Source organism: Phyllobates terribilis, unplaced genomic scaffold (genome assembly GCF_046119375.1).
Source record: "Phyllobates terribilis strain yellow unplaced genomic scaffold, ASM4611937v1 Scaffold_11__3_contigs__length_659146591, whole genome shotgun sequence".
NCBI classification, from domain to species: domain Eukaryota; kingdom Metazoa; phylum Chordata; class Amphibia; order Anura; family Dendrobatidae; genus Phyllobates; species Phyllobates terribilis.
Window position 1 is genome coordinate 565,598,420 of NW_027362771.1, and position 144,179 is coordinate 565,742,598.

Consider the following 144,179-nt stretch of genomic DNA (forward strand, 5'->3'; position numbering starts at 1 on the left):
GGAAACGGTATAAGACTCTTGCACCCTCTTCTTGGTCTGTTCTGCGGTGGCAGGACTGCTCTCACCGCTCCAGAAGTTGGTCATCGTCTCAATAGTTTAGAAGGATTTTACTTCATTACAGCACCTACTGCCTTTGCAAATCTAGCAATTGTGGCAGTTTTCAATATTTAGACAATTGGTGGAGAAGGTATATCTATCCTCCGTATATAAAGTTTATCCACCCCTGTTAAAACACCTTTCTTTCCCTGTCAAAAAAACAGACCAAGAAGAATTTCAGAACTTTTTTGTTTTTTCCACCATCCTCAGACTGGCTGTGTATGTGTCGCAGCTATCATGCTCAGGTCAGGAGAGCAGACTGGCAATCCGAGGATTGCGATCCTCGCGCGAGTAATACGGATATCTGACTGCGCCCACACTCGTGTTATGTAGTTAGTGAAAGCTGCCATCATTTACATGGATTCTGATTAACCCCAAATAAAGCTGGTCAGGAAAATCCTCTTAGAACAGACATCTTCTTGGTTGCATTTTACATCAAAAGCCATAAACAGCTGACAACACGGCAAAGGGATCTCACTGAACTTTCGATCAAGAGGTACAAATTTTCAAGGTGTTAAACTATGGAGCATTGTGAAGGCCTCAAGAAGTGGCTGACATTTGGCAAAATGGGGACATTACATAAAACTGGATGTGCCTCAAATATACAGAGAAAATTGGTCTGCCAAGAGGCCTACAGTAACATTAAAGGAGCTGCAGGAATTTCTGGCAAATGATGCATGTGACTCCAATCTCCCATTTTCTTATCTGGCCTGAGGGGTAAGGGGGCTAGACAAAAGCCTTTTCTTACAAGATGAAACATCCAAGCTCTGCTCCAACCAACCTCCAAATATGGGAAAACTTGTCATGGTCTGATGTGACCAAGGTTGAACTTTTATGCCCATAATTCCGTAAGTTTGGCCAAAGCCAACACTGCACACTAACAAAATAACACCATAACCACAGTGACGCATGGTGGAGGCAGCATCGTGCTTTGGGGCTATTTTTCAGCAGATGGAACTTGGGCATTATTCAAGGTGGAGGGAACTATGAACAGTTGCAAATTAATTTAAAAAATCTTTGGGCCTCTGCTTTAAAAAAAAAAACTGAATAAGGGAAATATCACCTTTTCAACACGACAACACCCTAAGCATCTTCCAAATCAACAAAAGGATGGCTTCACCAGAAGATTGATGTTTTGGAATGGCAGAGCCAGACCTGGGTCCAATAGAAAATCTGTGGGTGATGTGAAGGAAGAGGGTGCTGTACAAAGAAAATGCACTTGAAATCTGACAGACTTGGTGCTACTGCAAGGACGAGTGGGCAAAAATTGCCAGTTCTCATTGTGCTATGCTGATACACTGAATGGTGATGTACCCTTTAAACTTATGATGGCAGTGGATTGGTTTAAAGGGGTTGTCAACTACATTATATGATCTCCCTCCCCCTATGTATTCCCCTGGGGCCCATAAGTGTTTCTCTAAATACTTTGTGGTTCCTTTTCTGCCTGGGAGCGGCACTATCACTGGCTGCTCACGGGCATCATGTGACCCCCCTCCCCGGTTGCAGCCGGCTCTTACATCCACTGATGTCACGGCAAGACCAAGCTGCAGCCGAGGGGTCCTCTTCTGCGCTCCACCGGTGGTTGCTGGGCTGTGGGTGGAGTTACACTGTGTGTCACACTGCACGTCACATCCACTGTGCACTCCCTTTCCTCATTCACTGGGAAAACGTGCAGTGGATGCTGGGTGTGATGCACGGGGCAACCCCGCCCGGCGTCCACCGCGGGGAGCGCGTCACTGATGTCAAGTGAGTTATGACATCAGTGACGGGTCAAGTGCCTGAGTGGCCAGCGATAGCACTGCTCAGAGGCAGAAAAGGTACCGTGAGGTATTTACAAAAAACACTAGTGGACAACTCCTTTTTAAGGATGTGTATATTTTTTTTTCCCTTCTAATTGGAAGATGTCCAGCAGTGCCATCAGCTCAGTACTTGCAGCAACCAGTGGGATCCAGCTGCACCCATCTACTGTTTGGATAACTCTTCTACATGGAAGAATTGCAGCCAAAAAGCCAAACCTACAATATGGGAAATCAGGCCAGATGACCCATGTGCACATAAAATGGGAACTAGGGTGCTGGAGACTGGCAGCAGGTGCTGTGGACTGAGTAAAATTGTGAAATATTTGCCTTGAACAGAAGGCAGACTGTCGCTAGAGCGGTACAAGTATCTGCAGGAACAGTGAAGCATGGTGGAGGGGCACTAGCATGTTTGCGGCTGCATTTTTACAAATGGAGTTGGGGATTTGGTGTCCCCAATGCTGAGGCATACAATCAAGGAGGTGTCCGATTGTTGGTAATTGTCCTGCAGCAGTTGAAATCTGGAGCAAAAAATGCTGTAAAGAACAAGTAATCCTGGAAGTGATGTGGCCGCACAGAGCCCTGATCTCTCATCATCCAGTCTGTCTGGGATTACATGAAGAGACAGAAGGAGGGTTTGTACAAGTGACTGACCTGAGGATCTGGGGTCAGTTTTCCAAGATGTCTGGGAAAACTTCCTGCTGAGTGCCTTCAAAAAACTGTGTACAAGTACCTAAAAAGAACCGATGCTGTTTTGAAGGCAAAGGGTGGTCACCAAATATTGATGTGATTTGGGTTTCTCGTGTTCATTCCCTTTTCGTTGTTCTTTTTATTCTTGGTGTTACTGCTCAGGACTTGTTGGCTTCCCCAGGCCTCTGAACTGCTCCCATGTCGCTTATTCAACCTTTAATTTTACTTTCTGACATGCCCTTCAAGGTGTCTTATTGCTTTGTCTTTCTAAAATATCAAGTTTTTTTTTTTTAGAATTGGTCTGTGATATCCTCATTAGTGGGTAACTAGTGATGGGGGGCACTTTTCCCAGACTGATAGTATGACATTCACACACGAGTGACTTGATTTGCAAATCTGCCTCCCGGCCGCTCCCTGTCTTCATCAGTGCACTGCCTGCTTGCCCAGGGAGGCAGCGGTGATGCAGGACTCAGCCAGCCACTACACCAGCTCTGCAAATCTGGTGGCTGGATGTCCTATATCGCCACTGCCTCCTCTTTTGGGTAGAAGTGGACACCCGCTTGTCCCACCTCAATATGTAGGACCTGAAACTCTTATGTAACATATCTCTGCACTTGTGCATGTTCTCTTTACCATATTATTACTGTTTTCTTTGTCCTCTAGGCTGAAAGCTTTGGATAAGGACCAAGATGGCCTGTCGGAGAAGGTATGGGCATCACTCTTGGTTAGGAGGTCTAGCATGGTTGCAGCTTTAATTTGGTATTGAAGATAAATGTTTGCAGATCCTCTGCGCTGTGATCAGCCACCATGGTTTGAGGGGCATAATGGAAGATGTTTCACTATTGGTTTTAGAGCAAATGATGAATTGGGCCCCAGACCTGTTTTTACTAATCTCTGGACCCTTCCATAGGAATGTGTGGAGCAGAAGTTGAGTCTGGTGCTGGAGTACCTGGAAGCGGATGTGAAGGAAAAGCTGACCAACCTGGAAACCAAGCTGAACAGCGAAGAGCTCTCCGAGGTACAGCCCTGTATGTTATATGGCTCGTCCGCTACTGATTGTATTGCCGGTCTGTGTGGCCTTCATATGGCTTCCAGAGGTCTGTGCTATGCCCAGGATGTCTTGATACATGACCTCTGTGCCAGAATGAAACTGACAAAAGGCCTCTTGCCAATGTTTTTAAAGGGTTTCTTCTCCAGGACTTTACCCCAAGCCTAGCCTTATGGTAGACCATTGATATCATGTGGGAGTCTAAGTGCAAGTCTACAGAACTGTGCCTGCTAACCATTAATGGGTAGGAGCGAGACCCCACCACCTCCTCCTAGGGATCTGAGATCAATGGCTTGTTAGATATTGATGGACCCCCTCTAAGGCCTAAGTAACTTCCTATCTTGAGAACTATGGCTGCTACATTGCAGTCTGCAACATATTAACTTTTGGATTTGGCCATAAATATTTTTCAGGATGGGAAGAAACCCTCTAACTTGTGTAAGTGTTCTCGGTAATATGGATTTGTTACTGTCACCTTGTAGTAAGAGTGTGTGTGTGTATATAGGAATTTTTTTTTTTTTTTTTCCCCTCCAATGTATTCAAGGCAAAATTATATCTTGTAATGGAGTTTCATGAAAAATATTTCCCTGTTGTGGCTTTTGCAGGTGCTTTATTTCACTCGCTATACATTCAGCTTTGATGTGGTCATACCCTAACTCCTATGAGCCAAGTTATGTGCACACGATGCAGAAATGCTCAGAATTTTTTCCTGAGCGTTTCTGCATCTCTCTGGCAGGAAAAAACGCATGCGGATTGTACATGCGGTTTCCTATCAGGGATATGCGGATGTGGAGCGTTCTTCACTTGCATTTCCGCATGCGGGTTGACAAGCGCTTCCCAAGCGATTTTAGCATCACTTGGAAAGTGCTTGTCAACTTCACACTATATAAATCCATGCAACCGGCATGGATTTATATAGTGTGTGAATGATAAAAAATAAATATATACTTTACCCTCTGATGGCCCGCGGTGTCCGGCTTCGCTCGGTCCCGGCTGCCGGCAGTGAAGACTTTAGGACCTTCCGACGTCAGCGTCACGTGACCCGTCACATGACTGACGTCAGCGAAGGTCCTTCATTCAACCGCGAAGTGCCCGGGAAGCCAGCAGGACGCAGCGCGGGCCGTCAGAAGGTGAGAATATATATATATTTTTTATTTTATTTTATTTTTTTTTTAATGGTACCTGGGTCTGGATGAGTCTCCTCTCCTCCACACCCGGGTACCATCCGCACATTAGACCGCATGAAAAGCGCATCAACATATACAGTGATGCGGATTCCATGCGGTCTAATGCAAGTCAATGGTGGCGAAAGAGCAGCGTTTCCGCAAAATTAATTGACATGCTGCGGATTTTGGGCATGGGCACAGCACATGCGGATTTCCATTGGGGAACATTGCTGCCCTTCTACCATGCGTTTTTCATGCGTTTCCGCGGCGTTTACGCAACTGCAAAAACGCCACGGAAACGCATGAAAAACGCATCGTGTGAACTCAGCCTTAGACTCTCTCCCATCAGGATGAGCTCTGTCTGATGCTCAGTTTACTCATTCTGAAGCCAGCAATACAATGCAACACCAAGGCTATAGATGGCAACAAAATCAATTTGCCAAAAAAATCTAATTCATTTAACGGGAGCTGGTCAGATTGATACGGTGCCTTGTGAAAGTTTTTGGCCCCCCTTTAACTTTTCTACCTTTTGCCACATTTCTGGCTTCAAACAAAGATATAAAATTCTAATTTTTTTTTTTTTGGAAGAATCAACAAGTGGGACACAATCATGAAGTGGAATGAAATTTATTGGATATTAACTTTTTTTTAACAAATTAAACTGAAAAGTGGGGGGTGCAATATTATTCGGCCCCTTTACTTTCAGTGCAGAAGTTCAGTGAGGATCTCTGATCCAATGTTCTCCTAAATGACTGGTAATGATAAATAGAATCCACCTGTGTACAATCAAGTCTCCGTATAAATGCACCTGCTCTGTGATAGTCTCAGGGGTCTGTTTCCAGTGCAGAGAGCATCATGAAGACCAAGGAACACACCAGGCAGGTCCGAGATACTGTTGTGGCGAAGTTTAAAGCTGGATTTGGATACAAAAAGATTTCCCAAGTTTTAAACATCTCAAGGAGCATTGTGCAAGCGATCATATTGAAATGGAAGGAGTATCAGACCACTGCAAATCTACCAAGACCCGGCCGTCCCTCTAAACTTTCATCTTGAACAAGAAGACTGATCAGAGATGCAGCCAAAAGGCCCATGATCACTCTGGATGAACTGCAGAGATCTACAGCTGAGGTGGGAGAGTCTGTCCATAGGACAACAATCAGTTGTACACTGCACAAATCTGGCCTTTATGGAAGAGTGGCAAGAAGAAAGCCATTTCTCAAAGATATCCATAAAAAGTCTTGTTTGAAGTTTGCCACAAGCCACCTGGGAGACACACCAAACATGTGGAATAAGGTGCTCTGGTCAGATGAAATCAAAATCAAACTTTTTGGCCACAATGCAAAACGATATGTTTGGCGTAAAAGCAACACAGCTCATCACCCTCAAAACACCATCCCCACTGTCAAACATGGTGGTGGCAGCATCATGGTTTGGGACTGCTTTTCTTCAGCAGGGACAGGGAAGATGGTTAAAATTGATGGGAAGATGGACTGAGCCAAATACAGGACGATTCTGGAAGAAAACCTATTGGAATCTGCAAAAGGCCTGAGACTGGGACGGAGATATCTTCCAATAAGATAATGATCCCAAACATAAAGCAAAATCTACAATGGAATGGTTCAAAAATAAACGTATCCAGGTGTTAGAATGGCCAAGTCAAAGTCCAGACCTGAATCCAATCGAGAATCTGTGGAAAGAGCTGAAAACTGCTGTTCATAAACGCCCTCCATCCAACCTCAATGAGCTCGAGCTGTTTTGCAAGGAAGAATGGGCAAGAATTTCAGCCTCTCGATGTGCAAAACTGATAGCGACATACCCCAAGAGACTTGCAGCTGTAATCGCAGCAAAAGGTGGCGCTGCAAAGTATTAACTCAAGGGGGCCGAATAATATTGCACGCCCCACTTTTCAGTTAATTTTTTTAAATAGTTTAAAAATATCTAATAAATTTCTTTCCTTTTCACAATTGTGTCCCACTTGTTGTTTCTTCCAAAAAACCTAGAATCTTATCTTTGTTTGAAGCCAGAAATGTGGCAAAAGGTAGAAAAGTTCAAGGGGGCCAAATACTTTCACAATGCACTGTAGGTCTCTGTGGGAATAGTTTCTGTAAACCTTGGATGTTTTGCATGCAATGGAGTCCAGTGGGCAGACCTACTCGGTACTGGTTTCCCTGTAGCTCTGCCCACTGGACTCCTATGCACACAAATCAGGGATTTCAGTGAGTTGAAATGGAAGAGATTCAGGATAAGTTGTTAGAAGTTGTCATCCCACTTGGCTTGTCCACAACATGCTGACCACAGATCAGACTGGGTGTAATCTGAAAAGTTCCCTTTTAAAGGTAAGCCCATATAACATCTTCTCTCTATCCAGGAACGATACCTGAAAAAGGTGAAGGCTCTGCTCGGGAAGGAACTGAATATTGAAAATGGTGCGTTGAATGGCGAGACTAATGGCTGCTCTCCAAACGGCACGTGTGGCAGCGATGAGGAGGAGATGGAGGAAGTGACTACACCTGCGTCTAAAGGTTGCAGGGGGAGGAAGAGCAAGACCAACGGAGAGAACAAAAGTAATTATGGACTACTACAAATGAGGAGCTCGAGGGAGGGCTGAAGGTTTATGAACTTGTAGAAGATGGTCCTATGCTCAGTCACCTTTAATAAGCTCAACATGGCGTTGCAGGGAGGAATAAGTGTACTTTAGACCCTTCCAGCAGCAGTCGCTGGCATTTGATAAAGACCTGTCCGTATCTTTGCTGTACCATGACCGCTACGTTTATAATGTTACTTGTTTTTTTTCTTCATCTGCAGAATCTTCTGGTCGTGGACGACCTGCAAAAAATGGCAGCAAACAGCCCACCATCCTGTCTATGTTCAGCAAATGGTTAGTATATGGGAATAGATCTTGTGAGATATTGACTGGAGTTGTCTGTGCTGTAGGAATGGGAAGGACTGGGTTATTTTAGGGTTTCACTTCTTTGAAACCCATAGTCTATTTTGTAGAACAGTCTCTATCTTGGTTCTTCACCTGCTGTCCTCTGAGCGCAGCCACAAACATGGACTAGTTTTCTACAAGCTTTACCTATTTCATCTGATAACTGCTTGTAGATTCGCAATATATCTAGCATCTCGTTGCATTGATTTGTTTTTTTTTTTTCTTCCCACTTAGTCCCGGCAAGCGCAAGTCTAATGATGTTAACGGTGACGTGAAACCTGAAGTTGAAGTCTCCCCGGAAGAGGAAACCGAAGAGGTAAATTGGCTTAAGTTTTTTTTAAAACTATGCTCCTCTTTTTAAAGGGGGTTTGCCCAGAATTAGAAATATGGCTGACACCATACCCCACATGTCTAATGGTTTGTCCAGTATGGCAGCTCCACCCCACTGCAGTGACCAGGGCTGAGTTGTAATACCACACACAACCTTCTCAGCAGGGGCAGCTGTTTGTTATAATCTGATGACCACGTTTCAATGTCTAGATGACTCTATAGACACTGAGCTTCTAGGCTCTGTTCAGCCATTTCAGCTGTAGTAGGTGGATTCAGATCTTACGACGTTCTCATTTACGGTAGAATTGTTTTGTTCACTTTTTAGGAGCAAGTGGAGAAGAAGCTGAAAGTAGAACCCAAGGAGGAAGATGGGTAAGGATGACTAGCTCTGTAGCTTGGCATGTTGTAGGGTTAAACTTTGTTAGCTAGGTTACAGGGCTTTGGAGTTAGTGTCCATTTTGGTGGAATCAGTATAAAATGGACCGACTCTGACTCCTAAAATGTATAATAAATTGGGTACAGTAATTCAATGCAGTTTCATAAGAACTTGGGAAAGTTATGAAACGTCCTATTCCTGATCTAAGGGTCTAGACTTTAAGCTGAGATGAATCTGTGCTACAGTAAATTAATCACCTGAACATGAGCCGTGTATGCGGGAGTCGTGGAGTTGTAGTCGGTACCATGGAAATGTCTGAGGCTTGGCTTACTGACTCCACAGCCCTGTTAGGTCATCACAACCTTGGATATTTTTGCCACCTCTTTATACCTCTTCCTTTTTTTTTTTTTTTTTAGGCCTGTCAAACAAGAAACCCCAAAGCCCAAAACTGTACAGGCACCAAAGGTAAATCCTAGTCACATCTGAAAGCACCGGCTATAACTATTGGGATTTGCACCACTTCTCCTTTTTCTTTACAGACACCACCTCCAAAGTGCGTTGACTGCCGGCAGTATCTAGATGACCCTGATCTCAAGTACTTTCAGGGGGACCCGGATGATGCAGTAAGTGCAGTCATGATTTTTTTTGAGCTTGTGATTAGAAAGTGCTAAGGTTAAACTTTGTATATATATATATATATTATATATATTTTTTTTTTTTCAGCTGGAGGAACCTGAAATGTTAACAGACGAGCGCCTGTCCCTGTTTGATGCCAATGAAGATGGCTTTGAGAGCTATGAGGACCTGCCCCAGCACAAAGTTACCTGCTTCAGGTGTGTCCGGTTGTCTGCTAAGCGGCTTCTTGTTCCCTGCTTGGTTATGTATCTAAATCCTGTATATTTCTCTATTCTAGTATCTATGACAAGAAGGGTCATCTCTGTCCTTTCGATTCCGGCTTGATTGAAAAGAACGTTGAACTGTACTTCAGCGGCGTGGTGAAGCCGATCTATGACGACAGTCCGGCTCTGGATGGTGAGTGATTTGCTCCTGGTCACATTTTTGGGGCTGATTCGTAAAGACTAATGCTTTTATACGCTGGCGTTGGCGGCGGCGACTCATTCAGCTGAAGTGTGCCAGAGACAAAAGTACTAGTCATGGAGCGAAGTATGTTCTTGTATCATTTATGCCACCTTTTGGTATGAATGATGAACTCCACCAGCTTTTCAAAAACAGACAAACTTCTGGTACTTGTGTTCTTTGTAAACCTCTTCGTGGTCGATCTTCTAAGGGTGGGTCTGTAGGGGAACCTACCATTAGGCTAGCCATGTGCAAATTGGGTCTCCTTCAGAAGGGAACTGGCTCTGACACTTCTTAAAGGTGTCCTCCTCATGACTTGTAAGATACTTGGGTGGCACAAAAAGTTCCCTCTAAGGCACTCTCTGCAAGTGGGTAGTCTCCTCAACTTACTATAGTTTAAAGTGCTGTATAAAGGGGTCTCATTTTGACCTGCTTGGATAAATTATTGGATATTTGCTTTAATGTAACTTGTCTTACAGGTGGAGTGAGGGCGAAGAAGCTCGGCCCTATTAATGCTTGGTGGATCACTGGCTTTGACGGAGGAGAAAGGGCTCTGATCGGGTTTACAACTGGTGAGTATTTCGGTTTCTTCCTCCGTTAACTCGTATCTGTCTCCCTATTGGCGTTTTCTCATCTGTGTCTCGTTCTCTGTAGCGTTTGCCGATTATTTCCTGATGGACCCCAGCGAGGAGTACAGTCAGATCTTTGCCTTGATGCAAGAAAAGATCTACATGAGTAAAATTGTGGTGGAGTTTCTCCAGAACAATCCAGATGTTAGTTATGAAGATCTGCTGAACAAGATTGAGGTGAGATGAGACACTGGAGACCTACTCAAGGTGCTGGGCTGATAAATCAGCGGAGCTGTGAACTTCTCTCAATCCTCTCCTTTCAGACGACCGTCCCTCCATCGGGGCTGAACTTCAACCGCTTCACTGAAGACTCTCTTCTGAGACACGCACAGTTTGTGGTGGAGCAGGTGGAGAGCTACGACGACGCTGCTGACAGTGATGAGCAGCCAGTCATTATTACCCCCTGTATGAGGGACCTCATCAAACTCGCTGGTGTCACGTTGGGAAAGAGGTGGGTGACAAGTCCCAGAGGTGGGGAAACAACCCATCTCGCACAGCGATATGCCATCACTTTATCAAATGGGAGTAACCCTTCTATCTATTTCATGAACAGACATTTTTTTTTGTTTCAAGAGCAGTATGAGTTATGAAGGACCCAACTCATTTTGGGCAATTGCGGGGGATGTATTTCACACTTTAGTGTGTGGCAAGCTGTAATTTTTGATTAAAATTTGGGGTCATTAAACGGCGATCAAAATGTTGCATTGCCCTTTCTTTGAGGGGGAGGTGCAGCAACAGGAAAAAGAAAAAATGGCCATCTGAGTGTTTGAGTGGCACCTGGAGCGTTTGCTCCGCTAAAATGCCTCAATCAGAAATTGAAAATGGAATATAGATTTTATAATTGTGTAAAATTTTTATTTGATCTTCTGTACAGACGGGCTGTGAGGAGACAAGCAATACGACATCCCACAAAGATTGTGAAGGATAAGGGACCCACAAAGGCCACCACAACCAGACTGGTGTACCAGATCTTCGACACTTTCTTCTCCGATCAGATTGAGAACAATGATGACAAGGAGAACGCCAAGCGCAGGCGTTGTGGAGTATGTGAGGTATGAGCCGGCTCGGTATTGGTCTCCTAATGCAGATAAGACCTTGTAGTGCCTAACTCTGGTTTCTCTACCCAGGTATGCCAACAGCCAGACTGTGGAAAATGTAAAGCCTGCCAAGACATGGTGAAGTTTGGAGGCACTGGCCGCAATAAGCAGGCCTGTATGCAGAGGAGGTAACGGCCTAACATGTTATTGCCCTTTAAGCTGTGAGCCATTGGGATACTACCTGACCGTACACCGACCTGTTATTAGGTGTCCAAACTTGGCTGTAAAGGAGGCTGATGAAGATGAGGAGCTGGATGACAATATCCCCGAGATGCCTTCTCCGAAGAAGATTCTCCAGGGGCGTAAGAAGAAACAGGAGAAAAAGAACAGAATCTCATGGCGAGGAGAGCCGGTGAAGGTAAGACGCTCCTGAATATCGCATACCTCTTGTGTAAGGAATGTCTGATGGAAACATTAATCTGATACTGGTTTCAGGTTGAAGGGAAGAAGGAATATTATCTTAAAGTATCTATTGACGATGAGATCCTGGAAGTTGGTGACTGTGTTTCTGTGAGTCCTGATAATCCCACAGAGCCTCTGTATCTGGCAAGGTACGTACTGTATATTGTGTAGCGTGCATGCTGCTCTGACACCTGAGGACCATAAGTGCATGACTTTCCTTCCAAACCTATGTGAAAACTGATTCGTTAATTTAAAGTAGTTGGTCAGCTTTTTTTTTTTTTTTTTTTTTTTCCCACCCAATCAGGAGATCCATGTTGATGGCATTGAGTTATCTGATGCGTGCAGGTGTCTGGCCGATGGTAGCAATCACCACTTGGCTCTGTTCTTCAACAGTTCCCAATTTCTTTGCACTTTCCCTAGGATAACATCCATGTGGGAGGACGCCAATGGCCCAATGTTTCACGCTCACTGGTTCTGCCTGGGTACGGACACTGTCCTCGGAGCCACATCTGATCCTCTAGAGCTGTTCCTTGTGGATGAATGCGAAGACATGCAGTTGTCCTTCATTCACGGCAAGGTTGTGGTGGTCTACAAGGCTCCTGCAGAAGACTGGTTCATGGAGGTGAGCTATGAACTTGTCACTGCCTGTACAACTATTCCCAGCTTAATAGCTTCACTGACCATCTCGTATCTAAACCTAGGGTGGTGTGGACAAAGAGAATAGCGAGGAGGAAGATGATGGGAAGTCCTACTTCTACCAGCTGTGGTACGATCCAGAGTATGCTCGTTTCGAGACTCCACCAAAGGTGCAACCAGTGGAGGACAATAAGTACAAGTATGTGATCAAACTTCTGAACTAGAGCTGTTACTTAAGCAAATGTGTCGTGTTGCATAAATCTTGTGTTTCTTAGGTTCTGTACCAGTTGTGCCAGGCTGGCAGAAATTAGGCAGAGGGAGATACCCAAAGTTTTTGACATTGCTGACGATTTTGATGGGAAGGTCTGCTACAGCATGGCCACGAAGAACGGCGCTCAGTACAAGATCGGTGACGGAGTCTTGCTCCTTCCTGACGCTTTCAACTTCAGGTACGAGAGCCAACAAATGAGCACTTGTGATGCGTGGGTGCAACTCCTGCTCCTATCCCAGAAAAAGTCATGGCAACTAGTGTTGGTTATATGCCAAATTTCACAGGACAGTTGACATTCTCCCTCAGAAGTGGTGATGGATAGGACTTGTCCATGATGTCTCCGGCACAGTAATGCTCCTGCTTGGGATTAAGTGCAGCTTGCAATCCTTATCAGATGCTATCCAAATCGGAAGTCCGTCACATTGAACCATTTTATAACCATTGATATGTTTCCATCCCTTTAGCGTCAGGTTGGGCAGCCCTGTCAAGAGGTCTCATAAGAAGGATGATGTGGATGAGGAGCTGTACCCCGAGTATTATCGCAAGTCCTCGGACTACATCAAGGGAAGCAATTTGGATGCTCCCGAGCCATACAAACTCGGCCGCATCAAGGAAATCTACTGCAACAAAAGAAGCAACGGGAAACCGAACGAATCCGATATCAAACTGCGGGTGTACAAGTTCTACAGGTACCTGCTCAGGACTCGGCCACCCTCTCTGTAGCCTCGCTTGCTGTGCGACACAAGACAGGGTTTGAGAGCTGAGATCTGTTACTTTTCTATCCTACATAGATTAACCTTAATGTAGGAATTCCACTTAAATGTCTTTGTATTGCAGGCCTGAGAATACGCACAAGGGGGTGAAGGCGAGTTACCACGCAGACATCAACTTATTGTACTGGAGCGACGAGGAGGCGACTGTGGACTTCAAAGATGTTCAGGGGCGTTGTACCATCGAATACGGCGAAGATCTGTCCGAGCCTATTCAGGAATACTCAGCAGGTGGCGCAGACCGCTTCTATTTTCTGGAGGTAGGTGACTATGGTCAGGCTTCTGTAAAATTAGGGTTTGGGTTTTAAAATGGTGGCAATGAGGAATATGTAAAACATGAAAATTGGCTTCACGGGAAGGGTTTAACCCCTTACTGGCCTGGGGCGTATTTGTACACGTGTATATCCACGTTCTGAATCGCCCGACTGTAACAAGAAAAAATTCCAAACGCCAGAGCTACCTGTTTTTTGGTCGACATAACAGGCGATCAAAACATCGGATCTACCCCAAAATAGTATCAAAGACGTCAGCCCGGCGTGCAAAAAAAATAAGCCCTCACCCAGCCCCAGATCCCGCAAAAATTGTTTTGTTTTTTTTTTTTTGTTTTCCCTATAGCCACTGAATGCTAAAACTGACCTTCCATTATGATTCTCCAGGTAATTAGGAGTTTGTAGACACCAAACGTGTATAGGGTCTTCTTTTTTTTTTTTTTTTTTTTTATTTAAGTGGTGAAGGAAAATCCAAAGTTTGTTTAAAAGTCTCCATTTTCAGAGACCTGTAGCATCTCCACTTTTCTGGGGCCGGGTGAGGGCTTATTTTTTTTTTTTGCTCACCAAGCTGAAGTTTTTATCGATGCCATTTTGGGGTTGATATGTTTTGATCGTCCGTTATTGCAGGGTTCCCCAACTCCAGTCCTCAAGGCCCACCAACAGGTCATGTTTTCAGGATTTCCTTAGTATTGCACAGGTGATAATTCCATCATCACCTGTGCAATACTAAGGAAATCCTGAAAACATGACCTGTTGGTGGGCCTTGAGGACTGGAGTTGGGGAACCCTGCGTTATTGCATTTTATTGCAATGTTGCGGCAACCAAAAAAAATAAACTCCTAATTTTTTTTATTTATTTTTTTTCTCGTTACACCATTTCCCAATCGGATTATTTCTTTTCATATATTGAACATGGAGATACCAAATATGTGTTTTTGTTTTTTTTTTTTTTCCCTGTCTCAACTTTACACATGCTTCAATAGTCTCCATGGGAGACTGGAAGCTGCGATCATCAGATCACCTGTGTAGCAGAAATACTCACTTGCTACAAGCGCCCACCACTGAGTGGCACTCATAGCATCCTGGCAATGACAACCGCAGGGGTCTCATGCAAGCCCAGGTTCTCATGCGAGCCCATCAGTGACCCACGATAATTTGACAGACAGCGGCATTTAACATGTTAACAGTCATGGGTCGATCGCTATTCCACCTACAGCTTTTAGGGGCATGTGACATCAGATCAGCTGCCATGTTCCCAGAAAGGCACGGGCTCAGCAGCAGAGCCTGCGCCAAAGGGAGAGATTTGACATGTGCGCTGCATGTCGTGAAAGGGTTAAGCCCTATTGTTGTACTTTACTACCTTTTTGCGGAGGAGCTACATTAGTGCCCTGAACAGTTTAGGCACTGGAGCAAAATCCCTCCAGAGCAGCGTCTCCTGGCATGGTGAGAGCTGAAGCGTGTGTCGGGAGATCGCAGCTCTACTTAATGGTGCTTGTACAACCCTATACACCTACAATACAGGACTGGCCTAACAGCACTTTATTCCTTTTTCTTTCAGACGTATAATGCAAAAACTAAGAGCTTTGAAGATCCTCCTAACCATGCCCGTAGTTCTATGAACAAAGGCAAGGGGAAGGGCAAAGGGAAAGGTAAGACGGTCCAGGTAACATCTAATACTGTGATACAAGGTCTTCAAAATTTAACTACTTATATTTGCAGGAAAGGGAAAAATGGCGTCTGCCCAGTCTGAGGACGAGAGACGGACGGAGGATCAAGTACCCAAACTTCGCACTCTAGATGTCTTCTCTGGCTGCGGCGGTCTCTCTGAAGGCTTCCACCAAGCAGGTAAAGACCATAAATCCTCCACTGCTCAGCCTATACCGCTCTCCTCCTCAGATCTATATTTTACTGAACCTCTGATTTCCGTCTCAGGCATATCTGAGACCAAATGGGCCATAGAGATGTGGGACCCAGCCGCACAAGCCTTCAGGCTCAACAATCCAGGGACGACTGTGTTTACAGAAGACTGCAACGTTCTGCTGAAGCTGGTCATGGCTGGCGAGAAGACCAACTCTCTGGGCCAGCGGCTGCCTCAGAAGGGTGACGTGGAGATGTTGTGCGGAGGACCGCCCTGCCAAGGCTTCAGTGGGATGAACAGGTTCAACTCCAGAACTTACTCCAAGTTCAAGAACTCCTTGGTGGTCTCCTACCTCAGGTGAGAGAGGCTTGTATGGACCCTAGGGGTCTTCTGGACCTTGTGATATCCATTGCTTTAAAACTTTGTTGGTTGTGTTTCAGTTACTGTGACTATTACCGGCCTAAGTACTTCTTGCTGGAAAACGTAAGGAACTTTGTGTCATTCAAGAGCTCCATGGTGCTGAAGCTAACCCTGCGCTGTCTGGTCCGGATGGGATACCAGTGTACTTTTGGTGTGCTGCAGGTAAAGGCCACCTACCTATAGTGTAACGAGGGGTGGTAACATGAGAAAGTCCTGTCATCTGTGATTCTGGACTTGTCATTTCAGGCTGGCCAGTATGGCGTGGCGCAGACTCGTAGAAGAGCCATCGTCCTTGCTGCCGCCCCAGGAGAGAAGTTGCCCATGTTCCCTGAGCCTTTGCATGTGTTTGCACCCCGGGCCTGCCAGCTGAACGTCGTGGTGGATGAAAAGAAATACGTGAGCAACATTACGAGGTGATTACAGTATACCACCGCATGATGTTTCCATCTGGACATTTCCTCCATCTCCTCTTGGAAATTCACTTTCACCCTCTTTTGATTACCCAGGACAAACTCCAGCCTCTTCAGGACTATCACCGTGCGGGATACCATGTCCGACCTGCCGGAGATCCGTAACGGAGCTGCCGCCCTGGAGATCTCCTACAATGGCGAGCCTCAGTCATGGTTCCAAAGGCAGATTCGAGGCTCTCAGTATCAGCCGATTCTCAGGGATCACATCTGCAAGGTGAAGATCTTGTATAGAAAACTTCAATTTAAGCCAAACTTTCCAGTCCTTCTGAACTGATTTATCAAAGCTTTTATTCTGGTGTAAAAATCTTTCGATAAGTTGCACAATGAAGAAAATGTGATATTTTTGATATTCTCACACCATTTTAGCCCAGCTCCAACAAAGTAGACAAGGGTATGGTGACCGCAGCTTGTCAAAATCGTCATGAGCAGCGGCATTCGTTACGCCCCAAAACTTGTGGGTGCTCATTTCTTGCGCTACTTGCCCGATGTTCCTGATTTCATGAATCTGGTGCATCTGACTCTCGTGCACTGGCACTACCCTCTGCATATGGCCTCGATTATTAAATTTATCATGAGTGGCACATCTTATAGCTACATAAAAGGTATCCTTTGGAGATGAGCATCTATACAACCATACCAGTTATCTATCTGGAGGGGGTCATACCCTGCAGTTTTGTGGGACACTTGGTCACCATATCTGGTCTTTTCAGGATATGAGTGCCCTGGTAGCTGCCAGAATGAGGCATATACCTCTTGCACCCGGCTCGGACTGGCGAGACCTACCCAACATCGAGGTTCGTCTATCTGATGGCACAACCACCCGCAAGCTCCGGTACTCACACAGCGACAAGAAGAATGGACGCAACAGCTCCGGAGCTCTACGGGGCGTCTGTTCCTGTGCTGAAGGTAGTCATGTGGCTCCATTGTAAATGTGTTATTTTAAGGTGCTTTCACGTTAATTTATGGTAAACATTTTTATATATATTATATATATATATTTTTTTTTTTTTTTTTTTTTTTCCCATCAGGTAAACAGTGTGACCCTGCAGACCGCCAGTTCAACACCCTCATTCCCTGGTGTCTGCCCCACACGGGGAACAGGCACAATCACTGGGCAGGCTTGTATGGCAGGTTGGAGTGGGACGGCTTCTTCAGCACAACGGTCACTAACCCCGAGCCCATGGGTAAACAGGTACGTCAGCGTTATGTTCCCTCCGCGTACAGGAGCTGCAATTCTACATCAAGACTGCTGCCCCTTCACTAGATGTACAGGGGTCCCACAGATTGCACCCCCTCCACCGATGAAGTGATGGTGCATTAATTAGAATAATGACATCACACTTATCACAGGGTCTCGTAGCGGAACGCTATGGGAATACCCCAACGTTGTGGCCATTTGAGGGCAAACACTAGATTGGTCTCTTGCTTTCCTCAGGGTCGTGTCCTCCATCCAGAGCAGCATCGTGTGGTGAGCGTCCGAGAATGTGCCCGATCTCAGGGCTTCCCAGACACTTACAGACTGTTTGGCAACGTATTGGACAAACACAGACAGGTACAGGTGATGAGATGTATGAATATAGACGCAGAGGGTTATATCCTCCATCTTACGGTTGTGGGGGTGTCTTGTCTTCCACCAGGTGGGTAATGCTGTGCCACCGCCGCTGTCCAAAGCGATCGGCTTGGAGATAAAGGCTTGTGTTGTGGCAAACCTGAGAGAGCGAGAAACAGGTATGTATTGCCTACCCCTCCTCGGTATATGAAAGTTGGCCGAGGCCTCTACTTTATAGGCATCATCCCTCTAAAACAAGGGGGGAACTGCACCTGCCTTAAAGGGACTGTCCAGATTAGAAGCAACCTAATGGCACCCACTAGACCAGCCGTGCTTGATGGTGTGCGCTCATCGCCGGCTCCCGTCTGTGGCCACAGCTCGGGACTCTACTGCAGACCGGAGCCGACGATGATGCTGAACATGGCTCTGGCAATGTCTGTGCGGAGCCGCTGACAGCACTCAAGCAGACACTGCCGAAGCGCTCTCAATGTGACCGTGCTCAGTATGCAAGTTAAGGAGGTGGAACGGTGCACTGAAGCCCTCGCTTGTATCTAAGGTTTTGTTTTTAGCAAGTAAATCGTTAATCTATCCTACAGTTATTCTCTTGCCTCTCCTACTCCTCCTCCTCTCCTCTCCTTTCATTTTGCTGCTGCTCTTCATGGACCACCCAAATGGTGACTAGTTAGGAGGGCGATTGTGGCATTTAAAGGAGTTGTCCACTACTAGTACATCCCCTTCTTGTACCCCACACTTGGCCCCAATAAAATTAAAAAAAACTTGCTCTCCTCCCAACTCTTTAAGTGGTTACACAGCTCCTACTACTGCTAATGGTGTAACAGCCGCCACCTGCCCTGTGAGGCTGGCTTCGCTCCGGAGCTCCTTGATCTAAGAGCATGTTACTACATAGAGCGGAAAGGGGTTAAATAATAAAACTACACATAATTGGCTTTTTACAGTAAGTTGTAGAAGTTACTACTAAAGTTCCATTAGGCAGGCAGCCTGATCCTCCAGCGGCCCACTCATCCTGGGTCACTGCTTGGATGCCTCAGTCTCCATTGACTGCAGCATGTAAAGGGTTGACTGCAGCAATCTGAGTTGGATCTCATTATTGCTGGGGATGTGAATTGTCAGGAAGGGTTTAAGCAAGTTGGTGGCTACAGAATTGTTTTCTCGCAGATTTTATGGAGCAGTATGTATGATCTATACTTGTATTAACCCTTCACCCTCTTGTGTTATAGACGTTGTAAAGCAAGAGAAGATGGAGATGGATTAACCCCGTATCGGCCTCCTACCTCTCCCGCACTTGTGTCCATCCTGTATCTTTCTGTGTGTGCACCGCAGACATCCGCTCGCTCTGGCGCCTCTTGTTGCCTTATCTGGCTTTTTAACTGGAGTGTTTTTTTGATAAAATGTTTTTATTACAGACCATCAACTTTTATTTGCTGTGCTGCATTTTATTCCTCTTTGTATCTGTGGAAATCCTAATAAGTAGGTTTTTTATATGTTGTAATATTTCAAATAAAAAAAAACAAAAAACTTGTACTGAAATCTGTGGAGTGATTATGTTGAGTAGATGCTGGAGGCTCCGCACCGGAGGCAGAGATTCGGGATCCAACTGATCTGTCTCATAAGAGATCTCCCCAATCCCAAACTAGATTACTTGGCAGAGGGGAGAATAGCCGCACCATCGATGTGTGATAACTATCCTGTGTCTGATGCCTTTAAAGAGGCACCTCCTGGAAAACTTCATGAAGTGGCTCTCCAGTGTCTGCATTCTGACAGCTGCGTGAGACTTCCAGGGGAGGCCTGGGAGGTGCAGCGTGTGACCACGCGGGAGGGGGGAGGCCTGGGAGGTGCAGCGTGTGACCACGCGGGAGGGGGGAGGCCTGGGAGGTGCAGCGTGTGACCACGCGGGAGGGGGGAGGCCTGGGAGGTGCAGCGTGTGACCACGCGGGAGGGGGGAGGCCTGGGAGGTGCAGCGTGTGACCACGCGGGAGGGGGGAGGCCTGGGAGGTGCAGCGTGTGACCACGCGGGAGGGGGGAGGCCTGGGAGGTGCAGCGTGTGACCACGCGGGAGGGGGGAGGCCTGGGAGGTGCAGCGTGTGACCACGCGGGAGGGGGGAGGCCTGGGAGGTGCAGCGTGTGACCACGCGGGAGGGGGGAGGCCTGGGAGGTGCAGCGTGTGACCACGCGGGAGGGGGGAGGCCTCATCTCTTCCTCTATATCATATGAAGCAATGCAAGATTGCTTCCGATATCGCGTAACAGGAGGAAGCTGCCTCCTTGGCTGGCGGAGTACAGTATGTTGGGAGGCTCGGCCTTGTCTTCCACAGTCGGCTGTATGGCTTTGCTAATGTAGCTGTGGAGTCTTTATGGCTAAATCTACAGTCTTAATCGCTATTTACCATATTTCTCAGGTGCTTCATTGGGGGGAGAGTGATGGGAACCACAGGTGTCGTCTGCTGCTACTAAGTGCACACCGCCTCCTCCTGTGCAGGCGACATTCACCTCCTGACACACAGCTTACCCAGTTTTTAGCTTCTCAGGAAGGAGGCAAACACAGATTTGGGATCTCAAATCGGTTTCTAACTGTTTAGGTTTCCATTTTTCTACTTGTCAGGATGTTTATATACTTGGGCCAACAGTCATGGTCCTCGAGCGCCCCCAAAAGAGCATGGCAGCGCTAATGGATACAAGGAGGAGGCCGTATCTAAGGAGAGGAGCAGGAACAAAATGGCAGACTTTACACCTGGTTAAAAAAATGCAATGGTCATGCTAAGTGACAGGAAAGGGTTTTTTCTTCTCTCCATACATTACTTCGCAACTTGCCAATGGTGTCTGTATACAGTCATGGCCAAAAGTGTTGGCACCCTTGAAATTGTTCCAGAAAATGAAGGTTTTTCTCCCTGAAAATTTTGCAGTTACAAATGTTTTGTTATACACACGTTTATTTCCTTTGTGTGTATTGGAACAACACAAAACAGAGGGGGAGGCAAATTGGACAAAATTTTACACTAAACCCCATAAAAATTGCGGTTTCCAAAACTGGGTAAACAAATTTTGTCAAGCATGTAATGCTTGTTCACACTCGCCTTTGGCAAGTAACAGGTTTGGGCAATATGAAAATGACACCTGAAACAAGCGGAGAGGTTGACTCAGTCTTTGCATTGTGTGTCTGTGTGCAACACTAAGCATGGAGAACAGAAAGAGGAGAAAACTGTCTGAGGACTAAAGAATCAAGGGTGCCAACACTTTAGGCCACAACTGTACACACACACACACCTTTCCTTTGTGCTGAGGACATTAGAAGCAGACAAATGCCTGTTTTTACCTGAGGGTCTTTGCAGCCGTACATCACCAAGCACAATGCCGAGCGTCGGATGGAGTGGTGTAAAGTCACTGGACTCTGGAGGAGACGTGTTCTGTGTAGAGACGGATCGCACTAATCTATCTGCATCTGATGGACGAGTCTGGGTTTGGTGATTTCAGGAAAACGTTACCCCAACTGCATTGTGCGTGCTGTAATTATATAGTAAAGGAGGGATAATGGCTTGGACATTTTTTATTTTCACATTTTTGTCCCTGAGAGGGGTGATAAACTACAGGATACAAATATTTTACACAATTCTGGCTTTGTGGAAACTGAGAAGGCTTTTTTTTTTTCTGTTAACTATGACCAGTGCACAAGGTCCATACACAGATGGAGGGGAAGAATATACTAATACTATGGGCTGTTATCATGGGTCGGCATTGGGCCCTTAGTTCCAGTGAAGGGAAGTCTTAATTCTTCAGCACAAGACATTGTGGATAATTGTAGCTTCTGGCTTTGTGGGAACAGTTTGGGGAAGACCCTTATCTGTTCCCCATGACTCTGCACAAGGTCCATACAGATATGGAAGTGGAAGAACATGACCGGCCGCACAGAGCCCGGACCTCAGCCCCATCCAACACCTAAAGTGAAGATTGTGAGCCCGGCCTCCCCCCAACATCAGGGTCTGACCTCAGAAATGCTAAAATGTTCCTACAGCTGCCTCCAAAATCTTGTAGGACGTCTCCTTAGATGAACAGAATCCCCTTTTTGGGGGTGGCGTGTGCCCATATTACACCCCATATCCCTCCCGCACATATGGGTGCTGCTCGGATGTGGCCGGGCTGCGGATTCATTACCAGGCTCCTCTCTGCGGTGCTGGTTCTGGCACTGAGGTCTCGGGGCGGATTCATCACCCCTGACATTACGGCCACCAGTCTGGATCCACAGTCCGTGCGCTGATATCACGAAGGGCCGAGCGCCGGGGACCGGAGGACGTTTCTATAGTAAAGGGCCAAACTTTTAATGTTCCTTATATCTTAAGATGACACTATGGATGCGGTCGCCATGGAGACACTTGTCTATACATTTGTTACCAGGGCATCAGCCATGGCTGTACTCAGGATTATTGATCTGCCCTTCAGGTAGTCACACATGTAATTAAAGGGGCAGCAGCAGTTATTAGACTGAGTGAGGCCTGCTCTAAGCAGATTATTAGACTTGGTGTAATAAATCTCATTCTGCATATATCTGCCCCTAAATGGCAGTATAATGCCGATAGCAAGAACTACACGCCCCAGCGTCCACCGCATGACACGTGACTACTTCGACCTCCGCCTGTCATGTGACCTCTCCAGTCCTCCACGTACACAGAGACCTTCACCCAGAGCGGCACCGGAAGTGCACGTCTGCCCTGTACAGTGCGGCTCTGCTACCTCACTCGCTCTCTCTTCAACTTCCGGGGCCGCCATAAAGGCAGACAGAGCCATGCCGACCGGAGACTACGAGTGAGTACCGGGGAGAGGACGGGGGAAGCGGCCACAGCTGGGCAGAGACAGGGCGGCGTGACCTACGGGCGACTAACGGGAAGACATGAGGGGTCCGAGGCGGAAACATAAGGGAGGACATAAGCCTGCGACTGTGGTGGGCAGAGGAGAATTACCGCACATAGGAAGCAATCACCCCGACATGTGCAAATCAAGGAGGCCGCCTGTATTATCCTCCAGAGCTGCACTCACTATTCTGCTGATGCAGTCACTGTGTACATACATTACATTACTGATCCTGAGTTACATCCTGTATTATACTCCAGAGCTGCACTCACTATTCTGCTGGTGCAGTCACTGTGTACATACATTACATTACTGATCCTGAGTTACCTCCTGTATTATACTCCAGAGCTGCACTCACTATTCTGCTGGTGCAGTCACTGTGTACATACATTACATTACTGATCCTGAGTTACATCCTGTATTATACTCCAGAGCTGCACTCACTATTCTACTGGTGCAGTCACTGTGTACATACATTACATTACTGATCCTGAGTTACATCCTGTATTATACTCCAGAGCTGCACTCACTATTCTGCTGGTGCAGTCACTGTGTACATAAATTACATTACTGATCCTGAGTTACATCCTGTATTATCCTCCAGAGCTGCACTCACTATTCTGCTGGTGCAGTCACTGTGTACATACATTACATTACTGATCCTGAGTTACATCCTGTATTATACTCCAGAGCTGCACTCACTATTCTACTGGTGCAGTCACTGTGTACATACATTACATTACTGATCCTGAGTTACATCCTGTATTATACTCCAGAGCTGCACTCACTATTCTGCTGGTGCAGTCACTGTGTACATAAATTACATTACTGATCCTGAGTTACATCCTGTATTATCCTCCAGAGCTGCACTCACTATTCTGCTGGTGCAGTCACTGTGTACATACATTACATTACTGATCCTGAGTTACATCCTGTATTATACTCCAGAGCTGCACTCACTATTCTGCTGGTGCAGTCACTGTGTACATACATTACATTACTGATCCTGAGTTACATCCTGTATTATACTCCAGAGCTGCACTCACTATTCTGCTGGTGCAGTCACTGTGTACATAAATTACATTACTCATCCTGAGTTACATCCTGTATTATCCTCCAGAGCTGCACTCACTATTCTGCTGGTGCAGTCACTGTGTACATACATTACATTACTGATCCTGTACTGATCCTGAGTTACATCCTGTATTATACTGCAGAGCTGCACTCACTATTCTGCTGGTGCAATCACTATGTACATACATTACATTACTGATCCTGAGTTACATCCTGTATTATACTCCAGAGCTGCACTCACTATTCTGCTGGTGCAGTCACTGTGTACATAAATTACATTACTGATCCTGAGTTACATCCTGTATTATCCTCCAGAGCTGCACTCACTATTCTGCTGGTGCAGTCACTGTGTACATACATTACATTACTGATCCTGTACTGATCCTGAGTTACATCCTGTATTATACTCCAGAGCTGCACTCACTATTCTGCTGGTGCAGTCACTGTGTACATACATTACATTACTGATCCTGAGTTACATCCTGTATTATACTGCAGAGCTGCACTCACTATTCTGCTGGTGCAATCACTATGTACATACATTACATTACTGATCCTGAGTTACATCCTGTATTATCCTCCAGAGCTGCACTCACTATTCTGCTGCTGCAGTCACTGTGTACATAAATTACATTACTGATCCTGAGTTACATCCTGTATTATACTCCAGAGCTGCACTCACTATTCTGCTGGTGCAGTCACTATGTACATACATTACATTACTGATCCTGAGTTACATCCTGTATTATCCTCCAGAGCTGCACTCACTATTCTGCTGGTGCAGTCACTGTGTACATAAATTACATTACTGATCCTGAGTTACATCCTGTATTATACCCCAGAGCTGCACTCACTATTCTGCTGGTGCAGTCACTGTGTACACACATTACATTACTGATCCTGAGTTACATCCTGTATTATACTCCAGAGCTGCACTCACTATTCTGCTGGTGCAGTCACTGTGTACATACATTACATTACTGATCCTGAGTTACATCCTGTATTATCCTCCAGAGCTGCACTCACTATTCTGCTGGTGCAGTCACTGTGTACATACATTACATTACTGATCCTGAGTTACATCCTGTATTATACTCCAGAGCTGCACTCACTATTCTGCTGGTGCAGTCACTGTGTACATACATTACTTTACTGATCCTGAGTTACATCCTGTATTATCCTCCAGAGCTGCACTCACTATTCTGCTGGTGCAGTCACTGTGTACATACATTAAATTACTGATCCTGAGTTACATCCTGTATTATACTCCAGAGCTGCACTCACTATTCTGATGGTGCAGTCACTGTATACATACATTACATTACTTATCCTGTACTGATCCTGAGTTACATCCTGTATTATACTCCAGAGCTGCACTCACTATTCTGCTGGTGCAGTCACTGTGTACATACATTACATTACTGATCCTGTACTGATCCTGAGTTACATCCTGTATTATACTGCAGAGCTGCACTCACTATTCTGCTGGTGCAGTCACTGTGTACATACATTACATTACTGATCCTGAGTTACATCCTGTATTATACTCCAGAGCTGCACTCACTATTCTGCTGGTGCAGTCACTGTGTACATACATTACATTACTGATCCTGAGTTACATCCTGTATTATCCTCCAGAGCTGCACTCACTATTCTGCTGGTGCAGTCACTGTGTACATACATTACATTACTGATCCTGAGTTACATCCTGTATTATACTCCAGAGCTGCACTCACTATTCTGATGGTGCAGTCACTGTATACATACATTACATTACTTATCCTGTACTGATCCTGAGTTACATCCTGTATTATACTCCAGAGCTGCACTCACTATTCTGCTGGTGCAGTCACTGTGTACATACATTACATTACTGATCCTGAGTTACATCCTGTATTATACTCCAGAGCTGCACTCACTATTCTGATGGTGCAGTCACTGTATACATACATTACATTACTTATCCTGTACTGATCCTGAGTTACATCCTGTATTATACTCCAGAGCTGCACTCACTATTCTGCTGGTGCAGTCACTGTGTACATACATTACATTACTGATCCTGAGTTACATCCTGTATTATACCCAAGAGCTGCACTCACTATTCTGCTGGTGCAGTCACTGTGTACATACATTACATTACTGATCCTGTACTGATCCTGAGTTACATCCTGTATTATCCTCCAGAGCTGCACTCACTATTCTGCTGGTACAGTCACTGTGTATATACATTACATTACTGATCCTGAGTTACATCCTGTATTATCCTCCAGAGCTGCACTCACTATTCTGCTGGTGCAGTCACTGTATACATACATTACATTACTTATCCTGTACTGATCCTGAGTTACATCCTGTATTATACTGCAGAGCTGCACTCACTATTCTGCTGGTGCAGTCACTGTGTACATAAATTACATTACTGATCCTGAGTTACATCCTGTATTATACTCCAGAGCTGCACTCACTATTCTGCTGGTGCAGTCACTGTGTACATAAATTACATTACTGATCCTGAGTTACATCCTGTATTATCCTCCAGAGCTGCACTCACTATTCTGCTGGTGCAGTCACTGTGTACATACATTACATTACTGATCCTGTACTGATCCTGAGTTACATCCTGTATTATACTCCAGAGCTGCACTCACTATTCTGCTGGTGCAGTCACTGTGTACATACATTACATTACTGATCCTGAGTTACATCCTGTATTATACTGCAGAGCTGCACTCACTATTCTGCTGGTGCAATCACTGTGTACATACATTACATTACTGATCCTGAGTTACATCCTGTATTATCCTCCAGAGCTGCACTCACTATTCTGCTGGTGCAGTCACTGTGTACATAAATTACATTACTGATCCTGAGTTACATCCTGTATTATACCCCAGAGCTGCACTCACTATTCTGCTGGTGCAGTCACTGTGTACACACATTACATTACTGATCCTGAGTTACATCCTGTATTATACTCCAGAGCTGCACTCACTATTCTGCTGGTGCAGTCACTGTGTACATAAATTACATTACTGATCCTGAGTTACATCCTGTATTATACCCCAGAGCTGCACTCACTATTCTGCTGGTGCAGTCACTGTGTACACACATTACATTACTGATCCTGAGTTACATCCTGTATTATACTCCAGAGCTGCACTCACTATTCTGCTGGTGCAGTCACTGTGTACATACATTACTTTACTGATCCTGAGTTACATCCTGTATTATCCTCCAGAGCTGCACTCACTATTCTGCTGGTGCAGTCACTGTGTACATACATTAAATTACTGATCCTGAGTTACATCCTGTATTATACTCCAGAGCTGCACTCACTATTCTGATGGTGCAGTCACTGTATACATACATTACATTACTTATCCTGTACTGATCCTGAGTTACATCCTGTATTATACTCCAGAGCTGCACTCACTATTCTGCTGGTGCAGACAATGTGGACATACATTACATTACTGATCCTGTACTGATCCTGAGTTACATCCTGTATTATACTCCAGAGCTGCACTCACTATTCTGCTGGTGCAGTCACTGTGTACATAAATTACATTACTGATCCTGAGTTACATCCTGTATTATCCTCCAGAGCTGCACTCACTATTCTGCTGGTGCAGTCACTGTGTACATACATTACATTACTGATCCTGTACTGATCCTGAGTTACATCCTGTATTATACTCCAGAGCTGCACTCACTATTCTGCTGGTGCAGTCACTGTGTACATACATTACATTACTGATCCTGAGTTACATCCTGTATTATACTGCAGAGCTGCACTCACTATTCTGCTGGTGCAATCACTGTGTACATACATTACATTACTGATCCTGAGTTACATCCTGTATTATCCTCCAGAGCTGCACTCACTATTCTGCTGGTGCAGTCACTGTGTACATAAATTACATTACTGATCCTGAGTTACATCCTGTATTATACCCCAGAGCTGCACTCACTATTCTGCTGGTGCAGTCACTGTGTACACACATTACATTACTGATCCTGAGTTACATCCTGTATTATACTCCAGAGCTGCACTCACTATTCTGCTGGTGCAGTCACTGTGTACATAAATTACATTACTGATCCTGAGTTACATCCTGTATTATACCCCAGAGCTGCACTCACTATTCTGCTGGTGCAGTCACTGTGTACACACATTACATTACTGATCCTGAGTTACATCCTGTATTATACTCCAGAGCTGCACTCACTATTCTGCTGATGCAGTCACTGTGTACATACATTACTTTACTGATCCTGAGTTACATCCTGTATTATCCTCCAGAGCTGCACTCACTATTCTGCTGGTGCAGTCACTGTGTACATACATTAAATTACTGATCCTGAGTTACATCCTGTATTATACTCCAGAGCTGCACTCACTATTCTGATGGTGCAGTCACTGTATACATACATTACATTACTTATCCTGTACTGATCCTGAGTTACATCCTGTATTATACTCCAGAGCTGCACTCACTATTCTGCTGGTGCAGACAATGTGGACATACATTACATTACTGATCCTGTACTGATCCTGAGTTACATCCTGTATTATACTGCAGAGCTGCACTCACTATTCTGCTGGTGCAATCACTATGTACATACATTACATTACTGATCCTGAGTTACATCCTGTATTATCCTCCAGAGCTGCACTCACTATTCTGCTGGTGCAGTCACTGTGTACATAAATTAAATTACTGATCCTGAGTTACATCCTGTATTATCCTCCAGAGCTGCACTCACTATTCTGCTGGTGCAGTCACTGTGTACATACATTACATTACTGATCCTGTACTGATCCTGAGTTACATCCTGTATTATACTCCAGAGCTGCACTCACTATTCTGCTGGTGCAGTCACTGTGTACATACATTACATTACTGATCCTGAGTTACATCCTGTATTATACTGCAGAGCTGCACTCACTATTCTGCTGGTGCAATCACTATGTACATACATTACATTACTGATCCTGAGTTACATCCTGTATTATCCTCCATAGCTGCACTCACTATTCTGCTGCTGCAGTCACTGTGTACATAAATTACATTACTGATCCTGAGTTACATCCTGTATTATACTCCAGAGCTGCACTCACTATTCTGCTGGTGCAGTCACTATGTACATACATTACATTACTGATCCTGAGTTACATCCTGTATTATCCTCCAGAGCTGCACTCACTATTCTGCTGGTGCAGTCACTGTGTACATAAATTACATTACTGATCCTGAGTTACATCCTGTATTATCCTCCAGAGCTGCACTCAGTATTCTGCTGGTGCAGTCACTGTGTACATACATTACATTACTGATCCTGAGTTACATCCTGTATTATACTCCAGAGCTGCACTCACTATTCTGATGGTGCAGTCACTGTATACATACATTACATTACTTATCCTGTACTGATCCTGAGTAACATCCTGTATTATACTCCAGAGCTGCACTCACTATTCTGCTGGTGCAGTCACTGTGTACATACATTACATTACTGATCCTGAGTTACATCCTGTATTATACCCAAGAGCTGCACTCACTATTCTGCTGGTGCAGTCACTGTGTACATACATTACATTACTGATCCTGTACTGATCCTGAGTTACATCCTGTATTATCCTCCAGAGCTGCACTCACTATTCTGCTGGTACAGTCACTGTGTATATACATTACATTACTGATCCTGAGTTACATCCTGTATTATCCTCCAGAGCTGCACTCACTATTCTGCTGGTGCAGTCACTGTATACATACATTACATTACTTATCCTGTACTGATCCTGAGTTACATCCTGTATTATACTCCAGAGCTGCACTCACTATTCTGCTGGTGCAGTCACTGTGTACATACATTACATTACTGATCCTGTACTGATCCTGAGTTACATCCTGTATTATACTGCAGAGCTGCACTCACTATTCTGCTGGTGCAATCACTATGTACATACATTACATTACTGATCCTGAGTTACATCCTGTATTATCCTCCAGAGCTGCACTCACTATTCTGCTGGTGCAGTCACTGTGTACATAAATTACATTACTGATCCTGAGTTACATCCTGTATTATCCTCCAGAGCTGCACTCACTATTCTGCTGGTGCAGTCACTGTGTACATACATTACATTACTGATCCTGTACTGATCCTGAGTTACATCCTGTATTATACTCCAGAGCTGCACTCACTATTCTGCTGGTGCAGTCACTGTGTACATACATTACATTACTGATCCTGAGTTACATCCTGTATTATACTGCAGAGCTGCACTCACTATTCTGCTGGTGCAATCACTATGTACATACATTACATTACTGATCCTGAGTTACATCCTGTATTATCCTCCAGAGCTGCACTCACTATTCTGCTGCTGCAGTCACTGTGTACATAAATTACATTACTGATCCTGAGTTACATCCTGTATTATACTCCAGAGCTGCACTCACTATTCTGCTGGTGCAGTCACTATGTACATACATTACATTACTGATCCTGAGTTACATCCTGTATTATCCTCCAGAGCTGCACTCACTATTCTGCTGGTGCAGTCACTGTGTACATAAATTACATTACTGATCCTGAGTTACATCCTGTATTATACCCCAGAGCTGCACTCACTATTCTGCTGGTGCAGTCACTGTGTACACACATTACATTACTGATCCTGAGTTACATCCTGTATTATACTCCAGAGCTGCACTCACTATTCTGCTGGTGCAGTCACTGTGTACATACATTACATTACTGATCCTGAGTTACATCCTGTATTATCCTCCAGAGCTGCACTCACTATTCTGCTGGTGCAGTTACTGTGTACATACATTACATTACTGATCCTGAGTTACATCCTGTATTATACTCCAGAGCTGCACTCACTATTCTGATAGTGCAGTCACTGTATACATACATTACATTACTTATCCTGTACTGATCCTGAGTTACATCCTGTATTATACTCCAGAGCTGCACTCACTATTCTGCTGGTGCAGTCACTGTGTACATACATTACATTACTGATCCTGAGTTACATCCTGTATTATACCCAAGAGCTGCACTCACTATTCTGCTGGTGCAGTCACTGTGTACATACATTACATTACTGATCCTGTACTGATCCTGAGTTACATCCTGTATTATCCTCCAGAGCTGCACTCACTATTCTGCTGGTGCAGTCACTGTGTATATACATTACATTACTGATCCTGAGTTACATCCTGTATTATCCTCCAGAGCTGCACTCACTATTCTAGTGGTGCAGTCACTGTGTACCTACATTATATTACTGATCCTGAGTTACATCCTGTATTATACTCCAGAGCTGCGCTCACTATTCTGCTGGTGCAGTCACTGTGTACATACATTACATTACTGATCCTGAGTTACATCCTGTATTATACTCCAGAGCTGCGCTCACTATTCTGTTGGTGGAGTCACTGTGTACATACATTACATTACTGATCCTGTACTGATCCTGAGTTACATCCTGTATTATTCTCCAGAGCTGCACTCACTATTCTGCTGGTGCAGTCACTGTGTACATACATTACATTACTGATCCTGAGTTACATCCTGTATTATACTCCAGAGCTGCGCTCACTATTCTGCTGGTGCAGTCACTGTGTACATACATTACATTACTGATCCTGAGTTACATCATGTATTATCCTCCAGAGCTGCACTCACTATTCTGCTGGTGCAGTCACTGTGTACATACATTACATTACTGATCCTGAGTTACATCCTGTATTATACCCCAGAGCTGCACTCACTATTCTGCTGGTGCAGTCACTGTGTACACACATTACATTACTGATCCTGAGTTACATCCTGTATTATACTCCAGAGCTGCACTCACTATTCTGCTGGTGCAGTCACTGTGTACATACATTACATTACTGATCCTGTACTGATCCTGAGTTACATCCTGTATTATACTCCAGAGCTGCACTCACTATTCTGCTGGTGCAGTCACTATGTACATACATTACATTACTGATCCTGAGTTACATCCTGTATTATCCTCCAGAGCTGCACTCACTATTCTGCTGGTGCAGTCACTGTGTACATAAATTACATTACTGATCCTGAGTTACATCCTGTATTATACCCCAGAGCTGCACTCACTATTCTGCTGGTGCAGTCACTGTGTACACACATTACATTACTGATCCTGAATTACATCCTGTATTATACTCCAGAGCTGCATTCACTATTCTGCTGGTGCAGTCACTGTGTACATACATTACATTACTGATCCTGAGTTACATCCTGTATTATACCCAAGAGCTGCACTCACTATTCTGCTGGTGCAGTCACTGTGTACATACATTGCATTACTGATCCTGTACTGATCCTGAGTTACATCCTGTATTATCCTCCAGAGCTGCACTCACTATTCTGCTGGTGCAGTCACTGTGTATATACATTACATTACTGATCCTGAGTTACATCCTGTATTATCCTCCAGAGCTGCACTCACTATTCTAGTGGTGCAGTCACTGTGTACCTACATTATATTACTGATCCTGAGTTACATCCTGTATTATACTCCAGAGCTGCGCTCACTATTCTGCTGGTGCAGTCACTGTGTACATACATTACATTACTGATCCTGAGTTACATCCTGTATTATACTCCAGAGCTGCGCTCACTATTCTGCTGGTGGAGTCACTGTGTACATACATTACATTACTGATCCTGTACTGATCCTGAGTTACATCCTGTATTATTCTCCAGAGCTGCACTCACTATTCTGCTGGTGCAGTCACTGTGTACATACATTACATTACTGATCCTGAGTTACATCATGTATTATCCTCCAGAGCTGCACTCACTATTCTGCTGGTGCAGTCACTGTGTACATACATTACATTACTGATCCTGAGTTACATCCTGTATTATACCCCAGAGCTGCACTCACTATTCTGCTGGTGCAGTCACTGTGTACACACATTACATTACTGATCCTGAGTTACATCCTGTATTATACTCCAGAGCTGCACTCACTATTCTGCTGGTGCAGTCACTGTGTACATACATTACATTACTGATCCTGAGTTACATCCTGTATTATCCTCCAGAGCTGCACTCACTATTCTGTTGGTGCAGTCACTGTGTACACACATTACATTACTGATCCGGAGTTACATCCTGTATTATACTCCAGAGCTGCACTCACTATACTGCTGGTGCAGTCACTGTGTACATACATTACATTACTGATCCTGAGTTACATCCTGTATTATACTCCAGAGCTGCACTCGCTATTCTGCTGGTGCAGTCACTGTATACATACATTACTGATCCTGAGTTACATCCTGTATTATACTCCAGAGCTGCACTCACTATTCTGCTGGTGCAGTCACTGCCTACATACATTACATTACTTATCCTGTACTACTGATCCTGAGTTACATCCTGTATTATACTCCAGAGCTGCACTCACTATTCTGCTGGTGCAGTCACTGTGTACATACATTACATTACTGATCCTGAGTTACATCCTGTATTATACTCCAGAGCTGCACTCACTATTCTGCTGGTGCAGTCACTGTGTACATACATTACATTTCTGATCCTGAGTTACATCCTGTATTATACCCAAGAGCTGCACTCACTATTCTGCTGGTGCAGTCACTGTGTACATACATTACATTACTGATCCTGTACTGATCCTGAGTTACATCCTGTATTATACTCCAGAGCTGCACTCACTATTCTGCTGGTGCAGTCACTGTGTACATACATTACTGATCCTGAGTTATATCCTGTATTATCCTCCAGAGCTGCACTCACTATTCTGCTGGTGCAGTCACTGTGTACATACATTACTGATCCTGAGTTATATCCTGTATTATACTCCAGAGCTGCACTCACTATTCTGCTGGTGCAGTCACTGTGTACATACATTACAGATCCTGAGTTACATCCTGTATTATACTCCACAGCTGCACTCACTGTTCTGCTGGTGCAGTCACTGTGTACATACATTACATTACTGATCCTGAGTTACATCCTGTATTATACCCAAGAGCTGCACTCACTATTCTGCTGGTGCAGTCACTGTGTACATACATTACATTACTGATCCTGTACTGATCCTGAGTTACATCCTGTATTATACTCCAGAGCTGCACTCACTATTCTGCTGGTGCAGTCACTGTGTACATACATTACATTACTGATCCTGAGTTATATCCTGTATTATCCTCCAGAGCTGCACTTACTATTCTGCTGGTGCAGTCACTGTGTACATACATTACATTACTGATCCTGAGTTACATCCTGTATTATACTCCAGAGCTGCACTCACTATTCTGCTGGTGCAGTCACTGTGTATATACTTTACATTTCTGATCCTGAGTTACATCCTGTATTATCCTCCAGAGCTGCACTCACTATTCTGCTTGTGCAGTCACTATGTACATACATTACATTACGGATCCTGAGTTACATCCTGTATTATACTCCAGAGCAGCACTCACTATTCGGCTGGTGCAGACACTGTTTACATACATTACATTACTGATCCTGAGTTACATCCTGTATTATACCCCAGAGCAGCACTCACTATTCTGCTGGTGCAGTCACTATGTACATACATTACATTACTGATCCTGAGTTACATCCTGTATTATACTCCAGAGCTGCACTCACTATTCTGCTGGTGCAGTCACTGAGTACATACATTACATTACTGATCCTGAGTTACATCCTGTATTATACTCCAGAGCTGCACTCATTATTCTGCTGGTGGAGTCACTGTGTATATTCATTACATTACTGATCCTGAGTTACATCCTGTATTATACTCCAGAGCTGCACTCACTATTCTGCTGGTGGGGTCACTGTGTATATTCATTACATTACTGATCCTGAGTTACATCCTGTATTATACTCCAGAGCAGCACTCACTATTCTGCTGGTGCAGTCACTGTGTACATACATTACTGATCCTGTACTGATCCTGAGTTACACCCTGTATTATACTCCAGAGCTGCACTCATTTATCTGCTGGAAGAGTCACTGTGTACATACATTACATTACTGATCCTGAGTTATATCCTGTATTATACCCCAGAGCTGCACTCACTATTCTGCTGGTGTAGTCACTATGTACATATGTTGCATTACTGATCCTGAGTTATATACTGTATTATACTCCAGAGCTGCACTCACTATTCTGCTGGTGCAGTCACTGTGTACATACATTACATTACTTATCCTGTACTGATCCTGAGTTACATCCTGTATTATACTCCAGAGCTGCACTCACTATTCTGCTGGTGCAGTCACTGTATACATACATTACATTACTGATCCTGAGTTACATCCTGTATTATACTCCAGAGCTGCACTCACTATTCTGCTGGTGCAGTCACTGCCTACATACATTAGATTACTGATCCTGTACTGATCCTGAGTTACATCCTGTATTATACTCCAGAGCTGCACTCACTATTCTGCTGGTGCAGTCACTGTGTATATACATTACATTACTGATCCTGTACTGATCCTGAGTTACATCCTGTATTATACTCCAGAGCTGCACTCACTATTCTGCTGGTGCAGTCACTGTGTACATACACTACATTACTGATCCTGAGATACATCCTGTATTATCCTCCAGAGCTGCACTCACTATTCTGCTGGTGCAGTCACTGTGTACATACATTACATTACTGATCCTGAGTTACATCCTGTATTATACTCCAGAGCTGCACTCACTATTCTGCTGGTGCAGTCACTGTGTATATACATTACATTTCTGATCCTGAGTTACATCCTGTATTATCCTCCAGAGCTGCACTCACTATTCTGCTGGTGCAGTCACTATGTACATACATTACATTACTGATCCTGAGTTACATCCTGTATTATACTCCAGAGCAGCACTCACTATTCTGCTGGTGCAGACACTGTGTACATACATTACATTACTGATCCTGAGTTACCTCCTGTATTATACTCCAGAGCTGCACTCACTATTCTGCTGGTGCAGTCACTGTGTACATACATTACATTACTGATCCTGAGTCACATCCTGTATTATACTCCAGAGCTGCACTCATTATTCTGCTGGTGCAGTCACTGTGTACATACATTACATTACTGATCCTGTACTGATCCTGAGTTACATCCTGTATTATACTCCAGAGCTGCACTCACTATTCTGCTGGTGCAGTCACTGTGTACATACATTACATTACTGATCCTGAGTTACATCCTGTATTATACTCCAGAGCTGCACTCATTATTCTGCTGGTGCAGTCACTGTGTACATACATTACATTACTGATCCTGAGTTACATCCTGTATTATACTCCAGAGCTGCACTCACTATTCTGCTGGTGCAGTCACTGTGTACATACACTACATTACTGATCCTGAGATACATCCTGTATTATACTCCAGAGCTGCACTCACTATTCTGCTGGTGCAGTCACTGTGTACATACATTACATTACTGATCCTGAGTTACATCCTGTATTATACTCCAGAGCTGCACTCACTATTCTGCTGGTGCAGTCACTGTGTACATACATTACATTACTGATCCTGTACTGATCCTGAGTTACATCCTGTATTATACTCCAGAGCTGCACTCGCTATTCTGCTGGTCCAGCCGCTCCCTCTCTCCTCACACACATATTATACATATATACACAATAATAACTGCCTACACCATGACATCTGGTCCGATTGCCAAACAAATAATAACAATATAATAAACAATAACCGACAAATTATATACAAACTAATATATATATTCTTTTTCTTTTTTTTTTTTAATAAAATAAATACTAGTATACAAATATATACAAGACAAAACAAAACCCCCCACACTCGAGCCCACCAGTCCCTCCCCGGCACTGACCTGAGAGCTGGTCCTGCGCCTCATGCCTCAGTCTATGTCCAACATCCATAGGACAGATCAGGCAGTGCCAGTTTTTCACCCAAATAACCAGTGTCCCACAAGATGAAGCCACCTCCCCCCTTTTCCCACCACCCAACCTAACACCTACACCCAAATACATATCCTTATATACAATATATACAGAAACAAACAATACAATAACCACAACTGACAAAGCCCAAGTTCGGTGCCTGCAGCCCTACATCACTGTCTTCTGATCAAAAACAAAAATCTATGGTGTCAGCAGCAGCCCACCACCAGGAGAGGAGATGACCAGACTAGGGCACACTAAAAGAAAAGCCCCTCCAGAGGAGAGTGGCCCTCCGTGTACCCAGTCTCTCATACTCCAGAGAACGCACCTTCACCAGGTCACCGAGTATGATCCTAAACACATCGTCCACTGGGAGGATTTTCCGCTGCGTCGATACTAAGCACCGTGTCTTCCACGTGTGATACCTAACCACTGCGCTAGCTAGAAATAAGGTGCAGCGGTCCCGACCACCCTGGTCCCCGAATGCTCCATAGGCCCATTCCGCATAAGAGAGACCGGCCAGCCGGGGCCAGCCAATGGAGGCGCCCACCCTGTTGTACACCTCTGTATTAAAGGGACAACGAAGCAGGAAGTGGTCCATGCTTTCAAACATGGTACCACAATGCTCCCGAGGACAGTTCCTGTCCTCAGAGCTCCTACACTTCAGATTGTCCCTCACACGCAGTTTCCCATGGAAGCAGCGCCAAGCCAAGTCCCAAACCTTCGAGGGGTTCCTGATAGAATTCAAAAGATGCAGACCCACCCCAAGATCCCGACTTGGGCAATCCCTGAGCGCCAGAGGCCTCTGAAAATGGGTCAACAGAACCCTTTTGTCAAGGAGCTTCCTTGGCAGAGTCCTGACCTCCCACATTCCCAGACCCCACCGGCGAATTACCTTCAGAACCACGGTAGCGTAAGCCGGGAGATGTCCATGCGGTGTGCGGAGATCCTTCACTTGCCCTCCTTTCTCCCATTCCTGGAAGAAAGGCTGAAACCACCCCCCTACAGGAGAATACCCACGGAGAAGCCCTCTCTTTCCAGAGGTTTGCAATATTGATCTTAATGAAGGTATTCACAAGGAATACCACAGGGTTGACCATACCCAACCCTCCTAGTCTCCTCGTACGGTAAGTAACCTCCCTCTTGACCAGGTTCAGTCTATTCCCCCATAACAGTTGGAATAACAAACTGTAGACCCGAGTCCAGAGAGGCTCTGGCAAGATGCACACACTGCCCAGATAGATCAGCAAAGGGAGTTGGTAAGTTTTGATCAGGTTTACTCTTTCCCTTAGGGTCAAAGACCAACCCTTCCATTGGTTCACCTTCTGAGTGGCGATCTCTAGCCTGCTGTCCCAATTTTGTTTGGGGTAATCCCCCTGGCCAAATTCGATGCCAAGAACTTTTGCAGAGACTTTGGGTTCTGGAAGGGTGTCCGGGAGATCAAAACCAGGATCTCCTCCTCCCAACCAGAGACTCTCACACTTATCCCGGTTGATCTTAGACCCGGATGCCTCCGAGTAGCGATTTACCTCTGACATCAGCCATTCTGCCCCCCATCAGAGGAAACAAAAACGGTGACGTCATCGGCATACGCCACCACTCTCAGAGTGGCTTCCGGTGCTGCCCGGTCCATCCCGATCCCAGCCAACGGTCCACGCTCCACCCTCCTAAGAAGTGGGTCAATCGCAAACACGTACAGTAGCGGGCTCAAGGGACAACCCTGGCGAACACCACACCCAACCTCAAAAGAGCTGCCAATCCAACCGTTCACAAGCGGGAAACTCTCTGCCCCAGAGTACAAGGTCTTAAGCCAATCAACAAACCCCCCCGGCAGGCCATACCTCAGAAGGACAGACCAGAGGTACTCATGATTAACCTGATCAAACGCTTTTGCCTGGTCCAATGACAGCATGTACCCCTTCCAGTGACCAGCCCTACCCTGCTCCACCGCCTCTCGGACACAGAGTACAGCACTAATTGTACTGCGGCCCCCGAAAGGAGCTGGGGTGCAAATTTCACCAGCCAATTAAACAGCACCTTTGCCAAAACCTTCCTGTCTGCATTGAGAAGCGCTATGGGACGCCAATTCTCAATGCAAGATGGGTCCTTACCCTTTGACAAGATGATCAGGGCAGACCTCCTCATTGACTTTGGCAGAGTGCCCGAGGAAAGACACTCATTGAATACCTCAGTCAAGAGGGAAACCAAGGCGTCCTTAAAGGTCTTATAGAATTCAGATGTTAAGCCATCTGGACCGGGAGATTTCTTTCGGGCAAGCCCTTCAGTCGTCAACTTAACTTCCTCTTCCCTGATCATCTCTGTCAAAACACCAAGAGAGGGGTCTACCCCTGGTTCGGGGACGGCTTCAGCCAGAAAAGCCGACATCTCATCCCAATCCAGATCCCTCTTCCCCAAGAGGTGCGAGTAGAAGGATCTGACGACCTCCAGGATCCCTGATCTGGATCTTTTCAGGGACCCCGCAGTGTCAACCAGTCCTGTAACAACTTTACTATTATTGTACTTCCCGTAATCCCTCTCAAAAACCAAAGATGCGTGTCTATCATACTGACACTTCATTAGCAAAGATTTCATTCTGGAGATCTCCTCGCGGCTACCTCCAGTTGAGACAAGATGCTCGAGTTTCCTCCTGAGGCCCTGATACAGGCGGTACCGAGCCCAGGCTCCTGAGGCTCGAGAGCTGGCGGAAGAATCTCGCCACCCTTTTTTCAAACATCTCCCACCACTCTGACTTATTACTACAAAGATCCAGTAAGGGTACCTGGCTCTGGGCGGTGACTGGTGGAGGGCTCTGGGCGGTGACGGGTGGAGGTGTCTGGGCGGTGACGGGTGGAGGGCTCTGGGCGGTGACGGGTGGGCTCTGTGTCACTCGCTTGTGTCCTGTTGCAGCTCCAAGCCCAGCTGGGCCGACCAGGTGGAGGAAGAAGGAGAAGATGTGGAGCCTTTGAGTCCGGCGGTCGTTGAGAAGGATCATGACTGTGAGTCTAACTGAAATGACATAGGCCTCGGTGTTACTGTTGGCCCAGTGCATCATGGGAAGTAGTGTTACTGTTAGGCGGGGGCCACTCATGGCAGCGGGCGATCAAGAGGTTTGTCAGTGGCGGCTCTGGTCCCTGGTAGTCTACGGCAAGAAGCGGGTCATTCTTGGCTTCTTTGGTGATCTTGGGCAGAGAATAGGTTAATGTTAGAATTCATGGTTGACTAGGGTGAGAAAGGGTTAATGTCAGGGTCGCAGGTGGGCGGGGTTAATGTCAGATTCCTTGGCTGGCTAGGTGGACAAGGTTAATGTCCGGATCCCTTGTGGGCTTAGTGGATGGGTTAATGTTAGGATCCCTGGCGGGCTAGGGAACAAGGATAATGTCAGGATATCGGGGTTCCTCGGTGGTCCACCTTATATATTTTGCACATGTGCCAGTAGGGGGCGCTCCCATCACGTGTTTTTGGATGTGAGCTCAGTCAATCATCCCGTCACAATTGGACTATGGTAAGTGCTCAGTATTACACTTGGGGCAGCAGTTTGTGCTCCACAGCTGAACTCTTACAGCCAAGTGCCTACCGCCTGACCTAACAGCGCCCCCTCTGGTGCAGCTCTGCAGTGTAACCTGTGATCCTCCACAGATGTCCTGGACACCCCGCGAGAGGTCGTCAATGGAAACATAAAGACCATCACCGAGTACAAGCTGAATGCAGACGACAAGAAGGTTAAGGTGGGTGCCGGCCGCCATCTTCTGCACTCATCTGCCCTGGCACAGAGGGGGCGGGAGGGGATCAGCCGCGCACAGCAGAGATGGGTGTGTGTCCACTGCAGATGTGCTGAGGTGGTCAGAAGTAAGATGACCCCCTCCTGACCCTGGTTGTCTGTATACAGAGGGGAAGTCACTAATATAAAATACATCTACAGGCAAGCCTGGATTCATCCGCAGCAGCCACTAGAGGGCGCTGCGTCACCTCACTAGAACGTTCCCCGGGCTCCAGCTTCTGTCCCTATATGCAAACTGTGTGCAGTTTCATCATGTTGGAACGGTCAGGCCTCATGATCGCTTGATCTAAATGCCCTTCTCAAAGGATTGACTGCAGCGTCGAAGTGATCAAACAGCGATCAGAGAGGGCTCCTATCACTGCTGTTAGAGGCAGGTGCCGGCTGTGTAACTCATCCAGCACCCGCCATAGGTCTGCTTGGCAGGGACCTTGCACTGATGTCTCGGGTGTAGTGCTTCTTATTCCAGGTACTATGGAACTATCTATCGATATGAACACTTTGGGGGGGACGTAGAGGGGCGCAGGTCACACCCCACATCGCATACCATCCGAATCTTCATGTCTGCATTTTTTTTTTCTTTCCTTTCAGATTATCCGCACCTTCAAAATTGAAACCCGTAAAGCGTCCAAAGTGGTGGCACGCAGGAAGGTAAGTGCGGGGCGCTCTTCAAGATGATCACATGACCTCTAGAACCCTATATAAAGGGATATTCCAGGGTCTAACCTTATGGGATCCTGAGAATGAGGAATTGGCTGCAGTGATTGCTCTGAGCCATTGGACCCCATATAAGTTAACATTGAAGGGGACTTATTGTTAAATTTGTGCTGTACCCCATTATTGGTGGGACCTCCGTAGGTCATAAGGGCAAGAGGGAAAGATCACTTTTAATCGCCTTTCCTTTTTTTTCGTCTTCAGAATTGGAAGAAGTTTGGAAACTCAGAATTCGACCCACCGGGACCAAATGTGGCCACCACCACCGTCAGTGATGACGTCCTAATGACCTTCATCACCAATAAAGAGGTGAGTAGTGACCCTAATTCCACCTTATGGGGGCAGAGGGGGGCACACTAGGTTAGGTACCCCTATCTTGGAGGAGGAGTATCACCACAGAAGGATGTGGCTCGTAGAGGAGAATGAGGATCGTCCCTTCCTACATATGCTGATATCATACATCACCGGTATCTGGGTAGAAGTTAATTGAGGTGCTGTCTGAGCTCCGTTAAGAGGGTGACCCTTTATGTGGCCTTATAATGTCATATTTTGACAATTTTCCGAGCTTTGAATGATCTGCGGTCTGGTTCCTCTACTCGTGTGGTCTGGTTCCTCTACCCGTGTGGTTCGGTTCCTCTACTCGTGTGGTTCGGTTCCTCTACTCTTGTGGTCTGGTTCCTCTACCCGTGTGGTTCGGTTCCTCTACCCGTGTGGTCCGGTTCCTCTACGTGTGGTTTAGGCTAACGCTCTGTCTTTTGCCTTTACAGGATCTAAACAATCAGGAGGAGGAAGACCCAATGAACAAGCTGAAGGGGCAGAAAATCGTCTCTTGTAGGATTTGCAAAGGAGACCATTGGACCACAAGATGTCCCTACAAAGACACGCTGGGTCCCATGCAGAAGGAACTGGCCGAGCAGCTGGGTCTGTCCACCGCAGACAAGGAGAAAGCGCCGGGGGCTGGTACGTACCATGCGCATCTCCTGACCCCAGATGAGGACAACCATAAAGAGGAAATGTCGGATCACACGGTGCCCACTGGGATCTGGTGTCACTGGCACATGGACAGGGGATTGTCTACTGGGGGACATCACTAGGAATTGTATTCTTATGTTCTTGCCTTTTTCCATAGAACCAGAACCAGCGCAGGCTCCAGTGAGCAAGACAGGGAAGTACGTTCCACCCAGTCTGAGAGATGGAGCAACCCGGAGAGGAGAGTCCATGCAGCCCAACCGCAGAGGTACTATCGCCTGGATGTGGCCATCATACATGTCCTCCTGCCATCGGGAATCCTCATAATCCTGACTACATTAACTCACACAACCCTGGCTCCCTGCCCCTTGCTTTTTTTGACTACCACCCTGATTACCACCCTGTCTGCCATTGTGACTACTACTATCTTAACATTTCTTTGGGCTTTGTGCATACTTTGTACTGTGAACAAGACCTGAAAGAAACAAGAAGGCGGCCTTGGAGAACCGCTTTGTTATTAGGACCTTCAGTCTTAGAAAATTGGGAGAGTAGTAGAGTTACTTCTCCCCCTTATAAAAGTGTTGGAAGCTAGGGCAGGGCATGAAGATATGGGGGCCCAGTATTAATAAGGGTCCGGACCTGCTCTCTAACCCCCCGGATGTCCATGTTCTCTCTGTAGCAGATGACAACGCTACTATCCGTGTTACCAACTTATCTGAAGACACCCGGGAGACCGACCTTCAGGAGCTCTTCAGGCCTTTTGGATCCATCTCTCGTATCTACCTGGCTAAGGACAAAACCACCGGACAGTCAAAGGTAACCCATCCTAAATCCGATTTTGAGAGACCTCTAAGGGTTAACAATCCTCTCGATTGCTGGGACCTCCACCGATCCAAAAGAAGCTAGATCCACTCCATTAATAGTCTCTGGAGCTGGAGAGGAGGCTTGGATCTTGTGGTGCTAACTATTCAAAACCGATACTGTGCTATTCCTAGTGCAGGGTCTGAGAGGGTGAATTCATGTCATGCAGCGCCCCCAGCAGGCCCGTACTAGGAATAACACTGACTGTTTCCAGATATTCTACGTCATTGTGGGTATTTTTGTTTCCTACATAACCGGTGTCGTCTTCTCTTCACCGCCAGGGTTTTGCCTTCATCAGTTTTCACCGCAGAGAGGACGCAGCCCGCGCCATCGCTGGCGTCTCCGGCTTTGGTTACGACCATCTAATTCTCAACGTGGAATGGGCCAAGTAAGTCCGACCACAAGGTTTCCTTTTTCTGATACTTTCCTAAGGTTTATCTGAATTTTTGTTCCATCAAAAAAAAGTTGCAAATGTCTTCACAACATTTTGAGACTTTTTGCTATTTCCACGCATGTAAAAAGTGGCTGTAGCTATCTCTTCAAATAAAGTTTAAGCAGAAATTGCAACTTTGATAAAAGTCGCAAAATAAGGGGGTAAAAAGGGGGAAATCAGATATCAAACGCGGTGCCAATAACGGCAATGCGGCCACAAGCAGAACGGACCTCAGATGTTCCCCTCGTGATAAAATGTTGTCGGCCGGAATCTGCCTTCAATAAGACGAGGTTCTGATCTTACTCCAGGTTTATTTTAGTAAGGAATGAAAAAAAAATACAGTCTGGAACTCACTTATAACAAAGGGACTGTTGTTTCTTCCAACTTTTACACCCCCGGGGCCTCTACATATAATTATGTCTTCAGTGCTTTTGATGGGAAAATCCTGAGTAATCAGAGACAGACCAGTTCCTACGGATTTTCTTGATTTGATCGTTGGGTGTTGGAGATCTTGTGTGGCACTATATAGAAATTTGCCATATATCGTGTCAGCCTGGGTGTAGGAGGAGGCCTATAGACATGGCTGCCTTGTCTGGTATTGCACCATTGTTCACTTATATGGGACTGAGTTGTAGAGATGGTGCGAATCGATTAGCCGACCTGTCTCAATGTCATCCAGAATGATGGCGATCAACCAGGCAAGCTAATCAAAAGAGGAGCCGCGGGTGCCGTCAGGTAAGAGGCGGCCACAAAATACCGCCGGGACCTTGCCTGTGGGATACAAGCCCTCTTTATATAGTGACCACTGAAATGACTTTTTTTTTTAATAATAATTAACCTTCTGCATTTCTCTTCTTTACCCGCAGACCGTCAACCAACTGAGCGCAAACCGGCGCGTGCGGTTAGAAGACGGGACACTTTTCTTATCTGTCGCTTGATGGTAATAAATCAGTTGAACACCAAGAAGTCTCTGCTGTTTCTTAGATCCGCAGCTTCTTACACTTCTGCTTTCTAGCCGTCCTCACTCAGATACGGATAGTAAATGTACAGCTGTGACTGGCACAAGGCTGGGATCACGCTGCCGCCACCAGTCATTCAGTGGTAAAGGGGTTATCTCTACACATTGATCCCATGTCTGTCCAATATGGCATCACTCTGTGGCCCCCCCAGCTGTTGTCGTGCACTAGCGGCACTACAGAGGGAGCAAAACTTGGTACTAAAATCCAAACTGTATCACTGACGGGTAGTGACGGCTCCTACCATGCACTTTAGCGATGCAAAGCAATGGTGCTAATCGCTGATCCTTCCCCTGTCCTGTTCATACTTTAATATTCAGAGCGGCTTAATACATCAACCGTGTTGGCAAATGGCTGACTACTGACAAAGGAGAGGGAGGACCCCCGTGCCATAGAATATAGGGGCCACATCAATGTCAATGCTTATGACATGAAAAGATAGTTTAAACCTTAAAGACTAACCATTGTTTTATTCTTTTATTTCATAAATTGATAATAGACATGAAAGTAAATAACTGTGTAATATATGTTATCAGAGAAATCTGCTTTCTTCTCCTGGACTGATCTTTCACTCTCAAAATCCTCAGTTCATGGGGTAAATTCATTCTCCAGTAAATACAGACTTTCCCATTACTGAGATAGGAGATGACAGTTGGTGCTCATAAAGTTCTATGGAGAAGTGTAACTGTCAGGAGAATTTGCAGTAGAATGTCTGTATCTGCCTCTAGCTCCTCCCTCTCCTGGCTGTGTCTGCCTCTAGCTCCTCCCTCTCCTGGCAGTGTCTGCCTCTAGCTCCTCCCTCTCCTGGCGGTGTCTGCCTCTAGCTCCTCCCTCTCCATAGAATTTTAAAAGCACCAACTGTCTTCTCAGTAATGGTGAAATCTGTCTTCACAGAGTTTACCAATGAATTGATATTGAAAGATCAGTCCAGGAGGAGAAAGTAACTTAATTTATGATATAAAAATGAAAATGACGGCGACTCTTTAAAAGAGTATTCCTAAATAAACAAGTAATACACTGTGTCAAGGAAACGCACTGGAGAGATCACGTAGATCCCACCGCTGTCACCAATGTGTCAGGGACGCAACTCCGCTGCCTCCAATCTTCAGGACAATTACACAATTGACTGATGAGTGATGGATGAGACCACGACTGCTTCCACTACTAGGCCTGTTATTGGGGAATGCACAGTGAGTGTATGGTATATACACCTACAATTCCTATATACAGGGTGGTCCAAAAGTAGGTGGCCAGAAAATAATAACATTTATTTTGATTTATATATAAAATTATATTTACTAACACAAGCATAACATTGACAATTACATTTTATTCTGAACAATAATACAAAAGACCTTAAATTTTATGAACGCAGGTGCTCAAACTGTTTTCCATTACAATTTGCACAGCTTTGAAGTCGCCTCTTACGCTTCGACAAACTTTTTTGCACAAGTCTCTGGGTATTAATTTCTTGAAATGCATCTTATGTAATTTTTCAAATCACTGACACTTTTTGGTTTTCGACTATAAACTTTGTCCTTGAGTACTCCCCAAAAGAAAAAATCCATTGGGGTCAAGTCTGGTGAATTTATCACGAATGCGGTAAATGGTTTGTCTCTTTGGGGCTTGAGTACCAAATGTTTCATCCCAATTTGCTCTAACGGTTTCAGCATTTTGAGATTTCCAATACTCTGTTAAAATCCATTTTCTTTGATCAGTATTTAAATTATTTGCCAGTATGTGTTATCTGAATTATCTGAAAAGAAAACAGATTTGGGGGGAGATCTATCTGTGAAAACTAGATCTGTGAAACTGGCTCAGTTGCCCTTAGCAACCAATCAGATTCCACCTTTCATTTTCCAAAGAGTCTGTGAGGAATGAAAAGTGGAATCTGATTGGTTGCTAAGCCTGAGCCAGTTTCCCTTTACAGCATGTTTGATAAATCTCCCCCTTCATAACCTTATTACGCTTTCTGTCCACCTACTTTGGACCACTAATATATATATATATATATATATATATATATATATATATATATTATATACGGTCACTGCCAATTCCATAATAACAAAAGGGAACTACTCGCTTCCACCACCAATCGTTTATATAGGCCGATTGGACACCCGTTACAGGTAGCGTATGACTTCAGGGGTGCGATTTACAAAGCCAGACGAACAGAGCTAATAAATTTTATATATTTAATCCAGAAAAGTAGGTAAAAAAATATACAAAGATGATACAAAATGGGAACAAAACAATACGGTATTTACAATTAAATAGGATAAAAAGGAATAACGAAAGAAAATTACTAAACCTGATGTCACGGAAATGGCTCAGAGATTAGCACATGGAGGTACTCCTTAGGAAATCGGACAGAACCCACAGCAAGCTGTACCTTTCAGGACTGACAAATGACCAAACCCAAATACTGCTTTTTATTAGATCAAAGTTACACTCCACATACCTCCCCATGGTTAGATCATTTGAATTCTGAGTCCTTCAGAATTTTATGAATTCCCCAACTTACAGTATATCTTTGCCCCTGGAAGTCCCAGGCGGTAGATATCGTCATAATGTTTCTTATTGTGATTTTATCTTTGTATAGCGATGAAACATGGCCTGGATAGAATCATAGAATGTTAGTGGGAAGGGGACCTCCAGGGTCATCATGTCCAACCCTCTGCTCAATGCAGGATTCACTAAACCATCTCAGACAGATGTCTGTCCAGCCGCTGTTTGAAGACTTCCATTGCAGGAGAACTCCCCACCTCTCATGGCCGCCTGTTTCACTCATTGATCACCATCACTGCCAAAACGTTTTTTTAAATTTCTAATCTGTATCTTCTCCCTTTCAGTTTTATTCCATTGCTTCTCATGTTTCCATGTGTAGATGAGAATAAGGATGATCTCTCTACACTGTGACATCCCTTCAGATATTTGTAGACAGCTGTAGATAGCATCATCCACCAGACTTATTACATTGGAGGGGTTAGAATGGCCTTATAGTGATGTGAGTGAATGCATTATGATCATCCCTTCGCTACATCGCCGAAAATATATCTTCCATAAATATCGGATCGATACAGACCCCAATATTCATCTTGGTGTCTTCTTCCCAGCAAATCTCCATGCTGTAATTACCTGGTCACTGTAGGGAGCACATACTTTAATGGAGATTGATGTGTCGGCTCTCACTTCCCCAGTTATAATTAGTTTCTCTCTTTCCAGCTATAATTAATCTCATATATTCAATGTGATGAGGATAGGTTCCTTCTCTGGAGAGGTCTTTATGGATTTAAATTTTTTTCTCCATGGCACACTGGATAGGGAATTACTTGCCAATCGATAGGAGTCTGATTGCTGGGCCCTGATTTCAGGATCTTTGTGGGTCCCAGCAATTAGCAAATTATCCCCATATCCATTGGATAACTTGTTTTTTTTTTGGGAATAACCCTTTCGTTTGCATGTAGGACACTTAGAAGGTTCACGGCCAGAATTTTTTTAAGCCTTTGGAAAAAGAAGAAAAAAAAGCTCTTCAGAAAATCCCCGAGTGAAGCCACACGTACACCGAGTTGACAACAAGGATGTGCGGCCGTGTAGGGAGTTCTGTTTCTCCTCCAGGAGACCAGAAGTCAGGCAATGCACCCTGGGAAAAAGCCATGTAAATTGGTTGACTGGTAAGTGGAAGAAAGCCGCCTCTATTGCCACCTAGAGGAGAGGTGCTAACTAGCCTCGTCAATTGGAAAAAGTAAAAACCAAGGCAGTTTTGGGGAATTTGCCCCTCATCACAGACTGGGTGCAAAGCCTTTGACAGAAGTCTGGGGAGACCGCTCCTCTCAAGATGGTGTTATGTTAGCCGTGCCCTTTATCTGCGGTAATGAGGCATTGACTTGTGTGTGTGTGAAAAGCTCCATCCTCGCTGTACTTAGTCCTGATTAGTTGCTATGGACAAATCCTTCGCTAAGGTCAAAATCCACTGGTTGCTATGCAAACATTGTGAGGTTGTCAGGCAGGGCTTCCCTAGGAACCAGGCTTGAGTCAAACAGCAGCTCGTTCAGACGGGTACATGTGTCCGCATGCTCTGGAAATGTCAAGAGAAAAGGACTGAGCATGAGGCGGAGGGGTATTATGGGGTTAGACGTTATACACCGGGAGGTGGGGGGCGGTGAGGGGCCGGATGTTATACACTGGGCTGGCGAGGGGCCGGATGTTATACATTGGGAGGGCGATAGGGGCTGGATTTTATACACCGGGGGAGGGGGGGGGATAGGGGCCAGATGTTATACACCGGGCTGGCGAGGGACCGGATGTTATACACCGGGGGGGGAGATAGGGGCCAGATGTTAGACATCGGGGGAGATAGGTGCTGGATGTTATACACCGGACTGGCGAGGGGCCGTATGTTATACCAGGAATGAGGGGACAGAAGTCATACATGAGAGGTGTCATGAAAACGACACTTGGTCAGACCTTGCAGCCCTCTGGCGCCCCCTTATCCTGCTGGTCAAGCACGGTATTGACCGAGGATAAGCGCGGGCGTAGCTGCTCTAATTTATGTCGACTATTGTGGCCCGTGATGTGACAGGACGTATATATACCTCCGTCCAGCCACCCTCAAACCACAATATCACATAAATACTGGTATACTGCCACCACCGATCGCTTAACAGGTGGATCGGGTACCCGTTAGGTAACGTGAATTAGCGGGTGAGGAACGTGTTTGCTCGACATAGGACCAGAAGAACGAAGCTGGTAAATAATAATGATTTACTCCCGAAAGTTGGCAGTGTTTACAAAAGATATACAAGATATTATAAAAGAGACAATTTATGCATATATGTAAACCATTAAAATAAAAGGGATAAGTAATAGCAAAGCCTGCGCCACGAGGTGATGGTCTCAGATTCTGTGGGGGGAACGGCTCCCCGGAAATTAGATGGGATTCTTCCACGCAGCGAGGTGTGCATGCGTCTGACGTCCCTGGCAAGAATCTGCTGGTTTATGGCCGTTCTGGTTTTTAGTAAGGGGCCAAAACACCAGGAGACACCCATATCGCTTACCTCACAAAAGGGCCCGGTTTTGTGAACCCACCCAGCTGCATAAGACATAAAAATCCTCCATCTTTCATATCTTGGTGTGGGGGGGTCCCACATCCAAGATGGAGACATCATGTTTGCCGTCACTAATATTCATGCAGATGGATATCAAATATGATATCTCTATGACGCTCAGAAGCTAAGAAACCATTTCCCGGGTTTCCGGCGGTTTCCCAGCCATGCAAGATATACCATTGTAACCGGAAAAAAGGTGAGCATTCCAAAAATGTGGTCCCTGGGTTTGTGACAGTCATGTGCCTTATTAAATTCTACATTAACTGTACAAACTTTTAAACAATAGGATTTTGGAGGGAAAGACCAGTTTAGACTAGAAGGTTTGCTCTTCGCTGAGATTTTATGGCGGTAATAAAAATTCCTGATGTGGGGGAAAGCACTGAGTTCTATGTCTTACAAATGGACAGGGGGTGGAAATTTAGGACATCTCTCATTTTTAAAACTCGGACAAAAATACATTTTGCCGGACAGGGGGCAATGGGACTAGATGTTATACACCAGGAGTGATAGGGCCGAATATTTTATCTGCTGCAGATCTAGCAGTTCTCTGAATGCTGAGCCCTGTATAGCCCCACCCACACAACTGATTGGTAGCTTTGTGTACACTGTGCATAGGCAGAAAGCTGCCAATGGTGGGGCGTGGTTATACAGGGATCTTGAATATGGAAGACTACATGGCAGCAGGTTTATTAGTCCTCTAAGCATACCCAGTAAGAGACACATGGCAGGAGTCAGTCTCTGCCCCTACATCATGCTGCACTTAGGTCACGTGGCAAAAAGCTGGTGATTGATTCCCTTTGAAAAGGGAAGGTGCCATCACAAAATTACTTATTTCATCAGGTTTTTATGTTAAGAGCTAAAACACAGAAAAAAAAGGACATAAAAACTTCAACAAACCCAGCAGAAAAAGGGCAAACATATTGACCTACACAGGTCACAAAAATACTGCACTTACATCCTGCTGCAGATTTGTGACCTGTGTTGGTAAATAGGGCTACCTTTTTTCTGCTAGGTTTTTATGTTAAGTGTTTTTTTAAAAAATTATTGATAGTAATATGGAAATAGCAAAAAAATATTAATTAAAAAAAAAAATTAGTTTTCTCACTGGCCATTAGGCCTAATATTAGACTTGTACTTTCTGTACTTTTCAGAAGCCATATGAACATATGTAGTAGTCGACTGACTGACCCTAGTGTCTTGTTTAGGGGTATTTTCTGTTTGATCGGAGCAAAGGTCATAAAACAAAATGGAGAAGGTGAGCTGTGACATGACTTACTGTAATTGGTGGATCCTGTGCTATCTACTGTATATAGAGGTGTTACCAGTCATTGTAGAGGAGTGGGAGGTGAGCTGTGACATCACTTATTTTCTAATGATGGATCAGCTGTTATTGACTCCATATAGAGGTGATACCTGTCATTGCAATCCTATCTGTGAAGATACTGAGACTGCTGGAAAGTCTCTTGTACATTACAGGAAATATGATTCTACTATAGGCTGCAATGCCTGTGGATCGTGGACCTACTGCCCTACAGCTGGGCTTATTCTGGAGGGGCGTATCTAAGACCAAACAAAGTGGACAAGGCGGCAGGCAGGCGAGTATAAACTAAGTTTGCACAAACATTGCTCAGACACCTCCCAACAGGTGGAGGTGCCTTAAATAGTAAGTGTCTCCCAGCTATTAGCTGGGGACAGTTTGAGTGCACGCTGTCTCTAGTAGACAGGGAGCGCGCGCCCCCTAAGCGTGCTACTAGGAGATCTGTCAGGCGTGTGCAGACGCTGGGGAGCCGGGACAGAGGCAGGAACAGCGGACATGCGGCCGGGGCGGTGAGTAAGTCGGTGTCCTTGCCGGGAGGTGGAGGGAGCGGGGGCATGCAAGGACTCCGGCGCTACATAGGCCTAGTGGTCAGCGTGAAAATTGCAAGATTTCTGAACCAATAGTGATTTTGGAAATTGAATAAAGCATCAAAATAAAAATAAACATTTAAATAATAGCTCATTTTCTGATGACACATTCCCTTTAAGCCTGGACCTCTGGGTCACAATGGATTAGGAAAAAAGCACCTCTCCTGAAGAACTATCTGCTCTAGGTATAGAATATGTAAAGCCACCAAGTATGTGGGCAGCAAACTCACTAAGCCTCTGACTGGACACTGTACTATTTGTCGAAAGGATAAAAAAAAAAAAACACAAAAAAAAAAACCACACAACGTAAAGCGATGAGTAATACTAACTTACTAACTCACAAAGCTTTTGACTCACAGAGAGAAAAAAGATTTTTTTTATCTTACTCGGTTATATAGCACCATTAATTTCCTCAGCGCTTTACAGACATCACAGTTTAATAAGGGATAAAGTTTCCAATAAAATTAATTTTAACATCACTACAAAAGTTTTCGATGTCAACCACATAAAACAAGATGACAAATAACTCTAGATGAAGAGGTTGTCCAGGATTAGAAAAGCATGGCTGCTCTCTTTCAACAACAGGGCCACACCTATCCCTGGGTTGTGTCCAGTAGTGCCTTTCCCCTCCTAATAGAGCTTGGCTGCAATACCAAACACAACTTATAGATAGGGGTGGTGCAGTTTTTAGAAAAAAAAAGTAGTCATGTTTTAGTCTATTTTAATACAACCCCTTAAAGGAGTAATCCAGCACTGATCACTCATGCATCAGTAAATGAGCGAAGTTGATGTCACATCTACGGATATTTACTGGCAGGTGTCAGGCACTTGTCCTATTCATTCTCCCATGAGCGTGACTTCACCAGCCTATACGAAAGTGTTCAGAGTCAGATTACTCCTTCAGTGCAGTGTGAACTACTAAAGAAATTTTGTGGCAACCACAATTTCAGAATTACCTATACAAAAATACCATAGCTTTGAAAGCCCACTACTGACATTGGTTGCTCGACTTTGCCTTAGAACAAATGATCAAGGAGTTTCGGGAATTTTGTTTAACTGAATGTTCTCCTCAACTACAATCAAGTCCCTTGACTTTTTCTTCACCCTTCTTCCCCCCCACTCATGTTCCGTTCATCCACCAGTTCTCCAGTCTTCGCATCTGTAAGTCTTCGAGGCAGAGTTCTTGTCTCTTCCACCTTAGAAGATTTAAAGTTTCCAACACGGATTCATATTACAGTCGTATTTCCTCTGGTTTTTTCTCTACATGTTTCTGGCAGCATCCGAGCCTTGCCCTCACGTTGTCCATGACGGACGTGTACAACAATGGATGAATACAAGGGTTCAAGGCCACCAAACCTCGGGTTACCTGGAAACCCGAGTGGACGTAAGATGACCACGCACAGGATGTCGGCTTCAGTCTGTTCGCGAGGTTGAGGTTCCTCAGAATGTGATAAGGCAGAAACGAGATGGAGTAAAGGGCCACCACAATGCAGACCATAGTGATCACCTTCCTCTTATCTCTTGACTCGAGCCCGTGGCTTTTACATACGGACCTTGCGATGCCAATGTATGAAAAAAGGGTGATCAGAAATGGGAGGCCACAGCCAAATCCGGCCAAAAACAGGCTGTAGGGCAAGTAAGTGGGCAACATGCTATCAAGGGCCGTTCCTATGCACTCTGTCACATGTAGTTCATGTTTTGTGGTGGAGAACTTAAAGACCGGGGCTGAGATGGTGGCTACGATCAGCCATACAATCACACTGGCCACCTTGGCATGTTTACTTTCTACATTACCTCTGGCATAGAATGGGAACACTACACCCAGGCAGCGGTTGGCGCTGATACAAGTTATGAAGAAGATACTTCCATAGAGATTGCAATTGAAAAGAAAGCGCTCCACTTTACACAGGGCCAGGCCGAATACCCAATTTTTGCCCATAGAATAGTAAGCGATTAAAAGAGGCAACGACAATGCATAGGCCAGGTCACTGACTGCAAGGTTCAGAGAGAAGATGATGCCGGCGTGGCTTTTTTTGGATCCTCGTGGCACCAGTAACCAGATGGCAAATCCATTTCCGAGCAAAGCTAGAAAAAATTCCACCCCATAGACTGGAGCAAGGTAGTGAATCTGGACGTGGGAGAAGGAAGTGTTACATTTGGGGGTCTCCATATATCTATGATCTTCTGTATAACGAGGGGAAGGCCTGCACTGCAGAGAAAACAAAAGGGAGAACATGAATCATCAAAATAAAGAGTCTTAATGAGAACATAAAACAACAACATATGATACGGAATGGCATTAAAAGCAAAATATCCTACCAACAAAATACTGCCATACGGTGAAGAAAACAATGGTAGACTGTGGAGTGTGATTATCAGTATACAGACATAGGCGAATTCTCATGAGGGCAATCTGGGCTACCACCTGGGGCATGTGGCTCCAGGAGGGCCCATGGCCAAATTGCTATACTATAATATTTTGTGTGCTGCAAGGCAGTGCACATCTCCGAGCGGAAAGCTCTGCTTCTGGCAATACAGAATGGCAGTGCAGCTCCAGGGGAGCTCCCGTCACCTTTCCTGTGAAGTGCCAGTGCAATGATGTCATGCTATGTGGGCTCATACTGCATAAAATAGGCTATGTGGGGGGCTCATACTGTATCTAGAGGGCTATATAGGTCTCATACTGTATATAAGAAGCTATGTGGGGGCTCATACTGTAGTTAGGAACTATGTGGGTGTTCTTACTGTGTCTAGAAGGCCATATGGGTCTCATACTGTATATAGGGGGCTATGTGGGGCTCATACTGTACATAGCAGGCTATGTGGGTGCTCATACAGTATAAAGAGGGCTATGTGGGGGCTCATACTGTATATAGGGAGCTACAGTACAGACCAAAAGTTTGGACACACCTTCTCATTTAAAGATTTTTCTGTATTTTCATGACTATAAAAATTGTACATTCACACTGAAGGCATCAAAACTATGAATTAACACACGTGGCATTATATACTTAACAAAAAAGTGTGAAACAACTGAAAATATGTCTTATATTCTAGGTTCTTCAAAGTAGCCACCTTTTGCTTTGATGACTGCTTTGCACACTCTTGGCATTCTCTTGATGAGCTTCAAGAGGTAGTAACCGGAAATGGTTTTCACTTCACAGGTGTGCCCTGTCAGGTTTAATAAGTGGGATTTCTTGCCTTATAAATGGGGTTGGGACCATCAGTTGTGTTGTGCAGAAGTCAGGTGGATACACAGCTGATAGTCCTACTGAATAGACTGTTAGAATTTGTATTATGGCAAGAAAAAAGCAGCTAAGTAAAGAAAAACGAGTGGCCATCATTACTTTAAGAAATGAAGGTCAGTCAGTGCGAAAAATTGGGCAAACTTTGAAAGTGTTCCCAAGTGCAGTTGCAAAAACCATCAAGCGCTACAAAGAAACTGGCTCACATGAGGACCGCCCCAGGAAAAGAAGACCAAGAATCACCTCTGCTTCTGAGGATAAGTTTATCCGAGGCACCAGCCTCAGAAATCGCAGGTTAACAGCAGCTCAGATTAGAGACCAGGTCAATGCCACACAGAGTTCTACCAGCAGACACATCTCTTCAACAACTGTTAAGAGGAGACTTTGTGCAGCAGGCCTTCATGGTAAAATAGCTGCTAGGAAACCACTGCTAAGGACATGCAACAAGGAGAAGAGACTTGTTTGGGCTAAATAACACAAGGAATGGATATTAGACCAGTGGAAATCTATGCTTTGGTCTGATGAGTCCAAATTTGAGATCTTTGGTTCCAACCACCGTGTCTTTGTGCGATGCAGAAAAGGTGAACGGATGGACTCTACATGCCTGGTTCCCATCGTGAAGCATGGAGGAGAAGGTGTGATGGTGTGGGGGTGCTTTGCTGGTGACACTGTTGGGGATTTATTCAAAATTGAAGGCATACTGAACCAGCATGGCTACCACAGCATCTTGCAGCGGCATGCTATTCCATCCGGTTAGCGTTTAGTTGGACCATCATTTATTTTTCAACATGGCAATGACCCCAAACACACCTCCAGGTTGTGTAAGAGCTATTTGACCAAGAGGGAGAGTGATGGGGTGCTACGCCAGATGACCTGGCCTCCACAGTCACCAGACCTGAGCCCAATCGAGATGGTTTGGGGTGAGCTGGACCGCAGAGTGAAGGCAAAAGGGCCAACAAGTACTAAGCATCTCTGGGAACTCCTTCAAGATTGTTGGAAGACCATTTCTGGTGACTACCTCTTGAAGCTCATCAAGAGAATGCCAAGAGTGTGCAAAGCAGTCATCAAAGCAAAAGGTGGCTACTTGGAAGAACCTAGAATATAAGACATATTTTCAGTTATTTCACACTTTTTTGTTAAGTATATAATTCCACATGTGTTAATTCATAGTTTTGATGCCTTCAGTGTGAATGTACAATTTTCATAGTCATGAAAATACAGAAAAATCTTTAAATGAGAAGGTGTGTCCAAACTTTTGGTCTGTACTATATATGAGAGAGAGAGAGAGATCATTATACAGTGTAGTGTGATTATTCTCAGTATATACAGGGATGGACTGGAGTGCCTAGGCAGGGCAAACATCAGGGCATTACTGCTGTATGGGGTCCAGTGAACAGCAGTAAAGAGCGGGGGCCCGATTCTGGGGTCCCCTTCCTTGTGTGCTTCTGCTTACCGGGTCGCCGGCAGCCTGCATCTCCACCGTGCAGGGAGCCTTGGAGCTCTCACAGCCGTCAAAACTGAATGGCCATGCAGCTCCAAGGCAGTTCCTCTTCAGTGACTCGCTGGAGATGGCGCGTACGCGATGACGTCATCGTGTACTTGCTAGCGTCAAGTGCAAGGATGCGGCCAGTCCAGAAGTGGAGTTGCAGGGATCGTATAAGAGGTAAGTATGAAAACTTTATTTTTTTTAAGAGAATTAAATGGTCTTGGGGGACAGCACATGATGAACTTGGGGTGTGGAGAGCTACTGATGAACAGAGAGTGGGGGGTGGGGAGAGCAAATGATGAATTGGGAGTGGGGAGAGCAAATAATGATGACTGCAGGGTGGGGAGACGGGGGACAGCAAATGATGAATTGAAGGTGGAGGGGGAGAGGAAGTGATAATGAATTGAGGGTAGGGGACAACAAATGGTGATCAATTGTGGTTGGGGAGAGTAAATGATGATAAAGTAGAGGTGGGAGAGAGCACATGACAAAATGAATTGGGGCAGAGGGGGCCATGTAAATATAATGAATCAGGAGGGGGCGTTGAGGATGCAGGAGTGTGACTGGTAATGAATTGGGGGAAAAAGTACAGGTTCTAATTAATTTATATACACTGCTCAAAAAAATAAAGGGAACACTGAAATAACACATCCTAGATCTGAATGAGTGAAATATTCTCATTGAATACTTTGTTCTGTACAAAGTTGAATGTGCTGAGAACAAAATCACACAAAAATCATCAATGGAAATTAAATTTATTAACCAATGGAGGCCTTGATATGGAGTCACCCCCAAAATGAAAGTGGAAAAACACGCAACAGGCTGATCCAACTTTGATGTAATGTCCTTAAAACAAGTCAAAATGAGGCTCAGTATTGTGTGTGGCCTCCCTACACCGCCTGGGCATGCTCCTGATGAGGCTGAGTATTGTGTGTGGCCTCCACGTGCCTGTATGACCTCCCTACAACGCCTGGGCATGCTCCTGATGAGGTTGTGTGGCCTCCACGTGCCTGTATGACCTCCCTACAACGCCTGGGCATGCTCCTGATGAGGTTGTGGATGGTCTCCTGTGGGATCTCCTCCCAGACCTGGGCTAAAGCATCCGCCAACTCCTGGACAGTCTGTGGTGCAACGTGACGTTGGTGGATGGAGCGAGACATGATGTCCCAGATGTGCTCAATCGGATTCAGGTCTGAGGAACGGGCGGGCCAGTCCATAGCTTCAATGCCTTCATCTTGCAGGAACGGCTGACACACTCCAGCCACATGAGGTCTGGCATTGTCCTGCATTAGGAGGAACCCAGGGCCAACAGCACCAGCATATGGTCTCACAAGGGGTCTGAGGATCTCATCTTGGTACCTAATGACAGTCCGGCTACCTCTGGCGACCACATGGAGGGCTGTGCGGCCCTCCAAAGAAATGCTACCCCACACCATTACTGACCCACTGCCAAACCGGTCATGCTGAAGGATGTTGCAGGCAGCAGATCGCTCTCAACGGCGTCTCCAGACTCTGTCACGTCTGTCACATGTGCTCAGTGTGAACCTGCTGTCACCTGTGAAGAGCACAGGGCATCAGTGGTGACTTTGCCAATCCTGGTGTTCTGTGGCAAATGCCAAGCATCCTGCACGGTGTTGGGCTGTGAGCACAAACCCCCATCTGTGGACGTCGGGCCCTCATACCACCCTCATGGAGTCGGTTTCTAACCGTTTGTGCAGACACATGCACATTTGTGGCCTGCTGGAGGACATTTTGCAGGGCTCTGGCAGAGCTCCTCCTGTTCCTCCTTGCACAAAGGTAGAGATAGCGGTCCTGCGGCTGGGTTGTTGCCCTCCTACGGCCCCCTCCACGTCTGCTGCTGTACTGGCCTGTCTCCTGGTAGAGCCTCCAGCCTCTGGACACTACGCTGACAGACACAGCAAACCTTCTTGCCACAGCTCGCATTGATGTGCCATCTTGGATGAGCTGCACTACCTGATCAACTTCTGTGGGTTGTAGTGTCCATTTCATGCTACCACGAGTGTGAAAGCACAACCAACATTCAAAAGTGACCAAAACATCAGCCAGAAAGCATTGGTACTGAGATGTGGTCTGTGGTCCCCACCTGCAGAACCACTCTTTTATTGAGGGTGTCTTGATAATTGCCAATAATTTCCATCTATTGTCTATTCCATTTGCACAACAGCATGTGAAATTGATTGTCAATCAGTGTTGCTTCCTAAGTGGACAGTTTGATTTCACAGAAGTTTGATTTACTTGGAGTTATATTCTGTTGTTTAAATGTTCCCTTTATTTTTTGGAGCAGTGTATTTATTAGGTGGGCAAAGTGGCTATTTACAGTTAGTGGGGGGCGCAGTGGTGGATTACAATTTATATTTCGAATGGTGGGTTGCATAATAACTAATTATATATTAATGGTGGGTGCACATCTGTATTCAGCTGCAGAGTGTAGAAGTTGGGGAATGTGCTCTAGACAACTGTGTGTTATTTTATGCAGAGACGAGTCCTGACTGGAAGAGGCGATGGCGGTCTGTGCTGGATGAAGTACTTCAACTAGAGATGTCACTGGTGAGTTAGTGTGTTACCTGCACACTGACACTATACACTGTATAGTACGTACAGCGCTCCTGTGTATAATGGCACATATGGTAATATTAGTATTGTGGTTTTTTTTATTAATGATCAGTATTGTAGTATTCGGTCACTATGTGGTGGTAATATGTGGTCTGGTCACAGTATGGAGGTATTTGTTCCTTGTATGTGGTATTATTCAGTCACTGTGATGGTAATATGTGGTCTGCTCATGATGTGGCGGTATGTGTTCCTTGTATATGGTATTATTCGGTCACTATGTGGTGTTAATATCTGGTTCAGCCATGGTGTGATGGTATTTTTCCCTTGTATGTGGTATAATGGGTCATTTAAAAAAATGTATATGACACATTCTCTTAAAGAAAAATAAATAAAAACATACCTAAAAAAAGTATTGGATAATTTAAGAAATGTTTAATAGGTTAGAGTAGAGTAGGGCCCGGCCAGAAGTGTCTACCTTGTCGTGGTGGCAGCTTAAAAAATCTTTAGGCCAAAACAAAAGCTGCAGCCTATGTATGTGATCTGGTGTTCAATGGAAATTATTAATGTGGGATTGATGAGGAAGTGTTAACGCAGAAGTGGAATTTTTCAAGAGTGGGCGGTAGGACTGTGGAAGGTTCGAGGGGTGGAGGCGGAGCTGGGGTGGAGACTGGGCGGAGTCTCAAGGGGGCCCAAAAATTTTGCCAGCATGGGGCCCTGAAATTCCTAGGGTCAACCCTTTGCCTAGGGCCCACCCTACTTTTGTGGAGTAAATAACATTGAAAATGCTTTTTCAAGGGACAGCTCAGAGCCTTTTATTTGGTGTCCTACTACCTGTATAGTGACGCCAGTCCCGGTAATGTCGCTGAAGCCAGTGACCTCGTCTACAAGACGGTCTCAGCCTGGATTAGAATTTCCTCTGATCTTGGCAGTTACAGCAGGAGCGCAGCTGTTATGACCACCATCCCCCTCCTGCTGGTGATGCTGTGAACATAATGGCAGTATCTGCACCATCACCTTGATGTCATAGTATCTTAGAACTACTTTTGTGGCGCATGGAATGTAAAGATTTACTCATTACATTTTTTTTTTATTTATTTATTTTTTTTTTTTACAGGGAGAAACCGGAGGATGGGAAAAACAATAGTGAATCCATAATCATTTTTGATGCATGTGCAGGGACAGGTTGTGCAAGTAGACCATCAATGCGTCATACTAGCACCGCAGTATGTGGTGAGACTACAACTTCCAGCAAGTTTATTTCTTTTTATTTTACACGCTGAGGTTTTCCACAGTGAATTACCAGAAAGATCTGCACCAAAATCACACAATGAAAATTTGCAGTTGTGGATTTTCTATGGAAATTCTCCACAAAAAAATCGGCTACATTTTAACAGATGCTTAGGCCTCATTCAGACATCTCTAGTTTTCTGGTACATTAAAAAAAAAAACAGATTTTCATAAAAGGGATGGATCAGAATTTTATTAATGTCTGTTACTATATGCAAAAAAATATATATATACACATGGATATGTGAACTGCCCCATAGACGATAAAGGGTGCGTATGCTGCCTGTCAGGCCTCTTTCACAAGTCCTGATATTTCCGGTACTGGAAAAAACAGTACCGGAGATGTCCCTGTCTACCTGTGTGTTGCCCATGTGTCGCATCAGGAACACATGTATTGGCGCCTGGGAATCAGCGGTACAATTAGCGCTGTTCCCAGGCTCCAGGTGCTGAAGGCATCCGTAATCATTGTCCCCTGCTTGCGCTGCGATCAGCACCAGCAGGGGACAATGCTGACAGTTGTATTTAGCCCCCGCCATGTCCACAAAGTGTAAAAATAAGAATAAAATAAAAACCACTTATACTCACCTGTCCGTCAATTCTGCATCAGCATCTGCTGTGGCTTGAAGCGACTGCATACGCTAAGGAGCAGAGAATGACTCGCTGTAGCGAGCAGGACACCACTCGCTGAGCTCAGCACAGGTCAGTGGCCCATTCGCTGCAGCGAGTCATTCTCCCCTGGTCCTCAGCATATATGGTTGCTTCAAGCCACCGCAGACGCTGATGAAGATTTCTCGGTCAGATGGATTACAGCATGGGACAGTATATCGGACAGGTGAGTATAATGTGTTTTTTTATTTTATTCACAGCGGGGGCTGAATACAACTGTCAACATTGTCCTCAGCTGGCACTGATCGCAGCGCAAGCAGGGGACAATGATGACAGATGCCTGCAGCAACCAGCGCTTGGGAACAGCGCGAAATGTACCACTGATTCCCATGCGCCATTAGGTATCATCCATGTGTCATCAAGTGTGGGACATTTTGCAGCCTGTGTAGCGTGAAAAAAACAGGACAGCGTGTTTTGCCCATGGACACATGGTCCATAGAAACACGCTGACATGTGCGCAGCAGACCCATTCATTTGAATGGGTGTACGTGTGTAAGTGTCTCCGGTACATGTGGAAATGGACACCACAAATACTGGAGACACTGATGTACGAAAGAGGCATAACATAGATGTAAAAAACAGATGTGTGAATGAGACCTTTACCCCACAAGATTATCTACCAATAGTGCAGCTATCACGCCATACATGGCATTTACAGACAGGCTCCTGATCAGCACATATGATGTCTCTGTGATCTATAAGGTCGTCCACCTCCCCACACATTGCACACACTACATATACATTTACTGCTCCTATAAAATCAGTTTATAGAGGATAAAACTGCCCCACACTTACCACATATAGCCAAGGCCGCATCCCCCATACATAGTATATAGCCAAATTCCCCTCCTCCACGTATAGCATATATAGTCAAGTCCGCATCCCCCATACATAGTATATAGCTAAGTTCCCCTCCTCTATGAATAGCATATATAGCCAAGTACCCATCCCCCATACATAGTATATAGCCAAGTTCCCCTCCTCCACGTATAGCATATATAGCCAAGTCCCCATCCCCCATACATAGTATATAGCCAAGTTCCCCTCCTCCACGTATAGCATATATAGCCAAGTCCCCATCCCTATACATAGTATATAGCCAAGCTCCCCTCCTCCACGTATAGCATATACAGCCAAGTCCCCATCCCCCAGATATAGTATATAACCAAGTTCTCCTCCTTCACTTATAGCATACAGTATATAGACAAGTCCCCTTCCCCCACACATAGCATATATAGCCAAGAACCCCACATATAGCATGCACTATATAGACAAGTCCCACATATAGGCAAGTAATCCACCCCAGACATAGTATACAGTATATAGACAAGTCCCCTCACCCACATATAGCACACAGTATATAGCCAAGTCCCCCACATATAGTATACAGTATATAGCCAAGTCCCCCACATATAGCACACAGTATATAGCCAAGTCCCCCACATATAGCATACAGTATATAGCCAAGTCCCCCACATATAGCATACAGTATATAGCCAAGTCCCCCACATATAGCACACAGTATATAGCCAAGTCCCCCACATATAGCACACAGTATATAGCCAAGTCCCCCACATATAGCATACAGTATATAGCCAAGTCCCCCACATATAGCATACAGTATATAGCCAAGTCCCCCACATATAGCACACAGTATATAGCCAAGTCCCCCACATATAGCACACAGTATATAGCCAAGTCCCCCACATATAGCACACAGTATATAGCCAAGTCCCCCACATATAGTATACAGTATATAGCCAAGTCCCCCACATATAGTATACAGTATATAGCCAAGTCCCCCACATATAGCATACAGTATATAGCCAAGTCCCCCACATATAGCACACAGTATATAGCCAAGTCCCCCACATATAGCACACAGTATATAGCCAAGTCCCCCACATATAGTATACAGTATATAGCCAAGTCCCCCACATATAGCATACAGTATATAGCCAAGTCCCCCACACATAGCACACAGTATATAGCCAAGTCCCCCACATATAGCACACAGTATATAGCCAAGTCCCCCACATATAGCATACAGTATATAGCCAAGTCCCCCACATATAGCACACAGTATATAGCCAAGTCCCCCACATATAGCATACAGTATATAGCCAAGTCCCCCACACATAGCACACAGTATATAGCCAAGTCCCCCACATATAGCACACAGTATATAGCCAAGTCCCCCACATATAGCATACAGTATATAGCCAAGTCCCCCACATATAGCACACAGTATATAGCCAAGTCCCCCACATATAGTATACAGTATATAGCCAAGTCCCCCACATATAGTATACAGTATATAGCCAAGTCCCCACTCCTACCCGAATATCGATACATATATATCTACTATTCCATTACACGTATAATAACATTTAATAATGTAAACCGCTTCCACTCACAGTCTTCTGCACTCACAGTCTTCTGCACTCACAGTCTTCTGCACTCACAGTCTTCTGCACTCACAGGAGTCTTCTTGATGATTACTGCATTAGCAGCAGATGAGGGAGAAGATCCGGCAGCTGCTGCAGGCGGTGTAAAGAGGCAGCACCGCCTCACCAAGCTCCTACTCTAAGGTGCCAGAGGGGAGTGAGGGGGCAGACTGACACCTCTGCAAGAGAGGAGTCATAAAGCAAACTCATTAGCAATATACTGCTCAGCTAATCCCCCTCCTTCCCCTGCTGTGCTGGCACTAGGTGTTGAAGTCAGACAGACACCTGTGCAGTAGAGGTGTTACTGTCCATGCAGTGATTATCAGTATATAGATATACAGTCTTGCTCATCGTTATTGGCACCCATGAAGTTTAAGTACATAATGTGAGATATCTCCTGAAAAAAATCAAGTGAAAGTTTTTTGTATAGAGACTCGTGTTAAATACAAAAGAGCAAATGATAAACAATAATTTAAAGCCAAAAGCAATGGGAGGAAAAAATAGAAAAACCTAAAAGCTTGCGGTGCCACTGGTATTGGCTCCCTTTACATTAATTTAGTATGGAAACACATTTCGATTCGTCTTTGATTAATTGTTGGTGCCCATGAATTAGCCAATGAATGATGACTTCAGTGTTTTAAAAAGCCACATGGTAGGCCCTGTTCCTTTGTCACAATGGTGAAGACAAAGGAGCTGTCTGAGGACATCAGAATTGCTATTATTAGCAAACACAAGACTTCCAAAGGGTATAAGGCCATCTCCAAAGAACTTTGTATCCCAGTTTCAACAGTGTTATTAAGAAGTTTTTCAAGCATGGAACTGTCCAGAACCTCATTGGATGCGGGGGACAGCGGAAGATTGACAAGAGGTGTCTTCGAAGGTTGGTGCGAAGGGTGGAAAAAAACACCATGTCAAACATCCAAAGACCTGAACGACAACCTGGAATAGTCTGGGGTCATGGTTTCAACAAGTACCATACGCCGCACACTAAACCAAGCAGAGCTTTATGGGCAAAGGACAAGGAAGAAAGTATTGCTGAAGAAAAGACATGAAAAGGAACGACTGATCTCCGCCAAAGAGTACCTTGACAAACTAAAATCCTTCTGGGAAACTGTTCTGTGGACAGATGAAATTAAAATAGAGCGTTTTGGTAATGCAAAGCAACAGTTTCTTTACAGATGGTGCAATGAAGCTTATAAGGAAAATAACACCTTAACAAGAGTTAAGCATGGTGGAGGATCAATAATGCTGTGGGGTTGCTTTGCTGCATTTGGTACTGGAGGCCTTGACCATATCACAGGAATCATGAAATCAGAGAATTATCAAGAGATTTTAGAGCGAAATGTCCTACCCAGTGTAAGAAAACTTGTTTGAGTCGAAAATTATGGGTCCTCCAGCAATAAAATGAAATAAGGCACACATCTAAAAGTGCACAGGAATGGTTAAAAAAGAAAAAAAATGAACTGTTTTAAAATGGCCAGCAATGAGTCCTGACCTCAATCCCGTGGAAAATCTTTAGGGTGAGCTGAAATCTAGAATTGGGAAAAAGAACCCTGCAACATTCAAGAGCTTGAACAAACTGCAAAGGAAGAGTGGGAGAAAATTCCAGCTGAGAAGAGCAAGAAGCTTATAGATGGCTACAAGAAATGTTTTGAGGCTGTCAAAAATGCCAAAGGGTGTGCAACCAAGTATTAATTAGGGGCGCCTTTATTGCTGCACATGGTGTTTATTCTGTTTCTTCTTTGAAACTGCAACATGGAAGTTGAAAAACAATGTTTTATTGTTGTATAACTTTCCACCACTAATTAAAAAATCCTGAGGATATAACTTTGGTACATTTCCATTTATGTCTGAAAATATTGTACAGTCTATGAAAAAAAATGAAGGGATGCCAATAATGGTGAGCAGGACTGTATCATTATATTGTGCAGTGTGATTATTATCAGTATATAGACATGTGTATATAGGGCATATATAGTGCAGTGTGACTTCTATATACTGCTGATGATTAGTGCTGCGCTGTAGCTTCCTGTGCAGTGGGTACCTATGTTATATCACTCTGGATATTACACATCCGTTTGGAGCACAGGGATTTGTAGACACAGGATTTCCTATGGTCATCACACAGTTACCCACATTACTCTTTACGATCACATTTGAACTTTTTGTGAAGCTGTAATACCGCACTGTATGTGTTGTCATAGTCTCGGTTATACCTGACGATATTATTACACTAGTTAATACCCTATATTTTATCATTTGATGGTTAGCTCGCCAGATGGGATTACACAACCTGTGAGGTCCATGAGCTGCTTCTATCATAGCGGTGTGTAACCCGGGCAGTGGAGCCGCATCACTAGATTGTGTGCGCCTACATGTATAGTGTGTGGTGACAGCGAGCAGCAAATAGTGGCAGCCGGGGTATAACAAAGGACGGTGAACGCCTAAGCACCTGACACCCAAGTGCCACCGTAGAAAATACTAAAAAGCATTAAAACTACAAAAAAATCAAATTAAGAGAGGACATTCCAGGAACTACATGTCCTATGATTTTGATGACAATGACTGCATGTCGTAGCCTCTGATGTTAGGTGGATGGTGGCACAGTGGGATTGTGTCCCTGTGGAATGGCGTCCTAGCCCCGCGCTGACCCGTGGAATGGCGTCCTAGTCCCCACTGCCCCGTGGGATGGCGTCCTAGTCCCTACCGCTGTATAGGATTGTGTCCCTGTGGAATGGCTTCCTAGTCGCCGTCCTGCCCCGTGGGATGGCGGTCCAAGTCCCCGTCCTGCCCCGTGGTATGGCGGTCCAAGTCCCCGTCCTGCCCCGTGGTATGGTGGTCCTAGTCCCCGTCCTGCCCCGTGGTATGGCGGTCCTAGTCATAGAATCATAGAATGGTAGAGTTGGAGGGGACCTCCTGGGTCATCTGGTCCAACCCCCTGCTCAAAGCAAGATTCACTAAATCATCTTAGACAGATATCTGTCCAGCCTCTGTTTGAAGACGTCCATTGAAGGGGAACTCACCACCTCTCGTGGCCGCCTGTTCCACTCATTGATCACACTAATTGTCAAAAAGTTTTTTCTAATATCTCATCTGTGTCCAGTCCCCGTCCTGCCCCGTGGTATGGCGCCCTAGTCCCCGTCCTGCCCCGTGGTATGGCGCCCTAGTCCCCGTCCTGCCCCGTGGTATGACGCCCTAGTCCCGGTCCTGCCCCTGTGGTATGGCGCCCTAGTCCCCGTCCTGCCCCATGGTATGGCGCCCTAGTCCCCGTCCTGCCCCGTGGTATGGCGCCTTAGTCCCCGTCCTGCCCCGTGGTATGGCGCCCTAGTCCCCGTCCTGCCCCGTGGTATGGCGCCCTAGTCCCCGTCCTGCCCCGTGGTATGGCGCCCTAGTCCCCGTCCTGCCCCGTGGTATGGCGCCCTAGTCCCCGTCCTGCCCCGTGGTATGGCGCCCTAGTCCCCGTCCTGCCCCGTGGTATGGCGCCCTAGTCCCCGTCCTGCCCCGTGGTATGGCGCCCTAGTCCCCGTCCTGCCCCATGGTATGGCGCCCTAGTCCCCGTCCTGCCCCTTGGTATGGCGCCCTAGTCCCCGTCCCCGACCTGCCCCGTGGTATGGCGTCCTAGTCCCCGACCTGCCCCGTGGTATGCCGTCCTAGTCCCCGACCTGCCCCGTGGTATGCCGTCCTAGTCCCCTTCCTGCCCAGTGGTATGCCGTCCTAGTCCCCGACCTGCCCCGTGGTATGGCGTCCTAGTCCCCTTCCTGCCCCGTGGTATGGCGTCCTAGTCCCCTTCCTGCCTCGTGGTATGGCGTCCTAGTCCCCTTCCTGCCCCGTGGTATGCCGTCCTAGTCCCCGACCTGCCCCGTGGTATGGCGCCCTAGTCCCCTTCCTGCCCCGTGGTATGGCGTCCTAGTCCCCTTCCTGCCCCGTGGTATGGCGTCCTAGTCCCCTTCCTGCCCCGTGGTATGGCGTCCTAGTCCCCTTCCTGCCCCGTGGTATGGCGTCCTAGTCATCATCCTGCCCCGTGGTATGGAGTCCTAGTCCCCTTCCTGCCTCGTGGTATGGTGTCCTAGTCCCCTTCCTGCCCCGTGGTATGGCGTCCTAGTCCTCGTCCTGCCCCGTGGTATGGAGTCCTAGTCCCCGTCCTGCCCCGTGGTATGGCGTCCTAGTCACCGTCCTGCCCTGTGGTATGGCGTCCTAGTCCCCTTCCTGCTCCGTGGTAAGGCGTCCTAGTCCCCGTCCTGCCCCGTGGGATGTTGTTCTAGCTTCTGATGTCTAGTCACTTGGAGCCCGAGATGCATTGTGGATTTGTGCCCCAGTCCCTGGTGTCCAGAGGTTTGTTATTCTAGTCTATCCTATATATCTAATACTTTAGGCTGACCACATGAGGCGAAAGATATAGCGATAGATACAAGGGGGTATTAGCAGGGGGCACACGACCCTTACAGTAAGTCCACTTCCCCCTCTCCCCAGTACCATTCGCTATCTGTTCATGTAATATGCACGTACATACTGACATGTCACTTTCGGGTTGAATGTTTCTTTTCTTTGTATGCAAAATTCATCTTGAGTGTGCAAAAACCGGAAAGTAAAATGTTACACATTGTGCAGAAAATAACACCTACTGATCACTACCCCGCCACATCTAGGGACTAACTGACACCAGAAAAGAAAATCTGCACTTTACATAACACATTACACAACTGAAAAAAAACAACAGAATAAGCCCTTAATATGTACTGTACTGCGTGCGTGTTAGCCCTGCACTGTGACGTCGGCACGTGCGTGTTAACCCTGTACTGTGACGTCTGCATGTGCGTGTCACCCCTGTACTGTGACGTCGGCATGTTTTATCCCTGCACTATAACGTTGCCGTGTGTTATCCCCGTAACTGCGACATCGCTGGGAGTTTCATAGTTTTAAGTTTGAAGGTAGACTTAAGTCCATGTTGATCCAGAGGAAGGCAAAAACACCATGAGACAGACACCAATAGCTCCATATTAGGGGAAAAATTCCTTCTGTAATATTAAATTATCGTCCTCTGTGTTGATTACCCTGCAGACTTAATTATCATCGGCAAATATTGTAATTCTACTCTGTATGCCCCCCTACAAGTTCATTAATAAATGTTAAAAAGAAGAGAGCCCAATACTGACCCTTGAGGAACCCCACTGTTAATTGTGACCCAATCCGAGTGTGTTCCATTAATAACCACATTTTCTCTACTATCACTAAGCCAGTTGTTAACCCAGTTACACTTTTTCCCCAGTCTCATTTTTCTCATTTTACATACCTATCTTTTGTGTGGCACCGTATCAAACGCCTTTGAAAAGTCCATATAGACAATATCACGGCGTTTCCCTGCTCCAGTCTGTTACTTACCTCCTCATGTTATCCCTGTACTGTGTAGAGGTGGCCGTGTATGTAAAGTACGTTTGTCTCCCGACTACATACCAGCCATGTGAGGCTTTGGGAACTACAGTCAAGAACAAGTGCAGTCTCTCTCACCATCAACTGGTTGCCCTACTAGGGGGTTTAAAACTCCCATTCTTCACAGAGATGTGAAGCCAAAAAGTAAAATTATTAAAAGGGGTTTTCGGAGCTTAACATAAGTTTCTGCAGTCAGCATTGGTGTAAAGATCGCGGTCGCAAAGGGTGCGACCGAGACCGATCTAGTTCGTTTGTGGGACCCATCGCAGGACACACTTGCAGTTCAAAACTATTGCGGCGCAGAGAGGCAATGGCTCTTTGCTCCTCACTTACTCTACAGCCACCGGCCTATCAGTGACCCACAGCTGCACACCGGCATTACGCCACCTGCAAAGTGACGCCAACATGCTCTGCAGCCGCGGACCTCTGATAGACCTTTGACAGTAGAGTAAGTGTTGGGCAGAGAATCATCCAGGAGGAGGAAGAGGATAGAGCTGCTCCTTGGGGGACAGGGGAGAGATTTAGTTGTTTTCTTTAATAGTAGTGTGAGGAGCACTGTGGGAGCAGACCATGGAGGCAATATTAATTTATACGGATCACACTATCACTTTATTTGGGACACATAGGGTGTCTAATATATGGGGGCCGCATAGAAGAACATTATTAATTTATGAGGGCCAGAATTGAAGGACATTACTACTATATGAGGGTAACATAGTGGGACGTTATTAATTTATGGGGACCACAGAGGAATATCACTACTTTATTGGAGCCATGAAGAGAGATGTTACACCTGTAAGGGGGAATCATTATAGAAGGTCAGTACTCCAGTAGGAGTGACGGTGCGGCAGTGTCAGGATTGGGAAATCTGCAATCACGTAGAGTCACTGCAGAAATGTATGTGCAGCCCAGAAAACCCTTTTAACAATAACTTCAATTTTTATAGCTCCCGCATACTGGACAGCACGTTACCATTCAGAGGAAATCTATGCAAACAATATCGGGATTAACGAATAACAAGCAAATAATTCAAACAAGAAGTCTGAGGACCCTGCGCACCAGAGCTCACAGGTTACGAGGCTGGCACGGGGGTCCGCTGCCTCCGGTTCCTCCTGTTTGTTGTTTCCTACAGCGTGTAATTAGCAAAGATGAAAGATTTCCTCACAAACATCCCCGAAGGACGTCGTCCTGCACATCGGCTGCATTTACACTGGAAAATAATCTCGAATTAAGGTTCTTAACGATAACGTTTACTGGAAAAAAATCCCTTAAAATGTAACTTTTAATAATATCATTAAAAATGTATATTCAAACTCAAGACAATCTCATTATTAATACATCTTTTGAGTTTGAATATACATTTTTAATGATATTAAAAAGTTAAATTTTAAGGGATTCTTTTCAGTAAACAGTAGTAGATAACCCCTTCTTTCAGTTCGCTTATTAACGATAATACATTCATTATCCCAGTGCCGGGACGTCGCCGCGGCCTCTTATCCCAGCGCCAGGACGTCACCGCGGCCTCTATCCCAGCGCCAGGACGACGTCGCGGCCTCTATCCCAGCGCCAGGTTCCGCCGCGGCCTCTATCCCAGCGCCAGGACGCCGCCGCGGCCTCTATCCCAGCGCCAGGACACCGCCGCGGCCTCTATCCCAGCGCCAGGACGCCGCCGCGGCCTCTATCCCAGCGCCAGGACGACGTCGCGGCCTCTATCCCAGCGCCAGGACGACGTCGCGGCCTCTATCCCAGCGCCAGGACGCCGCCGCGGCCTCTATCCCAGCGCCAGGACGCCGCCGCGGCCTCTATCCCAGCGCCAGGATGCCACCGCGGCCTCTATCCCAGCGCCGTGATGAATAGTGATGACTAAGTGCAATAGCCCAGCACTACACTATGAACACATACTGTATGAAGCTTGGTAATTTTGGGCTGGGAGTCCCGCGGTCAGTCCACGGATTACAGTCCACATTCAGACTATGAACCAGAACTTAATGGCAGGACTTACAGAAAACTCCAGAAATCTCTCTGACACACCAGCACTACTTTGTGTTATTTATCCTTAACACTGAGAAAAACCAGAAGAACCTCATATGTGGGTGAGTGACTGTGGCCCCAGGATATCCTCCCAGGGGCCCGCTGATAAAGTGACACCAACAGGAACTGAGCCAGAGCAGACTGTGTGATTGCAGGGCTCCGGGATGTGAAGATTATTAATTATAGGAGTCTATTGTGTATAGGGAAGATCTCCGCTTGCTGGCAATGAGTAAGAATAATCATCTGGAAACACACTGGTTTATTTTCAGCGGCTTCAGGCCTAAAACCACGAACAGATGTGGGTTTGTTACACTTGTGCAGGCAATTCTCTGTTAGCAAAGTACTTTCGTAATACCCCTTTAAGCCAAGTTCGAATATCATGGACAGTGAAATACGTCCATCTGGACCCGGCCAGAAAGTGGCCATCAAGGGATGCTGAGAGTTGTAGTTTCCCAATATAGTTTCCGCATCAATCAAGTTACCCTTCATATTAGGGAATTGTTTTCTAAGCAATTGCCTAATATACACCTATTGTGATGATAGCCTCCTTGGGAACGTCCAGGTATCATTACTTATCATATAGACAGCTCACCTGGGTTTAGGCGGCGGCTCCTGCAGTTTTGTAGGTTCTCTTTAGTTGACACTTTTAGGTTTTCTTTAGTTTTCAAGTCACCACATTCCTCCTCCTCTGTGTTTGGGAGTGTGATTCCTCTCCACCCCCTCACAGTACAGGCTCTGTGCGCTCACCCGCCCTCCTCTTCTTCATCCTCCTCCTCCTCCTCCTTTGGGCACATAAGGTTCCTCCTGCCAGATACACAGGAATGAGCACAAATCCCACATTTATGAGTATTTTCATTTAGTAGAATTATATACCAAAAAGTGATGAAAACTGGAGAGAGAAAAAAAATAATAACAAATTACACAGAATATTAAAACATAACAACAAAAAAAACAAAAAAACAACAATATAAAACTAAAATAAAAATAGAGCAATAAACTCTAAAAAAGAAATAACAATAAAAACATAAAAAAAAAGTAAAACAAATGGAATACGAAACTAAATAAAAAATACTGTAGGAGCAAAAAAAAGGAAAAACCTAAAATAAACAAAATAGAATAATGAATTTAAAAAAAAAATATACAAGAAATGAAATTAATTAAAAACAAGTTAACACAAGAAAACATCAAATCCAAAAAATAGTATAATGGAATGTAAAAACAAACTAAAAAATGATTAAACATAACAAAACAAATGGAATAAGAAATAAATAGAGATATGAACAAAAATGAAAAACCTAAAATAAACCAAATAGAATAATCAAATACAAAAAAAATATCTAAGAAATGAAATTGATTAAAAACAAGTTAACGTAAGAAAACATGAAATAATTAAATAGTATAATAAAATGTCAAAACAAATAAAAAATAAATCGATAAAGAATTAAAAAATATCATCCTCATAAATGCTGTTTTTATGGTCCTTTCCTCCATGAATTTAGTGATGGAAATATCAGACTGGAGAGAGAGAAAAAGATATAAAAAAATAAATAAATAAATAAATGAAACAAGATAGAATATAAAAACATAACAACAAAAATAAAAATAAAAAATTATATAAACCTAAAATAAAAATAGAGCAATAAAGTCTAAAAAAAGGAAAACTATAAGAAATAACAATAATAAAACACATTAAAAAAATGTAAAACAAATGGAATAAGAAATAAATAAAAATAGGAACAAAAAATGAAAAAACTAAAATAAACCAATTAGAACAATGAAATAAAAAAAATGAGAAATTAAATTAATTAAAAACAAGAAAACATAAAATAAACAAACAGTATAATAAAATGTAAAAAAAACAAAACAAAAAATGATAAAGAAAAAAATAAAAAAATAAATCAAATTTAAAAAATACCATCGCGGCATCAATGCTGTTTTTACGGTCCTTTCTCCTTGAATTTACTTCTTTGTTTCTCCTAAAGTTGGAGGATTCAGGCAAACCCTCTCTACGACCAAAAATGACTGTAGATAAGGTCTATCTTTGTCTCTATGGGTGGACCGGTGTTGTATGAGCCTTACACAGAGACCTATGGCTCTTGTTCTCTAGCCGTGCTCAGTAAGGCTCCGTACGGCAGGCCCGGTGGTCCCGATTCATCATTGCTCTTTCCCCCTTTTCTGCAGTAATTTGCTCCTTATTAGTGGCTTTAGTATTTGCACCTTATTCTCTACACGTTTCGCTCCATTTTTTATGTTGTCTTTATTTTTTAAGTCTTTATTTTTTAAGTCTTTCACCAAATGTCGCATTTTTTTTGTCGCATTGACCACTCATATAGTGACAGTTAGTTAGTCAGCTGTTAGTGGTCGTAACCATGGATACCTAAGCTACTGCAATGCCCTGGATATGAGGTAAGTGACATAGCGAATCAGAAGAACTAGACTACATTTCTAATTGGAGATATTTGCTAATATTACTATTACTACACCTACTACATATTGGGATAGGATCTTGGAGATGGGAATACCCCTTTAATGTAAAAAAAACCTATTAAACTTATCTTACATAAGATGACGTTTCGTTCAAGACTTCCAGTACGATCTGGGGATTCTCAAATGAGACGTCATCAGGGGGTGGTCTCTGGCTGAGCTGCTGTCCCCACCCTGAAACGGATCGTCATCAGGGACCACCTTTTCAGGGGCTGGGCTATTCTCTGCTATACTGAGCATACACCTATGAGGCTGTTATCTCAGGTTACGGACCTGCGGCCGGTCTCTACATAGCGGTCCGTGTATAGGCAGGAAATACGCTGGTCTGAAAGCGGACTTAATCTGGATTTACACAGACATATATGTACCCAAAGGAAGCACCGATATCATCAACTGGTGCTTGTTTAAGCCCTTATTACAAACTATACAGGACCAAACGATCATTGATACGATTGCTCGATCTCCATACAATTTGCAGACTGTCGACAGCACATCCTCTGTTTACACGGAAGGAGATGTGCTGCCGAGAAAGCTTATTTATAATGCATAAATGGTCCGATAAGCCAACTAATGAGTGTTTCGCTCACTTTAGTCCTCGTTGGCTGATTGCTGCCATCTTTACATGGCCCAATGATCAGGAACTAGCGCTCTTATGAAAGTAGGTCAACAGTCAAAGTTTTGGTAAGAAGTTGGCGAACAAATAGGATCAAACCACTGCTGGACCACCATAGACGTCTGATCAAAGACTAAAATCAACAATGTGTGATTCCCAAGGCCAGTCCTATAGTTCTCAACTTCCCCCCCAGATAAGTGGTGCCAGCGAAGCCTCAAAATCTTAGTCAAGATAAATGTACATGTTAACGGGGAGATCGGGAGTGAAGACATCAGCTTGTAAATATCCTATTTCCATGCCCCGGAGGAGCCAGCATTTCTATTTGGATTCAATACTGGAAAATGTGTGATCCTTCAGAAACTGATCACTTGTTAGGTTCTTAAAAGAGGACTCCATTATTCCTGTGCTTTTCCTGAACTCCTGTTTTATTAGAAGGGTACCCTAAAAATAAGCTCATGATAGGATATCCAGATCCTGTGATCTCTAGTGTTCGGCCGGATCAAGTGTGCATCTTCCTTGCAGTGCCACCACTGGGAAAGAATGTATTACGCAGTGCCAGTAATGCATTATACATTATACCATCAAGATGGGGCACATTGTACACTATGTCCTCAGGGTGGGGCACATTATACACTATGCCCTCAGGATGGGACATATTACACTATGCCCTCAGGATGGGACATATTACTCTATGCCCTCAGAATGGGACATATTACACTATGTCCTCAGGATGGGACATATTACACTATGTCCTCAGGATGGGACATATTACACTATGTCCTCAGGATGGGACATATTACACTATGCCCTCAGGATGGGACATATTACACTATGTCCTCAGGATGGGACATATTACACTATGCCCTCAGGATGGGACATATTACACTATGCCCTCAGGATGGGACATATTACTCTATGCCCTCAGGATGGGACATATTACTCTATGCCCTCAGGATGGGACATATTACACTATGCCCTCAGGATGGGACATATTACTCTATGCCCTCAGGGTGGGACATATTACTCTATGCCCTCAGGATGGGACATATTACTCTATGCCCTCAGGATGGGACATATTACTCTATGCCCTCAGGATGGGACATATTACTCTATGCCCTCAGGGTGGGACATATTACTCTACGCCCTCAGGATGGGACATATTACACTACGCCCTCAGGATGGGGCATATTACTCTACGCCCTCAGGATGGGACATATTACTCTATGCCCTCAGGGTGGGACATATTACACTATGCCCTCAGGGTGGGACATATTACACTATGCCCTCAGGGTGGGACATATTACTCTATGCCCTCAGGGTGGGACATATTACTCTACGCCCTCAGGATGGGACATATTACACTACGCCCTCAGGATGGGGCATATTACTCTACGCCCTCAGGATGGGACATATTACTCTATGCCCTCAGGGTGGGACATATTACACTATGTCCTCAGGATGGGACATATTACTCTATGCCCTCAGGATGGGACATATTACACTATGCCCTCAGGATGTGACATATTACACTATGCCCTCAGGATGGGACATATTACACTATGTCCTCAGGATGGGACATATTACACTATGCCCTCAGGATGGGACATATTACACTATGCCCTCAGGATGAGACATATTACTCTATGCCCTCAGGATGGGACATATTACTCTATGCCCTCAGGATGGGACATATTACACTATGCCCTCAGGATGGGACATATTACTCTATGCCCTCAGGATGGGACATATTACTCTATGCCCTCAGGGTGGGACATATTACTCTATGCCCTCAGGATGGGACATATTACTCTATGCCCTCAGGATGGGACATATTACTCTATGCCCTCAGGATGGGACATATTACACTATGCCCTCAGGATGGGACATATTACACTATGCCCTCAGCATGGGACATATTACTCTATGCCCTCAGGATGGGACATATTACTCTATGCCCTCAGGATGGGACATATTACACTATGCCCTCAGGGTGGGACATATTACACTATGCCCTCAGGGTGGGACATATTACACTATGCCCGCAGGATGAGACATATTACACTATTCCCCCAGGATGGGACATATTACTCTATGCCCTCAGGGTGGGACATATTACTCTATGCCCTCAGGGTGGGACATATTACACTATGCCCTCAGGGTGGGACATATTACTCTATGCCCTCAAGATGGGACATATTACTCTATGCCCTCAGGGTGGGACATATTACACTATGCCCTCAGGATGGGACATATTACACTATGTCCTCAGGATGGGACATATTACACTATTCCCTCAGGATGGGACATATTACACTATGCCCTCAGCATGGGACATATTACTCTATGCCCTCAGGGTGGGACATATTACTCTACGCCCTCAGGGTGGGACATATTACTCTACGCCCTCAGGGTGGGACATATTACACTACGCCCTCAGGATGGGACATATTACTCTATGCCCTCAGAATGGGACATATTACTCTATGCCCTCAGGATGGGACATATTACACTATGCCCTCAGGGTGGGACATATTACACTATGCCCTCAGGATGGGACATATTACACTATGCCCTCAGGATGAGACATATTACACTATTCCCCCAGGATGGGACATATTACTCTATGCCCTCAGGGTGGGACATATTACTCTATGCCCTCAGGGTGGGACATATTACACTATGCCCTCAGGATGGGACATATTACACTATGTCCTCAGGATGGGACATATTACACTATTCCCTCAGGATGGGACATATTACACTATGCCCTCAGCATGGGACATATTACTCTATGCCCTCAGGGTGGGACATATTACACTATGCCCTCAGGGTGGGACATATTACACTATGCCCTCAGGGTGGGACATATTACTCTATGCCTTCAGGGTGGGACATATTACTCTACGCCCTCAGGGTGGGACATATTACTCTACGCCCTCAGGGTGGGACATATTACACTACGCCCTCAGGATGGGACATATTACTCTATGCCCTCAGGATGGGACATATTACTCTATGCCCTCAGGATGGGACATATTACACTATGCCCTCAGGGTGGGACATATTACACTATGCCCTCAGGATGGGACATATTACACTATGCCCTCAGGATGAGACATATTACACTATTCCCCCAGGATGGGACATATTACTCTATGCCCTCAGGGTGGGACATATTACTCTATGCCCTCAGGGTGGGACATATTACACTATGCCCTCAGGGTGGGACATATTACACTATGACCTCAGGGTGGATTATATTACTCTATGCCCTCATTGTAACGGGTCTGTGAGGGGGAACCTCTGAGCTACTATACAAGGGGGCGGTCCTTGTAAGGGAGCGGGTGGCGACCAGGGAAGACGGGCAGGCAGTCACAGCAGGTGACCGGGACAGTCTCTGGGTGAACGGGCTGGAGGTCACGGCAAGTGACCGGGGTAGTCTCTGGATGAACGGGCAGGAGGTCACGGCAAGTGACCGGGGCAGTCTCTGGATGAACGGGCAGGAGGTCACAGCAAGTGACCGGGGCAGTCTCTGGGTAAAGGGTAGGTACGACCTGTGATGGCTGAGCCTCCAGGTAGGCTAGCAGGCAGATGGTAGATGTGTGCTCCCAGGTGAACAAGCGAGAGTCTCTGGATAAACGGGTGGTCACAGCATGTGACGGCGGAGCCTCCAGGTAGGCCAACAGACAGGCAGCAGATGAGCGCTCCCAGGTGAGCGGGCAGGAGTCTCTGGAATGGCAGGTGGTCACAGCACGTGGCGGCGGAGCCTCCAGGTAGGCCAACAAACAGGCAGCAGATGAGCTCTCCCAGGTGAGCGGGCAGGAGTCTCTGGAATGGCAGGTGGTCACAGCACGTGACGGCGGAGCCTCCAGGTAGGCTAGCAGGCAGGTAGCAGATGTGCGCTCCCAGGTGAGCGGGCAGGAGTCTCTGGAATGGCAGGTGGTCACAGCACGTGACGGCGGAGCCTCCAGGTAGGCTAGCAGGCAGGTAGCAGATGTGCGCTCCCAGGTGAGCGGGCAAGCTGGTCCATAGACAGACTGACAGGAGTAGGAAGGCAGACCATCGGACCTCAGGCTAGCAAGCATGTAGGAGGAATGTCAGGCAGGAAACAGACAGCAAACTGGCAGGTTTCTGGCAGGTAACTGGCAACGGGACCTGAGGGCTGAAGCAGAGTAGTGAACAGTGCAACAACATTGCTCGGGCACCTCCATTTTGGAGGAGGTGCCTTATATATGGTGAAGTCCTCCGGCCATTGGCCGGGGACTCCTGCCATCAGAGCGGGAGGAGGACGCCGGGCTTGGAGCAGAGGGGTGAGGGGAACAGCGTCCCTGCCTAGCAGAGGGCAGGGACGCCGGCGCTACATTCATGATGGGACATATTGCTCTATGCCCTCAGGATGGGACATATTACTCTATGCCCTCAGGATGGGACATATTACACTATGCCCTTAGGATGGGACATATTACACTATGCCCTCAGGATGGGACATATTACACTATGCCCTCAGGGTGGGACATATTGCTCTATGCCCTCAGGATGGGACATATTGCTCTATGCCCTCAGGATGGGACATATTACTCTATGCCCTCAGGATGGGACATATTACACTATGCCCTCAGGATGGGACATATTACTCTATGCCCTCAGGGTGGGACATATTGCTCTATGCCCTCAGGATGGGACATATTACACTATGCCCTCAGGATGGGACATATTACACTATGCCCTCAGGGTGGGACATATTACTCTATGCCCTCAGGATGGGACATATTACACTATGCCCTCAGGATGGGACATATTACACTATGCCCTCAGGATGGGACATATTACTCTATGCCCTCAGGATGGGACATATTACACTATGCCCTCAGGATGGGACATATTACACTATGCCCTCAGGATGGGACATATTACACTATGCCCTCAGGATGGGACATATTACACTATGCCCTCAGGGTGGGAGATATTACTCTATGCCCTCAGGATGGGACATATTACACTATGCCCTCAGGATGGGACATGTTACTCTATGCCCTCAGGATGGGACATATTACACTATGCCCTCAGGATGGGACATATTACTCTATGCCCTCAGGATGGGACATATTACACTATGCCTCAGGATGGGACATATTACTCTATGCCCTCAGGGTGGGACATATTGCTCTATGCCCTCAGGATGGGACATATTACACTATGCCCTCAGGGTGGGACATATTACTCTATGCCCTCAGGATGGGACATATTACACTATGCCCTCAGGATGGGACATATTACACTATGCCCTCAGGATGGGACATATTACTCTATGCCCTCAGCATGGGACATATTACACTATGCCCTCAGGATGGGACATATTACACTATGCCCTCAGGATGGGACATATTACACAATGCCTCAGGATAGGACAAATTACACTATGCCCTCAGGATGGGACATATTACACTATGCCCTCAGGGTGGGAGATATTACTCTATGCCCTCAGGATGGGACATATTACACTATGCCCTCAGGATGGGACATGTTACTCTATGCCCTCAGGATGGGACATATTACACTATGCCCTCAGGATGGGACATATTACACTATGCCCTCAGGATGAGACATATTACTCTATGCCTCAGGATGGGACATATTACACTATGCCCTCAGGATGGGACATATTACACTATGCCCTCAGGATGGGACATATTACTCTATGCCTCAGAATGGGACATATTACACTATGCCCTCAGGATGGGACATATTACTCTATGCCTCAGGATGGGACATATTGCTCTATGCCCTCAGGATGGGACATATTACTCTATGCCCTCAGGATTGGACATATTACACTATGCCATCAGGGTGGGACATATTACTCTATGCCCTCAGGATGGGACATATTACTCTATGCCCTCAGGATGGGACATATTACTCTATGCCTCAGGATGGGACATATTGCTCTATGCCCTCAGGATGGGACATATTACTCTATGCCCTCAGGATAGGACATATTACTCTATGTCCTCAGGATGGGACATATTACTCTATGCCCTCAGGGTGGGACATATTACTCTATGCCCTCAGGGTGGGACATATTACTCTATGCCCTCAGGGTGGGACATATTACTCTATGCCCTCAGCATGGGACATATTACTCTATGCCCTCAGGATGAGACATATTACTCTATACCCTCAGGATGAGACATATTACACTATGCCCTCAGGATGGGACATATTACAATATGCCCTCAAGGTGGGACATGTTACTCTATGCCCTCAGGATGAGACATATTACTCTATGCCTCAGGATGGGACATATTACACTATGCCCTCAGGATGGGACATATTACACTATGCCCTCAGGATGGGACATATTACTCTATGCCTCAGGAGGGACATATTACACTATGCCCTCAGGATGGGACATATTACTCTATGTCTCAGGATGGGACATATTGCTCTATGCCCTCAGGATGGGACATATTACTCTATGCCCTCAGGATGGGACATATTACTCTATGCCCTCAGGATGAGACATATTACTCTATGCCTCAGGATGGGACATATTACACTATGCCCTCAGGATGGGACATATTACACTATGCCCTCAGGATTGGACATATTACTCTATGCCTCAGGAGGGACATATTACACTATGCCCTCAGGATGGGACATATTACTCTATGTCTCAGGATGGGACATATTGCTCTATGCCCTAAGGATGGGACATATTGCTCTATGCCCTCAGGATGGGACATATTACTCTATGCCCTCAGGATGGGACATATTACTCTATGCCTCAGGATGGGACATATTACACTATGCCCTCAGGATGGGACATATTACACTATGCCCTCAGGATGGGACATATTACTCTATGCTTCAGGATGGGACATATTACACTATGCCCTCAGGATGGGACATATTACTCTATGCCCTCAGGATTGGACATATTACACTATGCCATCAGAGTGGGACATATTATACTATGCCCTCAGGATGGGACATATTACTCTATGCCCTCAGGATGGGACATATTACTCTATACCTCAGGATGGGACATATTGCTCTATGCCCTCAGGATGGGACATATTACTCTATTCCCTCAGGATGGGACATATTACACTATGCCCTCAGGATGGGACATATTACTCTATGCCCTCAGGATGGGACATATTACACTATGCCCTCAGGATGGGACATATTACACTATGCCCTCAGGATGGGACATATTGCTCTATGTCCTCAGGATGGGACATATTACTCTATGCCTCAGGATGGGACATATTACTCTATGCCCTCAGGATGGGACATATTACTCTATGCCCTCAGGGTGGGACATATTACTCTATGCCCTCAGGATGGGACATATTACACTATGCCCTGAGGATGGGACATATTACACTATGCCCTGAGGGTGGAATATATTACACTATGCCCTCAGGATGGGACATATTACTCTATGCTCTCAAGATGAGACATATTACTCTATACCCTCAGGATGAGACATATTACACTATGCCGTCAGGATGGGACATATTACACTATGCCCTCAGGGTGGGACATATTACTCTATGCCCTCAGGATGAGACATATTACTCTGTGCCTTCAGGGTGGGACATATTACTTTATGCCCTCGGGATGGGACATATTACACTATGCCCTCAGGGTGGGACATATTACACTATGCTCTCAGGGTGGAATATATTACTCTATGCCCTCAGGATGGGACATATTGCTCTATGCCCTCAGGATGGGACATAATACATTATGCCCTCAGGATGGGACATATTACACTATGCCCTCAGGATGGGACATATTACACTATGCCCTCAGGATGGGACATATTACACTATGCCCTCAGGAAGGGACATATTACTCTATGCCCTCAGGATGGGACATATTACACTATGCCCTCAGGGTGGGACATATTACACTATGCCCTCAGGATGGGATATATTACACTATGCCCTCAGGATGGGATATATTACACTATGCCCTCAGGATGGGACATATTACTCTATGCCCTCAGGATGGGACATATTACACTATGCCCTCAGGATGGGACATATTACACTATGCCCTCAGGATGGCACATGTTACTCTATGCCCTCAGGATGGGACATGTTACTCTATGCCCTCAGGATGGGACATGTTACTCTATGCCCTCAGGATGGGACATATTACACTATGCCCTCAGGATGGGACATATTACTCTATGCCCTCAGGATGGGACATATTACTCTATGCCTCAGGATGGGACATATTGCTCTATGCCCTCAGGATGGGACATATTACTCTATGCCCTCAGGATGGGACATATTACTCTATGCCCTCAGGGTGGGACATATTACACTATACCCTCAGGATGGGACTTATTACTCTATGCCCTCAGGATGGGACATATTACTCTATGCCCTCAGGATGGAACATATTACTCTATGCCCTCAGGATGAGACATATTACTCTATGCCCTCAGGATGAGACATATTACTCTATGCCCTCAGGATGGGACATATTACTCTATGCCCTCAGGATGGGACACATTATACACAATTCTCTCAGGGTGGGGCACATTATTTACAATGTCCACAATGTGCCACTTTCCCACTTTGAATCCCAAATAGTTGGCTAAATTTGCTTTAGAAAGTGACATGAATAGGAAAGGACAATGTAAATACAGGGAAGGTCTGGCCAGGATATCCCCAGGGGCCTAAATTCCGCACATAACTCTCACTTTTGGGCCCCTTCCCCCAGCAGTCAGTGTTTACTACAGCTGCTGATTACAAATCAGATGTCCACATGGAGAGGTCGTATGGTAGGAGATGTCTCCTGCTATACCCAGGGGGAAAGGGGGAAGCATAACATTGCTTTTACTAGTGACCCCCTCTGCCTCCTATCTTTGATAATATAAGGCATACAAATTCTCTCTTCAGAGAGGAAGAGGATTTGAACTCTATAGCGCCGCCTATTGGAAGCAGCCATCCTAAAAGTCAATACCGACCCTTTAACGAGCCTTGCCATATGACTTAGGATAAAAGTCAAACCACAATCTCAATTTTCAGACTCTTTGTTTTGGGTTGTTGCCCCTCATCAGTGCAATGTATGAGATCTGATTTGGCTAGGTGAGTGGCTCTGGACTGGGGTCTGAGGGGTAAAGTTCCTCATTGTGTAAAGTGATATGTCAGGGTGTGGAGACTTATAAGCCATGTCTGCTCCTCTGGGAAATTAGTTCTAGTCCTCTTCCTTTCTGAAGAGACAATTTGCATATTTAATTTCCCAGAGGATCATGCATGGCTTATAAGTCTCCTCACTCTGACATGCCAGGCCTGGCAGGGGTACTGCATCTCACCCAGAGGTGTGGTATCTCACCCTCAGGTAAGTAAGGAGTACAGCTCAGGACCCTAACACCTGCATCCAACACTACACCACATTTCAGAGGGCAGGGCGAGATTGCTCCTATGGGAGAGCACAGTCCCTGATCCCTGGCTGGAGTGGGGGGAACCACAGTAAAGGGGAACCATGTAGTGGGTGTGGGTGTAGGACGTAGCTCAGGGGAGCACTTGAAAGGAAGCTGTATAAAAGAGGGAACCATCTTAGATCAGTGTTCGGTCAGTCGTTCAGTCAGAGGAGGAGACGTGACAGGAGCAGAGGATCTGTATGAGCTCTGCTCCAGAGGCGGGCCTAGCACTGAGGCCCAAGTCTGGGAGAAGGAGAGAAGAGAGGAGAGGGAGCAGGAAGGCTCCAGGAGAAGAAGGGATCCCAGGGGTACGGGCAGTGCTGGAGGCCACCCGTACGCCCGAATCTACCGGGAGGTGGAGGGGTCAGGCTGCATACAGGGAACCGGATCCCTCAACTAGTAGAAGATTGCAAGTCTCAGCTAGAAACCGGAGGCTGCAGAACTTTATGTCCTGTAGCCACAAGTCCACTCCAGTCTCACAGAGAAGGTAGCCACATAGGACCCCGGGGGCGGAACATACGTCGCCCACCAAGGCCCGCGGGTACCGGATTGGAGTCACTAGGTGTGAGGTGCAGAGAAGAGGCCAGAGAAAGGACACAGAAGGGGGTCCTGCTAAGTACTCCGGAGTTACCTCGGGGTGGACTGAGCCCCTCACTGAGTAAGCGCAGCACGCCGAGGGAAGTTGCACTGGTACCTGTAACTTGAACTGCAATAACCGTGAGTAAAGACCCTGGGACTGCACTATCTGGTCTCTGTGTTCCTTGTTGCGCCATCCCTCACTGCACTACAATGCCCAGCACAACTTGCACAACCACCATCATCCACCCACTGCCCTGAAGCTAACTCTTCCTGTGGGGAGTTATACCATCATTGCTGCAAAAACCACCCGCTTCAGAGGACTGTTCCGCAGCGGCGGTCTCCATTGGCCGCATTCCACAGGTGGTGTAGTCGGACATTAACACGTATACATATAAATTCCCCTTGGATTGACCGCCCTGGGTCACAGACCGGGTCACCGCCACAGTGACTACAACCCCCAGCATCTACCGGCCCAGCACCGGGTACCCCACGGCCCAGGGGGCGCGTCAGAAACGTTACCCCGTAGACAATAATATAACACAGAATGTCATCCCTTTAGGCTATGTTCACACATTGCGTTTTTTTATGCAAATTTTCAGCTGAATTTTACAGTACCAGCAAAGTCTATGAGATTCCAGAAATCTCATGCACACACCTTGGTTTTTGTTTGATCAGTATTTTGTGCTTTGCATGTTTTTTTTTGTAGAATAGAGCATGTCACTACTTTCAGCGTTTTTTTCTGCGTTTTTCACCCATTGAAACAAATGGGTAGTGAAAAAATGCTGAAAAAAATGCTTAGTGTGAACATAGCTATCAGGTTTTGCTGCGTTTTTAGTGAAAAAAAGCAAGTTGTTTTTTTTTCAAATTCCAAGATCTATGACTTTTTTAATTTTTGGTTGATGGAATTGTATCAGGCCTTGTTTTTTTACGGTACGAGATGTAGTTGTTATCACTACTATTTTAGGGTCCATATGCCATTCTGATCATTTTTTATTCCATTTTTTTTGGGAGGATAAAGTGACCAAAAAACAACAAATCTGCCATTTTCATTTCTTTTTTTTAACATTTCTTTATTAATTCCCCCTGGGAACTTAAACCTGCAATCACTTTTACAATACACTGCAATACTGTAATATTGCAGTGTAGTATACAATTACCTATCTCCTATGAAGCCCAGACACATGTACACACAGGTCTGCAAATATGGCATAGATAGGGTCTATAGTAGGCTCCTCCAGCTGCCATGACATTACCATTGGCACCCCACAATCATGTCATGGGTAAGGATTGGATATCCTCATGCACTATTGGCACTGGTATTTGGGGAGTGCTGGCGCCAGCCCTGTTTGGGACCGGCACCAATTTCTAGCACAAGATTTCCCCCAATCTCCATCTTATTGCTGTCAATGGAGAAGTGGTCACACATATGCGTCTCTCCATCCACTTTTGCAGGAGTTTTATAGATTCCTATAGAATTGAAGGGAGGGAGTTGCTCATGCGTGGTCACTTCTGCTTACAAGACATCGTAAACCCTGATGTGGGTCCCAGAGGTGGACATTTATGGCATATACCGAGGACAAGAATAGATTATTCCTATCATAAAAAGTTATCATTAACCAAAGAATAGATGATAACGTGAGGATTGCTTGTGGTCTGACCACTGTGACTTCCCCCCACCAATCTCAAGAACATGGCTCTGAGGTAACCTGCTGGAATGGAGAGGTGTCCGCGCACCACTCCATTCATTCTCTATGGGACTGCCACTTCATGGACAACCACTGCTCTATTTCAATGCCACCTCTGAACCATTTTATCTGGATTGGTGGTGTGCTTTATTCTGCTGCCTCGAGCATGAAAAGCCACCATTCTACTCTGACAGGCATTTCACAGACCCCTTCTCGTGATCTTGGGGGCACTTCACTATCTCAGGCATGTCCGGCCACCGCTCTGCTCACATAGGGCATTTTAAAGTCCTCTTCTTGGTATCGGTGGGATGCTATACTTGGCTATTACTGGTGTGTGAGCCACTGCTCCAGTCTAACAGGGTATTTCAGAGTACCATTCTCGGGATCGGTGGGGTGCTGTACTCATCTATCTCTAGCATGCAGGGCCACTACTCTATACCGATGGGACATTTCAGAGTTCCATTTTTGGGATCATTGGGGTGCTGTACTTGGCTATATCTGACATGTGGGGCCACCACTCTACACTGATGGGTCATTTCAGAGTCCCTTTCTCTGCTATCTGTGGTAGGCAGGGCAACTGATGTACTCTTATGGGTATTTCAAAGGCTCATTCTCGGGATTGGTGGTTCCAGAACTTGTGTATCTCTGACATGCAGGACCACTGCTGTATACTGATGGGGCATTTCAGAGTCACTTTCTTGGGATCTGTGGGGATCTGTACTTAGCTATATCTGGCACAAGTGGCCATCGCTCTGTGCCGACAGGGCATTTCAGAGTCCCGTTCTCAGGAACGGTAGGGTGCAGTACTCATCTATCTCTAGCATGTGGGGCCACCACTCTGTACTGATGAGGCATTTCAGAGTCCCATGGTCAGGATATGTGAGGCGCTGTATTCGGCTGTCTCTGGCATGTGGGGCCACCGCTCTATATCAGTGGGGCATTTCAGAGTCCCATGGTCAGGATAGGTGGGGAGCTGTATTCGGCTGTCTCTGGCATGTGGGGCCACCACTCTGTACTGATGAGGCATTTCAGAGTCCCATGGTCAGGAGAGGTGGGGAGCTGTATTCGGCTGTCTCTGGCATGTGGGGCCACCACTCTGTACTGATGAGGCAATTCAGAGTCCCATGGTCAGGAGAGGTGGGGAGCTGTATTCGGCTGTCTCTGGCATGCGGGGCCACCACTCTATATCAGTAGAGCATTTCAGAGTCCCATGGTCAGGATAGGTGGGGCGCTGTATTCGGCTGTCTCTGACATGCGGGGCCACCACTCTATACTGATGGAGCATTTCAGAGTCCCATGGTCAGGATGGGTGGGACGCTATATTCAGCTGTCTCTGACATGTGGGGCCACCACTCTATATCAGTAGAGCATTTCAGAGTCCCATGGTCAGGATATGTGAGGCGCTGTATTCGGCTGTCTCTGACATGCGGGGCCACCGCTCTATATCAGTGAGGCATTTCAGAGTCCCATGGTCAGGACGGGTGGGGCGCTGTATTCGGCTGTCTCTGACATTTGGGGCCACCCCTCTATATCGGTGGGGCATTTCAGAATCCATGGTCAGGATAGGTGAGGCGCTGTATTCGGCTGTCTATGGCATGTGGGGCCACCGCTCCATACCGATGTAGCATTTTAGAGCCCCATGGTCAGGATAGGTGGGGCACTGTATTCGGCTGTCTCTGGCATGTGGGTCCACCACTCTATATCGTTGGGGCATTTCAGAGTCACATGGTCAGGATAGGTGGAGCACTGTATTAGGCTGTATCTGACAGCCGGGGTCACCACTCTATATCGGTGGTGCATTTCAGAGTCCCATGGTCAGGATTGGTGGGGCGCTGTATTCGGCGGTATCTGACAGGCAGGGTCAGCACTCTATATCGGTGGGGCATTTCAGAGTCCCTTGGTCAGGATTGGTGGGGCGCTGTATTCGGCTGTATCTAACAGGCAGGGTCAGCACTCTATATCGGTGAGGCATTTCAGAGTCCCATGGTCAGGATAGGTGGGGCGCTGTATTCGGCTGTCTCTGACATGCGGGGCCACCACTCTATACTGATGGAGCATTTCAGAGTCCCATGGTCAGGATGGGTGGGACGCTATATTCAGCTGTCTCTGACATGTGGGGCCACCACTCTATATCAGTAGAGCATTTCAGAGTCCCATGGTCAGGATATGTGAGGCGCTGTATTCGGCTGTCTCTGACATGCGGGGCCACCGCTCTATATCAGTGAGGCATTTCAGAGTCCCATGGTCAGGACAGGTGGGGCGCTGTATTCGGCTGTCTCTGACATTTGGGGCCACCCCTCTATATCGGTGGGGCATTTCAGAATCCATGGTCAGGATAGGTGAGGCGCTGTATTCGGCTGTCTATGGCATGTGGGGCCACCGCTCCATACCGATGTAGCATTTTAGAGCCCCATGGTCAGGATAGGTGGGGCACTGTATTCGGCTGTCTCTGGCATGTGGGTCCACCACTCTATATCGTTGGGGCATTTCAGAGTCACATGGTCAGGATAGGTGGAGCACTGTATTAGGCTGTATCTGACAGGCAGGGTCAGCACTCTATATCGGTGGGGCATTTCAGAGTCCCTTGGTCAGGATTGGTGGGGCGCTGTATTCGGCTGTATCTAACAGGCAGGGTCAGCACTCTATATCGGTGGGGCATTTCAGAGTCCCATGGTCAGGATTGGTGGGGCTCTGTATTCGGCTTTATCCGACAGGCGCGGCTACCACTCTATGCCTTCTGGGTATTTCCGAGTCCCATTCTCTGAAGTTTTCACATATTGAAACTTTTTATTGATGAGGGAAAACCCTTTAAAAAAAAAAAAAAGTTTCCTTTGCTTAGCGGTATCTTGAATTCTCGGTACACCCAGGATAATATTTGTATATCCTCCCAGTATTATGTCGTCGGTGTAGTTTTATGTACCAGGTCAATAAAGATATTTAAACAGGGATTTGACGTGGATCATGTCCCGAAATCTACAGTGAGTGAGACCTGCTTATTTTATATGGAGAATATTTATGTACATATAGGTACATGGCAACACCTTAATAAAGTGATAGAGTGACATGGGCCTTGGGGCTCCATAAAGTGTCTATAGTCTGAGGATGATAAGAAAGGATGAAGATGGAAATACTTCTGCACAGAAACACTCCAGAGTTTACAGGTGGCAGAGATAGAAATGTGTGTGGACGTTTCCTTGAAGGACTGAGGTGACAATCGCAGGCCTTAGTTATGAAAACTCTCTATTTCCCTTAGCAACCAATCACAGCGCAGCTTTCATTTCTGAAACCGCTTTGGAAGACTGAAAGCTGCGCTGTGATTGGTTGCTAATGGCACCAGTTTTGCTAAATTTGCCAAGTACTTATAGGAAACGTCTTACTTCGATGGCTGGGCCTCTTTACAGCAGCCCTTTTTTTTTTTTTTTTCATACTTCATAGTTACCGACGTGATGTTCACAATGTAGAGATGCTTTCATTCCGATCCCATCTCACACCAACCAGTAATACTTCTATATGGCCGGGAGATTTTGTAAACTTAGTCCCTTTTAGGCCCAAAAAGCTACAAATTTTCCGGGACTATTTCTCAAAAATCGGGACATAAAAACCGAACTCCCACTAGTTCGATATTAATGACCTGTCATACGGATAGGTAACGTGGGCATCGGTGGCAGGGTCGGCCTTGTGCTGTACCGTAGCAGTGTCACACAATGCAGGGGCGGACACAGACTGTAGTGGGCCCCTGTGCAAGAAATTTTTGGGGCCCCCCCCCTGCGCTTCATAAGGCAACAAAGTTATGTAAACATAACCCCCCCATGTGCAGCTCACCCCCCGATGCATCTCTCATTCCCCCCCCGTGCATCTCTCATCCCCCCCATGTGCATCTCTCATCCCCCCCATGTGCATCTCTCACCCCCCCGTGCATCTCTCACCCCCCCGTGCATCTCTCACCCCCCCGTGCATCTCTCACCCCCCCTATGTGCATCTCTCATCCCCCCCATGTGCATCTCTCATCCCCCCCATGTGCATCTCTCATCCCCCCCATGTGCATCTCTCATCCCCCCCCATGTGCATCTCTCATCCCCCCCCATGTGCATCTCTCATCCCCCCCCATGTGCATCTCTCATCCCCCCATGTGCATCTCTCATCCCCCCCCCATGTGCATCTCTCACCCCCCCCCATGTGCATCTCTCACCCCCCCCATGTGCATCTCTCACCCCCCCCCATGTGCATCTCTCATCCCCCCCCATGTGCATCTCTCATCCCCCCCATGTGCATCTCTCATCCCCCCCCATGTGCATCTCTCATCCCCCCCCATGTGCATCTCTCATCCCCCCCATGTGCATCTCTCATCCCCCCCATGTGCATCTCTCATCCCCCCCCATGTGCATCTCTCATCCCCCCCCATGTGCATCTCTCATCCCCCCCCATGTGCATCTCTCATCCCCCCCCATGTGCATCTCTCATCCCCCCCATGTGCATCTCTCATCCCCCCCATGTGCATCTCTCATCCCCCCCCTGTGCATCTCTCATCCCCCCCATGTGCATCTCTCATCCCCCCCCATGTGCATCTCTCATCCCCCCCATGTGCATCTCTCATCCCCCCCCCATGTGCATCTCTCATCCCCCCCCCATGTGCATCTCTCATCCCCCCCCATGTGCATCTCTCATCCCCCCCATGTGCATCTCTCATCCCCCCCCCATGTGCATCTCTCATCCCCCCCCCCATGTGCATCTCTCATCCCCCCCCATGTGCATCTCTCATCCCCCCCCCCCATGTGCATCTCTCATCCCCCCCACTCCTAGTTAATTAATTGTATTTAAGAAAAATAAAACTTGTTATACTTACCCCCATGCGATCCCTGCAGAATCCTGGCGCTCGTCCACGTCGCTGCCACCAGGCTCTCCTGACGTTCGGCCATGTGACGGTGCCACATACATAGCCAACAGCTTTTGTTTTGGCTAAAAGATTTTTAAAGCCGCCACCACGATAAGGTAGACTCTTCTGGCCGGGCCCTACTCTAACCTATTAAAATTTTCTTAAAATATCCAATACTCTTTTTAGATATATGTTTATTTAGTTTTCTTTAAGGGAATGTGTCATATACATTTTTTTTTAAAATGACCAATAATACCACATACAGGGAATACCGCCACACCATGACCAGACCACATATTACCACAACATAGTGACCGAATAATACCACACAGAAGGGAGAAAAACTGCCACACCATGACCAGACCACATATTACCACCACATTACTAATATTACCACCACATTACTAATATTACCATAAGTGTCATTATACACGGGAGCTCTATACATGGTATGTATAATGTAAGTGTCCAGGTAATCTAGTGATCACCAGTGACATTATACACAGGAGCTCTGTATATAGTGTCAGTGTACAGGTAATACAGTGATCACCAGTGACATTATACACAGGAGCTCTGTATATAGTGTACAGGTAATACAGTGATCACCAGTGACATTATACACTGGAGCCCGGTACATAGTATATAGTGTAAGTGTACATGTAATGCACTGACTCACTGGTGACGTCTCTAGGTGAAGTCCTTTAGCTACGCTTTTCTCCTTCATCCAGCACAGACCGCCATCACGTCTTCCAGCCAGGACTCGTCTCTGCATAAAATAACACAGTTATCTAGAGCACATTCCCCAACTTCTACATTACGCAGCTGAATACAGACGTGCATCCACCATCAATATATGGTTAGTTATTATGCAACCTACCATTCCAAATATAAATTGTAATCCACCACGGTGCCCCCATTAACTGTAAATAGGCACTTAATATATAATTTAATTAGAACCTCTACTCTATACTTCCTGCTCCCCGCATTCATTATTTACATGCACCCCCTGCCCCAATTCATTATATCATGTCCGTGCTCTCCCCACCCCATCGTCATTTATCATTTACTCTCCCCCACCCCACATTCATTATGTGCAGCTCATTATCCCCCTACTCCTAATTCCCCCATGTGCAGCTCATTTTCTCCCAATTCCCCCATGTGCAGCTCTCACCCCCCCATGAGCAGCTCTCACCACCCCCCCATGTGCACATCTCTCATCCCCCTCCCCCACATGTGCCCCTCTCTCATCCTCATCCCCCTCCCCCACATGTGCCCCTCTCTCATCCCCCTCCCCCACATGTGCATCTCTCTCATCCCCCTCCCCCACATGTGCATCTCTCTCATCCCCCTCCCCCACATGTGCATCTCTTATCTCCCCCCCATGTGCATCTCTTATCCCCCTCCCCATGTGCATCTCTTATCCCCCTCCCCCATGTGCATCTCTTATCCCCCTCCCCATGTGCATCTCTTATCTCCCTCCCCCATGTGCATCTCTTATCTCCCTCCCCCATGTGCATCTCTTATCTCCCTCCCCCATGTGCATCTCTTATCTCCCTCCCCCATGTGCATCTCTTATCCCCCTCCCCCATGTGCATCTCTTATCCCCCTCCCCCATGTGCATCTCTTATCCCCCTCCCCCATGTGCATCTCTTATCCCCCCCCCCATGTGCATCTCTTATCTCCCCCCCCATGTGCACCTCTCTCATCCCCCCCACCCCATGTGCATCTCTTATCTCCCCCCCATGTGCACCTCTCTCATCCCCCCCACCCCATGTGCATCTTTTATCATCTCCCCCCCCACGTGCACCTCTCTCATCCCCCTCCCCCCACATGTGCACCTCTCTCATCCCCCCCACCCCATGTGCATCTTTTATCACCCCCCCCATGTGCATCTCTTATCTCACACACACACACACCTCCCATTCCCCCCACTCCTAGTAAATTGTATTTTTGAAAAAAACAAAACTTGTTATACTTACCCCCATGCGATCCCTGCAGAATCCTGGCGCTCGTCCAAATCGCTGACACCAGGTTCTCCTGACTTCCGGCCATGTGACGGCACCGTCACATGACCGGAAGTCAGGGGAATCATGAAGGCGCTGCCGCAGGAGCGCAGCGCAGCGCTGAGATGTAGTGACCCGGCGCTTAGCATGGGGCCGGGGCCCCATGAGGAGAGAGGCTCCAAGGGGGCCCCTACCGGCTGGGCCCCACACTGGAGTCAGGGCAGACATGCCCTGATGGCGGCCCTGCTGGAGGCTGGAGGGGCCCCCTCTCCCTCGGGGCCCCCGTTCAATGAACCGGCTGCACGGGCGGTAGTTCCGCCCCTGACACAATGCCTAAGTACATGACGCTATATTGCTCAAATAACACCACCATAACATGACATGGGTGACATTGTTGCTGCATTATCGTCATCATCCACTTGGAATTTGTGCTTTATGGGTCGGTGTCCCTTTAGGTGCCCACACAATGCATCACTTAATGCCCTCTGCAGTATTTAGCTTCATCCATCTTCCCATCAACTCTGACCAGCTTCCTTGTCCCTGGGGAAGAAAAGCATCCCCACAGTATGATGCTGCCACCACCATGTTTCATGGTGAGGATGGTGTTTTGCATTTAGCCCAAAAAGTTCTACTTTGGTCTCATCTGACCAGAACACCCTCTTCCACATGCCATGTAGGGGACACAGTTAACATGTAGAAGGGGCTCTGGTCAGATGAGACCAAAGTAGAACTTTTTGGGCTAAATGCAAAAAGTTGTTACCTGAGCTCTGAACCATACCCTAGTCGGGGATGAAAAAACATTAAAAAATATAAAATAAAATTGAATATAATGTTAGTGCATTGTTTTTTTTGTTGTTTTTTTTTTACAAGGGACATTTTTTTTACAGTTGGGACAGCTCTCTCACTTTGCCTCTCCTATCATAAAATTACAACTGAGAGGAAAGGCAGAGAGCTGCAGGACAAGCACAGTGCACACTTTTCAATACTGCTTTGCTCAGTCTCTGTCATATCAGTTGTGCAGAGGACAGCAGTGAAAATGAGTTTGTCATCGGCTGCTACGCTCTATATAGGCACTATCTGAGATGATAATGCTCACTTCAATATACTGAGCTTTGGTATCTCAGTTGCTGCCTATGCAGAGCAGAGCAGCTGACAACAAACTCATTTTTACAGCTGTGCTCTGCATAAGATCTGGCGGCAGTGATGACAAATCAGTCATTGGCTGCTTTATTCATTTAGTTCATTGGCTATTAGACGGACACAGTCTCTGAAAGAAGAAACTTTCCACTAGATCATTCGATAATGGAAGGGAAGGAAGATAAGACCAAACTAACCTGTCACCCTTCCTACAACGAGTGTCCCAAAGCAGCTGAAGAGGAGACACGGACCAATATATTTTACTATTTAGTGTGCATAACATACATTTACATAAGGTCTATTTTTCATTTGGACATTATTAGGACCAACAATGGTGCGAATCAATTCGCAAGACCCAGTCCATCGGCCACATTGGTAATCTCTAGCTACTGGATGGGAGCGCCGAGAACCACCTCCAACCTTCCATATCCATCGCTCTCCTTTTTGTTAGCCGGCCTGGCACAATGTCATGGGTGTCACAGCACAACGATGACGTGCCTGTAATCCAAAAAAGCATTGTGGATGTGGGAGGTAGGAGGCAATTCTCACGGCTCTCGTCCAGTGGCCATAGATTACGGAATTGGCCAACGCATCCGGTTCTATGAATCGAACTGTACAAACTCTAATTAGGAACAATTTTTGAGCCCAACAATGTTGCGGTTCACTTGTATAACCAAAGATCCTAAAAATGTTGACGCGCTTAAACAAAATATATTAGAAATTTACAAAAAAAATCTAAATTTGGCTGGGTGAGAGGCATCACACCGGTATCTAAGGGGTAACATTTCTCCTTGCAGAGAGCGACATGTTAAGCATGTTACGGTGGAGACTTACCCAGTCAAACCAGAACTCACACTTTCGAAGGGCAGTACCCCGAAACACAATGTCTGCAAATTGAGTTTCTGGCTTATATCCTAAGTCATGTGATAAGACTCGTTAAAGGGTCACTATTGACTTTTAGGATTTCTACTTCCTGTAGGTGGCACTAGAGTTCTGGTCCTCTTCCTCTCTGAAGAGACAATTTACAAAAAAATCTACAAAGATCATCTAAAAGCCTCCTTCTTCCTCCAAGTTTGGTTATTTTGGCAGTGTAGTAGTACATGTCTTTGGCCTATGTTGTCATATATCCTGGTAATTCAGCCAAACTGATTAGCTGTAGGAATTTGAGGAAGCCTGCATTTGTGGCTGGTAGTGTTGAGCGAGTATGTTCTATTAACCCTTTCGCTGACTATGCTCGGTCGAGCTCCGAGTAGTTACAGCTGCTCGGTGATATGGTTGAATCGCTCCTGTGTGCATGATTTGTGACTGTTTGACAGCTTTGATACATGTGAGGAATGTCTGCTTCTTACACATTCCTCACATGTAATAAAGCTGTCAAACATTCACAAATCATGCACACAGGAGCGATTCAACCATATCACCGAGCAGCTGTAACTACTCGGAGCTCGGCCCGAGCATACTTAGACCAGAACATACTCGCTCAACACTAGTGGCTGGATAAAGTAGGTTACCATAAGGTAATTTTGGAATATACTCAGCTGTAATGGAGGGCATCTGTGGTAGGGTTGACCTCACGTTGGATGGTGCATTGTGCTTTACCCCAACGGATACTTTCATGTAGTGCATAAATAGCTCCACCATATGATGCCTATTTATGAGCGCCATACAGGGAAAAACATTTCTATTCAGTTTCCTAAATAACAAACCCATACAACACTGCGACCACCATGAATTGTGTAGTTCCCGAATAGCAGTGCCACGCAATGTCTAAGTACATACCACCACCACATAGTGCTCAACTAATACCATCACCATACAAGCGTTCCATACAGAATACAATCTAATAATAGTGCTAAAAAATCATTATAGAAGCCCTCCCTCCAAAAAAAAAAGCAAAAAGAACAAAGTAAGTCGTAGGGATTTTCATTTGCTGACTGGTGAACAATTTGCAGATATGGTCTCACTGGTCATATTGGGACATCTGTTGGTGGCATATATTTGCTTCAACCCCAAACAAAAGTACAAAATATCCTATAAGGAACTGAAAAATATCGTCCAGACTGTAATGGTGGCATTACACATAGAACTTCCGGTTACTAAATGTGTCACCGATAAGTTCCTAGTTAGCACGAAAACTGGGGCAGACACTGACAGTCAAGGGCCTCCTGTGCAGGACTATATATCTGGCCCTCTCCTCATCAGATGATTTTTTTTATTTATTCCTAATTGTAAAAGTCATAACTTTATTTTTACATGAGGTCTCGCTTTTTTTTTTTGTGAGATCAGCTGTAGTTTTTTTTTTTATTCAATTTTAATCAAATACATCTGAAAGCGTAACCTTAGAATTAACTTTATATAGATTTAAGAGAAAAAAAATAGACTCAATTTATTACGTCATTTACCTATCGCCATAAATAATCTGTTTATTGTATAGTACGGGTTGTGATCATTACAGTGATGTCCATTTTATTTACTGGTTTTTGACGTTTATTTTTATATTACAGAATTTTTTTAATCTATTAAAAATATGATTATTATAATTGCGTTTAATTTTTTTTATTTCATTGGAGAAAAAGCTGACTTATTTTACCCCTATTGTACAGGTATAAAAATATGTATCTCTATGTACCAGTACAATATGCCTGTAAGGAAGAATACTGTTTAGATGTTTAGGCAGGGGAGATCTTCCTATAATTAGCAGTGCAGTCTGTGGCTCACTGTGAAAGGTTCTCCCAGCCAAACTACAGGTTTATTGAATCCTAAGAATGACCATACTTATTTTTTTTTTTACTACATATGAGCACAGACAGATGCCGGGTCCATTTATTTTTCCAGTGTGTTGGATCCATTTTTTGTTCTGTGTGTCAGATGTTACAATCCGTGTTGAATCCATTTTTATTGAAAAAAAAAAAATTCTTAGTTTTTTCTACCCAACTAAGCAGTAAATATGGACCGCACAAGGATGATATTTGTGTGTTGTTTTTTTTTTTTGTTATTTTTTTTTCACAGGGCTATTGGCGAGTTTGATCCACAACACAGACCCTAGTGGGATACGTCTCTGTTTTTGTATTAAAGGTACATTCATTGTTTTAAGTCCGTTTTCAATCCACAAAAAAATTGGTCAACATGCTTACCAAGAAACTGATGTGTAAAAGAGCCTTTATCCACTCTTCTGCACCATCGACGTTGAGCTGAAGCTTCGCACATGCCCTGTTCAAAGCCTATAGCTCTATGTAGACCACACAGGGAACATCGTCCACATCACTCAAAGGCAATGGAGCTCTGTTCTCCATCATATGGGACATTAAATCACTTTCTCTAAGCAAACCTAGGAGACTCTTGCTGGCATAATGGAGGTGGTCATCTGCCTGAAATAATGGCATTGGTGGTTGGCAAAGAGGTACATCAAAACTTTGGCTTAGACTGCCAGAACATGGCATATATAGCAGATTACATAATTACCAGCAGGCTGCAAGACATGAAAAGGCAAGAACTTGCAATTTCATAGGGAAGTGGGCAGGAAGTTTGCAAGGACTGGAACGGAGGGTGATCTTTTTAGAATTTTCACAGCTCAAGACGATCTGTCACCAAATACGAAGCCCCAGTAGCTTTGCATCAAGGAATCAATCCCCCCTTAAAGTGACCCATTAAGGCAATAGAGCCTCTATGGTCTCTCTTGAGTAATCTCCTGTGATATCTGCTGGAATTCTAGCGCCATCTGCACAATAATGTTTTCTCACCCTGTGACTATAGCGCCATCTGCAGGTAAGGTGCGTTTTTCATACATAGGTGCTAATTTTTGTTAAAAGACATTCCCAGAATTAGGAAGAAATATTTTTTTTTTTTTTCAAAAAACAGCGCCGCCTATTTCCACAGGTCGCTTGTGGTATTGCAGCTATGCTCCATTTCACCAATAAGGAATCTGCAATACCAGACACAGCCTATGGCTATTTGCGGTGCTGTTTCTGGAGCAAAGCAGTTTTTCTATCCTTATAGAAGTCTGTAGAAAAGCTGAGAAATGAACAATATGGAAACAATTAGCGCTAACAGCGTTACTAGCTTTTCCAAACTTGTACACTGACTATGATCCCAATTTGTCTATCTTTGCATAAATGGGCATGTTTTGCCAGACAGAAATCCAAGAAACATGGCTGACTATGCTTGTAAATGCCGATATGATGGCTCTTAAAAGAAATTATCAAAAGTAGAGAACCCCTTTAACATGACTCTCCCAGTTAGCTGATCACAAAATATCCTACTGTTGGGACCTCTAGAGATCGGCTGTCATCAATGGATCAACTGATAAAAAAAAATACTCAATTTTCCTGCTGTGCCTCCCCATGATAAATAAAGTATTGCATGGTTCCCACCAGGTTCTGATGCCCGTATTGGCTCCCCCTTCCCGATTTCTTATTCAGTTGCAGGTTTCTCACACTTAAATGTTTCAGACCACAAAACAAATTTAAAATATTAAACAAAGATAACACAAGTAATCACAAAACGCAGTTTTTAAATGAAGGTCTTTATTATTAAGGGAAAAAGAAATCCAAACCTACAGGGCCCTGTGTGAAAAAGTGATTCCCCCCTTAAAACCTAAACTGTGGTTTATCACATCTTTGGGAAGCGGAGTTCAATTTCCCTAGCCACACGCAGGCCTAATTACTGCCACACCGGTTCTCAATCAAGAAATCACTTAAATAGGACCTGCCTGACAAAGTGAAGACAACCAAAAGATCCTCAAAAGCTAGACATCATGCTGCAATCCAAAGAAATTCAGGAACAAATGAGAAACAAAGTAATTAAGATCTATCAGGAAAAGGTTATAAAGTCATTTTGAAAGCTTTGGGACTCGAACCACAGTGAGGGACATTCTCCACAAATGGCGAAAACATGAAACAGTGGTGAACCTTCCCAGGAGTGGCCGGCCAGCCAGCCAAAATTACCCAAAGAGCACAGCAACGACTCATCGAAGAAGTCACAAAAGACCCCACAACAACATTCAAAGAACTCATAGAATCATAGAATGGTAGAGTTGGAAGGGACCTCCTGGGTCATCTGGTCCAACCCCCTGCTCAAAGCAGGATTCACTAGATCATCTCAGACAGATGTCTGTCCAGCCTCTGTTTGAAGACGTCCATTGAAGGAGAACTCACCACCTCTCGTGGCAGCCTGTTCCACTCATTAATCACCCTAACTGTCAAAAAGTTTTTTCTAATATCTAATCTGTGTCTCCTCCCATTTAGTTTCATCCCATTGCTTCTAGTCTTTCCTTGTGCAAATGAGAATAAAGATGATCCTTCTACAATGTGACAGCCCTTGACATATTTGTAGACAGCTATTAAGTCTCCTCTCAGTCTTCTTTTTTGCAAGCTAAACATTCCCAAATCCTGCAACCGTTCCTCATAGGACATGGTTTGCAGACCAGTCACCATTCTGGTCGCTCTTCTCTGAACTTGCTCCAGTTTGTCTATGTCTTTTTTAAAATGTGGTACCCAAAACTGTACACAGTATTCCAGATGAGGTCTGACCAAAGAGGAGTAAAGACCGATAATGACTTCACGTGATCTAGACTGTATGCTTCTGTTAATACATCCCAGAATTGTATTTGCCCTTTTTGCTGCTGCATCACACTGTTGACTCATGTTCAGTCTATGATCTATTAGTATACCTAAGTCTTTTTCACATGTACTGTTGCTTAGCTCTATTCCTCCCATTCTGTATATGCTTTTTTCATTTTTATTGCCCAGATGTAGTACTTTGCATTTTTCCCTGTTAAAAACCATTCTGTTGGTTGCTGCCCACTGCTCCAGTTTATTTAGGTCTTTTTGAATCCTCTCTCTCTCTTCTCTAGTATTAGCTATCCCTCCTAGCTTTGTGTCATCAGCAAATTTAATCAGTTTACCCTCAATTCCTTCATCTAAATCATTGATAAAGATGTTGAACAATACAGGTCCCAGGACGGAGCCCTGTGGTACCCCACTTGAGACATTCATCCAGCTGGATGTGAAGCCATTTACAACCACCCTTTGAGTCCGATCACTAAGCCAGTTATGAATCCACCTAACAGTTGCCTGGTCCATTGCATACTTGGTCATTTTTTCAATAAGGATGGTGTGAGATACTTTGTCAAATGCTTTGCTGAAGTCAAGATATACTATATCTACAGCATTTCCCTGATCCACCCAGTCAGTGATTCTGTCATAGAAGGAAATTAAGTTAGTCTGACATGACTTGTTAGTTACAAACCCATGCTGACTCTGGTTAATCACTTCATTCTTATCCATGTACTTACATACATGTTGTTTAATAATTTGTTCAAATATCTTTCCTGGTATAGAAGTCAGACTCACCGGCCTATAGTTCCCTGGGTCCACCTTCTTCCCCTTTTTGAAGATAGGAACAACATTTGCTCTTCTCCAGTCTTCTGGGACTTCTCCTGTTCTCCAAGAATTTTCAAAGATTATGGAGAGTGGTTCTAAAATTTCTTCTACGATCTCCTTCAGTACTCTGGGGTGTAATTCATCTGGACCTGGAGACTTGAACTCATTTATGTTAGCTAAATATTCCCTCACAATCTTTCTGTTTACAGATAACTTGGATTCCTCTATTCCTTTAAAAGGACAGTGAAGATCAGTTGATGTTACATTTTCTTTCTGAGAGAAAACAGATGCAAAATAGGAATTAAAAAGTTCGGCCTTCTCAACATCCTCTCTTACCATTTCTCCATTTTCATCCTGTAAAAATCCTATAGCATCTTTGACTTTTCTTTTACTTTCGACATACCCCCAAAATCCTTTTTTATTGGTTTTGACATCTCTTGCAAGCCTTAATTCATTGTCAGCTTTAGCTAACCTGATACGTGCCCTGCAGGATCTGCAGACTGCATTATAATCTTCTTTAGATATGCCTCCCTCTTTCCATTTAATAAACATTTCTTTCTTTCTTTTTAGCATGTGTTTAAGTTCTGTGTTCATCCATCCTGGTTTCCTTAAATGCTTCCCATTCTTCCTACTTTTCGGGATTGTTAACGATTGTGCTTTGAGAATCTCATTTTTAAAAATTTCCCATCCTTCCTGGACATTTTTGTCCTTAAGGACATCCAGCCATTGGATCCCTCCTATTCTCTTTCTGAGTCTCTTAAAATCTGCCTTTCTAAAATCTAACCTTGAAGTCTGAGTCTTCACATGTCTTCCTCCTCTAGTTATCCAAAATTCTATAATAGCATGATCGCTGCCTCCTAGGGTCCCAGCCACCTTTACCTCCTCAACCATTTCCTCCCTGTTTATAAGGATTAGATCCAAAGTAGCAGATCCCCTTGTTTTCTCCCCTACCTTTTGGAAGATAAAGTTGTCAGCAAGAGAGGATAAGAATTTGCTTGACCTGTTAGTTTTACTTGAGAGAGATTCCCAACAAATGTCTGGATAGTTGAAATCTCCCATGACCACTACGTCATATTTTTTGGAGAACTTGGTCATTTGATACATAAAGAGTTCGTCCATATCTTCAGCTTGCCCAGGTGGCCTGTAGTAAATGCCTACAATGGTGTCCTTTCCGTTGTTCTCTCCTTGTATTCTTACCCAAACAGTTTCCACAGAACTCCCAGTCTCTGAAGCTTCCATCTCTGTGCAGATATACGCTTTTCTAACATACAATGCAACACCTCCTCCTCGTTTATCAAGTCTGTTTCTTGCAAATAAGTTGTATCCTTTTAGCCTTTTATTCCAATCATGTGTATCGTCCCACCAAGTTTCAGTGATTCCAATGACATCATATTTCTTTTCCTGCATTAGTAGTTCCAATTCTCCTTGTTTGTTGCCCATGCTTTGTGCATTTGTATAAAAACATTTTAGTTTGTGATTGGTTTCTCTTCCTCCCATATTTTTATTATTTAGATTTTTTTTGTCTTTGTTCTTCTTTTCCACTTCCAGTAGCAGAGATCTCAATAGTATTTGTCAGCTGTATGGCTTTTTCTGGCCTTTTGCTTCCCTTCCCACATTCTTCTAGTTTAAAGCTCTCCTGATGAGTGTAGCAAGGCGACTTCCAAATACATGTTTTCCAGTCTTCGTAAGGTGCACCCCATCTCTAGCAAGTAGTCCATCGTATAGGTAATTCATTCCGTGATCCAGAAATCCAAATCCTTGTTGACGGCACCATCGACGTAGCCAGTTGTTCACCTGTAGAATCTTATTCCACCTCATTGTTCCATGGCCATCCACTGGGAGGATGGATGAGAAGACCACCTGCGCTCCCAATTCTTTCACTTTCTTGCCTAAGTCTTCAAAGTCACTGCAGATGGTTTCCAGGTCCTTTCCTGCGGTGTCATTTGTCCCCACATGTATTAGCAGGAATGGGTAGTGATCTGTAGGTCTGAAGAGTCTTGATATCCTGTCAGACACATCTTTAATTTTTGCTCCTGGAAGACAGCACATTTCTCTTGAGGTTATGTCTGATCTGCAGATAGCGGCCTCTGTTCCTCTTAACAGGGAATCCCCCATGACCACCACTCTCCGTTTTTTCTTCACAACATTCTTCTTTCTCCATCCAGGAGGATTCTGAGGGCTTACAAGGTTATTCATTGCTGGCAAAGTCTTATTTTGCTGTATTTCTTCATGGTTCTCCTGCGTGAGAGCCTGGTACTGGTTCCTGAGCAGTATGGGTGCTGACTGCCTCTCGATCCTCCTGCTTCTGTGGGTCACATGCTTCCATTCCTCTGTTTCATCAGGTGCAGTTCGAATTTCTTCTCTTTCTGAATCATGAAGAGATAATTCTGCTCTGTCTAAGAACTCTTCACCTTCCTTAATGATTTTCAAGGTAGTTAACCTCTCTTCTAGATTTCGCAACTTTTCCTCCAACAGGGACACAAGCTTGCATTTCTGGCATGTGAAGTTTGGCTTTTCCACTGGCAAGTCTGTGAACATGTAGCAGGATATGCAGCTCACCAAATGGCTCCTGGACTCTTCCATGTTCTTATTGTTAACCCCTTAAGCCCCGCGGGTGGTTTGCATGTTAATGACCGGGCCAATTTTTACAATTCTGACCACTGTCACTTTATGAGGTAATTACTCTGGAACGCTTCAACGGATCCCCCTGATTCTGAGATTGTTTTTTCGTGACATATTGTACTTCATGATTGTGGAAAAATTTCTTCGATATCACTTGCGTTTATTTGTGAAAAAAACGGAAATTTGGCGAAAATTTTGAAAATTTTGCAATTTTCAAAATTTGAATTTTTAAGCCCTGAAATCAGAGCGATATGTCACACAAAAGAGTTAATAAGTAACATTTCCCACATGTCTACTTTACATCAGCACAATTTTGGAACCAAAATTTTTTTTTTGTTAGGGAGCTATAAGGGTTAAAAGTTGACCAGCGATTTCTCATTTTTCCAACAAAATTTACAAAACCACTTTTTTAGGGACCACATCACATTTGAAGTCACTTTGAGAGGTCTTTATGACAGAAAATACCCAAAAGTGACACCATTCTAAAAACTGCACCCCTCAAGGTGCTCAAAACCACATTCAAGAACTTTATTAACCCTTCAGGTGCTTCACAGGAATTTTTTGAATGTGGAAGAAAAAAATGAACATTTAACTTTTTTCACAAAAATGTTACTTTAGACCCAATTTTTTTTATTTTCACAGGGGTAACAAGAAAAAATGGACCCCAAAATTTGTTGTGCAATTTCCCCTGGGCACGCAGATACCCAATATTTGGGGAAAAAATACTGTTTGGGCGCACGGCAGGGCTCGGAAGGGAAGGAGCGCCATTTGACTTTTTGATTGTAAAATTTGCTTGAATAATTAGCGGACGCCATGTCGTGTTTGGAGAGCCCATGTGTGCCCAAACTTTGGAGCTCCCCCACAAGTGACCCCATTTTGGAAACTAGACCCCCCAAGGCACCTTTCTAGATGCATAGTGAGCACTTGGAACCCCCAGGTGCTTCACAAATTGATTCGTAACAATGAAAAAGTGAAAAAAAAAAACACTTTCATTTTTATGAATCAATTTGTGAAGCACCTGAGGGTTCCAAGTGCTCACAATGCATCTAGATAGGTGCCTTGGGGGGTCTAGTTTCCAAAATGGGGTCACTTGTGGGGGAGCTCCAATGTTTGGGCACACAGCGGCTCTCCAAACGCAACATGGTGTCGCTAACAGTTTGAGCCGATTTTCCGTTAAATTTGTTAGAGGACACCATGTTGCATTTAGAGAGTCCCTGTGTGCCCAAACATTGGAGCTCCCCCACAAGTGACCCCATTTTGGAAACTAGACCCCCCAAGGCACCTATCTAGATGCATAGTGAGCACTTAGAACCCCCAGGTGCTTCACAAATTGATTCGTAACAATGAAAAAGTGAAAAAAAAAACACTTTTTCATTTGTATGAATCAATTTGTGAAGCACCTGAGGGTTCCAAGTGCTCACTATGCATCTAGATAGGTGCCTTGGGTGGTCTGGTTTCCAAAATGGGGTCACTTGTGGGGGAGCTCCAATATTTGGGCACACAGCGGCTCTCTAAATGCAACATGGTGTCCGCTAACAAATTTAACGCAAAATTGGCTCAAATTGTTAGCGACACCATGTTGCGTTTGGAGAGCTGCTGTGTGCCCAAACATTGGAGCTCCCCCACAAGTGACCCCATTTTGGAAACTAGACCCCCCAAGGCACCTATCTAGATGCATAGTGAGCACTTGGAACCCCCAGGTGCTTCACAAATTGATTCGTAACAATGAAAAAGTGAAAAAAAAAAACACTTTTTCATTTTTATGAATCAATTTGTGAAGCACCTGGGGGTTCCAACTGCTCACTATGCATCTAGATAGGTGCCTTGGGGGGTCTAGTTTCCAAAATGGGGTCACTTGTGGGGGAGCTCCAATGTTTGGGCACACAGGGACTCTCTAAATGCAACATGGTATCCGCTAACAAATTGAATGGAAAATCGGCTCAAATTGTTAGCGGACGCCACATTGCGTTTGGAGAGCCCCTCTGTGCCCAAACTTTGGAGCTCCCCCACAAGTGACCCCATTTTGGAAACTAGACCCCCCAAGGCACCTTTCTAGATGCATAGTGAGCACTTGGAACCCCCAGGTGCTTCACAAATTGATTCGTAATAATGAAAAAGTGAAAAAAAAAACACTTTTTCATTTTTACGAATTAATTTGTGAAGCACCTAGGGGTTCCAAGTGCTCACTATGCATCTAGATAGGTGCCTTGGGGGGTCTAGTTTCCAAAATGGGGTCACTTGTGGAGGAGCTCCAATGTTTGGGTACACAGGGACTCTCCAAATGCAACATGATATCCGCTAACAATTTGAGCCGACAATTTGTTAGCGGATATCATGTTGCATTTGGAGAGTCCCTGTGTGCCCAAACATTGGAGCTCCCCCACAAGTGACCCCATTTTGGAAACTAGACCCCCCAAGGCACCTATCTAGATTCATAGTGAGCACTTGGAACCCCAGGTGCTTCACAAATTGATTCATAAAAATGAAAAAGTGTTTTTTTTTTCACTTTTTCATTTTTACGAATCAATTTGTGAAGCACCTGGGGGTTCTAAGTGCTCACTATGCATCTAGATAGGTGCCTTGGGGGGTCTAGTTTCCAAAATGGGGTCACTTGTGGGGGAGCTCCAATGTTTGGGCACACAGGGGCTCTCCAAACGCAACATGGCGTCCGCTAACAATTTGAGCCGATTTTCCATTCAATTTGTTAGCGGACACCATGTCGCGTTTGGAGAGCCCGTGATGTGCCTAAACAGTGGAGCTCCCTCACAAGTGTCCCCATTTTGGAAACTATACCCCTCAAAGATTTTATTAAGGTGTATAGTGAACATTTTGAACCCAGAGGTACGGCACATTATTTGTTTACATTAGGTCATCATATTGAATAAGTTGTCATTATTCTTGAGCGCAAGTGCTCGCTACTTGAGTTTGCATCGGGTACTCAGGTATGCACCATGTACAGCGTGTGCTCGAGTGACATGCTCGAGTCCCTGCTCCGCATGTTTCACGGTTATTATACACCCAAAAAAAAACATGCGGGGATCGCTCGTGCATGGCAGGCAATCCCCATAAAGTTTTTTGGCCGCGAAGCATATGGGGCAGAGACTCGAGCATGTCACTCAAATACCCACGATACTAAATGCATACCAGAGCACCCGATGCAAACTCAAGTAGCGAGCACTTGCTCTCAACACTAGTCGCCATATCGTCATCTTTTTTTCTTACTTTTGAAAAAAATCCCAACCCCAGCCCTAACCCCAGCACAACCCTAGCCCCAGCACAACCCTAGCCCCAGCACAACCCTAGCCCCAGCACAACCCTAGCCCCAAACCCAGCCCTAACCCTAGCCCAATCCTAACTCAAGAGTTTATTTTTGACGCCGTTCCTTGTGCAGTATAAGTGATTAGACGACTTTATTCTTCGGGTCGGTGTGATTACAGCAATGCCAGAATCATATGGGGTTTTTATGACTGACAGCTGTCACACACTAAAAGACGCATTTTTTGTAAAATCTAGTTTTTGCATCGCCATATTTTGAGAGCTATAATTTTTCCAGATTTTGGCAGACAGTCATGTGACGGCTCGTTTTTTGCGGGATGACTTGACGTTGTTATTGGTGCCATTTTCAGGCACGTGACATTTTTTGATCGCTTTCTATTCCGATTTTTGGGAGGCAGAATAAACAAAAACCAACAATTCAGGAATTGTTTTTTTTTTTTATTTTTTATTCTGTTCCGCGTGTGGTAAAATTGATGAGGCAGCTTTACTCTTCGGGTCAGTACATTTACAGCGGTACCACATTTGTATCATTTTTCTATGTTTTGGCGCTTATACACAATAAAAGCTATTTTATAGAAAAAAATATTTTTTAGTATCGCTTTATTCTGAGAGCTATAACTTTTTTATTTTTTGGCTGATGGAGCTATATGGCGGCTTGTTTTTTGCGGGACGAGATGACGTTTTCAGCGGTATCATTTTTATTTATATGCGTCTTTTTGATCGCGTGTTATTCCACTTTTTGTTTGGCGGTATGGTGATAAAGCATTGTTTTTTGCTTGTTTTTTTTTTTTTTTTTTTTTACCGTGTTCACTGAAGGGGTTAACTAGTGGGACAGTTTTATAGGTCAGGTTGTTCCGGACGCGGCGATACCAAATATGTGTACTTTTATTTATTTTTTTTATAATAATATTTATTGATGGGTACATTATATTTTTATTTTTGGTGTATTATTTTTTTTATTTTTTTATAATATTTTTGCACATTTTTTTTTTTTTTTTTTTCCACTTTCACACAGTTTATACACTTTATTACTTTGTCCCACTCTGGGACTTTCACTTTTTTTTTTCTGATCGCCTGCATGGCACAGGAATGGAGCACCATCCCTATGCCATGAAGGCTGTCAGAAGTGCACAGTGTGAAGATTGCTTGGAGATGCACTGCGCATGTCCAAGCAATCTTCCTGCTCTCTGGTGACCCGGATGTTGTCATGACGACATCGGGTCGTCATGGCAACACCCGGGAAGCCTTTGCAGACTGCGCTGGAAGCCGGAAGAGGAGGTGAGTATCGCCGATCACCTCCCCTTGCCCCCGCAATGCCGCGATCGACTTCGATCGCAGCATCGCGGGGGTTAATGTGCTGGGAGCGGTGCGTGACCGCTCCCTGCACATAGTACCGGGTGTCAGCTGTGACAATCAGCTGACACCCGGCGGCGATCGCGCCCGCACAGCCTGTGTGCGCGCGCGATCGCGATGACGTACTAATACGGGTCTGGCTCTTAAGTCCCAGGGCACAGACGCGTATTAGTACGTCAGATGTTATTAAGGGGTTAATGTTCTGAAAACAGTGAAAAAAGCTTAAGAAAAAAGCTTCAAAATGTGCGCGCCAGCAGGCGCGCGGTTTACCGATGTCCTCTTTTCAGCTCCAACAGCCAAACTCCAGTGTTCTTTGAGCTCGCGGAGACTCTTCACTTACCCCAAAATGCAGTGGGAATATGCAAATTATCTCCTCAGGACTCCTCCCCTGGTTTCAAGCCTCACTTGAGGCCTCACTTGCCTCAGTTAAGGTCAGTGTTCAGGACTCCCAACATAAGACATCAGATAAAAATTGCATACATGGCAGAGTTCCAAAACGAAAACCACTGCTAAGCAAAAAGAACATAAAGTCTCATCTCAGTTTTGCCAGAAAACCTTTTGATCGCCAAGACTTTTGGGTTAATACTTTGTGGACTGATGAGACAAAAGTTTAAATTTTTGGAAGGTATACCTCCCATTACATCTGGCGTAGAAATAACACAGCATTTCAGAAAAGGAAAATCATGCCAACAGTAAAATATGGTGGTGGTAGTTTGAGGTCTGTGGCTGTTTTGCTGCTTCAGGAACTGCAAGTCTTGCTGTGGTAAATTGAACCATGAATTCTGCGGCCTACCAAAAAATCCTGAAGGAGAATGTCCGGCCATCTGTTCATGTTCCTCAAGCTGAAGCGCACTTGGTTTATGCAGCAGGACAATGATCCAAAACACACCAGCAAGTCCACCTCTGAGTGGCTTAAGAAAAACAAAATTAAGATTTTGGAGTGGCCTAGTCAAAGTCCTGACCTTTATCCGATTGAGATACTGTGGCATAACCTTAAAAAGGCGGGTCATGCCCGGAAACCCTCCAATGTGGCTGAATTATAACAATTTTGCAGAGATGAGTGGCCAGAATTCCTCCAGAGTGCTGAAAAAGACTAATTGCCAGTGATCGCAAACGCTTGATTGCAGCTGTTGCTGCTAAGGGCGGCCCAACCAGTTATTAGGTTTAGGGGGCAATCACTTTTTCACACAGGGTCCTGTAGGTTTGGATTTCTTTTTCCCTTAATAAAAACCTTCATTGAAAAACTGCATTTTGTGATTACTTGTGTTATCCATGTCTAATATTTAAATTTGTTTTGTGATCTGAAACATTTAAGTGACAAACATTCAAAAGAATAAGAAACCAGGAAGGGGGCAAACACTTTCACACCACTGTATAAATATGGAGAGAGTCCAAAACGAAAAAAAAAATGAATAAAGTGTAGGATTGTATGGTAATAAAAAAATTCCCCCAAACTCACCCTTAATGCATCGCCACGCAGATCCTGCATCCAGCAACTTTAGGTCATGAATGTGCAGGCAGCCGCCTGGCACTGAGGCGAAGAGTGCTGATGTGGTTACAAGGATGAGGACACATCGTGGGCTGAACCCAAGAAAGAGGAAGCAGCAAAAGGAGAAGAAAAAGGATCTTCATCTGGGGACGTGTGACAGGTCGTCATCAGTACTGTATGTGAACCTGGTGCCCTTGTCGGGCAATGTCCTATTATTACAGGTCAGATGAATCGTTCTATAGATTGACGCAGGTCAACAGGGGTTGGAGAGGTAGCTGTCCCATCGGCCTTCGCTTCAGACTGCTACTGTATATACGTGGCCTCTCTGGGGTGGGAAGGTACAGATAGCATTGTTCATCCTCAATTTCCTCGTTCTTCAACAGAAGATAATGGGGCTATTGTTATAAGCAATATTTATGCAAATTTTAGTGTGGAAAAGGCTATAAAAAACCTGCAAACAAACCCTAGTGGGCCCTAGAAATACAGTATCAAAAATAAAGAATGTCCAAACAAGAAGGGTCCAAGATCTGAAGTCTACAATGGAGAAGGATTGAATGATGGCACTCAATGCCAGTCTGCTGCATCAAAGCTAACCATATCATTTTGTATTAGACAGGGCCAGGGAAAAAGCATAACTGTACGACTCAGCTAGAAGGTCCATGCCTAAATGCAGTGGGTAATAATCAGACCACAAGGGAGAAAGCATAGAGAGATAATTTCAAAGACAAGTTAGATGGATAGAGAAGTGGTCAATCTTTTGTGAAGAAGGGTGAGGGTTACGGCTAAAGTGGACCACCCACAGATTATAAAAGTCCGGGAAGGCCACACATTACGCTGCACCGACGTTCTAAAATGGTAATGCAGTCTAAAAGTCTAAGTAGCTTGGAAAATATTGTGCAGGTATGGTGGTGGGAAGCTGCTGTCAGACACAGCCAGACTTTCTAGAGAGAACACAAACCTGGTTTATTACCATAGTTACTTTCTTGATCTGAAGCAGCACTTGTCTATATAGATTAGGAAGCAGAAGCACTGGCCATGCTTCCTTCTCTAGATCCAGTGAACAGAATTGATGGGTGTAGGCAGACTCAATCAGCTCAGCTATGCAGGTATGAGGCTGAAATTCCCCTGTAACTGGGGCTAATAAACCAGCCCTAGTTACAGGAGAGATTAGAAAAAGAATTCAACATTTTGGGGGGAATTTTAATATATGAAAAAAAAAGCCAAAAAAAAGGCACTGCCAATCTGAATTGCTATTTCTAGGCCTGCCCCCGTTGAAAAACAAATATGTCCAATATTAACATTTCTATGGAAAGAGGAACTCAGTTTAAAATGTTTCTGGCCATAAAAAAAAAATTTAAAATAGACATGCATTTCCTATTTTTCCTCAACATTTTTCCCCAAAAATCATTAAAAAAAAAAAAAAAAAAAAAAAATCATAGGAAGGTTAAGCTTTATATAAATCGTGAATAAAAGAGGCAAAAGCTATTTAAATAACTGAACAATTTTTTTTTTTTTTTTTATAGAGCCGACAAAAGCAGGTATTATACAACCCGAAAATGAATCTGGTCAGGAGGGGGGTTGATTGATGAAGTATTCCATCAAATACGAAGCGCTCCGAGCTCCTGATGAAGAATGCCATCAAAAGCCGAAGAGCTCAGAGCTCCTGATGAAGAATGCCATCAAAAGCCGAAGAGCTCCTGATGAAGAATGCCATCAAAAGCCGAAGAGCTCCGAGCTCCTGATGACACATGTCAAAGACGAAGAGCTCCATGCTCCTGATGAAGCATGGCATCAAAGAAGAAGAGCTCCGTGCTCCTGATGAAGCATGGCATCAAAGAAGAAGAGCTCCGTGCTCCTGATGAAGCATGGTATCAAAAGACGAAGAGCTCCAAGCTCCTGATGAAGCATGGCATCAAAGACGAAGAGCTTCAAGCTCCCGATGAAGCATGGCATCAAAAACGAAGAGCTCCTGATGAAGCATGCCAGGATGGATCTCAATGTAGTGGTCTACAATTGTACTGAATTCATAACCCCCAGCATCACATTGGAGATGTAGTAGTTACAATTAGCAGCTTCTCCACCACTGATAAATCTACTCAAGCTTATCAGAATTTGGTGAATATCATGCACACAACTCAATTTCAGTGGTAAGACACCATGTCCGATACGTCTCCGTCCGCAATCCCCAAAACCTGGATCTGCTGTAATGATGGAAATGTAACACACAAAGCCACTACAGTAAAGCCTCGCACCTCTAACTATACTTCCTTCATATTGTACCTCCTCCCTCTACTATACCAAACACACAGGAAACCCACATGACTACAGCACACGATATTGAGGTCACCGTTAACCACACTCCTCAATGTTGGAATTGCAACACCAAGGAAAAGTCGTGGAGTTATGGAAATCACAGGAAGCATAGACATGCTAATTATATGCAAAATTATGGAAACAAAAGTTTCAAAACATCTGTATTAATTCAGTATGGAGTATGAGCGCCTAGTGCAGAAATCCCTGAAGTTACAGCCTATCAGTGAGATTATTAATGGCTGTCTGAGTAAAGTTCTGCCACGCTGAATTCATTTGGTCAAATCATCAAGATCCGCTGCTGGCAGCTTCTTTTGCAATTGCCGACCAATGACCTCCTGTATATACTCCAGAGCTGCACTCGCTATTCTGCTGGTGCAGTCACTGTGTACATACATTCCATTACTGATCCTGTACTGATCCTGAGTTACATCCTGTATTATACTCCAGAGCTGCACTCACTATTCTGCTGGTGGAGTCTCTGTGTACATACATTACTTATGTATAGGTCTGGTGGAGCGCCACTCTTATTCATAGGTTATATCTCGTATTGCAAACTAAATGAACATGGCTGAGCTGCAATACCGTACACAACCTATCGACAAGAGAGGCGTTATTTTTTAACAAAAATAATAACCTCATGCAACCACTTTAAAGAGCATTTTTTAATAATTATCCCCTCCTCCATATAACTACAGTGTCACATTCTTTGCATTATTTCTCCCAATAACTACTTAGTGGGAAAAGTAAAATTCTAATTTGAGAACTGCAGATTAGTGTGCCCCCCCAATACATGGGAATACACTGTAAAACATTTCACTTTCTTTGGAGGCACCATGGTATAAAGCAGCACGATACTTTATAATTACAGTTATTTACAGGGATCGTCCATGGTGGTGCCCTCTTATGGTGACTTTTTCTTATGTCTAAAGGCTTTGCCCTTTGGACCTCCCATTTTATGTCCTCCAGCAATCTTGCCTTTTTTCCCCCTATTTTGGTCCTTCGAGCCAAATGCTCCAGGTTTCTTGAATCCCATCTTCTTCCCTTTACCGGTGGGGTGTTCGTTTTGGTTCCAGCCTTTGGTGTTTTTAAAGGGTTTCTGTCCTTTTTTACCAGATCTGGGTGACTGTCCTTTGGGTCCCTCGAAGTTTCTAAATTGTTTTTTTCCTTTTTTATCAGGTCTGGGTGACTGTCCTTTGGGGCCATCGAAGTTTCTAAATTGTTTTTTTCCTTTATCAGGTCTGGGTGACTGTCCTTTGGGGCCCTGGGAGTTTCTAAAAGGTTTCTGTCCTTTATGTGGTCTAGGGGACTGTCCTTTGGGACCCTCAAAATTTCTAAATGATTTCAGTCCTTTTTTATCAGGTCTGGGTGACTGTCCCTTGGGGCTCTTCGGACCTTTGTGTAAGGAGAACTTGGACTTGTGATGTCCGCTGGAGGACGTGGAAGCATCGCTCTGTTTCATGGGGTCTTTTTTAAATCTTTTCTGGGGTGGTCCAGATTTTCCTCTTGGTAATGATTTCTTTCTTTTGCCATGAAGGAAGAGATCTACGAGGGGGATGAAAATAAAAGACGACATAATAAAATAATCCTTCTAGTACGTCAATATACAAGAACATGCCACCTGCCTGATGCCAAGGAAAAGAGGGTCTAATAACATCACAGACACCACATTTTTCATGAAGAAAACAAAAAATTTTTTTGCCCCAAAAGTCCCAGTGATCTGCTGTGATCACCAAGGAAAGTTACAACCAGCTGTACATTTTCCCTGCAGTGGCCTCTACTGGCGAAGTGAAGAATTACATGTTGGCCACTGAAATATTCAAGTTAATCAGTGAATTCAGGGGTCTGCCAGGGCTTGAAAACGTCATCTTCCATGAAATTGAATGGCACATTTCTCTAAAAGTATTTAATATGAGCAAGGATTTTTTTTAAAAGGATATTCTCAGACATTTGGTGACAAACAAGGCGTTCACAACCAGGCAAGAATGGCACATTGTGCCTTGTCCATACATTCCTATAGAAGTTATACCTTTGTCTGGTTCTTCTCCCACCGTCTGTCTGTAATACTCCACATCATCATCTTCAGACACGTCGGCTGGATCTTGTTCTCCAGGGTCTTCCACTTCATCGTCTTCATCCTCCGGTCGCTCCCGCTTCATGCCAGCCAAACTGCGCTTCCTGCGGGTAAAATAACAAAAGGTTAATGTCTATAGAGCCCGGGACGAAGGTAAAAAAACAAAACGCAAGATTTTCCTACGACCATGGTGCTTATAGCTCACACTCACTTATTCTCCTCCTTCATCGCCTTCTTTCTCTTTACATCCTGCTCCTGTTTCTTCTTCCTCTCACTCTTTTGCTTCAGCTTCTTCTCCCTCCTATCCAGCATCGCCATGATCTCTTCCTCTGTCTTTTTTACTGAAATGTTCAATAAAAACTATTTTTTGGAGCTGTAACTCTCCGAATCCTCCTCCAAATCTCAAAAACCTCAGAATTTATACTCAGTTTCTGCTCCAAAAACTCTTCAAAAAGACTCCATGTAAAGAGTATTTCAAGTGGTTTTTCAAGTGTGGATTATGGAGCAGAATCTGCTCCAAAATCCATGAAGAAAAACTGTGTGAACATTCCCCAACAGGAGATCCTTGTAGGAAGGAAAAACCTAAAACTTACCATAATTGTGGTACAGAACTTTTCCGTCATTTAAGCCCTCCTCAATCTTGACCAGCTGTAGAGTCATCCTTGGGCCGATCTGGGGGCAGGAGAGAAATCGTCATAAAAGGGAACATAAGTGGATATAACAATTACTGTCATATCTCACTCAGATCTGTCGGATATCTGGACAATCTATCCATACATGATTAGTCAAAGACTCACCTCCGTTAGACGCACAGCACTTTGCTCGAACCTCTGGTTGCCACGTCCGGCGTATACCTGGGGCAGCTCCGTGATGTTGTGCTCTCCATCTTGCTCTGCCTCGCTCTCAGAGAGGTTGGCTCCTCTGGAGGAAAGGATTGAGAAGTCAGTAACTGGAAGATGCAACCGCAACGAAAAGAGGAGATTTTCCGTCTGCCGGCAACAAGCCCCAATCCCACCCACGCGGGCCCCGCCGTCTGCCGGCAACAAGCCCCAATCCCACCCACGCGGGCCCCGCCGTCTGCCGGCAACAAGCCCCAATCCCACCCACGCGGGCCCCGCCGTCTGCCGGCAACAAGCCCCAATCCCACCCACGCGGGCCCCGCCGTCTGCCGGCAACAAGCCCCAATCCCACCCACGCGGGCCCCGCCGTCTGCCGGCAACAAGCCCCAATCCCACCCACGCGGGCCCCGCCGTCTGCCGGCAACAAGCCCCAATCCCACCCACGCGGGCCCCGCCGTCTGCCGGCAACAAGCCCCAATCCCACCCACGCGGGCCCCGCCGTCTGCCGGCAACAAGCCCCAATCCCACCCACGCGGGCCCCGCCGTCTGCCGGCAACAAGCCCCAATCCCACCCACGCGGGCCCCGCCGTCTGCCGGCAACAAGCCCCAATCCCACCCACGCGGGCCCCGCCGTCTGCCGGCAACAAGCCCCAATCCCACCCACGCGGGCCCCGCCGTCTGCCGGCAACAAGCCCCCCTCCCACGAGGGCCCCGCCGTCTGCCGGCAACAAGCCCCAATCCCACGCGGGCCCCGCCGTCTGCCGGCAACAAGCCCCAATCCCACGCGGGCCCCGCCGTCTGCCGGCAACAAGCCCCAATCCCACGCGGGCCCCGCCGTCTGCCGGCAACAAGCCCCAATCCCACGCGGGCCCCGCCGTCTGCCGGCAACAAGCCCCAATCCCACGCGGGCCCCGCCGTCTGCCGGCAACAAGCCCCCCTCCCACGAGGGCCCCGCCGTCTGCCGGCAACAAGCCCCAATCCCACGCGGGCCCCGCCGTCTGCCGGCAACAAGCCCCAATCCCACGCGGGCCCCGCCGTCTGCCGGCAACAAGCCCCCCTCCCACGAGGGCCCCGCCGTCTGCCGGCAACAAGCCCCAATCCCACGCGGGCCCCGCCGTCTGCCGGCAACAAGCCCCCCTCCCACGAGGGCCCCGCCGTCTGCCGGCAACAAGCCCCCCTCCCACGAGGGCCCCGCCGTGGAGTATTACAGCATTACACTGCAAGCCTGAGATTATAGACACCGTCTGACGCCATATCTAAAAATTATGAAATATTAACTCTTCATGTCCCCCTACTCATGTCTCTATCACTTTGTTCCCAGTAAACCTACTTGACCAGTAATTCACTGATGTCCTCCCAGCGGCTCATGTTAGGGAATTTCTCCTGCAGAAGTTTCTTCACCCCTTTGCTCATTCCCACCGGCACCACCTTCACACTGCTGCGAGGACAAAAAAGGGAAGGTTATTTTCATTAATATCGCCCCCTACAGATATCATGGAGGTACTGCAACATCGGAACCGTATCCCAGCTAGAAAAATGTTTCTTGCATGTAAGCTCCACTTCTCTGGTGCCCCCTTTAAGTAGGTGGCAGGTAAGACAAGGTCCCAGCCTTTAAGACATGAAGATCTTAACGGGTGCACCTTCCCCTTAAAGACTGCAATGACAGATTGCCCGGGGTGCAGCCCTGGAATAAAGGAGTGTTAAAGTTGTAGCATCGCCCTCCTTACTAATGCCTGAAGTCCAGTAGCTGGGTGTCCTGGTTGTAGCTAATCAGGATACATCTGCGAATGGAGTTCAAGTGCACCTAAAAGAGAAAAAGCAGAATATTGGTCGGGAGAAGATTATGGGGGATAATGAGAGTTGTAGTTCATCTGTTGCTCATGGATGTCTCAGAAAACTCCCTCTATGAGGATCATGGGAAGCCCTCAGGAGACCATACAAAGTCATCACCGACAGCCACTAAGGAGCAGCAGGGTTATAAGGAAACTTCCACTCTCACTTCAAGGCTGCAGACAATCAGCAACCAATGATTAACTGCAGCGGTTACATCGGAGGAACAGTGCTGTTCAGGGAGGTGAGTATATAGATATTTTTTATATATATTATGATGGGCAGTTTATCTGTTAAGGGGTTGTTCTGTAGTGGACTATCCCTTTAAATGCTAGGTATCAGGTCTGCAGTGTAAAGCATCAGGGAGGGAAAGTGGAAGATGGACTTTTCTTTTCTTACCTTGTGCACATTGATGGAGGGGAACATATTCTGGAACATGGTAGCCATCACTTTGACATGCATCCCCTGTGTGCCGAAATTATTGAGAACCAGGAGCGGAGGGAACGCGAACTGCTTCTCGTGCATCCGATGCTTCTTCAGGGAGGAGACCACGTCCTTCACCAGGGAGTACTGTGCACACAAAGGGGCAGACATGTCAGCCCACTGCTTAGTGCCCAACCGTACGAACTAGTGTACCCAGCAGTGCTACACACAGTGCGGGGTCCATACTATGTGCCCCCCACTGTATGGCATCCAGCATAAAGGGAATGTGTCATCGGAAAATTATCTATTGTTTAAATCAAGTTTTTATGCCATGTTGAAAGTGTTAATGTTTTTTCTTGTCCATTTTAAAAAACACAAAAAAAATGCAATTTACACACTGGTCACTAAGGAGACACACACACACACACACATATTATATATATATATATTCCCTTTAAGTTATATCTATACAGAAAAAAATAAAGAAGAACTTTCCAAAAGCAGCTGAGATCACAATACGGTAGCGATACCGACCTGCGCCACTTTGAAGTGCAGCGTGGGGCCTCTCGGCAAGCGGACAAATTTCTGATGGGGAAAAGGAAAGTGAATTTTGCATTAGGAGATATTTGCTGGTGGTTATGTAGTAAAAAGGTGACGTTGGGCTGTGCCATAATGACTGCACGGCCCGGTCCATGAGTATAGTGTGAGCCCCTCCAGCTGCTGGGACCACTACTATCCCTTTCCCACGTAGGAAGGTCCCTGTACAGTAAATGACATTTTACACAGGAGGTGGCGGAAAACACCCAGAAGCCTCAGTGATACCAAGGACGCACATATGGCTGAGTATGGAAATATACTGCACTGCTGGTATAGCCCTTTAAGGCATAATGAGCTAGAGAACACCCACAGATGCTGACAAGAGGGTCCATAACCCCCAACACAGAGGCCGGGTATTCACAGAGCCGCTATTACTGCTAATGTGGATATGGAGACTGCAAAGTCAGCGACAGACCGTGACCATAAATGCCAAACAGGGCCGCCCAATGCTCAGGATCCTGGAGGGCCTATTGTTTGGGTCTCCACTAATCCGACTACTAGATGAGACAAAGCTGTGAACATTTTTCTCAAATACTTCACCAGCTATTTACTTACAAAATTGACGTTTGTCTCAGTCTTGCTGAAAACCAGGAAGTGGGTGACTCCGAGGGGCCCGGCCACCGAGACAAAGTCTTTCAGGCTGTTCTTCTTGCGAACCTACAAAGCAAAGTACAAAGTGAGCAAATCATCTGGTAACCCTTCACCCAAAGAGCCCAACTCCCAGAAGTGCCAGTGTTCTAGAATCGGAGATAGCGGTGCTGAGATAATAAAGAGGCCGTCAGCATCCCCGCTGCCGCGCGGGCCAAGGGCCGCCCGCACCGCCGCCGATACACGAGCCCACGGCTGCCCGCACCCCCGCGCGAGCCCAGGGCCACCCACACCGCCGCCGATACACGAGCCCAGGGCTGCTTACATCCCTGCTGATACACGAGCCCAGAGCCGCCCGCACCCCCGCCGATACACGAGCCCAGGGCTGCTCGCACCCCTGCCGATACACGGGCCCGGGGCCACCGCACCGCAGCCTTGACCCATCAAGTTGTTACCTTGAGAGAGGTGGCCGTATATGGCTCCATGGCTTTCCTCACATCCTGGATCAGCTGCTGCACGTTCTTCCCAATCTGCCCGCGATGGAAGACAAATGAGTGAGGGACGCCAGAGTAGTCCTCCTCGGCATTGTGAACGGCGGCCGCTCGTAGCTTCTTCTGGTTCTTAGTCTATAAAATAAGAAGAGGGTATCACAGGCGAGGAGACACTGGACTAGAGGTTGTTTTTTATCTTAGCCACACTGTTTGCTAAGCTAGCCATGTCTGTCAGAGGAAGGAACTGGACTGGGGCCACCGGTCCCAGCTGCAAAAGAGAAATGAAGATGGCAGATCTGGGCTCAGTGATCACACATGTGGAGAGGGACCGCGGGTGATGGACACGTCACTGTAGGACCAGTGGAAACTGCTCTTCAGCAAATTGGTCTCATGTATTAGGGGTAATAGGGCCTCCAGTATAACCACCCATGACAGAAGCGGGGGAAGGGCAGGAATGGGTATGATAGATTTCTACATGCTTCGTAATGTGTGCCAGTAGAACATCAAATTGACTGTGGCTCATTTACTGGGGGTAGTAGTATTAGTATGATGGCCACTATATACACTGCTCACAAAAATAAAGGGAACACTCAGATAACACATCCTTGATCTGAATGAATGAAATATTCTCATTGAATACTTTGTTCTGTGCAAAGCTGAATGTGCTGACAACAAAATCACACAAAAATCAATGGAAATCAAATTTATTAACCAATGGAGGCCTGGATTTGGAGTCACCCCCAAAATTAAAGTGGAAAAACACACTACAGACTGATCCAACTTTGATGTAATGTCCTTGAAACAAGTCAAAATGAGGCTCAGTATTGTGTGTGGCCTCCACGTGCCTGTATGACCTCCCTACAACGCCTGGGCATGCTCCTGATGAGGCTGAGTATTGTGTGTGGCCTCCACGTGCCTGTATGACCTCCCTACAACGCCTGGGCATGCTCCTGATGAGGTTGCGGATGGTCTCCTGTGGGATCTCCTCCCAGACCTGGACTAAAGCATCCGCCAACTCCTGGACAGTCTGTGGTGCAACGTGACGTTGGTGGATGGAGCGAGACATGATGTCCCAGATGTGCTCAATCGGATTCAGGTCTGGGGAACGGGCGGGCCAGTCCATAGCTTCAATGCCTTCATCTTGCAGGAACTGCTGACACTCCAGCCACATGAGGTCTGGCATTGTCCTGCATTAGGAGGAACCCAGGGCCAACCGCACCAGCATATGGTCTCACAAGGGCTCTGAGGAGCTCATCTTGGTACCTAATGGCAGTCAGGCTACCTCTGGCGAGCACATGGAGGGCTGTACGGCCCTCCAAAGAAATGCCACCCCACACCATTACTGACCCACTGCCAACCAGTCATGCTGAAGGATGTTGCAGGCAGCAGATCGCTCTCCACGGCATCTCCAGACTCTGTCACGTCTGTCACATGTGCTCAGTGTGAACCTGCTTTCATCTGTGAAGAGCACAGGGCGCCAGTGGCGACTTTGCCAATCCTGGTGTTCTGTGGCAAATGCCAAGCATCCTGCACGGTGTTGGGCTGTGAGCACAACCCCCATCTGTGGATGTCGGGCCCTCATACCACCCTCATGGAGTCGGTTTCTAACCGTTTGTGCAGACACATGCACATTTGTGGCCTGTTGGAGGTCATTTTGCAGGGCTCTGGCAGTGCTCCTCCTGTTCCTCCTTGCACAAAGGCGGAGGTAGCGGTCCAGCTGCTGGGTTATTGCTCTCCTACGGCCCCCTCCACATCTCCTGGTGTACTGGCCTGTCTCCTGGTAGCGCCTCCAGCCTCTGTACACTACGCTGACAGACACAGCAAACCTTCTTGCCACAGCTCGCAATGATGAGTCATCCTGGATGAGCTGCACTACCTGAGCAACTTCTGTGGGTTGTAGAGTCCATCTCATGCTACCACGAGTGTGAAAGCACAACCAACATTCAAAAGTGACCAAAACATCAGCCAGAAAGCATTGGTACTGAGATGTGGTCTGTGGTCCCCACCTGCAGAACCACTCCTTTATTGAGGGTGTCTTGATAATTGCAAATAATTTCCATCTAATGTCTATTCCATTTGCACAACAGCATGTGAAATTGATTGTCAATCAGTGTTGCTTCCTAAGTGGACTGTTTGATTTCACAGAAGTTTGATTTACTTGGAGTTATATTCTGTTGTTTAAGTGTTCCCTTTATTTTTTGAGCAGTGTATTACCTGTGTTCCTGCTTTATTACAGAGATTCTCTCTCCACGAAGTATATACGATATGTATGATCACCAGGAGCCCAGTGCTGATGGCTGACCCTGAGGATTGGTCATTAAAGGGGTTGTCCAATACTTTTAAAAAGTATGCCAACCAATGTGTTTTAATGATAAATAGAAGCTTCTCTCTAATTACCTCCTTGTGCTGTTTCTGTCTGTGAGTGGCGCTATCACTGGCCGCTCACAGGCATCACATGACCCCCGGCTGCAGCCGGCTCTGACATCCACTGACGTCACGACAAGTTCAGGCTGCAGCCGGGGGTCCCTCTTCCGCGTTCCACCGGTGGCTGCTGGGTTGTGGGAGGGGTTACCCCACTGCGTCACACCCGGCATCCACTGCGCTCTCTACCTCTCCCCATTCATTGGGAAAGAACACGGTGGATGCTGGGTGTGACGCGGTGGGGTAACCCCTCCCACAACCCAGCTGCCACCGCTTGGACCACAGCGCTGAATCACACCTCACTTGACGCGACGTCAGCGTGGGCTCACGAGCTGCCTGTGAGCGGCCACCGATAGCGCCGCCCACAGGCAGAAACAGCCTCAGGAGGTAATTAGAAAGAAGCTTCTATTTATCATTAAAACACATTGACATATTTTTAAAAGTACCGGACAACCTTTTTAGTATCAAATAGGTGTGTGTGTGTGTGTGTGTGTGTGTGTGTGTGTGTGTGTGTGTGTGTGTGTGTGTGTGGGGGGGGGGGGGTCTGACACCGGCCTCCCCCACTATCTATTACCAGCAGAAGCTGGGAACCACAGCTACAGCTCTGGGGGAAAGCGGACCACCACCGATCTCATATGAATGACCAAGGATAAGTGAGAAATATCTGAGCCCCGGACATTGCACTGTAATGTCTCTGGGGCTGATGGACAGTTCAGCGCTCTGCCACCTGCGCCACTATGTGACACTGAATAGGGCTGCACCAATCATATCAATGTCCCTTGATCCTAGTGATTGGCGATGCCCCTCCCCCACAGAACCCCTTTAATAAACCAGAGGCAGCCAATGACAGGCGCCAGTCACTAGCCCACCATGTCGGTGTCATCGGTGAGAAATCAATGGAACCAGCAGCCCCGACTGAAAGCAATCATAGGAGCATCAATGCGGAGCGACGTCATGGGCGCAGTTGGGGGCAACGTCATGGGGGCCGGCGCCGCGGAGGCGCAGTTGAGGGGGCTCAGTTGGGGGGCGACGCCATGGGGGCAACGACGTCACCGATCTATGACATCACACCGGCCTACAATGTAATTTCACTACAAAGTTCTTTTTCCCACCTGTCAGCCCCTGTACACCCGCCTCTACCCAGTACCAGGCCAGGTGCTCGATGACACGACCCTGCCGGCTAAAGGCTGCAGATGAGCCTGGTACTGCAGCAAACTACTACAACTCCCAGCAGCTCCGGGATGATGTGTGTCCTCTCCCCGCACCCCCGGTACCGGCCCCGCTCTGCCTCCTCTCACCTTCTCCTTCGCCATGCTGATCTCTCCTCTACACCAAACACACGTGGTAGAGCAGCTCACACACTTCCGGTTGAGCCGTCTCCTAAACTGGAACCGAAGCCGCGTTCTGTTAGTTCCGCCTTCACTTAGTTCCGGGCAGTGACTGTGACAGGCGCTGAGTAAGAAGCAGGTGGGACCTTTCTATACAAATTCATCTCTGAGGGGCTTTGTATATCCAATGTCAAGAGGAAAACGACCACATTGTATAAGGAAGAGAATGAGGGGTTGGGGGTCTGGTCTAATAGTAACCAATCAGATTCCAGCTTTCAGTTTTGCACTGCAGGTTACAAATTAAAAGAAGTGATCTGATTGGTTGCCATGGGCAACAGCAAAATTCTGTCTTACTCTCTCTTTTTCTTCAAGGAAGGTTTACAGATATTCGGTCATCTCAGTCAGGTGACCACCAGGATGACTCTGGACGGCGCCAGATACCCCCATTAATGACTGGTCTGAGGTCTTATAAACATGGGGCATCAGGGATCTGGTCTGACATCTATCGGGGGATCTAGTCTGTTGTCTGTATATCTGGTCTGTTGCACAAGCGATCTGGACTGGGGTCTGTATATAGGAGAATCTGTATACTGGGGTCTAAATACATGGAAGTCTGGAGGGGGCTGGGCTGGGGTCTGTATATAGGAGATTCCGGTCAGAGTCTGTATACAGGGGTCTAAATACATGGAAGTCTGGAGGGGGCTGGGCTGGGGTCTGTATATAGGAGATTCCGGTCAGAGTCTGTATACAGGGGTCTAAATACATGGAAGTCTGGAGGGGGCTGGGCTAGGGTCTGTATATAGGAGATTCCGGTCAGAGTCTGTATACAGGGCTCTAAATACATGGAAGTCTGGAGGGGGCTGGGCTGGGGTCTGTATATAGGAGATTCCGGTCAGAGTCTGTATACAGGGGTCTAAATACATGGAAGTCTGGAGGGGGCTGGGCTGGGGTCTGTATATAGGAGATTCCGGTCAGAGTCTGTATACAGGGGTCTAAATACATGGAAGTCTGGAGGGGGCTGGGCTAGGGTCTGTATATAGGAGATTCCGGTCAGAGTCTGTATACAGGGGTCTAAATACATGGAAGTCTGGAGGGGGCTGGGCTAGGGTCTGTATATAGGAGATTCCGGTCAGAGTCTGTATACAGGGGTCTAAATACATGGAAGTCTGGAGGGGGCTGGGCTGGGGTCTGTATATAGGAGATTCCGGTCAGAGTCTGTATACAGGGGTCTAAATACATGGAAGTCTGGAGGGGGCTGGGCTAGGGTCTGTATATAGGAGATTCCGGTCAGAGTCTGTATACAGGGCTCTAAATACATGGAAGTCTGGAGGGGGCTGGGCTGGGGTCTGTATATAGGAGATTCCGGTCAGAGTCTGTATACAGGGGTCTAAATACATGGAAGTCTGGAGGGGGCTGGACTGGGGTCTGTATATAGGAGATTCTGGTCAGAGTCTGTATACCGGGGTCTGGTTTCGGGTATATCCTGGATGATAAAGAAACAAGACAGAAGAATCGACGCCTTGGAGATGTGGTGCTGGAGAAGGATGTTATCAATACCATGGATGGCAAGAAGAACAAACAAATCAATCTTGGAACATGTCAAGCCAGACATGTCACTAGAAGCAAGGATCACCAAGCTTTGTCCTGCCTACTGTGGACACATCATATGAAGAAGCCATCACTGGAGAAGGACATCATGGTTGGAGGAATAGAAGGAAAAAGGCGAAGAGAAAGACAAACAACCTGATGGCGTGATATTATCAACATAACAGCAGAGAAGACCCTGGTGGACCTATCTAGACTTGCACAAGATCAATCTTCTTACAGAGCATTCATCCATCAAGTTGCCATGGCTCAAGATCGAGCTGAAGGCCGAGGATAATAAAAAAAAAACATTGGAAGTCTGGTTTGGTGTTTGTAAACAGGAAGGTTCGGGTCTTTGTTCTGTATATGGAGGGTCTGGTCTGGAGTCTGTATAAATTGGAAATCTGGTGTATAAAGCTGTATGATCTGGTTATCAGCCAGTATCTGCCTAAGTGCAGTTACCGTGTGCTATTGGGTGCATGGAGGAAGAGACGGATGAAGAGGAATGAGCAGATTATTATTAACATTTAGAAGGAGGGATAGAGGTAGAAAAGGGGCTAGTGAGTTGAGGTGATAGGCTTGTCTAAAGAGATGTGTTTTTAAAGCACATTTAAAGACATGGGGGCTAGATATTAGTCGGATCTTTTGGGGTAGTGCATTCCTCAACACTGGCGTAACACGAGAGAAGTCAGTTTCAGATTATGGAGGATATTAGTCGTAGATCAGTTGCAGAACGGAGAGCACAAGTAGGGCGATAGAAATGAGGGAGGAGATTATATAGGGTGGTGTAAAACTGTAAAGAGCTTTGTGAGTGAGAGAGATATGCTTGTATTATATTCTGAAGCAGATGGGTAACCAGTGCAGTGACTGGCACAAGGTGGAGGCATCATTGAAAAGGCTGGACAGAAAAACGACCCTATTCAGGACAGATTGGAGAGGAGAAAGTTTTGTTAGAGGGAGACCGATCAGTAGAGAGTTGCAGTAATCCAGAAGAGAATGAATAAGAGCGACAGTAAGAGTTTGTAACAGGTCTGGGAGGTGGAACCTCTGAGCAACTATACAAAGGGGCAGTCCTTGTAAGGAAGCGGGTGGCTCCCAGGGAAGGCGGGCAGGTAGTCATGGCAAGTGACAGGGACAGTCTCTGGGTAGAAGGGCAGGAGGTCACGGCAAGTGACGGGGACAGTCTCTTGACAGGCGGATGGTCACAGCAAGTGACAGCAGGGTAAGAGTCTCTAGACGGGCAGGTGGTCACGGCAAGTGACAGCAGGGAAAGAGTCTCTAGATAGGCTAGCAGGCAGGTAGCAGGTGAGAGCTCCCAGGTGAGCGGGCAAGAGTCTCTGGACAGGCAGGTGGTCACGGCAAGTGACGGCAGAGCCTCCAGGTAGGCTAGCAGGCAGGTAGCAGGTGAGCGCTCCCAGGTGAGCGGGCAAGAGTCTCTGGACAGGCAGGTGGTCACGGCAAGTGACGGCAGAGCCTCCAGGTAGGCTAGCAGGCAGGTAGCAGGTGAGCGCTCCCATGTGAGCGGGCTAGAGTCTCTGGACAGGCAGGTGGTCACAGCAAGTGACGGCTAAGCCTCCAGGTAGGCTAGCAGGCAGGTAGCAGGTGAACGCTCCCAGGTGAGCGAGTAAGAGTCTCTGGACAGGCAGGCAGGTATCTGGCAGGTACTTCCTGGTCCGCAGGCGGACTGATCCATAGACAGACTGGCAGGTGCTGGTAGGCAGACTGTCGGACCACAGGATAGCAAGCAGGTAAGCTGATATCAGGCAGGAATCTGGCAGGTAACTGGTAACGGGACCTGAGGGCTGAAGCAGAGTTGAAAGGCTTTGCAACAACATTGCTCGGGCACCTCCATTTTGGAGGAGGTGCCTTATATATGGTGAGGTCCTCCGGCCATTGGCCGGGGACTCCTTAGGACGGCGCGCGCGGCTCCTTTAAGAGAGTGGAAGCGCGCACCCTAAGCACAGAGGCCGGGAAGCAGCGCGCGCTGCCAGCAGAGCGGGAGGAAGACGCCGGGCACGGAGCGGAGAGGTGAGGGGAACGGCGTCCCTGCCTAGCAGGAGGCAGGGACGCCGACGCTACAGTACCCCCCCCCTTTAGGCCCCCCCTTTTTTAGGCCAGACAGAAATTTATCAAGGATGAGCGGGGCATGGATGTTCTCCCGGGGCTCCCATGTTCTCTCCTCAGGACCTAACCCCTTCCAATCCACTAGAAAAAAGTTCCTTCCTCTTACCCTTTTGGTGGCCAGAATGTTCTCTACCTCAAACTCGTTTTCAGCGGAAACCAGAGCATGAGGCGTACCTGTAGACTTGGAAAAAGAGTTAAGTATCACGGGTTTGAGTAGAGATACATGGAAGGAGTTAGGAATCCGCAAATTGGCCGGGAGTTTCAATTTATAGGCAACCGGGTTGATTTGTTTGATAACTTCCAGTGGGCCGATGAACCGAGGCCCTAACTTGTAGGAAGGAATCTTGAGCCGGACATATTTGGACGAGAGCCAGACCTTATCTCCAGGACGGAATTGTGGTGGATCCAGACGTCTCTTGTCAGCCTGTTTTTTCATCCGCTCGGATGACTGAAGAAGTGCGGATCTGGTACTTTCCCAAATGGAGGAAAATTCGTTAACGAGAGATTCCGCAGCCGGATTGTCCACCGAGGCGGAGACGGGAAACGGGATCCGAGGATGCTGACCAAAGACTACAAAAAACAGGGATTTGGAGGAAGATTCGCTCTCGTGATTATTGTAAGAAAATTTGGCCCATGGTAAAAGATCCACCCAGTCGGAATGGTGAGCATTAACAAAGTGCCGGAGGTAACTGGTTAAAATTTTGTTGATCCGTTCTACTTGGCCATTGGACTGTGGGTGATAAGCAGAAGAAAAGTCCAAGGTGACCCCCAGCAGCTTACACATGGCTCGCCAAAAATGAGAGGTGAACTGAACCCCTCGGTCGGATACGATGTGGAGAGGAAGACCATGAAGACGGAAGACATGATGGATAAAGTCTTTAGCTATCTCTGATGCAGACGGGAGACCCGGCAGGGGAATAAAGTGAGCCATTTTGGAGAAGCGGTCAGCGACCACCCATATGACCGTACAACCGGCAGAGACAGGGAGGTCCGTAATAAAGTCCATAACTATATTCTGCCATGGGGCAGCAGGTACAGGAAGAGGAAGGAGACGGCCGGCTGGCAGATGTCTCGGAACCTTGTTGCGGGCGCAGGACACACAGGCTGAAACAAAGTCTATTACGTCCTTGTGCAGGGTAGGCCACCAGTAATGCCGGGAAATAAGCTGGAGGGTCTTTTTCTGACCAGCGTGGCCAGCTAGCTTGGACGAGTGTCCCCAGTGTAGAACCTTCTCACGATCAGGAACAGTTATGAACGTCTTACCGGGTGGAAGACGATTTAGATTCACGGGGGCCACCTGCATTACTCTGGCAGGGTCGATGATGTGTTTAGGCTCCTCCTCAAGATCAGAGACCAAAAAGGATCGGGATAAGGCATCAGCTTTGATGTTTTTGTCAGCCGGGCGAAAATGAAGAATGAAATTAAAGCGGGCGAAGAACAAGGACCACCGGGCTTGGCGCGGGTTAAGTCTCTGGGCACTCTGGAGGTAAGCCAAGTTCTTGTGGTCCGTGTAAATTATTACCGGGTGAAGAGCCCCCTCGAGCAGGTAACGCCACTCCTCCAGTGCCAGCTTAATGGCCAACAATTCTCGGTCTCCTATAGAATAATTGCGCTCCGAAGAGTAGAAGAGTTTGGAGAAGAAGCCGCAAGTTACCATTCTTCCGGATGACGACTCTTGGGTAAGTACTGCTCCAGCTCCGGAGGAGGAAGCGTCGACTTCTAGAAAGAATTGTTTGTTGCCGTCCGGACGATGCAGCACAGGGGCGGAGGAAAAAGCTCGTTTTAAGGAAAGTAAGGCCTCCTCTGCTTCGGGCGGCCATTCTCTGGGATTAGCGCCCTTACGGGTGAGCGCAGAGATAGGGGCAGTCCGGGAAGAGAAGTGCGGAATGATGAGGCGGTAGTAGTTGGTGAAGCCCAGGAACCGCTGAATAGCCTTCAACCCCTCTGGTCGGGGCCACTTCTCGATGGCAGACAGTTTCTCAGGGTCCATTTGTAGGCCGGTCTGAGAGATTATGTAGCCCAGAAACGGAAGCGAGGTCTGCTCAAAGAGGCACTTCTCATATTTAGCGTAGAGGTGGTTCTGCCTGAGCCTGAGCAGGACCTGACGAACGTCCCTCCGGTGAGTGAGAAGATCCGGAGAGAAGACCAAGATGTCGTCCAGGTACACCACCACGCACGAGTAGAGAAGGTCACGGAAGATGTCATTGACCAACTCTTGAAAGACGGCGGGAGCGTTACAGAGACCGAAGGGCATTACAAGATATTCATAGTGGCCATCCCGGGTGTTGAATGCCGTCTTCCATCCATTCATCCCCCTGACAGATACGGACCAGATTATACGCCCCACGGAGGTCCAGCTTGGTGAAGATTCTAGCCCCCCTCAGAAGGTCAAATAATTCAGGAATGAGCGGAAGGGGGTATTTATTCTTCACTGTGATCTGATTAAGGCCTCTATAGTCTATACAGGGACGGAGTGAGCCGTCCTTCTTTTTGACGAAAAAGAAGCCTGCTCCCGCCGGGGAGGTAGATTTCCGGATAAATCCCCGGGCCAGATTCTCCTCAATATATTCAGACATGGACCGGGTCTCAGCAGCGGACAAAGGGTAAATACGCCCACGGGGAGGAGTAGCGCCGGGCATTAGGTCAACTGGGCAGTCGTATGGTCTATGAGGGGGTAATGTCTCTGCTTCTCTTTTATTAAAGACGTCGGCAAAAGACCAATAGGGAGCCGGTAGGCCGGGTAGATTGGCTCGGGTAGGAGAAGGACGAGCAGGATGAACGGGAACTAAACAAGTCTTATGGCAGTCTTGTCCCCAGCGAAGAACCTCTCCGGTCTGCCAATCAAGCACGGGTGCGTGTCTCTGGAGCCAAGGTAGGCCTAGCAAGAGGGCGTGAGAGAGTCCAGGCAGAACATGGAAGCAGATGCTCTCAGAGTGCAGCATTCCCACCTGCAGAGTTAGGGATTCGGTGAAGAGTTGGATGGGATGTGGTAAGAGGCCCCCATCCACGGCGGCGACAGATAAGGGTACAGCCAGAGGTTTGGTGGGAATGGGGTATTTCTCTACCAGGGACTGAGAAATGAGATTTCCGGCAGCTCCAGAGTCAAGTTTAGCCAGTTCAAAATAACGGTTCTCCCCGCAGATGATAGAGACCGACAGCATTAGAGATGGAGAGGGTTTATTTCTGTCTAGGGTGACCTCTCAGAGCGATCCTAGACACAGGCGTTTCCCGACCTCTCCGGGCAGGAACGGATCCGGTGCTCCTTACTGCCACAGTAGAAGCAGCTCCCCTCGGCACGGCGTAATTCTTGACGGGTCTTGACCATCTTGGTCTGGTCGACCTGCATAGGCTCGGGTGAGTGCGCCGGAGGAGTAACGGAGGAAGTGACGGATCTCTGGAAGGTAGGGGCAAGGCGTGGAAACCTCCTCTCACGGGTGACCTCTTTGGTGCGCTCCTGGAACCGGATGTCAATCCGGGTGGCAAGTGTAATTAAGTCGTCGAGAGTGGTAGGAATGTCCCGACCGGCGAGTTCATCTTTACTACGGCCGGAGAGACCCTCCCAGTACGGCCCACGGTGAGACTTCCTTGGCGGAGGCGTAGCAGAGATGAGGCGGATGAGGTCCTCCGTCCTGGTTCGTCGAAGACCTTCCGGAAAGCAGAGAGAAAGGCTGGCAGATTGGACACCAGGTGGTCTCCTCTCTCCCATAGAGGATTTAGCCAGGCCAGCGCCTCCCCCGTGAGATGGGACATGATGAAGGCTACTTTGGCTCGGTCGGCGGAAAACTGGTGTGCCAACAGTTCGAAGTGCAGAGTGTACAGGTTAATGAAGCCCCGTGCCTGACCGGGATCTCCGCCAAAACGAGGTGAGGCGGGGACCGGGAAGAGATGCCATGGAATTGATGGGCAGCGGCGCTGCCGGGGTAGGAGTCGTGCGACTGGAAGCTGGTCCCGAAGATGTAGTCAGTGTGTCCAGACGGGAGTTCACACTACGCAGGTGGCTCAGGATGGACTCCTGTTGGGACCTCTGACGGGACAGTTCATGGCATAGGTCCGAGAACGAGGGAGCTTGGGTGCCACCGGGTTCCATGGCCCGAGCAAACTGTAACGGGTCTGGGAGGTGGAACCTCTGAGCAACTATACAAAGGGGCAGTCCTTGTAAGGAAGCGGGTGGCTCCCAGGGAAGGCGGGCAGGTAGTCATGGCAAGTGACAGGGACAGTCTCTGGGTAGAAGGGCAGGAGGTCACGGCAAGTGACGGGGACAGTCTCTTGACAGGCGGATGGTCACAGCAAGTGACAGCAGGGTAAGAGTCTCTAGTCGGGCAGGTGGTCACGGCAAGTGACAGCAGGGAAAGAGTCTCTAGACGGGCAGGTGGTCACGGCAAGTGACAGCAGGGAAAGAGTCTCTAGATAGGCTAGCAGGCAGGTAGCAGGTGAGCGCTCCCAGGTGAGCGGGCAAGAGTCTCTGGACAGGCGGGTGGTCACGGCAAGTGACGGTAGAGCCTCCAGGTAGGCTAGCAGGCAGGTAGCAGGTGAGCGCTCCCAGGTGAGCGGGCAAGAGTCTCTGGACAGGCAGGCAGGTATCAGGCAGGTATCTGGCAGGCACTTCCTGGTCCGCAGGCGGACTGATCCATAGACAGACTGGCAGGTACTGGTAGGCAGACTGTCGGACCACAGGATAGCAAGCAGGTAAGCAGATATCAGGCAGGTATCAGGCAGGAATCTGGCAGGTAACTGGTAACGGGACCTGAGGGCTGAAGCAGAGTTGAAAGGCTTTGCACCAACATTGCTCGGGCACCTCCATTTTGGAGGAGGTGCCTTATATATGGTGAGGTCCTCCGGCCATTGGCCGGGGACTCCTTAGGACGGCGCGCGCTGCTCCTTTAAGAGAGGTGAAGCGCGCGCGCCCTAAGCACAGAGGCCGGGAAGCAGCGCGCACTGCCAGCAGAGCGGGAGGAAGACGCCGGGCACGGAGCGGAGAGGTGAGGGGAACGGCGTCCCTGCCTAGCAGGAGGCAGGGACGCCGACGCTACAGAGTTTATGGTGGCACCACCCTAGGTAATTGCAATATCGGGCATTGGTAGGTTAGTAGAGGGAGGAAACACAAGGAGGTCAGTTTTGGAGAGATTCAGTTTCAGATAGAGAGAGGACATGGTGTTACAGACAGCAGACAGACAATCCCTGCTATTTTGTAGTAATGCAGGGGTGATGTCAGGAGATGATGTGTTTAACTGGGTGTCATCAGCATAGAGATGATACTGGAAACCAAATCTACTGATGCTTTGTCCAATAGGGGCATTGTACAAAGGAGAAAAAGAGGGGGCCTAGGACTGAGCCCTGAGGAACCCCGATAATAAGGGGAAAATTAGAGGAATAAGAGCCATCAAAAGATACAGTGAAGAAGCGGTCAGAGAGGTAGGAGGAGAACCAGGAGAGAACGGTGTCCTTGAGGCCGATAGAGCGGAGAATACTGAGAAAAGAGCTGGTCATCCACAGTCATGGTTGCCAACCATCCGTAAATTTACAAACAGTCCGTAAAAACCCGGTACTTTTGTTTGCTGTCCGTAGCGTCCGGCAGAAAAAAAGCCTTTTGAATTCCCCCCCACCCTCGAAGTTTGTACTGTTCATCCGCTAAACAGGCTGCCATGCGCAGTACAAACAGGACCCATCCTGGAAGGAGAGTCGCCTGGGAAAACATCTTTCAATCCCCGCTGAGCGCGCCTCCAGGACGCCATTTGTATCCAGCCTTCGAGGGAAGAAGCCACAGCATTGACTCGGGAGTGGCTCGGCTGGTGGTGAGTATAATTCTGTGTATGTCTGTCTCTTACACAGCACCATACTGTATATACAGATCCACACTATATCTGATCTGTATATAATGTATGTATATTGGATCTATGTGTACAGAACAGTGCTGTGTATGTGGCACCAGGCCAGCAAACTCCCTGCAGGCAACAGGGACACTTATCAAGTCTAGGAGCTGCAATATAGAAATTTAGGGATTTTTTTGTGCAGATAAGTAGGGAGCCCCAGCAAACAACCTGCTGCTGCTGTTTCCCATGACCAACATGGATCTTGCCTTTTGGCTTCTGGGATTACTCTTTATTACTGCAAGACATCCTGAATGTAACATCAGTGTCACACAAGGTGTGGGAAAGACTTAGTGCAACACAAAAGGAAGAGGAAAAGGAAGCCCAGACTTTAGGAAAAGGGGGAAGTGAAGACCTCCTAGGTTGATCTAGCGTCACCCTGTCTCCACTAACGTCCCTTTATTGGTTCTTCACTAATTGCCGCACACGTACCTCGCCCTGTCTTTCCCTGGCGTTTGGCCCTGGCTAGGGAAGGAAGGGGATGAGCACTAGTCAATACCCACTGACACTAAAGACAACAAGGGGGAACGAACAAGGGAAAATTGCTTAGCTTTATACAACTCCAGAAAACTGCTCACATGTCCTCAACACCAGAGAGGAAGAAGTACTGCTCTTGCTCAAGCCTTCACAAGGAGTAATGAATATTGCCGGCACCTCCATCTGATACACAGCAGATATTTATACACCCAGGCCAGGGTGTTAATTAGCCAGAGGAAGGTAGCCGCTGGGTCCTAGAGACAGCCTCTAAGAAAGTGTCTGCAATGCCAAACGTAGAGATCTCCTGCAGCCAACTGCAAAGCAACTTTCTGTCACTTCTGACACACCTGTGACAGTACCCCCAACTCTACGAGTGGCCTCAGGACCGGGTTTCTTGGGATAAGAGGTGTGGAATGAATGAACTAACCTGGGAGTGTTCATCTCTGATGCTGAAACCTACATCCTCTCCTCTGGACCATAGCCTTTCCAGTGCACCAAGTATTATAGAGAACGACATTGGAGACAAAACTCTACAATCCTCAAAATCTGGAACTCCAGATCACCATCAACCATTACTAGGGGCGGTGGTAGAGGTAAGGGCTCAAGAGGTTCTACATACTTCTTGAGTAAGGACCTATTGAACACGTTGTTGTCCTTAAGGGCCTGAGGAAGTTCAAGATGAAACGCTGGTGGGTTAATGACCGCGGTTATTTTATAGGGACCAATAAATCTAGGTCCCAGCTTCCAAGAAGGAACTTTCAATCTTATGTTTCTTGTAGACAACCACACAAAGTCCTTCACATTCAGGTCCGGACCTGGCACGCGTTTTCTGTCAGCCATACGTTTATACCTGTCTCCCATGATCTTTAAATTAGTCAGCACACCCTGCCATACCGAGGAGAGCGACGAAGCAAACCTTTCCTCCTCAGGAACTCCTGAAGCTCCTCCCCCACTAAAGGTACCAAATTGTGGTTGAAGAAGAACGGTGACCTGCCAATGGAATCTTAACGATGATTATTAATGGTAAATTCTGCCAGCGGTAAGTAGGATGCCCAATCCTCCTGATTTTCTGAGACAAAACACCTGAGGTAGGTCTCCAAATTCTGATTGACACGCTCGGTCTGTCGATTCGATTGAGGGTGGAAGGCAGAGGAAAAGGACAGCTGCACCCCCAGTCGAGAACAGAATGCCTTCTAGAACTTGGAAACAAACTGGGTCCCCCGATCTGACACCACATCGGAGGGAACCTCTTGAAGCTTCACAATCTCATTTATGAACACCTGAGCAAGTGTATTGGCATTTGGAAGTGCAGGTAATGCGACGAAGTGAACCATTTTACTGAACCTATCTACAACCACCAAAACCACCGTTTCACCTGCAGAAACCGGTATGTCAGTAATGAAATCCATGGACAAGTGTGTCCATGGCCTACTAGGGATAGGTAGCGGAAGAAGAGTACCAGACGGACGATTATGCGAAACCTTAGAACACGCGCAAATACTACAAGCAGCTACATGTTCAATCACATCCCAATGCAACCCCGGTCACCAAAAATGACGAGAGAGGAGGTCTGCGGTTGTCTTACCACCTGGATTCCCAGCAAGCACAGAGTTATGATGTTCCTTAATTACCTTGTGGCGCAGATTAGATGGTACAAATAACCTTCCTGAAAGGCAGGAGGCAGAGACACCCCCTGAATGCATGGCTTTCTCCTCCTCCCCCAGTACTGGTTGACCCCCAGACCGCTCCCCTGGCAAAGGTACATAACCCCGACAAGAAGGCCCCGGAGAAGGTGGTCTCACCCGTCTATCCTGAAGGCGTCTATCAAGACGTACAGTACAAACCAAAAGTTTGGACACACCTTCTCATTTAAAGATTTTTCAGTATTTTCATGACTTTGAAAACTGTACATTCACACTGAAGGCATCAAAACTATGAATTAACACATGTGGAATTATGTACTTAACAAAAAAGTGTGAAACAACTGAAAATATGTCTTATATTCTAGGTTCTTCAAAGTAGCCACCTTTGCTTTGATGACTGCTTTGCACACTCTTGGCATTCTCTTGATGAGCTTCAAGAGGTAGTCACCGGAAATGCTTTTCACTTAACAGGTGTGCCCTGTCAGGTTTAATAAGTGGGATTTCTTGCCTTATAAATGGGGTTGGGACCATCAGTTGTGTTGTGCAGAGGTCAGGTGGATACACAGCTGATAGTCCTACTGAATAGACTGTTAGAATTTGTATTATGGCAAGAAAAAAGCAGCTAAGTAAAGAAAAACGAGTGGCCATCATTACTTTAAGAAATGAAGGTCAGTCAGTCCGAAAAATTGGGAAAACTTTGAAAGTGTCCCCAAGTGAGGTTGCAAAAACCATCAAGCACTACAAAGAAACTGGCTCACATGAGGACTGCCCCAGGAAAGGAAGACCAAGAGTCACCTCTGCTTCTGAGGATAAGTATATCCGAGACACCAGCCTCAGAAATTGCAGGTTAACAGCAGCTCAGATTAGAGAGCAGGTTAATGCCACACAGAGTTCTAGCAGCAGACACATCTCTACAACAACTGTTAAGAGGAGACTTTGTGCAGCAGGCCTTCATGGTAAAATAGCTGCTAGGAAACCACTGCTAAGGACAGGCAACAAGCAGAAGAGACTTGTTTGGGCTAAAGAACACAAGGAATGGACATTAGACCAGTGGAAATCTGTGCTTTGGTCTGATGAGTCCAAATTTGAGATCTTTGGTTCCAACCACCGTGTCTTTGTGCGACGCTGAAAAGGTGAACGGATGGACTCTACAAGCCTGGTTCCCACCGTGAAGCATGGAGGAGGAGGTGTGATGGTGTGGGGGTGCTTTGCTGGTGACACTGTTGGGGATTTATTCAAAATTGAAGGCATACTGAACCAGCATGGCTACCACAGCATCTTGCAGCGGCATGCTATTCCATCCGGTTTGCGTTTAGTTGGACCATCATTTATTTTTCAACAGGACAATGAACCCAAACACACCTCCAGGCTGTGTAAGGGCTATTTGACCAAGAAGGAGAGTGATTGGGTGCTACGCCAGATGACCTGGCCTCCACAGTCACCAGACCTGAACCCAATCGAGATGGTTTGGGGTGAGCTGGACTGCAGAGTGAAGGCAAAAGGGCCAACAAGTGCTAAGTATCTCTGGGAACGCCTTCAAGATTGTTGAAAGACCATTTCCGGTGACTACCTCTTGAAGCTCATCAAGAGAATGCCAAGAGTGTGCAAAGCAGTCATCAAAGCAAAAGGTGGCTAATTTGAAGAACCTAGAATATAAGACATATTTTCAGTTGTTTCACAATTTTTTGTTAAGTATATAATTCCACATGTGTTAATTCATAGTTTTGATGCCTTCAGTGTGAATGTACAATTTTTATAGTCATGAAAATACAGAAAAATCTTTAAATGAGAAGGTGTGTCCAAACTTTTGGTTTGTACGGTATGGCCAACAACATGGCAGCCTCCCAAGGACTGAGGGATTTCATATATAGCCTTTCAGTAAGCCCCTCACAAAATTGACTTCTAAGAGCTGAGTCATTTCATTTGGAATCCGTTGCTCATCTACGGAATTCCGAACTGTATGTCTCCACTGACCGATTTCCCTGCTGATGGCAACGTAGCCTAGACTCTGCCAAGGCGACTCGGTCAGGATCATTATAGATGAGGGCCAGAGCCCCGAAAAACCCCTCCACAGACTGGAGACAAACCGAGTCCTGCTGTAAAGAAAATGCCCATGACTGAGGATCGCCCTGTAGTAAAGAGTTCACAATTCCAACACGTTGCTCCTCATTTCCGCAGGATTAAGGACGAAGTTTAAAATACAGTTTGCAGGCCTCCTTGAATACAAAAAACTTGTCTCTACCTCCTGAAAACTTGTCCGCGAGGGCAACCTTGGGTTCAGGCTGGACAGGCCTACCTACAGAAACCCCCACATTGGCGACTTGTAGCCGCTGATGCTGCTGCCGAACCTCATAGTGAAGGTCATTCACCTCCAGACACAGCTTGTGCAGCCGCGCTGCGAGCTCTGCAACTGAACCCATACCAAGGGAGAAAGGAAAAAAAAAGTCCACATTCAAAAACACAGAGAAAAAAACAAACCAAAGTGTCAGTTTTTTTTTTTCCTTTTCAAAATGTGCTCTGCCGGCAATAATGTCTTGCAAGGTGTGGGAAAGACTTAGTGCAACACAAAGGGAAGAGGGAAAGGAAGCCCAGACTCTAGGGAAAGGGGGGAGTGGAGACCTCCTAGGTTGATCTAGCGTCACCCTGTCTCCACTAACATCCCTATATTGGTTCTTCACCAATCGTCGCACGCGTACCTCACCCTGTCTTTCCCTGGCGTTTGGCTCTGGCTAGGGAAGGAAGGGGATGAGCACTAGTCGATCCCCACTGACACTAAAGACAACAAAGGGGAACGAACAAGGGAAAATTGCTTATCTTTAGACAACTCCAAACAACTGCGCACATGTCTTCAACACCAGAGAGGAAGAAGTACTGCTCTTGCTCAAGCCTTCACAAGGAGTAATGAATATCACCGGCACCTCCCTCTGACACACAGCAGATATTTATACACCCAGGCCAGGATGTTAGTTAGCCAGAGGAAGGTAGCCGCTGGGTCCTAGAGACAGCCTCTAAGAAAGTGTCTGCAATGCGAAATGTAGAGATCTCCTGCAGCCGACTGCAGAGTGACTGTCTGTCACTTCTGACACACCCGTGACAACCAGTAGTAGGTCCCAAACTTCACTCAAGACAAGGTAGCTACTGGTGTATATGTTCATGAATGGGAGACCTAGTATTGTATACCCTGGCAATGATCTGGACTGGGTTATGCTTGAGATTATACCGATCCGATTATCAATTTTATTTGAGAAGATGTCAGGGATTTTTGTGCAGCTGTGTGTGTATGTACAGTACAGACCAAAAGTTTGGACACACCTCATTTAAAGATTTTTCTGTATTTTCATGACTATGAAAATTGTACATTCACACTGAAGGCATCAAAACTATGAATTAACACATGTGGAATTATATACTTAACAAAAAAGTGTGAAACAACTGAAAATATGTCTTATATTCTAGGTTCTTCAAAGTAGCTACCTTTTGCTTTGATGACTGATTTGCACACTCTTGGCATTCTCTTGATGAGCTTCAAGAGGTAGTCTCCGGAAATGGTCTTCCAACAATCTTGAAGGAGTTCCCAGAGATGCTTAGCACTTGTTCGACCTTTTGCCTTCACTCTGCGGTCCAGCTCACCCCAAACCATCTCGATTGGGTTCAGGTCTGGTGACTGTGGAGGTCAGGTCATCTGGCATAGCACCCCATCACTCTCCTCCTTGGTCAAATAGCCCTTACACAGCCTGGAGGTGTGTTTGGGGTCATTGTCCTGTTGAAAAATAAATGATGGTCCAGCTAAACGCAAACCGGATGGAATAGCATGCCGCTGCAAGATGCTGTGGTAGCCATGCTGGTTCAGTATGCCTTAAATTTTGAATAAATCCCCAACAGTGTCACCAGCAAAGCACCCCCACACCATCACACCTCCTCCTCATGCTTCACAGTGGGAACCAGGCATGTAGAGTCCATCCGTTCACCTTTTCTGCGTCGCACAAAGACACGGTGGTTAAAACCAAAGATCTCAAATTTGGACTCATCAGACCAAAGCATAGATTTCCACTGGTCTAATGTTCATTCCTTGTGTTCTTTAGCCCAAACAAGTCTCTTCTGCTTGTTGCCTGTCCTTAGCAGTGGTTTCCTAGCAGCTATTTTATCATGAAGGCCTGCTGCACAAAGTCTCCTCTTAACAGTTGTTGTAGAGATGTTTCTGCTGCTAGAACTCTGTGTGGCATTGACCTGGTCTCTAATCTGAGCTGCTGTTAACCTGCGATTTCTGAGGCTGGTGACTTGGATAAACTTAACCTCAGAAGCAGAGGTGACTCTTGGTCTTCCTTTCCTGGGGCAGTCCTCATGTGAGCCAGTTTTTTGAAGCGCTTCATGGTTTTTGCAACTGCACTTGGGGACACTTTCAAAGTTTGCCCAATTTTTCAGACTGACTGACCTTCATTTCTTAATGTAATGATGGCCGCTCGTTTTTCTTTACTTAGCTGCTTTTTTCTTGCCATAATACAAATTCTAACAGTCTATTAAGTAGGACTATCAGCTGTGTATCCACCAGACTTCTGCACAACACAACTGATGGTCCCAACCCCATTTATAAGGCAAGAAATCCCACTTATTGAACCTGACAGGGCACACCTGTGAAGTGAAAACCATTTCCGGTGACTACCTCTTGAAGCTCATCAAGAGAATGCCAAGAGTGTGCAAAGCAGTCATCAAAGCAAAAGGTGGCTACTTTGAAGAACCTAGAATATAAGACATATTTTCAGTTGTTTCACACTTTTTGGTTAAGTATATAATTCCACATGTGGTAATTCATAGTTTTGATGCCTTCAGTGTGAATGTACAATTTTCATAGTCATGAAAATACAGAAAAATCTTTAAATGAGGTGTGTCCAAACTTTTGGTCTGTACTGTATGTTTATATTATGTAGTGTTGAACTGTATATTACTGAGTGTAATTCTCAGTATCAGTTAGAGAGTGTGTGCGTATGTACAGTACAAACCAAAAGTTTGGACACACCTTCTCATTTAAAGATTTTTCTGTATTTTCATGACTATGAAAATTGTACATTCACACTGAAGGCATCAAAACTATGAATTACCACATGTGGAATTATATACTTAACCAAAAAGTGTGAAACAACTGAAAATATGTCTTATATTCTAGGTTCTTCAAAGTAGCCACCTTTTGCTTTGATGACTGCTTTGCACACTCTTGGCATTCTCTTGATGAGCTTCAAGAGGTAGTCACCGGAAATGGTTTTCACTTCACAGGTGTGCCCTGTCAGGTTTAATAAGTGGGACTTCTTGCCTCAGCTGTCTTCAGGTCATTGAGCAGGTGCTCCCATATTGTTCTGGGCTGATTCCTGACCTTTCACAGAATAATCCTTACCCCACAAGGAAAGATCTTGCATGGAGCCCCAGACAAAGGAAGATTGACGGTCATCTTGTGTTTCTTCCATTCTCTAATAATTATGCTAACAGATGTTGCCTTCTCACCAAGCTGCTTGTCTATTGTCCTGTAGTCCATCCCAGCCTTGTGCAGGTCTACAGTTTTGTCCCTGGTGTCCTTCGACAGCTCTTTGGTCTTGGCCATGATGGAGAGGTTGGAGTGTGATTGATTGAGTGTGTGGACAGGTGTCTTTAATCCTATGTGCCCACGATGCAGAAATGCTCCGGATTTTTCCTGAGCATTTCTGCATCTCCCTGCCAGAAAAAACGCATGCGGAATTTACATGCTTTTTTCCTGCCAGGGACAAGCGTAAGTGAAGCGTTTTTCACATGCTATTTCTCATGCAGGTTGTTAAGCACTTTTGCAAGCGATTTTAGCATCACTTGGAAAAGTGCTTGACAACTTGGTCACAACTTGGTGACCAAGTTATAGTAAAAGAATGGTTAAAAAATAAACATTATACTCACCTTCCATTGGCCCCCGCTCTCCTCCGGTGCGTCCGGTGTATTGGGCGACTCGCGGTGGTCTAAAAGGACCTTCCATGACGTCATTTAGTCATATGACAGGTCATTCGACCGCCGACGTCAGTGGCCGTGTGACCTGTCACATGCCTAAATTACGTCATAGAAGGTCCTTTTAGACCATGGCGAGCTGCCAGGGAGCCAGGACGCATCGCTATAGAGACTGGTGGCCATCAGAAGGTGAATGTAATGTATTTTTTTATTTTATTCTTTTTTTTTACAGGTACTATGGTACCTGGGTCCGGAGGAGAGTCTCCTCTTCTCCAGACCCGGGTACCATCCGCACATTGAATCGCTTAAAATCCACATGTGCACATGTAGTTATGCGGATATTAAGCGATTCAGTGCAAGTCAATGGCATTGAAAACGCCGCGATTACGCAAAATAACTGGTAGTGCTGCGGATTTTTCCGCAATGATAATCCGCAGCAAAAATTTCCGCAGCATGTGCACAGCACATGCGGATTATCATTGGGGAACATGGCAGACCTTCTACCAAGTGTTTTTTAAGCGTTTCTGCGGCGGAATTGCTGCTGCGGAAACGCTTAAAAAATGCATAGTGGGCACACAGCCTTATACAGGTAACAAGTTTCAATGAGGTGCAATTAACACAGGTAATGAGTGCAGAGTAGGAGGGCTTCTTAAAGAAAAACTAAGAGGTCTGTGAGAGCCAGAATTCTTGCTGGTGGGTAGGTGATTAAATACTTATTTCATGCAATAAAATGCAATTTAATTATTTAAAAATCATACAATGTGATTTTCTGGACTTTATTTATTTTCTCTCACAGGTCAAGTGTACCTACGCTAAAAATTACAGACCTCTCCATTCTTTATAGGTGGGAAAACGTGCAAAATCGGCAGTGTATTATTTTCCCCTCCTTATGGTCATTTGAGGTGTGGTCTTTAGGGGGCTTGTCAAATGTCCGTAAAAATTTTAACAGTCCTGTCTATAGTGTCAGATGCTTCAGAGAGATCCAGGAGAATCAGCAGGGAGTAGTGACCATTAGATTTTGCTGTTAGTAGATCATTAAAGACATTAGTGGGGGCAGTTTCAGTAGAGTGTGAGGAGCGGAAACCAGATTGTAAAGGGTCAAGATGAGAGTTGTCTGAGAGCTAGCGGATTAGACGGGAGTGGGCCAAGCGTTCCAGGAGTTTAGAGATGAAGGGAAGATTAGAGGCAGGTCTGTAGTTAGCAGTGCAGTCCTGGCCAAGGGATGTTTTTTTTAATTAAAGGGGTTATGATGGCGAGTTTGAATGAAGAAGGAAAAATACCAGAAGAAAGTGAGAGGTTAAATATTTTAGTTAGGTGGCTAGTGACAGCGGTATGGTGTTTATAATGAAAAGGGGTCTGGTCTGGGGTCTCTATATACGAAAATGTGATCAGTCTGTATACAGTAGGGTGACAGTCAAAAAATTTTGGTGCACATTTTTAGGTCTCACCCCTGGGAATAATTCCCTTTGCTGTGATTGTAACATACATAAAATTTCGGAACATTGCAACATTGTTTATTGGTGGCTCAATCATCACAAAACTAATAATTATTTGTAATAAATGTACAATTTTACAGTAGTTTCACGGTTTCACTTTTTTTTTTTTTAACGAAAACGCTTTATTTGGTTCAGGATAGTCCTGGCGATGCTTCTCCACATACTGGAGAATAAAGTGTTCCTGGTCTTCTTGATCGCTCAGTGATGAATTCAATGTACTCATGAGTGAAATGGAGCTCGGCGAAATCATTCACAGTTTTCAGTCCGGCGACTTTTGAGGATGCATCGATGTAACTTGCTTTAGTGCCACAGACGAGGATCTTAAGGAAGAAAATCTTAGTTTATTTCCAGTGCAACAACCTTATTTTTTTGTGTTGGCGACATGAAGTGATGAAGCTTCTTGTGTGACACAAGGTCTTCAGCAAGCTGCCCGCTAGTTGAGCAGACATCGGTGCCTTCCTTCTGCAGAGCCAGCACCCTCTCAACCTTTTCTTCGGTTGGAACCTCACTGTCTAAACTAACCAGACCCACCATAATCTCACTGAGGACCACAGGTGTCTGGTGGAAGTTTTTATTGCTGCCTCAGCAACAGGCGCGTTGATTCCTTTGTATGCTACAAGTTCTTGCAGTAATGTCAAGTCTTTTTGCAGCGATGTGGCTGAGATCTGACAGAGGTACCAAGCCTTCAAGTGTAAGCGGACAGTAAAAGTGCGAAATTGATTGAGATTTTTAACTCTGTCAAAGTTAAACGGAATTGGTGATGAAACATGAAGATCTTCAGAGCATATATCACTTTGGCCATCCATCTGGCCCGATGGTAGAGGTATCTGGAGGGTTGATGTGTCCGTCTGGGTTTGCCGGCGAAGAAGGAACAGGAGTGCCAGTGTTAACAATTGCTTGCAATCATCTCTTGGATGGCACTGTGCAAGCTGGTTGGTGCAAACTTCAACTAGACGCTCCTTAAGTGGACCGAACGCTGTTGAAACTATGTCCAGTTGATTCCAGGCAGCCGAAAATCTCTCAAACACCTTTATATTTGGACCTGTTGATGCGAGCCGCAATTGATCAAACACGCTTGCAATAATTAGCTTGTGAATGTGGTGACTACACGGCAAACTCAGGAGTTCTTTCTGCAGTTTCTGTTGCAGGAGGACGCACACACCGGTCTTTATACCAGTGTTACTACTGGTCGTGTCGGGTGACATAAACGTCACTTTTTACCCTAGTTGCTGCAAATCACCCTAATATCGCTCATCAATACTTTCAAATTACTATTATAAATTAAAGTAAGTGAATTTCAGGCAAAAATTTAATTAGACCATAAAAGACAAAAGACAAAAATATATCTCATACCCTACCATTATATATAAATGTAAAGCAAAGTTGCATAATAAATATAGGGTACTTAGTGAACTATTTTTGATCAAAAAAAGTATACAAGCCGTCCCACCAGCGGCAAGGTGACCCTAAATTGGGATGGTACCTATACTGCCTATATTAAAAACCTTACTGTATATCAAAGTTGAAGTAATGCATATAAAAGGGTAGACAAATAGGACCGGGTTCCAACTCCAGACCACCCAGGCCCGTGGTAAGCTACATATATACCAGTCAGCTCAACAAAGGGGATGCCACACCCTTAAATTGCACAGAATGCAAACAAGACAAAAAAACAGGCAATGTGAACTGAGGTCTAAGATGGTAGACATGCAAGAAATAGGAGCATGTTCACACTAGCAAAAAAGAAACAAAACCTACAAAAGACAAAAATATATCTCATACCCTACCATCATTATATATAAATGTAAAGCAAAGTTGCATAATAAATATAGGGTACTTAGTGAACTATTTTTGATCAAAAAAAGTATACAAGCCGTCCCACCAGCGGCAAGGTGACCCCAAAATGGGACGGTACCTATACTGCCTATATTAAAAACCTTACTGTATATCAAAGTTGAAGTAATGCATATAAAAGGGTAGACAAATAGGACCGGGTCCCAACTCCAGACCACCCAGGCCCGTGGTAAGCTACATATATACCAGTCAGCTCAACAAAGGGGATGCCACACCCTTAAATTGCACAGAATGCAAACAAGACAAAAAACCAGGCAATGTGAACTGAGGTCTAAGATGGTAGACATGCAAGAAATAGGAGCATGTTCACACTAGCAAAAAAGAAACAAAACCTACAAAAGACAAAAGACAAAAATATATCTCATACCCTACCATTATATATAAATGTAAAGCAAAGTTGCATAATAAATATAGGGTACTTAGTGAACTATTTTTGATCAAAAAAAGTATACAAGCCGTCCCACCAGTGGCAAGGTGACCCTAAATTGGGACGGTACCTATACTGCCTATATTAAAAACCTTACTGTATATCAAAGTTGAAGTAATGCATATAAAAGGGTAGACAAATGGGACCGGGTCCCAACTCCAGACCACCCAGGCCCGTGGTAAGCTACATATATACCAGTCAGCTCAACAAAGGGGATGCCACACCCTTAAATTGCACAGAATGCAAACAAGACAAAAAACCAGGCAATGTGAACTGAGGTCTAAGATGGTAGACATGCAAGAAATAGGAGCATGTTCACACTAGCAAAAAAAGAAATAAAACCTACAAAAGACAAAAATATATCTCATACCCTACCATTATATATAAATGTAAAGCAAAGTTGCATAATAAATATAGGGTACTTAGTGAACTATTTTTGATCAAAAAAAGTATACAAGCCGTCCCACCAGCGGCAAGGTGACCCTAAATTGGGACGGTACCTATACTGCCTATATTAAAAACCTTACTGTATATCAAAGTTGAAGTAATGCATATAAAAGGGTAGACAAATAGGACCGGGTCCCAACTCCAGACCACCCAGGCCCGTGGTAAGCTACATATATACCAGTCAGCTCAACAAAGGGGATGCCACACCCTTAAATTGCACAGAATGCAAACAAGACAAAAAACCAGGCAATGTGAACTGAGGTCTAAGATGGTAGACATGCAAGAAATAGGAGCATGTTCACACTAGCAAAAAAGAAACAAAACCTACAAAAGACAAAAGACAAAAATATATCTCATACCCTACCATTATATATAAATGTAAAGCAAAGTTGCATAATAAATATAGGGTACTTAGTGAACTATTTTTGATCAAAAAAAGTATACAAGCCGTCCCACCAGCAGCAAGGTGACCCTAAATTGGGACGGTACCTATACTGCCTATATTAAAAACCTTACTGTATATCAAAGTTTTGTTTCTTTTTTGCTAGTGTGAACATGCTCCTATTTCTTGCATGTCTACCATCTTAGACCTCAGTTCACATTGCCTGGTTTCATAAAAGACACAATGGAAGCAGTGCTGCGGGAATATTTAGAGATTAGAACAAAACTAATTTTTATTTATTTCTATAGAACGTATTGTCACCTTAGTATACAGGGGATCAGTCCTGGGGTC

General features: G+C 45.9%; 4 protein-coding genes across 13 annotated transcripts in view; 2 read left to right on the forward strand and 2 right to left on the reverse strand.

The window, feature by feature from the left end:
- The window catches only part of DNMT1 (DNA methyltransferase 1), a 22,771-nt gene extending 3,345 nt beyond the window's left edge, over nucleotides 1–19,426 (forward strand). The window contains exons 2-34 of the mRNA XM_073654103.1: nucleotides 3,246–3,288; nucleotides 3,493–3,600; nucleotides 7,165–7,360; nucleotides 7,602–7,674; nucleotides 7,960–8,041; nucleotides 8,381–8,427; nucleotides 8,848–8,896; nucleotides 8,971–9,054; nucleotides 9,155–9,264; nucleotides 9,345–9,463; nucleotides 9,988–10,080; nucleotides 10,163–10,314; nucleotides 10,401–10,588; nucleotides 11,012–11,189; nucleotides 11,265–11,362; nucleotides 11,442–11,592; nucleotides 11,670–11,785; nucleotides 12,057–12,258; nucleotides 12,338–12,471; nucleotides 12,548–12,721; nucleotides 13,008–13,232; nucleotides 13,381–13,573; nucleotides 15,140–15,230; nucleotides 15,301–15,426; nucleotides 15,514–15,796; nucleotides 15,880–16,021; nucleotides 16,106–16,272; nucleotides 16,366–16,543; nucleotides 17,040–17,235; nucleotides 17,358–17,521; nucleotides 17,765–17,881; nucleotides 17,967–18,057; nucleotides 19,117–19,426. Of these exons, the coding sequence (XP_073510204.1) occupies nucleotides 3,246–3,288; nucleotides 3,493–3,600; nucleotides 7,165–7,360; nucleotides 7,602–7,674; nucleotides 7,960–8,041; nucleotides 8,381–8,427; nucleotides 8,848–8,896; nucleotides 8,971–9,054; nucleotides 9,155–9,264; nucleotides 9,345–9,463; nucleotides 9,988–10,080; nucleotides 10,163–10,314; nucleotides 10,401–10,588; nucleotides 11,012–11,189; nucleotides 11,265–11,362; nucleotides 11,442–11,592; nucleotides 11,670–11,785; nucleotides 12,057–12,258; nucleotides 12,338–12,471; nucleotides 12,548–12,721; nucleotides 13,008–13,232; nucleotides 13,381–13,573; nucleotides 15,140–15,230; nucleotides 15,301–15,426; nucleotides 15,514–15,796; nucleotides 15,880–16,021; nucleotides 16,106–16,272; nucleotides 16,366–16,543; nucleotides 17,040–17,235; nucleotides 17,358–17,521; nucleotides 17,765–17,881; nucleotides 17,967–18,057; nucleotides 19,117–19,151 (4,405 nt within the window). The 3' untranslated portion in view covers nucleotides 19,152–19,426. The remainder of the gene's footprint in view (nucleotides 1–3,245; nucleotides 3,289–3,492; nucleotides 3,601–7,164; nucleotides 7,361–7,601; nucleotides 7,675–7,959; nucleotides 8,042–8,380; nucleotides 8,428–8,847; nucleotides 8,897–8,970; nucleotides 9,055–9,154; nucleotides 9,265–9,344; nucleotides 9,464–9,987; nucleotides 10,081–10,162; nucleotides 10,315–10,400; nucleotides 10,589–11,011; nucleotides 11,190–11,264; nucleotides 11,363–11,441; nucleotides 11,593–11,669; nucleotides 11,786–12,056; nucleotides 12,259–12,337; nucleotides 12,472–12,547; nucleotides 12,722–13,007; nucleotides 13,233–13,380; nucleotides 13,574–15,139; nucleotides 15,231–15,300; nucleotides 15,427–15,513; nucleotides 15,797–15,879; nucleotides 16,022–16,105; nucleotides 16,273–16,365; nucleotides 16,544–17,039; nucleotides 17,236–17,357; nucleotides 17,522–17,764; nucleotides 17,882–17,966; nucleotides 18,058–19,116) is intronic.
- A 3,111-nt stretch (nucleotides 19,427–22,537) lies between these two features.
- EIF3G (eukaryotic translation initiation factor 3 subunit G) lies at nucleotides 22,538–44,500 on the forward strand. Of its 2 annotated transcripts, none has more exons than XM_073650937.1 (10): nucleotides 22,538–22,692; nucleotides 39,690–39,778; nucleotides 40,419–40,507; nucleotides 41,149–41,208; nucleotides 41,476–41,580; nucleotides 42,039–42,231; nucleotides 42,401–42,508; nucleotides 42,920–43,056; nucleotides 43,383–43,489; nucleotides 44,401–44,500. In XM_073650937.1, exons 1-10 carry the CDS (start codon nucleotides 22,673–22,675, stop codon nucleotides 44,414–44,416), a joined length of 924 nt encoding a protein of 307 aa, XP_073507038.1. In that variant the 5' UTR covers nucleotides 22,538–22,672; the 3' UTR covers nucleotides 44,417–44,500. The 2 variants fall into 2 exon arrangements, with proteins under 2 accessions (XP_073507038.1, XP_073507039.1); XM_073650938.1 differs by having other exon boundaries at nucleotides 42,923–43,056.
- Nucleotides 44,501–51,924: 7,424 nt separating this feature from the next.
- P2RY11 (purinergic receptor P2Y11) lies at nucleotides 51,925–108,779 on the reverse strand. Of its 9 annotated transcripts, none has more exons than XM_073654120.1 (4): nucleotides 108,639–108,746; nucleotides 91,085–91,174; nucleotides 71,322–71,533; nucleotides 51,925–53,770 (listed from the first exon to the last, which is right to left on the reverse strand). In XM_073654120.1, the coding sequence occupies exon 4, from the start codon at nucleotides 53,734–53,736 to the stop codon at nucleotides 52,798–52,800; it is 939 nt and encodes a 312-aa protein (XP_073510221.1). In that variant the 5' UTR covers nucleotides 53,737–53,770; nucleotides 71,322–71,533; nucleotides 91,085–91,174; nucleotides 108,639–108,746; the 3' UTR covers nucleotides 51,925–52,797. The 9 variants fall into 9 exon arrangements, with proteins under 9 accessions (XP_073510221.1, XP_073510216.1, XP_073510217.1 ...); XM_073654115.1 differs by having other exon boundaries at nucleotides 51,925–53,775; nucleotides 108,639–108,745; XM_073654116.1 differs by lacking the exon at nucleotides 91,085–91,174 and having other exon boundaries at nucleotides 51,925–53,775; nucleotides 108,639–108,779.
- A 2,858-nt stretch (nucleotides 108,780–111,637) lies between these two features.
- Nucleotides 111,638–121,697, reverse strand: PPAN (peter pan homolog). The gene is made up of 12 exons (XM_073654114.1): nucleotides 121,540–121,697; nucleotides 117,785–117,955; nucleotides 117,297–117,398; nucleotides 116,679–116,729; nucleotides 116,121–116,291; nucleotides 115,619–115,695; nucleotides 115,222–115,329; nucleotides 113,850–113,973; nucleotides 113,646–113,724; nucleotides 113,264–113,393; nucleotides 113,008–113,156; nucleotides 111,638–112,523 (listed from the first exon to the last, which is right to left on the reverse strand). The coding sequence occupies exons 1-12, from the start codon at nucleotides 121,552–121,554 to the stop codon at nucleotides 111,883–111,885; spliced, it is 1,818 nt and encodes a 605-aa protein (XP_073510215.1). The 5' UTR covers nucleotides 121,555–121,697; the 3' UTR covers nucleotides 111,638–111,882.
- Nucleotides 121,698–144,179: the final 22,482 nt, after the last annotated feature.

Coding starts and splice junctions, on each gene's coding strand:
- EIF3G (XM_073650937.1), top strand. CDS start 22,673: ATGCCGACCGGAGACTACGA. Junction 42,232..42,400: donor GGAGAAAGCGCCGGGGGCTG/GTACGTACCATG, acceptor CTTTTTCCATAG/AACCAGAACCAGCGCAGGCT. Junction 43,057..43,382: donor AAACCACCGGACAGTCAAAG/GTAACCCATCCT, acceptor CTTCACCGCCAG/GGTTTTGCCTTCATCAGTTT.
- P2RY11 (XM_073654116.1), bottom strand. CDS start 53,736: ATGGAGACCCCCAAATGTAACACTTCCTTCTCCCACGTCCAGATTCAC.
- PPAN (XM_073654114.1), bottom strand. Junction 115,330..115,618: donor CTACTGGACTTCAGGCATTA/GTAAGGAGGGCG, acceptor TTGTCCTCGCAG/CAGTGTGAAGGTGGTGCCGG. Junction 112,524..113,007: donor GGGAGAAGAACCAGACAAAG/GTATAACTTCTA, acceptor TCCCCCTCGTAG/ATCTCTTCCTTCATGGCAAA.